Raw genomic sequence first — 124,490 nt, 5'->3', positions numbered from 1 at the left:
ACTCCTCCTTGAGAGAAGAGGTTTTAAATACAACTGGCTGAACTTCCTTCTTTTCTCCACCCCTTTGTTTTCTCTGTTTCTCATCCTGCAAGTTGCATCAATTAGCTCCTTCCCTACTGGACTGATAGTTCTTCCAAACTGTCTTCTGTGGATTGGTTAGGTGGTGAGACCATGTTACCAGGGCCAGGGGCCTATAAGCAGTCCTCACCTGGGCCTGTTGTTTTAACAAGAGACATTTTCCCAGCTATCAGGCCAGTCCCCTCCACCTCTACCCCCTGCCAGCCCCAACCAGGGGTCTCAGGCATGCCTCATACCAGTCACCAAGAGCAAGGAGGATTTCCAACAGCTCAGCATGGTTCTCACCTGATACTACAGCAAGCCTGTCCTATCCTTGGTGAGCCAGGAGCCCAGTTCTGGTATATTCATTCAGTCCTGTGTCTATTCATCTAACCCTTCCTTCTGCGTGACATGTCCTGTGAACATGCTGGGAGTTCAAAGTTGAGTAGGACCAGTACTTACCCTCTAGGGTGTTCACAGCCTAATAGGGAGACGGGTAGATAAATCATTGCATCTTAGAAATGCAGGGCTAACAACGAAGGAAGGTGTCTGGGCAAGGTGAGGCTTGAGCTGGAGAGAGCACGTAAAGATGAAAGGAAGTGGAAAGGCAGCTTTGGCTCTACCGCCAAGTGGGAAATGGGGTTTTAAACTGCCTAGCTTCTCCCCGTGCTCCTGCTTCAACTCAGTTCAAGTGAGAGCACAGGAGCAGGTGAGCGGCTCTACAGTGAGGCGTCATTTCAGCCCAATTGCAAGATATTTTAAAATGTTGTGTGAGCTGCCAGCTCGTTCGGGGTGGCGTACTCACCTACAGGATCACAGGAACTGAGAGTGCCAAGTCAGACTCGGCGTTGGTAACACTCTGCTAGGTTATAATGGTACCGATAAACGTGAAATACCAGGCAAGTTCAAACAGAAGTATTGTTGATCGCTAACCCTGGGCAGCCTGATGTCTCAGGTTTCTAAGCATCAAAGGACTTTCATCTGCAGTTAATTCTCAGCTATGTGTAGAAGGGAGGGCACCAGCACACACATTTCCCCAAGCACTGTGTTTTCCTTTTGGGGTGTACTGTACTTAATGTCTATTTTGGTCAAACTATCTGGCTTACTTCCTTAGGTGTTTGTGCTCAGGTTCATGGTAGAGCGGTTTTTCCATTTCCTGTACACCTCTTAGCCTAGGGCAAGGGGAGTGACGCACAAATGTGATTTGGGGTAAAACCATAGGGAAGGCTATTCTGCAATTAATCAATATAAGGAAGAAAAATTATATGTTGTTTTTCAAAGGACTTAAAGGGGCAGGAATTAAACATTCACTGTGGGTAATCTCTAAAGTGAGTTCTTTAGGATTGGGTGATGTGTTTTCTCACAGCCCTGTAACACCCCTGTGAAGAGGACTGAGCAGGCATCTGCACCTTTTATAAATGGAAAAACAAGTTAGGGAAGGGGGCAACTTGCAGTAGGTCCCTGGGTATGTCCCAGAGAGATTAACTAGAACTCAAGGTTCCCCGAGTTCTAGTTGCATCTTGGACCTATGCCCTTGGAGGGGGGAGAAGCCAACCTCCTCAGGAGGCCCATTGCCTCTGCCATCTGGTCCCACTTGTCGGTGGAACAGTTTGCACACTTTCTGAGTGGTGCTGGTCACTCTCCCCAGATGTCCTGGCAGAGAAATTGTCCTGGGTCTCTGCGGGATCATTCAGCCCTTCCCACTGAAAACACACCAGCTGTCTTTAGGAACAGCAATCTCATATTTATTGAGCTCCTCCTTTCCCAAAGCTCTTTTAGTTCATGGCATTTTATCCTTACAACACTCCTGGGGAGAGCTTAGGCCAAAAACAAGTCTCCCCATATTCGGACTAGGGACCCCAAAGTCCACCAAAGTGCATCGGCTGAAGGTCACGCGACTCCGTGGCAGGGCAGGGCCCAGAGTGAGCCTCCGCTCAGCACATGTCAGAGGTCAGCAAGCTAAGCCTGAGCCAGTGGTTTCCAGCTGTTTGGATTTCCTGATCCAGTAGAATTTTCAAATAATTGGGGGGGCTGATATAAGTATGCTGGCTTTTTATATTTTCAAGTAAGGACTTTTAAAAAAAAATCTAATATCATTATGGCTTACAAAAGGACACTTTAAGTCCAAAAATTTTAGGAAAGGCTATCCACCTCAGACTAAAGAATCCTTCTTCCAAAGAAATGATAGTTGGAAATCATATCACTATATAGGTAATAAGAAAAATTGATTAATTGCAGAAAATGTTCAACATAAAATGTCATCCTATGGTAATACATTGTAGGCATATCCCTATGATTGTTGGCTTGAAACACCTTGGTCAATTTGGGGCTTGTATTCCATGATTCAGTCTCCTGAAGCTGAATGTCGCATAAGCATACTGACAAAGATGGAAGCAACATGCAATGAGGTTTTACATCATTTCGAACATTCTGAGAGAGTCTAAAACAACATCTGCCTGACCTTCTGCCTTCCCTCTGCAGGGTCAAGAGGAGAGCAGGCTGTGGGGCCAGAAGGCTTTCCTCTAAGGGCTGCGGGAGGGAGACAGACTCGGCACCTCTGCTCCAAGGTCTGCTCCCAGGATGTTCAGGCCGAGGCTTTCATCACCCAGCTCAGAGCACCCAGAATTTATCCTGGAAGAACCTCCCCCTACTGGTGAAAGCTAATTTCTGACAGGCACAGTCTTCAGACTGGGAACCAGGGTGCTATGCCTGCCATGGCAAGAAGGCTGGAAAGGAGAACAAAGAGGGTCTTGGAACGGGGAGCGATTTCATCCGGTGCCTTCCACTCGGCTGAGGCGCAAGTCTACAAGGGCTGGTGGGTTTTCTGTCCAAATATGCCCGACTTGTTGTTATTTCTGGGAGAGGTGGAAGAGGGAAGAGGTTCAAGGCATCCTCCGAGGGAGGGGACAGAATATTTCTTCCTGCCCACTTCTGTGTTTTGTCATGGTGTGTGGGTGGCCAGAGCTAGCAGAAGCATCATGTTTCAGCTTAGGGGCTGACTAGACACCATTTCTTCCTACTCAGGACCCTGGAACTGCCACATTCAGACCATAGCCCTAGAGGGAACGTCACTCTTACATGAAGGCTGAGAACTCCCTGAAATTTTAATGTAAAAATGTGTGTGTAACACAGGTGCTCACACATGTGTCAAGCTAGTAGGTTGGTTTTGCTGTGAAAAGGGTCCACAGCTCTCTTTAGATTCTCTTAGGGGTCCATACACAGGGTCCACTGTAATCATGGGCTCATTTAATGGAAACTGATTTCTCAAATAGAGTTATTGTATAACTGGGCAACACTGCAAAATATGAGAAAGCATCATCTCCAGCTCTGTTTAGATGGAGGGGTGAGATTGAGTTTGCAGAGAAACCCAAGGAAGGTAACGCATCCGATTTCATTTCTAGTTTTCTCCTGGCCCCTCCAACACACTTTATCTAAGGTTGTCAGGTTTAGCAAATAAAAATACAAGATGCCCAGCTAAATTTGAGTTCCAGATAAACAGCACATACTTGTTGAGTATAAGTATGTCCCATGCAATATTTGAGACATATTTATACCAAACAATTGTGTCTTGTTTATCTGAAATTCAGATTTAGCTGGTGTTCTGTATTTATCTGGCAACACAGTTTGTGGCATTAGTCATTGTCACCCGTTCTCATGGGCCCCTCTTTTTCTAGGAAAGGAAGGCACTCTCAGATGTATCACCACTTGCAATTCTGTGCCCAGGGCTTCCAGGTACTTTTTGTTCAGGGCCATACGTTTTGTAATTTCCCTCTTGGCCAGGGGGAGATGCAAGCCCAGACCTAGTCAGCAGGGGGCACCATTTTCTTAAAATAGATCCCCAGTGGCATTTCAAGGGCCTCAGAAAGGGGAATATTGAGTTGAAGTTTCTATTTGCTGCTTCTGTCTTCCCTCTGTAGCTTCCCATTTCTCCCCACCCCACCACCCTGCCAGAGTCATCTGTGTGAAACAAGAATCTGATCCTGTCACTTCACTCCTTAAATCACTTCCAAGATTCCGTGGTTACCTTCCTAATACACTCTAAAAAGCCCTTCGGGATCCCATGGGAGTCTTTTCCTGGCTTCAACTCCTGTTGCTTCCACCCTACCTCATCCCACCCTCCTCACACTTCCGGCACCCCACCCCCACCCGTATTCACCACCAACTATTTGCAGCTTCCCACTATACTATTCACTGTCACGCTTTTGCACCCACAGTTCCCTTTGCTTGGAATTCCCTTTTCCACCTGATGCTTCTAGCGACTCCATTCATTCAACACATTTCACAAGTGTGCATTGAGATCGGCCCTGTACCAGGCACTCTGCTGTGGGCTGGAGATACTTGGAGGAGGGAACCGACTGGAGCCTTTCCCTTATGCATCTGACGATGGGGGCAGGGGAGAAACAGTATACAAGTCATCAAATCAACAAAGTACTTAGACTTAGTTCAAGGGATAACTGATCTGACTCCCTTGAGCAGAGCTGATGGTTCCCTCCTTTGGGTCTTCTGATGGCTTTTCATTCTAAGGGTCCCAAATTCTAACACGTGCACGATGGTGGTAGCGAACGTGGATGAACGAAAAGAACCAGTTTAACTCAACAGGGAAGTGGGTGAGGTGGGGGGTGGGTATGTGGCCTATGACACTGAGAGCACATCCCAGCTAAAGGGGACAGTGATGTTTTACCTCCTCCAGATTATTGCCAGATCTGTTATTTCAAAAACAGATGGAAATATTGATTTTTATGTGAACTCTGACAATTTTCTGAATTCCTTGCCAGCTAAACTAAATGTGTCTACAAGTCAGATTTGGCCTATGGCCACCGGTTTGCCACCTCTCATATTGCAACACTATATCACTGTCTTGTGTCTGATTAGTATTTACATATATTTTCTCCCCCAAGACTGTGTCTGTGTGTCTTTAGCCCCTAACAGTGACTGGCACAGGGTAGGTGCCAGTCAGACATCAATAAATGTTTGTGGAAGGGTGGAAAGAAGGGAGGGAGAAGAGGCAAACTGGGTACAACAGTTTGTTGATGGAAGTTCTTATTCCCACTGCTTTGGGCATGGGATGGATGGAACAAGAAAGCCTGAAACAATTTATTGCTGAGTGTGCATGTGTTCATGAGTGTGAGTTCCCATGTTAGCAGGTGTGACAGCTGGAAAATGTGTCTAAGAACTATCGGCTCCTTTCTCAGTGAGCTCCCAAGCCATCCCACCTCATTCTCGGCGGATGAGGGGGAGGAGAAGAATGCAGGGCTCAGGGTGGACTCCTGGCTTCCTTCCAGGACCCGTAGTCGCTGGCACAGAGATCAGAAAGAGCTTATAGAGGCTTTTGGCACCAACTGATACATCCTCAGGGGAAGGCGTCTGGCAGCTGCTGCCACCCACTGCCTACCCTCTAGAGTGCCCGCTGCATAGCAAGCAGTTGTGGGGGTCAAAGTAAATGCTCTCTCTTCTCACTTGTCCAAAGTGAGACCATCAAAATGACCCTTCACCCTGCATTGCGGGGATCAAAACTCCCAAGTTGAAGAGAAGGGTGAGGATGGCTCAGACTCCCTCCCCATCACAGCCCCCAGAGACAGAGCGGGGGCTCGACCCCTGGAGCAGTCTGCTGATTCTGCTAATGGTATGCTGTCCTTTTTATCAAGAGAGGGTTCTGCCTTGTGCCCACACAAGGGAGCATTCTTGCTGCCCCAATGAATAAGGACATATCTTCAGAAAATAGATATCTGAGGCTCAGAAAATATATTTTGTCTGATTTACAGGAGAAGTAACCAGATCAATCAGGAATCAGAACTTCCATCTTGGCCCTGAAATCTCTTGTGAGACCTGAAAAATGTGATTTTCTGAAGCAGGGAGGGTGGAGGGTGGAGGGTGGAGGGGCAGCCTGAAGTACATTGGAGTCACCCTTTAAGCGGGATTATGGAAATTTCTGTCGCGTGATTCTCTCTCTGGTGAGAGGTATCTTGAAAGCCAAAGATGCGTCGTCCAGCCTCCAGTGTGCCTCTTGCTCCCTACCAGCGCTTGGCCAGCCAGAAGCTTTGAAGCAAGACTTTCCAGGAAGCAATCTCTCCCACAGGCAGTGCTGACTCAGCCCAGACTCCAAGCTCTCAGGCTGGTCCCCGGCCCAGAGTAGCCAGCAGGGGCAGAGACGCACAGGGGGCTGTGATCCTGGGCTGTGTGGGTGCTGCTGGGAAGGGGAGATCGGGATGCAAGACAGTGGGGCATGGACCCTGAATTGTTTAGGCTTTTGCTAAGGGAAAGGGGAGGAGACTCAAATAGTGGCTCTAGTCCTCCGAGTTCCAGCATCCTTTGACAAAAACTATCTTTCCTAAATTTCCAGAGGCAGGGATGGTGGCCAATTTAGTACCTTGAATCTGGGAGTGAGAACATTCCTTGTCTCATTTCTAATCTGCCGTGGGGGGTGTGACTGACCATCTCTCTGGGGCCTCCACCTGACTCTCCAACATCCCCTTTCCCCAAAGGACCCCCCTTGGATTAAAGGGAAATGTGTGCTCCCTCCCTCCTCTTCACTTTACAAATGACCTATGGTTCCTCCCATCTCTGCTGCTCCGTGTTTCCCTCCTGCTGCCTTCCTCCTTCAGTCCTTCATGTCATTTTCCTCTCTCCATACTCCTCCCTTCTCTCTCTCTCTCAATCTCCCCCAGTTCTGACAGCGAATCCTTTCCCTGGCACAGGCCCTCGACTTGCTTGCCAGCTCTGCTGGGTTACTCTTCTCATTTCTGTAGCTTCTGTCCAATTATCTCTCTGGCCAAGCTCATCGGGAGCCCTCTCCTCTGGCCACGCACCTCCTTCCTTCCTGCTGCTAGCAATGCTATCACCCACGATTCATTCCCATTTGGGAATGGGGGTAGAAAGCTGGTTTGAATAAACCGGGAGGTGTCTGGCAATCTATTCTGTGTTCTTCTCTGAAGGCCCCAGCAGAGTTAAGCAAACCTGAAGGAAGAGGACACCATTTCCTAGACCATTAAGGGCTGCAGGATCTAGTTCTAACGAATGGGGGATCAAAAGCTTTTTAGAGTCAGCCAGTCCAGAAAAACAAGGGCCCAGTGACCGGGAGGACTGGAAGTCTTGCCACGGAAAACAAAGCTGTGACTCAAAGGCATCACGTAGATGCTTTCTTGCTCATCCACGTTCCTGAGTTTAATGTCGTTGGCTTGGGAATTAACTTTGAGACTTTTCCAACATAGATAAAAATAGAGCTCATAAATGCCATCACTGGCACTTTCCGATAAGGTGGCCTTTTAAGGGAAGACTGGGCTCCCAGTGGATGCGGTGCGTCGAGGAGCCTCTCAAGCAGATGTTCAGGGTTCTCACAGGCTGCCGACCAGCCTGTGGCCAAACAGAGGATGCAGGAAGAGGAAGCTCCTGGAGGCTTCTGTGCCTGAAACGACAGGATCCAAGTTCCTGAAAGGAATGTTTGTTTCACTAGTTAATTCATTTATTCATCACACAAGCATTTATCTGAATACCTATTACATGCTAGGAATGCTTCCCTGTGCTGTAAACACAATAGCGAGAGAGAGAGAGAGAGAGAGAGAGAGAGAGAGAGAGAGAGAGAGAAAGGGGAAATCCCTACCCCCAAAGAGCTTACCATCTAGTGAGGGACAGAGAGGGAATCAGGCAACCACGATACAGGGGTTGCAGTGAGAGGAGAAATATGGGAAGACCTAGCTCAGGGCTAGGGGACATGCACAGCTTCCTGGAGGAACAGATGGATGAATTGAAGCTGGAGAATCAGCAGAGAATTAACCAGGGGAAGGTGAGGGTAGGGGCAGGGAAAGCTGCGGAGAAGACTGTTCTGGGAAGAGATAACAGTATGTGCAAAAAGAGAGAACTTGGTTTACTCAGGGAATTGAAAGTAGTTCTTTGTATGACAGGAAACCTTATTGCTAGGTGCGGTGGGAAGCATAAGAGACCACCTGGAGACTAAGGCATAGGTCACTGGTAAAGAGCCTTTCACCTCTATTAAGGAGTATGGTTTTTATATTGAGGGCAGTGAAGGGTGGAATGCAAAGAAGTGACTCCATCAGATTGACTTTTTAGAAATCTCACTCGGGCTGCAGAGCAGACATGAACTGGAAGGGTGAAGACCAGAGGTTGGGAGCCCAGGAAAGGAGGCTGCTGCAATCCCAGAAAGGACTGGGGAGGTGTCAGTGAAGACAGAAGGAAGTAGGCAGAACTGGGAGATAACTAAAGCATGGAATTGTCAGACCTTGGTGTTGAATTAGAAGTGGGATTGAGGAGTCAAGGATACTTTCCTGTTCCCAGGCTTGAGCTACTTGGTGAGACAAGAGAGCACTGGAGGAGAATCAGGTTTTACATCTGCTGAATGTTAGGTGCCTATGGTCCATCCAACTGAAGATATCAGGTGGATAGTTGGATATGGAAGTGGCGCTCAAGAGAAAGACCTGGCTCAAGATAGATTTGGAATATTCTTTAGCAGATGGATGGCAGTAGAGCAGTGAGAATAAAGGAGCCATCTCAAGGCAAGAGAGGACAGTGTGAAGAGGAGAGGAACTGAACACAATCCAAGGAAAGCTGATATTCAAAGGATGGCCAAAGGAAGAGCCTGTAAAGGAGACTGAGAAGGAGTAGCCAGAGAGGTAGAAGGAAAAACCAGGAATAATGGTCGTCTGCTGCTGGCCCCCAGCATTCATTTCCTCCTTCTGCCAAGAGGGCCCTGAATTTCCTTTGGGGAATTCACTCCTCCCCTGTTCTCAGTCCTGTGGTTTGGCTCATAGGGGAGACATGCTGGCTGGCTCTTCCTAACCCTCCTGACCCACTCCCCACAGCCCTCCCACTTACTCTGTGTACTCCAGCCACACTAATTTTCCTTAAGTTTCTCAAAAACTCCATGTTCTCTCTGGCCTTAGGATCTTTATCTGCCTGGTCTGCTTTCCTTCCTCATTCCCCTTCTCCATGCTCTTTGCCTACTAACCTTCCTTTCATGCTTCCAAACTTCTTTGACATTCCAGACAAGTCTAGGGTTTTCTGTGGTACATTCATTCATTCAGTATGTACTAAGCACCTTCTGTCCATGTGTCAGCACCGTGCTGAATGCTGGGACATTATGGAGAGCAAAACAAACAAACAGGCTGGAGCCAACAATTGATTAGGAGATATTGATAATAAACAAGTAAATACACAAGACAATTACAAATTATTTTTAGTGTTGTAAAGGAAGTAAACAGAGTACCAAGATACCAAGAAGGTCCTTATTTTGGATAAGGCAAGTGGTCAGAGAAGGTTCTCTGAGGCTGTGAAAATTAAACTGAGACCTGAAATAAGAGGCAGAACCAGCCAATGTGAAGAGTTTAGGGGAAAATTGTTCAAGGTAGGGGGAATAGTAACCACAAATGCTCATGGCGGGAAAGAGCTTGATGGGCTCTAGGAATTGATAGATGGCCAGTGTGGCTGAAATGAAGATGGGGAAGAAAAGAGCAACGGGGGACATAGTTGAATATGAGACTCTTAAAAGCAGTGGTACAGGGCTTTCCTGGTGGCGCAGTGGTTGAGAATCTGCCTGCCAATGCAAGAGACACGGGTTCGAGCTCTGGTCTGGGAAGATCCCACATGCCGCGGAGCAACTAGGCCCGTGAGCCACAACTACTGAGCCTGCGCAACTGGAGCCTGTGCTCCACAACGAGAGAGGCCGCGATAGTGAGAGGCCCGCGCACCGCGATGAAGAGTGGTCCCCGCTTGCCACAACTAGAGAAAGCCCTCGCACAGAAACGAAGACCCAATACAGCCAAAAATAAATAAATAAATAAATTAATTAATTAATTAAAATGGAAAAATGAGAAAGAGGCTCTCCCACACGAGTCATAGATGCAGATTTTAAATGTGAGTTAAAAAAAAAAAAAGCAGTGGTACAAAGTTGGGGTTTATTCTTGGTACAATGGGAAGCTATTCAAAGTTTTTAAGCAGGGGTGCAGCATGATCTGACTTAAGTTTTAATTAGATTGCCCTGGTTGCTGAGTGAAGAATAGATTGAGGGACAGCAAAGAATTAGGAAGACCAGTTAGGACCCTCTCGCTGTGGTTCAGGCAAAGGAGGATGTTGGCTAGAACTTGAATGGGACTGGGGAGATGGAGAGAAGTAGATGGATTCAAGGGATACTTTGAAACTAGAATTTACGGGAATTCCTGATGGATTAGAGGTAAGGTATTAGGGGAGAAGAGGACCCAAGGATGGTGCCCAATTTCTGACCTGAATGAGTGGACAGAGAACCAGACTGGCTTGGCTTGGACTGCCCCAGCCCCCTTTGCTGCTCCCCCCTTCCTTGGAACCCCTGAGGCAAATCTTCAGAAGCCCAGAGCTTGAGAGTCAAACACTGTTCAAAAACCACTGGGCTGGGGGCTTCCCTGGTGGCGCAGTGGTTGAGAGTCCGCCTGCCAATGCAGGGGACACGGGTTCGAGCCCTGGTCTGGGAGGATCCCACATGCCGCGCAGCGGCTGGGCCCGTGAGCCACAAGTACTGAGCCTGCGCGTTTGGAGCCTGTGCTCCGCAACAAGGGAGGCCGCGACAGTGAGAGGCCCGCGCACGGCGATGAAGAGCGGCCCCCACTCGCCACAACCAGAGAAAGCCCACGCACAGAAACGAAGACCCAACACAGCCAAAAATAAAAAAAAATAAATAAAGCAAAAAAAAAACAAAAACAAAAACAAAAAAAAACCCACTGGGCTGGAGAATCAGTATGGTCCCTTCCGGTTTTGAAATTTAAAAATTCCAAACTGAAAACTCTTTGTGAATAGGGACACTATTTCTATTTCTTTTGATTTCTCCTGTAGTTACCTCCGTAGAGCTCTGTACCTGGGGAGCATTCAGTAAGTGCTACTTGACTGTTCATTTGGGCACAGACCTTCCATAATTGAATTTTAGATTAAATTCCCTTTTAAAAATAGGATTCTAATGTAGAATAAACTTTCAGTTGAAATCAATTCACCTTGATAAAGTAGAGCCATGGCAAGGATAATCTAAAATTGTAAAATCCGAAGTAATTTCTATTTGAGTGGAGGCAGAGAAAAAAAAATGTTTTTCCTAAACAACTTATCTACATTTAGGTAAATGTTATTTTAGGGCAAATACCAACAGGTAGTGGATCAAGCCCATTCAGAATAGGGCCAAGAAACCACTGAAAATAATTCATAACAGTGAATATAATCCATTTTTTGGTAATATATTCTCTCTTGAAAGCAAATATTGACCCTCTAAAACTTATTTTGAAACAATGACTTTAGGTAATTCTTAGAACCATTTTAAAGATGAACAAGATGGAGGTGGAGCTGTGTGGCCAGCCCGGGACAAAAATCAAGGACAAGGTGGACTCAAACTTGCCATTTCCTCTCTTCTCTTTCCCACTGCTTCTCCTCTGCTTGATACTCCACGCTTCAGACATGATCTTTCCCAACCACTTCTCCAGGTGAAAAACTCAGAACTTCAATATCTATAAGCACATTGATCAAATCCTCAGATAAGCACACCATTCCAAGCCTTTTATAAAAGAGGGAAGTAAAGTAACAGAATGTCTTTTATATGCCAAACACTTCTGAACAAACATGTCATTTGATGCTGCTTATTACCCTATGATGAATGCCCTGTTTCAAGGATGAGGTGGGAGGGTTGGTGGTCCAGCATCTGACTCCCTTCCTGTTTGGGATGAGTACCCTGCTGTGGACAGCATCAGTGAGAAGGAGTGCTGAACGTTACACTGTGGGCACCGTGGCAGCGAGACCTTTCTTCGTTTCCCTCCTCACCGCCCCTCGCCCCCTCCCCCATGGTGGTCAGGGCCCAGGATGTGGTCTAGGATTAGTCAACAGGGCGCTGCTGCCTGGGCTTTGGGTTTGCAGCCTGAGGCACACAGATGGAAGGAAGGTTAAACGTCCTTTTGCAACGGCAGCAGCAGGAGCCATGTGTCTGGTGGTGGCACTTCGTGGCAGTGCCCAGCGGTTGGACCTCCTGGCCAGAAGGTCTTACTAAAGAAGGTTGTTGTTTTTCCTCCACTAGCCCTTGGTTTCTGCAGAATTTCCAAGACCGATTCTTCAGCTCCTGACAATTCTGGGAGCCAGAGATAGTTCTTCAGTAAATTCCAGTTGGGGCTGATAGAGCCAGCGTTGGGGCAGTTCTTGCAACCAGAAACCTGACTGATCTGTGAGGAAACAGACCCTGAGGTCAAGGAGCTTGTTCAGGGACCCTGGCTAGCGAGTGTCAGTGTTCTGGCCGAGAAGCCCGTGCTGCTTTCTTTGATTCCATGCTTCCTGAAGAATTCTAAAGAAGGGCGTAAAGGAAAGGAGCAAGGATGGCACACTGATTAGAGTGAGGCTTGAAGATCAGCAGGCATGTGAACACTTACCCCCAAATCCACATTCAGTAACACATCCGTAAATAAGCGGGGTCTATTCTATTCTGTGTAGAGGGACTGTGCTATGTTCATATATTATTTCAGTTAATCCTCACAACATTATGATATGGTGAGCATTATTTTCTCCATCGTTCATATGGAAAAACAGGCTCAGCGAGGTTCGTCCAAGTTTATACATAGAAAGCGATAGTGCTGGGTTTGAACTTGAGTCTCCGAGGCGGCTGGAGCTCATTCATTAAGCCACAGCTGCTTCACTATGAAATTCAATCAATCAATAAATGTTTAATCGCTGCCAGTTTTCTACTAACCCCATCACAGCCCTAGCACAACCTCATCAGTGTGTTCTTGTTGGTATGCTTCCTTGAGTGTGGTCTTATATCTGTACCCCAGGGGGTGTCATCTGTCACTTTAGACAGGACCATGCCCCTAGTAAGGATCGTCCTTCCTGAATTTCCACCTCCTATCCAGGCACTCATCTTCTATTCATTCCTGCCTGCCTCTACCTCCCCTACACCACCTTCAGGGGAAACCATGCCTTTGCTTATTGGACTGTAAAATGGAGCTGAAGATCCTCATTGGCAGAATAAATACCAGACGTCTAGGGGTCTTTGGGACAGATTCCTTGCCCAGACCTGGCTCATGATGGCCAAAGAACACTTTGTCATTTGTGTTTTGGATTAAGAAAACAAGTTCTGCATGTTTCCTACCATGACAAAGAGCAGTGAGTTGAATTGGTGCCATTGTAAGCTTGATTGTTGTTGCATAGATAAAAGCCTCATTAAGTCCCTCCTGAGGGGAGAGAAGAGGGGGTTTCTTGCTTGTGGTTACAACAACAAAACAGTAAATGGAGGAAATAATTAAATAACTGCACTTTCCCCCCCAGACCTCATCAAGAGGCTGGGTGAGTTTTTTTTTTTTTTTTTTTAAAGGATTTTCTTATTTATTTATTTATTTATTTATTTTTGGCTGTGTTGGGTCTTCGGTTCGTGCGAGGGCTTTCTCCAGTTGCGGCAAGCGGGGGCCACTCTTCATCGCGGTGCGCGGGCCTTTCTCTATCGCGGCCCCTCCCGTCGCGGGGCACAGGCTCCAGACGCGCAGGCTCAGCAATTGTGGCTCACGGGCCCAGCTGCTCCGCGGCATGTGGGATCTTCCCAGACCAGGGCTCGAACCCGTGTCCCCTGCATTAGCAGGCAGATTCTCAACCACTGCGCCACCAGGGAAGCCCTGAGTTTTTAATTAGTGCTGCGTTTTCAATAAATCCGTATCTGTACATGGTACTGATTCTTTCCTGGATAAGGAAAGATAATAATGAGAATCCTATTTTTCAGCCCCACACTAAAGGGATGCCTAGTGTATTTAATCATGCTGTAGAAATCCTGGCAGCTTTCTCTGAGCCCAGCCTCTGCTCTAATTACATTTCTAGATTTTAGTAAATTGAAAGGGAAAATGTAGGAACAAAATAATTAAAACTGAAGAGGAAGTGCATATTAAAAAGGAGAAGCTGTTTAAAATTCTTCCACACAGTGCTTCCAAGGACATCTACAGTCGTTTAATCAGATCCACACCAAATCGAAGTCCTTTGTACAGAGGCTGGTGGGATCACATCTCAGGTGGGCGGTATGGTCCCCACAGTAGAATGGGAGCCTCATCACACCAGGCTACAGATGGAGAAAGGACTCTTATGTCCTTCTAGCTCTCTGGAGATTCAGGGCCAGCCTGGACAAGCTGCTGGCGCAGACTCACCAGCTCTGAGGAGTCACTTCCCAGGTCCCAGGCAGAATCTGACTAAACTGTAATGATTAGCCCCAATTGTAAGGTAGCTAAAGTATGTTGTCCGTGCCTCCAGTTTCCTCCTTCTGCACCCCTTCCCACCTCCATGCTCCTCCCTCCAAGCAGTACCCCTTTTCTTTCTTCCCTGTCATCCCGTGAAATCTGAAGTCAAAAGAACAGGAACTGAACAGTTTCAGTGACACTAGGAATCAGTTACTTGTAACTGGTTACTGGGTTGCCTGTGGGGCACTCTGATGCTTCCCAAGGACCAAAAACCTCGCTGGCTTCAGCTAACAGAATGAAATGTTTGTTGATGATGATGAGTGGAATCTAATTGGAAAGTTTCAGGCACCAGCCTAATAGGTGACGAAAGTGCTTCTTGTTTTAAGTGGGGCAGGCACAGTAACCACATCATTGTTGAATTTAGGATCTCCATTTCTTGATCATTTTGGCTGAAATATGGGTTGAGCAAGCTTAAGGAGTTTAGAGTGTTTTGTCCGTCATTCCTAGGACATTTTAAGCTGTGGAATTTAGGGTGTGCTTGCGTATTTGAAAGTGGAAGGCAGCCTGGCACTGTCACAGCCTCCCCTGTGGCTTTGCTCATGGGCTCCCAGCTTTCCCTGCTGAACAGACTCACCAGCCACCTGGAGCCAGGATGCATGTGGCAGGAGACAGTCCCACAGAAGCAGAGCTTCCGGTAGCTATCCCCAAGGCAGGGCCCACACTTTGTCACCCCACCACCCATAGATTCATCTGGTTGCTCTTTTGGATACAATGGCTTCTCGTGCATTTGTGTGCGTGTCTACGTAATGATACAATCTCAGTATGGAAAAGAGACAACGCCTGTTCCAGATTATTTGTCTTGATTCAGTAAGAATAATTTTTTAAAGTTGAAGCTAAAGGAAAGAATTGTAACAATAACAAATATCCCATTACTGACATTATTACTCTAACGTAATAACGTGGAGATGACTTTTTTCTCCCAGGGCCAAGATGCTCTGAGACTTTCTTTTTTTTTGGCCGCACTGCACGGCATGTGGGATCTTAGTTCCCCGACCAGGGATTGAACCCATGCCCCTTGCAGTGGAAGCGTGGAGTCCTAACCACTGGCCCACCAGGGAAATCCCTGAGACTTTTTTCTTTTACTCAACTCAGGAATCAACGATAGCCCTTGGGGAGCTAGGATGTAAGACCAGCTGGGGACCCAGGTGTCCAAGACAATAAATTGTCACTGAATCAGCTTCCTTTCAGTTAAGCCACCTATATGCCTGCCTTCCCTCAAAAGAACGGTCCTTCTCCTTTCTGTTTCCAAATGCTCAGTTTTATGTTACTTAAAAGAGTCTCTAACATCATCATAAAGTCTAAAAAATATTTTACTGACAGTTGGTTAGAAAAAAATGAGGTAAAGTCGTTAGTAATCCACACCCTGCTTGCAAGTATAAGTTGCTGTTGTTAAATGCCTTTGTTGTTACGGCCACCCCACTCCCACTCTATTTGGTCCTCGCACCTCTGCGAAGCCTGCCGCACCCTACACGCGACCCCCTCCGAGTTCCCGCCTCTTTCTTCTCAGGCCCCTCCTTCCCCGCAAATCCTCGGGCCCTGGTGAGAACCGGGACGCATGCGCACTAGGGGAGGTAGGCGGAGCCTTAAAGCAGAGGGAGGAGGGGCATGAGAACCCAGAGAGGGGAGGGGAGGGGAGGGGAGGGGAGTAGAGGGGGCGGAGGCCGCGCGGGGTGGGGCCCGGCGGGTACGCGCTCGCTGCGTCGACGTGCTGACGCCATTGACGCCCCGGCTGGTGTGTTTCGGTGTGTGTGTGTGTGTGTGTGTGTGTGTGCGCGCGCGCGCGCGCGCTCCGTGTGTGTATTTGTGTATCGGCGGTTCCGCAGGTCCCGGATGTTGCGGACAGTATGAGGCGAGTGCAGGGGGACGGGAACCAGCAGCTGTCGCCGCCGCTCTCAGGTGAGTGGGGGGAGGAGAGTCGAGGAAGAGGGTTGTCCTGTCGGAGTGGGGGGGGCGTCTCCCTTAAGGGGTGACTGACCCCCCCCACTCCCGCCCCCCCCCCACCCCCCCCGCCGCACATAACTCTTCTCTGCCCCATTTCCCACATGCCGGGTTACGTGGCCCGCGAATGCCAGAGCCTAATCAACCGTAAACGCGCCCCGCCTTCGGCCCCCCCATAATTTTCCCAGCCCCATCCCCCTTGCCAAATAGTGAGCTGTCGCCTGCGGCGAGATGGGTGACTGCGCATGCGCGAGTGTGAACGAGCCCGGGGTGCTTGTTCGCTGCCCTCGGGGCGCATGCGCATCGCTGTGTTGCAGCGACCTGCGGGGTAAAGAGACCCTTGACCACGCGCCTGCCTTCTTCCCGGGCAGTGGGCTAGACTTGGTGCCAGATAGTGAGCTTGTTGCTTTTATCCAAAAGGGAGAATTTAAATTATTTGAGGGAGTTTATGACAAAGCACCGTTCGCATCTTGTGTTGTCCTAGAGACTGCCAGGCTACAAACGCCTCCCAGAGCCAACATGCCCCACGCTGACACTTCTTTTGAAACTGTCACTGCAACTTCTAGTTTTAGTATTATTTTTCTTTCCTCGGATACTCCCATTGTCATGTTGTATCTTTAATGCAAACTTCCCCTAAATTTAGGAGTAGGTGCCCCAACCCATTCAATTATTCTGGCAGGGGATTTTGGTAGCCTTTCTAAGGAGGACTAGGGTCATAAAAAAGAAAGTAAGGGGAGTTTTCGTTTAGTAAAATTATTTATTATTCTCACAGAACTAGATAAAGAGCGAAGGGTATAAGGCTTAGAGTAGTAATTGTAAATCAAGACGTCAGGGTTCTCTCATCTCCAGCCCTCCTACTTTGTGTGACCTATTTGCCTCTTTTTTGGTAAAAGATCTTCCTTAGCGCTTTCGTTTTAGCTGTACATTATTGATGCTCTGAACAGCACATGAAAACACAAGCAATCTGAAACTACTGGTGGACAATAAATTACCCAGTGGAAGTTTTAATTTTAAGTAACAAGAGTGGTGTTTCTTTCACATTTGCAAATAACAAAGAGCAATTTTTAAAAGTTAACTTTAAGGTACAATAATATTTCAGTGTTATAGAACCTGGGTTTTCCGTTGGCAGATTATACGTGGTCCCTTAATTTGCTTCTTCCTGTGTTGCCACTGCTTTGGATACTTGCTGCTTCTTACCTCTGCCATCAGAACAGAGTGAGGAGTTAATAAACTCTTACAAGCAAAAGGTTTGCTGAATAGCATTGAAATGAATAACTAAATTGTTGGGTGTGTGTGTGTTCACATTTTCTGTGTTTTTCAGTTGTCTTTGCCAACCTTGTCTCCTATCTGGATAACTTAGGAATGGGACATATTATTAGTGAGCCTTATTTTCTCTTCTCTTTCCTTTGTGTTCTTTCTTTGGTATTCGCCTCAAGCCTTTTTTTTTTTTTTTTTTTTTTTTTTTGCTGCCATTCTTAACTCTAGGACCTTATGTTCTTGGGCCTTAAAGTATATATATATATTTTTCACTTCCCCATTTAACTCTGGCCTTCTCATGGTTCAGCTGTCTTTTGTGCTGTGTTCTGTTGCCATGGTTACAGCTGGAGCCAAGAGAGGACACAGAGGAAGCACAGGAATTTGGGGGGCATATATCTTCTTGTGTCCTGTGAAAGAGCTGGAGACTCATCTTTTTTTTCCTTGTGTGAAGACTGAGGAGTGTAAGTTATTGTGACAGCTTCACACTTAGGCTGGGGGTGGTTGGTGTCCATTTGGTACTTTGGGACTTCTCCTTTTAGAGCTCTTCATAGTGGTTAGTTTGGTGCTTGGAGATGTTTAATGTTGGCTATGTCCAGACTTCCATCAGGTAGTCTGGTAAAATCTTGAAGTAAAGCTATGGAGGTAATAAATGTCCATTTCTCTTCTCAGTAGGCTTCTGTCCTGCAGGATGCTTTGTTTTTATCTGGTTGAATTTACTGAAGTCTCATGTAAAATTTTCATGGTATGAAGACATGAAATGCTTTTAGGTTAAGATAAGTATTAATTAAATAATTCGAATTGGTGCAGAGCCATGTTTAAAAAAATAACTCTTTAAAATGGGTAACACATATACATACATATGAAACAAAACTCAAACGCTACACAGAGAGAGGGAAGACTCTTTCTTCTCCTGTCCTCCTTTCATCCTTCTAGTTACCTCCCTCAAAGGAAACTGTTGTTACCTGTATCTTGTTTACCTTTCGAGAGATAATGCTTTTATAAGCATGTACAACTAGGTATTCGTTGGTATTTTGTTTTTATTTGTTGTTTATGCAAATGATAAGATACTATACCCACTATTCTGCACTTTCCTTTTTTTTTACTGAGTATATCTTGGCTGTCATTTCATATAGTACATAGAGTACCTCTCCCTTTTTGAAAGATGGCAGATATTCCACTGTATAGATGTACTGTTATTCAGCCAGCTCTTATTGGGTACTTAGGTTGTTTTCAGTGCTACAATTAACTCCTTGTAGGTACTTTTTATGTACATGGGTGTCTGTTGGATAAATTCCTAGTGGAAGGATATATGCATTTTTAATGTTGTTAGATATCGCTAAACTGCTTTCCATGGAGGTTGTATTTATATTCCTGCCTGCAGTGTACGAGTCTGCCTCTTTTCTCACCAACACTGTATTATCAAATTTTAAAAATCTTTGTGCAGGGGACTTCCCTGGTGGCCCAGTGGTTGAGAATCCATGCTTCCACTGCAGGGGGTATGGGTTTGATCCCTGGTCAGGGACCTAAGTTCCTGCATGCCACGCGCGCGGCCAAAAAAAGAAAAAAAAAAAGTCTGTGCACTCTTTTATCTAAGTTTTTAAAGTTCATTATGTAGCTTGTTAAGATTCATTACACCCAGGAGTTGTGGATAAATACTGTCACTGTTTTGCAGATGGGGGTGGTGGTGATAGACATTGTTGGACTGAAGAATAATGTCATGAGAATAAAGTTGTATGCTTGGGTAACACGGGAAATCCATTAACAATGCTAGGAAGACATGTAGAACCTATATTCTAATTTCTCCCTTTAACTCTTGCTGCTAGTTTCTCTATGTGAAATTCTGTAAGCCCATAAGTGATGTTTGATGATCTCTTTTTGATAGCAGTGACTCAAAATTGTTTATACGAGTGAACTGCCATTCTGTTGAGGAATTGAAAAGCTAACCCAGTTAGTTAAGGTGCTTTTCTGAGTGCCTGCACAGAATACTGCTACTGGTACTTTTTTTTTTTTAATTTTTATTTTATTTCCTTGTTTTTTTTTAATGGGGTATAGTTGTTTTACAATGTGTTAGTTTCTACTGTACAGCGAAGTGGAGTTCCCTGTGCTATACAGCAGGTTCTCATTAGTTATCTATTTTATACATATTAGCGTATATATGTCAATCCCGATCTCCCAGTTCATCCCACCGCCCCCCCCACTTGGTGTCCAGACATTTATTCTCTACATCTGTATCTCTGTTTCTGCCTTGAAAACTGGTTCGCTACTGGTACTTTAAAAAAGTCTGCTAATTGCAGAATTCGTGTTTCGCTATGAGCTGTGAGAAAATAGAAAAGAATTAAAAGATGTCTGTGCTGGAAGGAGCTTACAATTTTATTGGAAAACCAAATCTGAGTATATCAAATTATAAGAGAACAATTAGAAAACAGAACAGGAACAGAAATATGTGTTCCATGCTGAGAGGACTTTGTAAAGAAGCGATTAAGATTTAGAGGTGAGGTCATTTGGAAGGCCTTCTGGGAGGAAGTACATTTTGAGGCCCCCCCCCCCTTAACAGCTGCTTAGGTGAAAAATTTTAAACATACAGAAAAATTGAAAGAACAGTACCGTTATCACCTTTATACCAGTTATCCCCTAGATTCAACAATTTTTCATGTTTTCTATATTTGCTTTATCTATGTATGTGCATGTGTGTTTACATATAATATATAAATCTTTATATTGTAGATATCATGACACCTTAATACTTTAATACTTTACTGTAGATGCATCTTTTTAAAATAAAGACATTGTTTTAGTTAATTGTTCTTACATTGTCACAGCTGAGGCAATTAACAATACTTTCCTAATACCATCTAATATTCAGTTCATGTTCAGATTTTCCCAGTTGTCTCCAATACAACACTTGTTAGCTATTGGTATTTTTTTCTCCAAACATGTCTCTTTTTTTTAAAATTTTTTAAAAAATTAATTAATTAATTAATTTATGGCTGTGTTGTGTCTTCGTTTCTGTGCGAGGGCTTTCTCTAGTTGTGGCAGGCGGGGGCCACTCACTATCGCGGCCTCTCTTGTTGCGGAGCACAGGCTCCAGACCAGCAGGCTCAGTAATTGTGGCTCACGGGCCCACTTGCTCCGCGGCATGTGGGATCTTCCCAGACCACGGCTCGAACCCGTGTCCCCTGCATTGGCAGGCGGATTCTTAACCACTGCGCCACCAGGGAAGCCCCAGACATGTCTCTTTAGTCTCTTTTTTTTTTTTAAAGTCTTTATTGAATTTGTCACAATATTGCTTCCGGTTTTTTTTTTTAAATAAATTTATTTATTAATTTGTTTTTACTTTTGGCTGTGTTGGGTCTTCGTTGCTGCTCATGGGCTTTCTCTAGTTGAGGCAAGCTGGGGGCACTCTTTGTTGTGGTGTGCGGGCTTCTCACTGTTGTGGCTTCTCTTGTTGCAGAGCATGGGCTCTAGAGTGCAGGCTCAGTAGTTGTGGCACACGGGCTTAGTTGCTCCACAGCATGTGGGATCTTCCTGGACCAGGACTCGAACCCGTGTCCTCTGCATTGGCAGACGGATTCTTAACCACTGCGCCACCAGGGAAGCCCACTTCTGGGTTTTTTGTATGTTTTGGTTTTTTGGTCACGAGACATGTGGGATCTTAGCTCCCCGACCAGGGATCGAACCCGCACCCCCTGCATTGGAAGGTGAGGTCTTAACCACTGGACCGCCAGGGAAGTCCCGTCTTTAGTCTCTTTCTCAATCTAGAACCCTTTATTTAGGAGCCATGCAGTATTGCCTTTTTGAAGAGACCAGGCCATCTGTCTTGTATAACATATCACTTCTGGAATTTTCTGAGTGTTTTCCTCACAGTTTCATTTAATTTGTTCCTTTATCCCTGTATTTCCTACAAACTGGCAGTGAAATCTTGGTTAGATTCAGGTTAAACATTTTTGGTAATAATACTTCATAGGTGATGCTGTGTACCTCGTATCACATCACAGTAAGAGAAACATCATGTCATAATGTCTGACTGTTAATGGTGATGAATTTGTTTGTTCAAGATCATAAATACCAGGTCTCTTCACTGTAAAGACTTTTTTCCCCTTTGTAATTAGCACGTAATCTGTAGAGTGGTGACACTTTGGCATGATACTATTTTACTTCTCCAGCAACCTTTCACCTTCTGATGACGATCCTTGCCTGAATCAGTTATTTCTTTGGTTATTACAAAATGATAATTTTCTAATTCTGCCATTCCTTTGCCTTCCATCTTCTGTAAAGATTTCCCTCATCAGTTAGGAATAAATTATAATTTCTTCCCAAAAGTTCAGGTAAATTCTTAATTTTCCCTTTAGCAATTTTCTGAGTAAGGAGTTGGTATACCTTTAATGATAGCAAATGAATTGTTTCTTTTTCTTGCTCTCTTGGTTTTAGTATCATTATAAACTCGTGGATTTTAATTTAGTCTCTGTTTTACCAATAATTATAACCTTTTTTTGATACTCAAAATGTCCCATATTTGACCTATGGGAACCCTTAAGCTTGGTGTATGAGTGCTTCTAGTAAAAGAAGTCCCTGGATCACTTTGTATTTTTCTTGTCTCAAATGTCCCCTCACCTCACCTCCGTACATTTATATATACATTGATTACATTTTCTTCCCTTTTAATAAATTATGTTGTTCATCTCCCTAGGGAGTTTCTGGCACCAAATTCTAAAAACTAAAGGTGCCTTTCTTTTAACACAATGCACCTAGTGTTTGACTCACTTCTGTGCCACTGGCATTGCTGGATTCTGAATCTGAGACCTCACAGATTTCTTATCTTGAATAGTCTTTGTGAAGACAGGTAGTATGTCTGAAGAGAACATTGCTTCCCACCCCCACATCGTTAATATAAGGTTAGCTATAGAGGAGACTGGGTAGTTTCTTCTCTCATGAGCGACCTTGCTTTTTTTCTGAGATAGAAAGGTACACAGGATGAAATTTAGAAACTGATAATTTGTATATAGTATCTTGGGGATATGGGGTTTTGATTGTTATAAATCTTTGTATGTATATGTATATATGTACAAGTATGTGTTTGTCTTTCCTCCCTTTTCCTCAATTACACACATTTCTCCAACACAGTTGGACTGTTATGTAAGATTATGCTGTAATAGCATGTTTTTTTCATTATCACTAGATTTCATCATAAAAAAGAGACAAATTTTTCTTAATTAGGGAAGATTTTCAGATAGGCCATGAACTCTGATATCTAGCTGTCTTAACACAGGGTGTGGAACAGCGCTGGACCCTGTGGATTTTTATCGTGTGCTGTGGACGCAGACATGTTGATGCATCCACAGTGTTTTCTGAAAATCCACCACACTAATGAAGGTTAATATAAATGAAAGATACAGTGGAACTACATTCTAAAACTGTTTTAGGGGCTAAACTAATTCCTGCCTTAGCAGAAAATGATTTATAAGATTCTTACCGTTACAGTGGTATTTTGAGTAACTTACTGATTTCAGGTTACTCAAAGCCTGACAATAACAGTATTCTGATATTCATCTGAAATTCATTTTTCTTTTTACCATCTTGTCGTATTTACTTTCAGATTTTATAAGGTTATTCTTAACCTACTTTCATAACAATACTGCCTCCATATTAAATTCTGGTTGTGTATTCAGGGAAGCACACCTGTTTCTTGTGTTTGTTTTCAGTCATGGTGAATCACTCTGAAAGACTATGGTGATACATTTGCTACTAAGATCCAGTAGCTTCTTTTACTTTTGTTTTTGACAAACTCCCATTATAGGAAAAAAGATTCTGAAGTTTAGCCTCTTTAGGAAACACTTGGGCCTTCATTCTTACAACTATGGTCATGTTTTAATAGAATTGGCAGGAGTTGTTTAGTTGCTCTGTGTGGCAAAGTTGGTCATGCCGCTTTCGGAGAGCTGGATGCAGACCACAGAATGGGAATTTTACATTCGGACAGTAACTGTTGCTTGACTGTGAAGACCTTTATTCTTTTTTTTTTTTTTTAAACACTTTAAAAAAAAATTTATTTTATTTATTTATTTATTTTTGGCTGCATTGGGTCTTCGTTGCTGTGTGCGGGCTTTCTCTAGTTGCGGCGAGCGGGGGCTACTCTTCGTTGCAGCGCACAGGCTTCTCATTGCAGTGTCTTCTCTTGCTGCAGAGCACGGGCTATAGGTGTACGGGCTTCAGTAGTTGTGGCATGTGGGCTCAGCACTTGTGGCTCGTGGGCTCTAGGGCGCAGGCTCAGTAGTTGTGGCGCACGGGCTTAGCTGCTCCACGGCATGTGGGATCTTCCCAGGTCAGGGCTCGAACCCGTGTCCCCCGCGTTGGCAGGCGGATTCTTAACCACTGCGCCACCAGGGAAGTCCGAACAACTCTTTTAAAAAAGTTTTTTATTTTTTGGTCACACCGCACGGCATGCGGGATCTTAGTTCCCTGACCAGGGATCGAACCCACACCCCCTGCGGTGGAAGCGCAGAGACTTAACCACTGGACCACCAGGGAAGTCCCAGAGACCTTTATTCTTGACTGTTGCTTTCTAAGAAGCTGTTGGCATAAATCTTCAGGCTGTGGCACCAGCTACATCAAAGAAGGGCTTGCAGTAGTTCTCTGAAGACCTCTAATTCCTCCTATCAATCTGTCTATTTATTTGTAAGAAAAAAAAAGATGTATATGTAATCATTCATCTCCTTAATTTGAGATTTACATAATCCTTTTCTTGGTATTTAGAAACAGGTACTACTTTCTGTTTCTATGATTTTGACTACTTTAGATACTTCATATGAGCGGAATCATGCCGTATTTGTCGTTTTGTATCTGGCTTATTTCACTTCGCGTGATGTCCATGAGGTTCATCCATATTTTAGCATGTGTCAGAATTTCCTTCCTTTCCAAGGCTGAATAATACTTCTTTGTATGTGTGTAATTACATTTTGTTTATCCATTCATCCACCAATGGACACTTGGGTTGCTACCACCTTTTGCTGTTGTGAATAATGCTGCTCTGAACATAGGCAGGCAAATATCTCTTTGAGACCCTGATTTCAATTCTTTTGGGTATATACCCAGAAGTGGAATTGCTGAATTATATGTTAATTCTATTTTTACTTTTTTTAAGGAACCTCCATACAGTTTAATGTAATGGCTGCACCATCTTACATTCTTACCAATAGTGCACAAGGGTTCCAGTTTCTCTACATCCTTGGCAACACTTGTTATTTTCTGCTTTTTTAAAAAAAATAATAGCCATCCATAATGGGTATATTTTGTTTTTTAACTTTATCTTTTATTGAAACTAAGTTTAAACTTTAAAGTAGGATTTTTTTTTTTTTTATGGTGTGTGTTTCTTGTCAGGTAATAGTTACATCCTGTACTTTCTTCTACAAGGTTTAAAGTTATGTTTTTCACATTTAGGTTTCTAATCCACCTAGAATTTATTTTGATGCTTGGTGTTAAGTAGGGACCTAATTATTTTCATAAGGATAACCCAAAGTAGGGATTTAATTTTCTTTCCATAGGATAACCTGATACGCCACCATCATTTATTGAATAGTCATGTTTGCCCCCTACAACTTTAAATACCACCTACGTGTTTCCGAATATGTGAGGATTTGTGTCTGTGTTCTCTATATTCTGTACCATTGGTCTGTTTGCATATCTTGTGCTGGTACTACACTGCCTTAATTATCATAGCTTTATAATAGTTGTTCATATCTGGTAGGGCAGGTCTCACTACCTTGTTCTTTTTCTGTTCATCAGCCTCTCTGAAAAACCCTGTCAGATTGGTGTATTTCGTTGAAGCCATTTGCTGTCTAAATTGTATTGACATGATCTATAATGGCCTTCTCCAAAAGAGAGAAAAAAATCAAACCTCCCTTATCTAGCAGCTGGTCATTAAGTTTGTCTCTTATTCTGAATGAGCCAATAATTTCCATTCAATTTTTAGTTTTGTTGGAGTGATTTTTTTTTAATCTTTATTTATTTATTTATTTATTTATGGCTGTGTTGGGTCTTCGTTTCTGTGCGAGGGCTTTCTCTAGTTGCGGCAAGTGGGGGCCACTCTTCATCGCGGTGCGCGGGCCTCTCATTATCGTGGCCTCTCTTGTCGTGGAGCACAGGCTCCAGACGCGCAGGCTCAGTAATTGTGGCGCACGGGCCTAGTTGCTCCGTGGCATGTGGGATCTTCCCAGACCAGGGCTCGAACCTGTGTCCCCTGCATTGGCAGGCAGATTCTCAACCACTGCACCACCAGGGAAGCCCGATATTTTTTTTTTGTATAGGAATATGGTCTTCAGATGGAGGAGAATCTTGTTATAATTTGTTGTCTCATACAAGGACACCAGATGAAACACTTTTGGTAACGGCATTGAGGTTCTATGGTGTTAAGGCTTTCTTGATCATAAGGAAAAGAAGCCTATTTAAAATAGCTCATATAAAAGATTTATCAGAAGGAAATAGCTGTCGTCGAATCCAAGGAAAAGCTGAACAACAAGGCTTCAGAAAGGGCTGGCACCAAGACAGTTCCAAGTACAATACTTCAGCAGTTAGACTCTAGTGTTCCACCATAAACAGACCTCAGTATCCATGAAGCTTAATTCAGATTCCTGAGCAATATCTGATTTGGTCAGTCTAAGGCTTGATTTCCCCTGGGCCAGATATCTGCCCCAGGTTCAACTCTGGTTGAGGATACCAAAAGCAATTTGGGGCTGGAATCAGAGGCAAATTCTCTTAAGCAGTGGTTCTCAAAACTTTTTGGTCTCAGAACTCTTTACACTTTTTTTAAAAAATATATATTTGTTTTATTTATTTATTATATTTTATATTTGGGTGCATCAGGTCTTAGTTGCAGCACGCGGGATCTTCACTGTGGCATCTTTCGTTGCGGCGCGCAGGCTTCTCTCTAGTTGTGGAGAGCAGGCTTTCTCTAGTTGAGGTGCGTGGGCTTAGTTGCCCCGCAGCATGTGGAATCTTAGTTCCCTGACCAGGGATCGAACCTGTGTCCCCTGCATTGGAAGGCGGATTCTTTAACACTAGACCACCAGGGAAGTCCCTCTTTACACTCTTAAAAATTATTGAGCTTTTCTTTATGTGGTTTATATCTATTGATAGTTACTAAATTAGAAATTAAAACAAAAAACATGAAAAAATATTAATTACTTAAAAAGGTATCATATTAACACAAATAATATATTTTTATGAAAAATAACTTTAAAAAATTAGAAGAGTGACATTTTTAGATTTTTGCAAATCTCTGAAATATCCAGTTTAATAGAAGACAGCTAGAATCTCGTATCTGCTTCTGTATTCAATCTGATGTGATAAATTGTTTTGATTGAAATACATGAAGAAAATATGGCCTTAAAGGACTTGTAGTTGGAAAAGGGAGGAGTATTTTCAGACAGTTGTGCATATTATTCTCTGATACTACACCAAAACTTGATAATTGGTAGTTTCTTCATAAGTTAGGTTGCAGTGTGGAATCTGAAATCATATCGATGTTACTGTTACAGTAAAATTGATTTACATGAATTTTATAATATCATGATACATGATTTTATAATATCATGCATTGGTTGTTTAGGAAATGTTGGTTCATTGAGTTAAGCAGATCTTCCAAATGACACGTTTCATAATATAATACCAAAAAACCCACATTAGCTAATATCACTGTCCTTCTTATCAGAAAAATTTGTAAGTATTGGGCATCTATTAAGCAGCTACTGTATTTCCAAAATTTTAATTTTTGATTGAAAGCTTGGACTTTATCTTTGGCAACAAATACTATCAATTGTTTTCCTTGAAGGGATAGAATCACTTCATTTTCAAGAAATTGCCTGCTAAATATTCATGTCTGAATAACCACAGTTTGCCCTTTGTTCCAAGTAAAAGTAGTGTTCCATGAAAAAAGCGGTTAGTTTAGCTCACTAATCAGAGTCACAATTGCTTTTCCTGGAGACAGCCAATGTACTATCCTGTAGAAGTGCTTTTTGCATACTTCCCATTTCATCACGCAGAATATTTAAAAGACCTGTACAAGGGCTCAGATTTAATAAAATTAATAATTTTTATTGCTTCATCAAGAACATTTTTAAGTGAAATTGACTTTTTAAAAAGATCACTAGTCCATGATGATAAAAGACACACATAACTCTAGTGCTATTTGATGCCATTACCTTGATTTAAGCTAAGGCATCCACAGTTATACCCATTATTGATTTTGTATCACCAGTGCAAATGCCAACACAATGAAAAAGGCAGTAGTTTCTTAGTATTACGAAAATAGTTTCAACTTAACAGACTCAATGAAAGGGACTTTTCAGGGATCTGTGAACTACACTTCGGGAACCCCAGTGGGTAGGGAAACAAAAGTCTATTATTTGAGGTACAACAAGTGTTTCATGGTAGAATTTTACTGGATTGCTGGTAGTGTTACTTAACATCATTTAACATGATGTAGAAATGAATGGGGTACTTAAAAGATCATAAAAAGTTTCAGATTTCTTGTTGAACAGAAATATTTTCCTAGTAATTATCGTTTTCAAACAGCAGAATTTAAGGTATTCAGATTTTTAGCCAGATAGTCTTTCAAATATGTCATAATCTTAGGGTAACCCATTTTAATATGGCTTATGGAATTTATGTCATCATAGTAGCACGTGCAGCTTAACATTTTTTTTCAAGCAGTTGAGTACATTAAAAAATCTGAGCTCCAAAAATTGCATTTGGGAAGATCTTGCCTTTTCAGAAAAAGCATAGAAGGGAAGGTTAAGGCTAGGAACCTGCTATTTCAGCTTTAAGTCTTTTTGGTCATTAAAGAGTCTTGTGAAAGAGAACACCCCCTCCCCCCAAATTTAAACATGTTTTATGACAGAGAAGGGGGACTAGTGGTGTTAACTGACTTCATTTCAACAAATATCTGTTGAGTAATTATAAACAAAAGAGTTTGTAAAAGGTGGGGGAGGGTATGTTCTGAAATGAGTGGGGAATTAAACCAGTATTTTGGTGTTTAGAAGAGGAAGAGGGACTTCCCTGGCCGTCCAGTGGTTAAGACTCCTCACTTCCACTGCAGAGGGCACGGGATCGATCCCTGGTCGGGGAATTAAGATCCCACAAGCCCCACGGCGTGGCCAAAAACAAAAAAAGAAGAGGAAGAGACCATTCAATTGGGAAAGTTAGGGTGGGAGGACTATCTTTGTGAAGGTTACATTTGAGCTGGGTTTTGAAGGGTAGGTATTTTAAAGGCTGGAATTTTGATAGGCAGGAATAAGAAGGGAATTCAGGCAGAAGGAATGTCATGAGTAAAAATGTGGAGGTGGGGAAATACAGTGTTAGTATAGGGTGCATACTGGAAATAATGAGCAGTGTAGTGTAGCTGAAGCAAAAGACACATGGGAAAATGGGAGCTAAGACAGGAAAGTAAATTGGCCCAGAACGTGGGAGGTCTTCTACCAAGGCCAGGCAGTTAGGGTTTAATGTGGTGAGTGATGGAGAGACTTTGGAAGTTTTTGATTGAAACAATAACATGATCAGAATGTGCTTTCAGAAAATGTATTTGACCTCAATCATTTATTAATTCATTCATCGAAAAATTTTTAAATTGCTCTGTGGCACTTAAGTATGAGGTATGCTGTATATAGTGGTGAACCAAACGGAAAATCCCTATTCTCATGGAATTTACATTCTAGGAAAGGAACTTCAACAAATAAAATATAATTACAAATTACTGTAAATGTTATGAAGGAAAGGAATCAATTACTATGGGGGATAATGGGGAAATTAAATTTAATTGAGGAATCTGGGCAGGCCTTGCTGAGGAGTTAAATTTTTAATAGAGTACCCACCTTGTGCCAGATGATGTTCTAGGTGCTGGGGATATAGTTAAGGAACAAAACAGACAAAAATCCCTGCTCTCATGAAGTGCATATTCAGGCAGTAAACAAGATAAATAAAATATATGTTATGTTAGAATGTGGTAAGTCCCAAGGAGAAAAATAAAGCCAGAGAAAGAGATGCTGAGCGTTGAGGTGGAGGTGGGTATTGCAATTTTAGATAGAATGGCCGGGGAATGTCTCACTAAATCACTACAAAAGTAATATTTGAGTAAATATCTGTGGAAGTAGAAGGTGAAGGAGTAAACCAGAATCTCCAGGCAGAGGGAGTAGCAAGGGCAAAAGCCAGGAGGAATGTATGTGCCTGGCATGTTCAAGGCACCAGCAAGGAGGTCAGGGTGGGTGGAGTTAGGTGAACAAGGGAGAAAGTAGTAGAAATAAGCTTGGAGTGGTTCGTAGGAGTCCAGGACCTGTAGAGCAGAGGGTGAGCCCTTAGCTGCATGCCAGAATCACCCGGGGAGCTTTTAAAGCTCCTGAAGCCTGGGCTGCACCTCATACCACCTAAATAGGAATCTTTGCAGGTGGAACTCAGTGGCAGAGGTGATGGAGAGAAGTAGATTATTTGAGAAGTATGTCAAAGAAAATCTGTTTAATTTTAGAGTGAGTGTGGGGGTTTAGGGAGAAGAAAGTGTCAAGGATGACTCCCAGGTTTCGGGCTCAAGTAATTGGATGGGTAGAGGTGCCACTTAACTGAGATGGGAGTGGGAAATAGGAGAGGAGTAGGTGTGGGATTTGGAGGGAAGATCAGAAGTCAGGAGTTCAGTTTTAGACATGTTAAAATTTGAGATGTGAATGAGGCTGAGTATAAATACATTAAGTAGGCAGAAATGTGAGTGGAGCTTGAAGTAAAGTCAGAACTTGAGGTAATAAATTTGTATATAACCTGCTTGTTGATGGTCTTAAAAGTATCTAAATGACATCATATAGGATATATTTGATGGGGAAGGACCTGAAGGTCTGGAAAGTTTAGCCTATTCCAGTAATTTGAATAAGAATTGGTGCTAGTGTGAACTAGGATGGGGGCATTGGGACTAGAAAAGAAAGAGTAGGTTGGAGGTTTGGGGACCTGTGGAGCCAGTATGTAGTGGGGATGGACAGTAGACAAAGAATGAAAGATAGCTTTGAGATGTCAAGCCTGGGTAATGGTCGGTCTGTTAACAGATATAAAATAGTCAGGAGGAACTGGTTTGGGAAAAAAGATAGTGTTTGGCTTTGCATATATTGACATTTAAGAGAGGCTGCTTAGCAGGCAGGCAGTTTAATCTATTGCACTGGGTTTTGGAAGAGCAGGTGAGCTTTGAAACATAAATCTAGGTTTTATTTACATAAGATTGGTTCACCACGGGAGTGGAAAAATTTTTGAAAACACAACATCCAAAGTCTGTATCATGACCTGCTGGGCCCTCTGTGATATCATCCCTTTCAGTTTCTTCTGCAGTTTTCCTTTGTGCACCATGTTCAAGCTGCACTGGCTTTCTTTCTGTTCTTCCAGGATGCCCAGCTAGGTCCTCCTTCAGGGCTTTTGTACTTGCTTTCTTGTCTTGAGTGTTCCCTTCCTCTTGGTAGATGGAATAGAAGTTCAGAGAGAAAAATTCGGAAGTTAGCATCTGGGAAGTATAAAAAATTCCAAGAGATTCTTGCTAAGGTATGAGAATGTCAGTGAACATCTGAAGTGGAATGGCTGTGGGAGCCATTGAAGTTGAAATCCTGTCAACAAAAAGACACAGAGTACCATCTTGGTCTTCATGTACTCCAGTATTCAAATCTGTTGATCAGAGATGCTAACTCAGTGGATTTCCCCTCTGCCTTGTTGGTCTGGTGATGGGGTGTTGGTGGTGGTCGTCGTCATTGACCTTTGGAATATAACTTGACTTGATGATGACTTGACTCATTGCCATCCTGTCACCACTTATGGAGATGTCTGTCCTCTGGATAGGTGAAAACTTCCTTCAATGAAAGTTATTGGTAATTATTTCAGAAACTTCTGGCATGAAGAAACAACATGAAAACAGCAGGGAAGTTGATTACTTGTTGACTTTGATACATTGTTAAGGATTACTCTTCATGAGCTAGTGTGTCACTTAAGTGGTAAATAGTTTTATGTTATTTCAAATCTACACTATATTTTTTTCAAAGTGAAAAGATTTGCTTTTTTCTGATTATTAAATCATGGAGAAATAGAAAAAAATAGAAACAACTTTAAAATTTTCATGTCATTAATACGCTTTTAAAGTAACTACATAGAAATATGTTGTATGGATGCATCATATTTTATTTGGTCTGTTCCCTCCTAATGAACTTCCTTTTTCTCCAATTTTTGCTTATAAATTATGCTGTGATGAATCTTTATACACTGATCAGATTGATTCCTTAGGATGGATTCCTAAAGTGGAAGCAGAATTGCTGTGTTGAAGGTTGTGCAATGTTCCATATTTTCCTAATTATTCTTTTAATATCTTTATAGTTGAAAAGATATTTAAACAGCATTAAAGGACATTTTAAAAAATTAATTAATTAATTTTATTTATTTTTGGCTGTGTTGGGTCTTCGTTGCTGCACGCGGGCTTTCTCTAGTTGCAATGAGAGGGGGCTACTCTTCATTGCGGTGCGCGGGCTTCTCATTGCGGTGGCTTCTCTTGTTGTGGAGCGTGGGCTCTAGGTGCACGGGCTTCAGTAGTTGTGGCTCATGGGCTCTAGAGTGGAGGCTCAGTAGTTGTGGCACATGGGCTTAGTTCTCCGAGGCATGTGGGATCTTCCTGGACCAGGGCTCGAACCTGTGTCCCCTGAATTGGCAGACGGATTCTTAACCACTGTGCCACTAGGGAAGTCCCAAAAGGACATTTTAATAAAGGAAAAAAATCGATTTTATCCTTTTACCAGCTGTTTTCCTCTTCTCATCTAAGTTGTTTTGTTTTGATTTTTAAATACCTCTTCCAAGTTCTCACTACACCTACCAAAAGAGAATTTGGGGGTAGGGAAAAACACATACAAAGAACAATTACAATTCTGGGCATCTTTTTTTTTTTTTTAATTTATTTATTTAGTTAGTTTTGGCTCTGTTGGGTCTTCGTTTCTGTGCGAGGGCTTTCTCTAGTTGTGGCAAGCGGGGGCCACTCTTCATCGCGGTGCGCGGGCCTCTCACTATCGCGGCCTCTCCTGTTGCGGAGCACAGGCTCCAGACGCGCAGGCTCAGTAGTTGTGGCTCACGGGCCCAGCTGCTCCGCGGCATGTGGGATCTTCCCAGACCAGGGCTCGAACCCGTGTCCCCTGCATTGGCAGGCAGACTCTCAACCACTGCGCCACCAGGGAAGCCCTGGGCATCTTATATTATCAGATAAGGGATCCTAAGTAACATTTGTTAACTGCCAAGAAAGTGACAATAAATGTGATGGGAATTCAGAGTGAACTGAGGTGATTAGGAAATGCTTCAAGGCAAGGTGGAACCTGACCTGGATCCAGAAGAGTAGTATTCAGATACGAGGTAGGAGAATGTTCCTGGCCTTCAGAATGGTATGAACAAAGTTGAGGAAGGTGTGTATTAGCTGACAAATAGGCTAGAGTATGCGCCTAGACTAACTGGAAAGGAGGGTTCATGTTGTGGTGCAGTGGAGAGGCTTCTATTGGAGTTAAGTTATATTCCAGAGGACTGATTTTATTTTTGGTACATCTGAAGTTGTACAGTAGGGAACTTTAAGATAAAGCAGATATGTGGCCCAATTTAAGCAAACTGAATAGTCTATTTTTTGCAAGAAATACAGGTTATTTTTTTATATAAGTGAATTATTTAAATAATGAACTTCCCGTAGATCTTAAAAGTTCTTATCACACACACACACGTTTTTTTGGTAACTGTGTAATGATGGACATTAACTAAACATATTGTGGTAATCATTTCACAGTATATATGTATATCAAATCATTACGTCGTACACCTAAAACTAATACAGTGTTATATGTCAGTTATGTATCAAAAAAAAATGAACTTCCCAATACTTAAATATTCATTTTATTATATAGTTTGACAGCATGTTGCAACTTTTGTGGATCTCAGTTTCTTCTGTAAAATCGAAGGGTTTAGACAGGGTGGTTGCTGAAGTCCTTTCTGGCACTTGAGATTATTACATAAACTTTCAAGAATACCTTGATTTTATGAAATAAATTGGCCTGCAGTTAGGCTGATACCCACTTCCAGCTCCTTAGGCACAATAATGCACCCCCATATCTTTGGGAGCAAAATTCCTCAGTTGGATGATCTCTCATGGCTTACCAGGTCTAGACTGATTCACTTTTGGAAACTCATTTGTTCTCACCTTTTACTTCTATATGACATTTAGAGACTTTCATTTGAAAGAATTTTGTGGCCTAAGATTGAGCCTCAAGAGGATGCTGTGAGGTTGATCATATCCAGGTGCAATTTTGGATATAAATCTATAGGAAAAATTACATAATACATTCTAAAGTAGAATGTTAAGGATTTCTTTTTTTACTGTCTGTTTTGAATTATTTACACCACTTTTCACCTCCTTTAGTGTGGATAATTGAGAACTGACTAGTACTTTTTAAAATTCAGACTTTCTCTTTAAAGTACATAATCGTGTTAAAGCTAATTTGTGGTATACTTCAAGTATCTCCCTCCTAGCATCACATTCTTTTCACTGAAGCATATTTGACCAGTGTTGCCTTTTAGAGGGAACCAAGGTCATAAGCTGACTGACTAGCTCTTCTGACAAGCCTTCTCAGGATGCCGTTAACTTGATGGGGCCTTTAGGATTTAGGATCCATTCCTCAGTTTTTCAAGTAAACTTGTTTCTTCGGTGCACCAGAGTTGACTGGTCTCAGAGAAAAGTGGCTAGCCAAACTCACATTGGGCTGATAGATAAACCAGAATACCATTTTTTTTTTTTTTAAATGTTTTTTTTTTTTTTTTAATTAATTTATTTATTTATTTTTGGCTGTGTTGGGTCTTCGTTTCTGTGCGAGGGCCCTCCCCAGTCGTGGCAAGTGGGGGCCACTCCCCATCGCGGTGCGCGGGCCTCTCACCATCGCGGCCCCTCCCGTTGCAGAGCACAGGCTCCAGACGCGCAGGCTCAGCAGTTGTGGCCCACGGGCCCAGTCGCTCCGCGGCATGTGGGATCCTCCCAGACCAGGGCTCGAACCCGCGTCCCCTGCATTGGCAGGCAGACTCCCAACCACTGCGCCACCAGGGAAGCCCCAGAATACCATTTTATTAAGGTACATGGTGAGGGTTTTATTAAGGTACATTGAGAAGCAGTCTTTTCCATGACCTAGAAAATGTGTCTGCTCAGTCCCTTCCCCTCCTAGTGTCAGAGTATTATTAAAAAACTAGGCGCTGTGGTAACTGTGTAATGATGCGGAGCAGCTAAGCCTGTGTGCCGCAACTACTGAGCCTGCACTCTAGAGCCCGCGAGCCACAACTACTGAAGCCCACGGGCCCTAGACCCCGTGCTCCACAACAAGAGAAGCCACCGCAATGAGAAGCCTGCACACTGCAACGAAGAGTGGCCCCTGCTCGCCACAACTAAAGAAGGCCCGTGTGCAGCAATGAAGACCCAAAGCAGCCAAAAATAAATAAATAAATAAATTAAAAAAAAACTAATAACAATAGCTGATGTTTCCTGAGCACTTATTATGTGTTAGGCTCTGCTCTAAGCGTTTTACTTGTATTTAACTCATTTAATCTTCACAGTAACCTTATGATGGAGGTATTCTTACCTGTGTTTTACAGGTGAGGAGTCTGAGGTACAGGGAGTTTTTTTGAGTATTAATAACTTGCCTGAAAGCATATATTTTGTTCTGTATTCTGATTTTGGTGGTGGTTCCATGTGAATTCTGTAAAAAATTTTGTACACAAAAAGGTAAATTACACTGTATATAAAAATGCTAAATAAATAAATAAATAAATGCATCCAGAGTTCTGTGGATGCTTTTGTATCCTTTTAACGAGATCTGTTTAGAACTTTTTATAATGCCAGAGTCTCATATTAACAAATTTTTCTAAACTTTCTCACCAATTCTTTGACCAACCTGACAAATAAGAAAATGGGTGGATTTAAATTTATCCATCCTCGTCCTGCTTTGGTTATCACTACTCGAAGACAGAGAGGCAAAAAAGGATCTGAAGAGTCTACAGATTATACTGACCCAGTCTTTTTTTCCACCAATAAATTGTGAATGATTTTTCACCATAGATATCTATAGCATTTTTTTAAATAATTGTAAAAAATTTCTTTTTGAATGTTTTCATCTCCTTCAAGTATGGTAGGGATGAAATAAAAGTTATAATTTCATTCTAGAGTAAAGAATGAGGATAACAGTATCTTAATGCCAAGAATAAGAAAAATATTCTGAATTAGCTAAATTAACAACAGTTGGGAAAGTCAAAGTTTATAGACATGAGATATTTTTAGGAGTGATTGGGTTAATTATAAATTATGTGGCAGTCTTAAAGACACTGAACATGTAATTTCAATTTTTGATAATTTGTTATGCAGCAATGGAAAACTAAGACACCTCCCTTCCTCCACTGGACTGTGCCTTGACTGTTTTGCCTTGTATGGAGTGCGTGCTGATTAAAAACTCATACAGTGGGGGAAAGAAGTAAACTACTGCTTACTTCTGGAAGTAATTTGTATTACATGATCTGATTGGATGAACTTTTCTGGCAAGTATGGGCAGTAACCAATAAATATGCACTTTGGTTATCAGACTGTCTACCAGCCAGTTATGACCCGTTATTTTATGTCACAATAGTTTGCCACTTAACATAGCAGCCCTACTAATAGTTGCTTTAGTTTGTTCGTGACAGTATGTGCAAGCTCAGTGTTAAATTGAGTGTCTTTGGATTTGATTTTTGGTTCAGTTTCAGGTAATCATTTTTCTGTCTTAACCCATTGCCACTTAATACCAATCTCAAGTCCAAGAATCAGATTCTTGTGTGTCTTGGAAACTGTAGATTGTATTGAAGAGCGTAATTGATTCATCTCGGTCTGAGGCCTGCCTCTTTGATTATGTGATTGTAATATTTGTTTTTTTCTGTGGTTTATAATTTTTATTTGAAAACTGTTAACCTAAAATTTTTATCTTCTAATCTGTGGAGTTCATTCTGGTAGATGGGACGTTGAACTCCATTAGGTAGAATTTGCTAGCACTTAGAAGACTTTAATTTTTTTTCAGCTGCAACCAATCTTAAAAGGCCTACAGGTAAGGGAGTTTTTTTGGTTGTTGTTAGTGGTGGAATTTGGGGACCTCCCACGTGATTTTCTGATAATGTCATGGGCAGGACCCTTGCCAGGTAACCCTTATATTTGACTTAATTTCCCATTTACTTCAACTGCCCCTCCCTTTCCTAGTTGATGCCTTGTTGGATTATCTGCTCTGAACCCAGTGTCTGGAGTTGGGCCCCATTGATAATTTGTGGTGTAGTCAGAGCAAGGGCTGAGAAGACTTCCCTCATTTTGAAAGATGCTTCTGGCCCTTCGCATAGGACTTGCTGTGTTTGGTGAGTTTTACGTGTAAGTGTATGTAAGGTCGGCTTTGATTTGAGTGCTTCGTGTTGATCCTTAAAATTGTGAAGCTTTTTTTTATAGTGATCCCCTGATAATAGAAGAAACTGGGGGCAGTTTTCTTAAGAGATTTAGTGTTGGGTGTGGTTGGTTTACTTGGGTGAGGAAAGGAAAGATTATGTGTCGGGAATAATCTCATAGTGGGTGTTCCTAAATTGTGTTTTCCCACTTTTCTTATAAAATTAGAGGGAGCTTCTGCTGAAAACATACTGCATTAGATATACCTCATTTCCCTGGCTCTAAAATTTTTTTTTAAATTTCTTTTTCCACATTTCAGTGTAAGACCAAAGTTGTTGCTCCCTCCCCCCATGGGATGGCATATTACAGCTGAAGATGTAAGAAATACTTAAAATAACAAATTATAGAAACGTAAAATGAGAACTTTTATATATGTTTACTTTGTTTTTAGAAACTCATGTGCTCCTCCTGGAGTTGCCTGATGTTTATATGGTCCTTTGCAAATACTTCCTACTAAACTAAGATGATATTTTCAAAGTGGATAACACTCATTAATTTAATTAACAGTTACTTATTGAGTATCTACTCCATGCTAGACATTATACCAGTTATTTAATTAAAAAATACTTTAAAAATACACCAGGAGTTACTTCTGTGTGCTCTGTTAACACTTATCAACTCTGAGATCATGTACTATTCCATTTAACTTGGGAATAAACAGCTGAATTAATAGGGATCATCTGGCAGTGAAGAAGATAAGGAACTAAATTGATTTTTCAGTGTACTGATATCCATCTCTAGGTGAAAGTGGCCAGATTATATGTGGAGGAATTTAGCCATACATGCTATTAAATCCACATCCTGATCTAAGATAGAACTTGATCTCCTTGGAATTAATAGAATCTGCAGTACAAGTTGCTCACTCTCACCTACTCTTTGTGCTTCCTTGTACTCAAAGGTGTGGGAGAATTGAGCAGTCAGTCATGTGGATGGGGAGTATATATTGGTACAACATTTTGTTGAGCAATTTGGCATTATCTATCAAAATAAACAGCGCTTAGACTTGGGCTTGCTGCATTTATGTTCAGATACACCTGTTTGCTACATTGTTTGCAGTAGCAAAAACCCAGAAACCACACATCAGGGTACAGTGGAATTCCTTGCCGCCTTTAGAAAGATCAAGGTATGTGTGTGCCTCCAAGGAGTATGAGTGTGTGTGTGTGTCTGTGTCTGTGTGTGTCTGTTTGCTGGTACATGCCTTTTTTTGGTTTTGTGTGTGTTTTTGCTTGTTTCTGAGGCTACAAAAGAAAACAGTGGTTGTCTTTAGGCTTAGGAAAGAGGGATTTGGGTGTCTGGAAGGTAACTTTTACTTTTCAATTATAGCTTCCTATAACTTTTGAATTATTTATACTGAGTACATATTGCTTTTATTTTTTAAAAAGCATATATGTAGAGAGGCAGATGTAATTTTAACAGTTTTTCCAAAGGGTCATAGAACTTTAGTTCTAGAAGGGAGCTTAGAGAGCCTTGGACAGTTGCCCTCAATTTAAATTTAAGAAAACTTAGATTTAGGAAAGTATCTACAAAGCCTACACTAGAATTCAGGTCCCAAAGACAGCAAGAGCTTATGAATATATTGACTTGTTCTGTTCTGTTCTGTTCTAACAGTTTATTTAACTGATGTCCATTTCTCATTGTGAAGAATTGATTTTGAAAGACCCAATAAAATATTGACCTTTGTGAGACAGAGCTTCATGTAACTACCTCGGGCAATAAAGGTAAAGTGGTAGTGTTACTCTTACCTACATTTTGTAACTTTTCCTTATAAGTGAATTTATTTATGAGTTCTATAAGTTTTTAATATTTGAAATGAATTTGTGTCTAGAGTCCAAAGCTTCCCTTTTTGATTTGAATACTAGCTGACTATCTAGATTTTTAAAACTGATTTTACTGAGTTTTCCATCTAGTTTCCAGGGATGAATAGATGGAGAAATAATTTTTGTGTCTTCTAAATGGCTTCCTATTTAAAGACCAAGTATACTGAAAAGGACGGTAGGGAAATTGTTTAAAGGAGGAAAATTTATATATTGAGGAGGAACTCTCAGTTCTTGAAAATATGAGTTCTTTTAACTATAAGTTGAGTCTTTTCCTGGCTCTTCAAGGCCAGAAACATTTTCTCTTAATTCAAACCAAGCAAAGAAATTGGTAGTAGTGACGCTGGTGATTTAACATGGGACTGGACATCCAAACTGTATTCAATGAATATTTTTTATGGTTGATTGACTTTAGGGCTCAAGCAATGGAAACACATTTATTAATGCTCAGAGTAGTTGTTGGACTTAGGATAAAAATCTATTTTTTGCTGTGACTCTACTAGTAATATAGGTGGGAAAAACTTAGTCTTCCAAAATTTAAATAATCCATAAGCCTCTCCCAAAATGGGACCTCTATTTGATAATAATTTGATTCAGCTAATAAGATGACTCGTTGCTTTGAAGGAAAGGGTTTTCAGGAAATAGAGTAAAAGAGCCTTTTTACATCGTGAGGATCAGAGTCAAATCTGCAGCTTTAATCAGTTAAGGTTTGGTTGAATTGAAAGGAAGAAGAGGTTACAGAGGACCAAGAACAAATAGAGTTGCAGATTTATCTTTGTAACCTCACATCCTTGGGGAGGAATCCAGTTTCTATAGCCACTTTAATTCTGTTGCGAATGTAGACTGAGCAGTAGAATTGGGTATCCTGACAGTTGACTTAATTTGAACAGTCGCATTAGGTAAGACTGGAAAACAATCTGTAAAACATTTTACTGGATGTTCATTAAATCCTTTTATATCCCTAGAATATTTTGCTAATTCCTTTATTCACCAGATGTTTATGAAGCACCTTCTATGTGCCAGGCACAATACAGGATTATCTGGGTACAAGTCCCTTGCCCTCAAAGAGTATTCAGGCTAATAGCAGAGAACTCCCTTCACTTTACTCAGATCACTTCAGTCTTTTACTCCTGAAGAATTAAGTAGCATTAGCAAGTTTTCTTGGTTTTTTACTGTCACCCAAAAGGCATTCGTTACAATTTTTGTTATTATTTATATCTCCATCTCCAAAAATGCTTTTACGTCTACCTTTTATTTTTCTACTTGTAAGCCAGTTTCCCATCTCAGAAAACAGATCTCAGCTCCCAGTCCCATTATGATCAGTTGTTTTCCTTAATTGATAGAAAATAAACTATGTACTACAGAATAAGGCTTAGTGGTCAGAAAAACTAGTGATTTCTTTAAGGCAAGACAGAGTCTACAGGCTTGATATTATAATTTTTAAAAAGAGAAGCTAAGTGGATACAATAAGAAAAGTTTCAAAGATCAAGGATGGCTTCGTTAAAAATTTTTACACCCAAAAGAAGAAAGAAAGTTTAATCAAGTTTCTGTTGGACCCAAACAAGAAAAAGACCAGGGGCTGCTTTTGACTTTGAACTGGGCGTTATCTCAGCAGAGCCCCCACTGTCTAGGTTCTGGTTTTCAGACTTGCAGGACCAGAATGTCAGTATTATAAGTGCACTCAGAAGATGATCAGGCTCTATAAACTGTAGACAGTGTAGAGGATTAATTCACACAAAATAAATCCATGGAAGAGTAGGGATGGGGCTGCTACTTTTGGCTGTGGTCACAGAAGGCCTTTTTTATTTCTAATTTTTTTTAAAAAAATATTTATTTATTTTGGCTGTGCTGGGTCTTAGTTGCGGCACGAGGGATCTTCGCTGCGGCATGAGGACTTCTTAGTTGCGGCATGCATGAGGGATCTAGTTCCCTGACCAGGGATCGAACCTGGGCCCTCTGCATTGGGAGCATGGAGTCTTATCCACTAGACCACCAGGGAAGTCCCCACAAGGCCTTTTTTAAAAGAGATGACTGTTGAGCTAAACATAAATAACAAGAAGCAAGTAATGTGAATAACTAGGAGAAGGGTCTTCCAGGCTGAGGGAAGATAGCACTAAGGCCCTGAGATGGAAACACGCTTGGCTTATTTATAGAAAGAAGGCCAGTCAGTGTGTTTGGAGTGAGGGATGGGTGATAAATTTGGCATAATGGGCCAGTTTTTTTTTGTTTTTTTTTTTTAAATTTTTATTTATTTATTTATTTTTTATTTATTTATGGCTGTGTTGGGTCTTCGTTTCTGTGCGAGGGCTTTCTCCAGTTGCGGCAAGCGGGGGCCACTCTTCATCGCGGTGCGCAGGCCTCTCACCATCGCGGCCCCTCCCGTTGCGGAGAACAGGCTCCAGACGCGCAGGCTCAGCAATTGTGGCTCACGGAACCAGCCGCTCCGCGGCATGTGGGATCCTCCCAGACCAGGGCCCAAACCCGTGTCCCCTGCACTGGCAGGCAGATTCTCAACCACTGCGCCACCAGGGAAGCCCTGGGCCAGTTTTTATAGGACCCTATAGGGTCAGGTAAAGAGACTGAATTTTATTCTAAGTGTGGTTAAATGGAAGAGGGACATGATCTGATTTACCTTTTTAAAGTTCATTGTGGCTACTGTGTGGCAGATAGATTGTGCTACAGAGGAAGCTGGAAGATCAGTTAGACACCAGTTAACACTGGTTCAGATGAGAGAAAACTGCACAGAAATGGGTAAAATTGGGGATGGATAAATGTGGACTGTATTAGGAAGCCGGACAGCCGACAGGACTTGCTGATAGTTGGGATGTGAGGACATAGGGGTTTTGGCTTGAGCAGCTGGATAGAAGATGGTGCCATTTAGTATTTTCGTCATGTTCGACTTTTCAAATGAATGTAATTAAGGAATGATAGAGATTGTGCTTTTTAATTCTGTAAGCTTGTGGCAAAGGAGAGAGAGGTCTCCTGGGGAAAAGACACTGGTTTTTTGTAAACTCAGACTAGAAAATACTCTGGCATGTTAGAAAAGTAGACATTTTATTTTTAAAAATGAATGACGATTAGGTGCTAAAATATGGAAAGTCCTTAAAAAGTATGAGGACATATGATTTGTCCCCAGAGTCTAGTCTTGAAAGTAGGCATGAGCCTTGCCCAGGTGTCATTAATAATTGTGCTCAGAATTTGTTAGAACAAAAGAGCATAGTTTTCAACAGAGTTGCCACTTGAAAACGAAATCAGAATCGAAAGCTAGGGTATATAGATGTATCTTCTATCGGGTATTTTTCCAGTTCCTCCGTGTTGAATAATAACCTCATCTAAGAATCACCTAGTCACAGGAATTAAAGTATTGGATTAGAAGTTGAAAGACTTCAGTCTTAACTGAGCCCCCTTAATAACCATGTAACCATGGTAGATTGTAACCTCTGAGCTTGTTTCCTTATTTGTAAAATACTTGCCCTGCACGCCTCACAGAGCTGTTAATAAATCCCAAATAAGATCATGAATGTCACAGTACTTTGAAGATGAAGTGTTGAATACTGCTTGTGAGGGAATGGTTATATAGCTTAAAGCATTTACCACAAAAGGACCTTAGAAGTCCTTTTAAAGAAGATAAGGAAGTGCTCGCTTTGGCAGCACGTGTGCTAAAATTTGAATGATACAGAGAAAATTAGCATGGCCAAAAAATAAAAGAAGAAAAAGACAAGGAAGATGGGGGTGGGAGGGCTCCGGTTGTATCTCTACTGTGAATCTTGAGGTTATGGTTTCCGTTAGGCTGTAGTACTCAACTGTACAGACCTAGTCTCAGTGGCCTTATAATTCTTAACCAAAGTGACTTGTGAAACAGAGGACCCTAGATAAATTTCAATGCTATGAGGATGATAAAATGTAAGTTTGGTTTTGCTCTCTTATTTGGTAGTTAGAACTTTATTCCTATCCATAATGAAAATGAAAGGCAGCAAAATATGGTTAGTATTTTTTACTTTTAAGTTCTTTTCCCTTTATTTGCTCTTGGGCTATGGAGAGGCATTTTGTTTGATTTACTTGGAGTATCTTTTCCTTAAGAAGGGAAAAGTATAAACATGCCAGAGGCTTGCTAGCAGTTGAAAGCAACTGTTGGTCAGCCAGAGAAAAGAAGGCAAAAAACAGGTTGGGGAATGGAAAAAGTGAAGCAAGAGGGAGGAAAAACAGATTTGAAAGAGGAGAAAAAGCATTTAAATCATTTCCAAAAGTCTCAAGTTTTCTTTTTAAAAATCTGTCTTTGAGTTTAGGTACTATACTTGGAGGTGATTGAAGGAGGGGTTGGTTCTTAGAGGAGAGTGAGTAAAATTAGGGAAAGTGGGAGGACAGGTGTTCAGGTTAGAGGTAGATGATGGGGAGGAAGGAGAAGGTGCTCTGTGGAAACATGGTTCCTTGTGAGGATTGACAGTCTCTGAGGATATACTGGGTTAGGATGAGTGTTATTCTTATTTAAAATGTACTTTCTTACTGAAGTATATAATGTCAGTCTCTTTACTCCCTCTGCTTAAGTAACCCCGGTGCTGTGTTCCCATCAGCTGGGGAAAATATTTCACCAAGAGCTATATTTTTTATTATTGAGAAGATCTGGACTGAATTCATTGGCTTTTTTGTTTTGATTCAGACTACTCTGATGTCAACTTTTTAAAGCTTTTCTAATCTACTTTTCCCTCTAAATTCATTGTTTTTGGGGACTTACCTGGTGGTCCAGTGGTTGCGAGTCCGCTTTCCAGTGCAGGGGACCGGGGGTTCGATCCCTGGTCGGGGAACTAAGATCCCACATGCCCAGGGGCAACTAAGCCGTGTGTACGCTCTGGAGCCTGTGCACCGCAACTAGAGAGAAGCCCATGTGCCACAATGAAAGATCCCGCGCCACAACGAAGATCCCGCACCACAACGAAGATCCCGCATGCTGCAACTAAGACCCGATGCAGCCAAATAATAAATAAATATTTTTTTTAATAGTAATCTTTTATTTATTTATTTATTTATTTTTATTTATTTTTGACTGTGTTGGGTCTTCGTTTCTGTGCGAGGGCTTTCTCTAGTTGTGGCAAGTGGGGGCCACTCTTCATTGCAGTGTGCGGGCCTCTCACTATTGCGGCCTCTCTTGTTGCGGAGCACAGGCTCCAGACGCGCAGGCTCAGTAGCTGTGGCTCACGGGCCCAGTTGCTCCGCAGCATGTGGGATCTTCCCAGACCAGGGCTCGAACCCGTGTCCCCTGCATTAGCAGGCAGATTCTCAACCACTGCGCCACCAGGGAAGCCCTAAATAAATATTTTTTAAAAAAGAAAAAGAAAGCCAAACAAAAAGTAGAGAGATTGTGAGACCTTCAGCTGAAGTCCTCTTTATTCACTTTCTCAGTTCTTTTTCCCACCTCACTCCCCAGAGACAATCTATGACCATAAATTTAGTGTGCATCCTGTGCAGAGTGTGTGTGTGAAAGTATAAATAAATTCTATTGCAGTCATTTTTTTCATTTATTCTTGTTTTTCAAGATCTATCCATCTGGATACATGTAGATCTAGGTCCCTCATTTCAGCTGTTTCATTTTTTTATTTCTCTGTATGAATATTTCACAGTTTTCCCAAACCCCTTTGATGGATATTTAAATTGTTTCCATTTTTTTTGCCATTACAGACAGAACTTCAGTGAACAACCACCTCATATGATTTTTTCCTCCTCCTTCTTCCTTGTTATTGCTTGGGTGGTTTGATTTTTGTCCTAAATATCTTATTTGAATTCTCCCATTTGGTTTACCACTTTGATATTTACAATCATCATTTGAAGGAGAGGAAGGGATGAGGGAAACCTTCTCTAACTTGAAATGCCAGTTTTCTTTTACTGAGGCTCTGAAATGTTCTTTTCCTGTGGATTCTTTATGGACTCTGATAAATTTGTCAGCCTTTGCATTTAACATTTTATATTTTTATTGTCTCATATCCAATAGCTGATTTTCATAAACCTCAGTAACTACTCACGTTTTCCCTTTCTCCGTTATATGTTTTCTTTCATTACTTTTTAACTCCTAGAATACTTCCCACTCATTAAATGTAGGACTAGTATTTAGTTGGTTGATCGCCAACCTAGTTCATTCAATTCTTGTCTTACAAATTCATCATGATCCAAATGTAGCTGATATTTATGAAAGAGTTTCTTGGAGCATTCTTAGCCAAATTAGACATTTTAAAAATGTAAGCCTTTACCTTAGATTAGAATTATTACAGATAAATTTTGTTCAGGGACCATATGTTTCAATGACCAATGATTTTCTTTTCTTTTTTTTTTTTTGGCTGTGTTGGGTCTTCGTTGCTGAACGCGGGCTTTCTCTAGTTGTGACGAGCAGGGGCTACTCTTCGTTGCGGTGCGCGGGCTTCTCATCGTGGTGGCTTCTCTTGTTGTGGAGCACGGGCACTAGGCGCGTGGGCTTCAGTAGTTGTGGCTCATGTGCTCTAGAGCGCAGGCTCAGTAGTTTGCGCACGGGCTTAGTTGCTCTGCCGCATGTGGGATCTTCCCGGACCAGGGCTCGAACCTGTGTCCCCTGCTTTGACAGGTGGATTCTTAACCACTGTACCACCAGGGAAGTCCCGGTTTTCATTTATTTTTTTTTTCTGGAGTCTTTAATCCACTCTACTTTAGTCATTATTGTGAGATTGGGTGTATTTTTAAAATTTATTTATTTTATTTATTTACTTATTTATTGGCTGCGTTGGGTCTTCGTTGCTGTGTGCGGACTTTCTCTAGTTGCGGCGAGCGGGGGCTACTCTTCGTTGCGGTGCACGGGCTTCTCATCGCGGTGGCTTTTCTTGTTGTGGAGGACGGGCTTCAGTAGTTGTGGCACGCAGGCTCAGTAGTTGTGGCTCACGGGCTCTAGAGCGTGGGCTCAGTAATTGTGGCACACGGGCTTAGTTGCTCCACAGCATGTGGGATCTTCCCGGACCAGGTATCGAACCCGTGTTCCCTGCACAGGCAGGCAGATTCTTAACCACTGAGCCACCAGGGAAGTCCCAGGGTGTATTTTTAATTTTTATGTTCAAGGGTTTTTTTTTTTTTCCCCACTTTAAAGGTGGATCCTGTTCAGAGCTTTGAGCACTTGGAATGTTAAAGTGTTACAAGTGAAAACCGTTGCTCTTCTCTAATAATACACCTCTCCAGCTGAAGTGTTTGAGTAGGACTTCCTTTCTTGAATATATAAACTATCTTTAAGAATTAATGTGCTAAGTATTTTAAAAAGTAATTGATAAGACCTTAAAATGGAAGTCTTAGTAATAAATATAACTGTAGAATATCAGGTGCCTGTGTATTTTCTTTCAGATTTGTTTATGTCCTAGGATATGGTTCATGTCACAAGTTATTGTGGTTGGAAAGTAACCTTCGGATCTAGGCTTATTCTGCCTTTATTTTAGGTGAAGTATTCCACCAAAAGTATAAGCTCTATCTGTATACTCAGAAGTATCTGTAATCACTCAGTAGGCAGTGAATTGTTCAGTGAATTTTCTTCCTTATGTTGTAATCACTAAGTTTGAATGGAGTTCTTTACCTGTTCTTTATCCTGTCAATCCCATGTTTTATGCTGCAGAGAAATGTTCCTATTTTAAATCTTTCTTTAGAATGAAAGTATGTTCTTATGTGGAATACTAACACCATGGAGTTTTGTTTTCCCTTCCACTCTGGAAACTCTGCTGTAAAAAGTTTTAGTTCCTAAGTCAAAAATAATTTTTTCTTTTAACTGTAGTCACCGTCTTGGGATATTTCATCTGGATACATAACAGAAGACTTTACTGTTTCTGTGGGCATCAAAATATAATATAAAGAACCTTCTTCTTGAAATTATATTTTGTTTGCATAATTCTTTATTTAGCACACCTTTCTTCCTGACTTTGAAGAAAATATGCTCATTAAAAAAAAAAACTTTAAAATAATGAAAAGTATAACTAAAGGAAGCAATCACTCAGTCTTCGTTGCTACATCTTGTTGAGTAATTCCCTTAGTGGTTATGGCGGCGCACACCCACACCAGCAGTACAGGAGAGCTCTTGTCTTTTGTCTCTCTGGGCTCTCCCAGCATTGCTGTCATTAAAAGATGCACTGCATATTTGTTTTAGGGGAAAGTACAATTTAGTTTTGTATCAACTTTTTATAAGTCTTAACCTGTGACTCAGTACTAATAAGAGCATAAATCTGAAACTTGTTAGTAAAACAAACTTTGTTAATAAATTTGACTTACAGAGAAGGGAAGCCTTTTTTTCAAATGTATAAAGTTATTGTCTAAGCTTTCTAGGATGGAAATCCTAAAGAAGAGGAGATTAATTCATTCATTTTATTAAATAAGTATTTGTTTCTGATCTTCCACTTGCCAGACACTGTCTGGGTACAGCAACAAAACAGACAAGAGTCTGCCTTCTTACATCTCAGGTAAAGTGTGGTAAATGACTTTGTGTGCTATAGAAAAAAATGAAGCAATGCAGGAGAAATAGGATTATGGCTGGGGGGGAGGGGATGACATGTTTAAGGGTGTCAGGGAAGGCCTCACAGAGATGGTGGTTATTAGGGGAAGCCCCAACAATGGAGAGGGAGTGTGCCAAGAGAATATCTAGGGGAAGAGTTATCCAGGTAGAAAAAAGGGCAAGTGCAAAGCCCTAAGGCAGGAATGAGCCTATTCTGTCTGAGGAACAGCAGCAGAGAAGGCCAGTGTGGCTGGAACACAGTGAACTCCGGAGAACATAATTGGAGATGAGGCCAGAGAGGTAATGAGGTCCAGATGGTGCAGGGCCTTTTCAGTTATTGTAAGGACTTTGGCTTTTACTCAGAGTGAGATGGAAATCATTGGAGGTTCCATCAGAGGACATGATTAAACTAAAAAGGTAATACCAAAAAATACTTGTGTCCTGGCTTTGCTTTTTCAGAAGCTTTGTTTGTTTCTTATAATAATTTGGATATTAACTAATGGCTCCTGGTGAGTAGTCATACATAGATTTAAACATTTGTGTCAGTACCGAAAATTTCCCAGGAATACAGGTCTTAGGTATTGCATTTGAATTCAGAGAAAGAAAGTATAATAGGAAAGCCTGTCTATAGATATTCATTCCTGGGTGACCCTGCTTTTATTACTGAGTTCTCATCCTGAACTGTCTTGAAAAAAAAATCAAGGGTATATTCTGTACAAGACACTATATTCACCCTTAGACATTGGAGGAGATATATACATACACATACATACACACACATATACTCTATTGGGTAATTTTATTGCATATTTTAATGCATTTTAAATTATGATTTTATTTTAATGCATTTTTATTTTGAAATATAACCCATAGAAAAATACACAAAACATAACTGTATAGTTTAAAGTTTAATTATAAAAAGCAAGTACTTATATAACCACCAATTAGACCTAGAAATATACCATTGCCAGCACCCAGAAGAAGCTTGCTGTGTTGTGTGTTCCTTCTAGATCATAACCCATACCCAGGTGTCACTAATCTCACATTTGTGATAGTAGTTTCCTTTCCTTTGTGATTTTACCACCTAGGATTCATTGCAAACCAATATAATTTAGTTTTGTCTGGTTTTGAACTTTATATACATTAAATGGAATAATACTATATGTGTTCTTTTATGTCTTCTTTCAGAACCTAACTATATGTTTGTAAAGTTCATCCATGTTGTTATGTAGAACTGTAATTTCATTGCCATGTAGCACCCTGTCATGAATATACCCCAATTTGTGTATCCAGTCTACTGTTGATGTTTTGGCTGTTAGGAACACTGCTGCTGTACGTGTTCTTATTTATGTGCGCTGACGGACATGTGCAGGACTTTCTCTGGGCCATATTTGGGGGTAGAATTGTTTAGTTTTTAACAAACTAAACAATGGATCTTTAATTTTTCTTTTTTTTAACATTTTTAAAAATTTTATTTATTTATTTTTGGCTGCGTTGGGTCTTCACTCGTGCGCTCAGGCTTTCTCTAGTTGCGGCGAGCGGGCTTCTCATTGCGGTGGCTTCTCTTGTTGCGGAGCACAGGCCCTAGGTCGTGCGGGCTTCAGTAGTTGTGGCACGCAGGCTCAGTAGTTGTAGCACACGGGCTTAGTTGCTCCGCGGCCTGTGGGATCTTCCCGGACCAGGGATCGAACCCCTGTCCCCTGCATTGGCAGGTGGACACTTAATCACTGTACCACCAGGGAAGTCCCGATCTTTAGTTTTATTAGATAAGAAAAAACTGTTTTTCAGCGTGGTTGTACTAATTTGTCTTCCTACCAACAGTGTGAAAGTGTTCCTGTTCCTCCCAGTCCTTATCAGTATTGTCAGACTCTAAATTTTGCCAATCCACTAGGCCTAAAAGTGTTCATTCTAGCAAATTAACTGAGAAACCAAAACCTTAAACACAGTTGGTGTGCAGTAAATATCTGTTAAATGAATTCGGCCTGACTCTTGCTACTCTAAATCTTCTGATATGACTTGTCCTGTTTTAGAGTCAATAGTTTAGTACAGTTTTTGGTGAGGGCTCATTCCATTACTGACAGTAACTAGACTTGGTTAACCAAAGTAAGAGGAGCTTATTTGTACCAGTGTACCAGTTAAAGATAGCATTTACATTTTCAGGAAAAGACTCTGTTTTTGTTTTTGTTTTTTAAATGAAAGCAGCAAAGAGGAGACAGTAAATTTTTTTTATTGGTTTATTAACAGTACATTGTTAATTCTTTTATTTCCTTGGCTGTGCCTTGTGGCATGTGGGATCTTAGTTCCCCGACCAGGGATCGAACCCGTGCCCCCAGCACTGGGATCGTGCTGTCTTAACCACTAGCCACCAGGGAAGTCCCAAGATACTGTTTTTGAAAAATCACCCACAGTGTATGCAGTACTTCATTTTCCCACAAAAAGGAAGATAGCACCAGAATTTCCTGCCTAGGTTATACTCCTAGAACCCTTGCAACCACTCTTACCCCTGTTTCTGTTTTGAGTGACTTTGTAGGCTATGGTAGATTATTTAGGGGGGTGGTGGTGGTGTTTAGCTAAGATATCTCACCAGTCTTCAACAGCCACCTTAGTGTGGCAGCTATTTATTAAAACCATAGGATACATGGCTTTGTTTAAATGTATCTTGCTTCAGTGTAATTGACCCAGAGCACTTTTTTTTTCTTTAACATCTTTATTGGAGTATAATTACTTAACAATGTTGTGTTAGTTTCTGCTGTACAACAAAGTGAATCAGCTGTATGTATACATATATCCCCATATCCCCTCCCTCTTGAGCCTCCCTCCCACCCTCCCTATCCCACCCCTCTAGGTGGTCACAAAGCACCAAGCTGATCTTCCTGTGCTATGCAGCTGCTTCCCACTAGATATCTGTTTTACATCTGGTAGTGTATATACATCAGTGCTACTCTCTCACTTCATCCCAGCTTACCCTTCCCCCTCCCCGTGTCCTCAAGTCCATTCTCTATGTCCGTGTCTTGATTCCTGTCCTGCCCCTAGGTTCTTCAGAACCATTTTTTTTTTTAAGATTCCGTATATATGTGTCAGCATATGGTATTTGTTTTCCTCTTTCTGACTTCACTCTGTATGACAGACTCTAGGTCCATCCACCTCAGTACAAATAACTTAATTTTGTTTCTTTTTATGGCTGAGTAATATTCCATTGTATATACGTGCCGCATCTTCTTTATCCACTCATCTGTTGATGGACACTTAGGTTGCTTCCATGTCCTGGCTATTGTAAATAGTGCTGCAGTGAACATTGTGGTACATGTCTCTTTCTGAATTATGGTTTTCTCAGGGTGTATGCCCAGTAGTGGGATTGCTGGGTCATATGGTAGTTCTATTTTTAGTTTTTTAAGGAACATCCATACTGTTCTCCATAGTGGCTGTATCAATTTACATTCCCACCAACAGTGCAAGAGGGTTCCCTTTTCTCCACACCTTCTCCAGCATTTATTACATTCTTTTTATTTATGTATGTATGTATGTATGTATGGCTGTGTTGGGTCTTCGTTTCTGTGCCAGGGCTTTCTCTAGTTGTGGCAAGTGGGGGCCACTCTTCATCGCGGTGCGCGGGCCTCTCACTATCGCGGCCTCTCGTTGCCGAGCACAGGCTCCAGACGCGCAGGCTCAGTAGTTGTGGCTCACGGGCCGAGTTGCTCCGCGGCATGTGGGATCTTCCCAGACCAGGGCTCGAACCCGTGTCCCCTGCATTGGCAGGCAGATTCTCAACCACTGCGCCACCAGGGAAGCCCCTCCAGCATTTATTGTTTGCAGATTTTTTGATGATGGCCATTCTGACTGGTGTGAGGTGATACCTCATTGTAGTTTTCATTTGCATTTCTCTAACGATTAGTGATGTTGAGCATCCTTTCATGTGTTTGTTGGCAATCTGTATATCTTCTTTGGAGAAATGTCTATTTAGGTCTTCTGCCCATTTTTGGATTGAGTTTTTTTTGATATTAAGCTGCATGAGCTGCTTGTATATTTTGGAGATTAATCCTTTGTCAGTTGCTTCATTTGCAAATATTTTCTCCCATTCTGAGGGTTATCTTTTTGTCTTGTTTATGGTTTCCTTTGCTGTGCAGAAGCTTTTAAGTTTCATTAGGTCCCATTGGTTTATTTTTGTTTTTATTTCCATTTCTCTAGGAGGTGAGTCAAAAAGGATCTTGCTGTGATTTATGTCATAGAGTGTTCTGCCTATGTTTTCCTCTAAGAGTTTTATAGTGTCTGACCTTACATTTAGGTCTTTAATACATTTTGAGTTTATTTTTGTGTATGGTGTTAGGGAGTGTTCTAATTTCATTCTTTTACATGTAGCTGTCCAGTTTTCCCAGCACCACTTATTGAAGAGGCTGTCTTTTCTCCATTGTACATTCTTGCCTCCTTTATCAAAGACAAGGTGACCATATGTGTGTGGGTTTATCTCTGGGCTTTCTATCCTGTTCCACTGATCTATATTTCTGTTTTTGTGCCAGTACCATATTGTCTTGATTACTGTAGCTTTGTAGTACAGTCTGAAGTCCGGGAGCCTGATTCCTCCAGCTCCGTTTTTCTTTCTCAAGATTGCTTTGGCTATTCGGGGTCTTTTGTGTTTCCATACAAATTGTGAAATTTTTTGTTCTAGTTCTGTGAAAAATGCCATTGGTAGTTTGATAGGGATTGAATTGAATCTCTAGGTTGCTTTGGGTAGTAGTATAGTCATTTTCACAATGTTGATTCTTCCAATCCAAGAACATGGAATATCTCTCCATCTGTTTGTGTCATCTTTAATTTCTTTCTTTAGTGTCTTACAGTTTTCTGCATACAGGTCTTTTGTCTCCCTAGGTAGATTTATTCCTAGGTAATTTATTCTTTTTGTTGCAGTGGTAAATGGGAGTGTTTCCTTAATTTCTCTTTCAGATTTTTCGTCGTTAGTGTATAGGAATGCAAGAGATTTCTGTGCATTAATTTTGTATCCTGCTACTTTACCAAATTCATTGATTAGCTCTAGTAGTTTTCTAGTTTTCTGGTAGCATCTTTAGGATTCTCTATGTATAGTATCATGTCATCTGCAAACAGTGACAGTTCTAATTCTTCTTTTCTGATTTGGATTTCTTTTATTTCTTTTTCTTCTCTGATTGCCGTGGCTAAAACTTCCAAAACTATGTTGAATAATAGTGGTGAGAGTGGGCAACCTTGTCTTGTTCCTGATCTTAGAGGAAATGGTTTCAGTTTTTCACCATTGAGAATGATGTTGGCTGTGGGTTTGTCATATACGGCTTTTATTATGTTGAGGTAGGTTCCCTCTATGCCTACTTTCTGGAGAGTTTTTATCATAAATGGGTGTTGAATTTTGTTGAAAGCTTTTTCTGTATCTGTTGAGATGATCATATGGTTTTTATTCTTCAATTTGTTAATATGGTGTATCACATTGATTGATTTGCATATACTGAAGAATCCTTGCATTCCTGGGATAAAACCCCACTTGATCATGGTGTATGATCCTTTTAATGTGTTGTTGGATTCTGTTTGCTCGTATTTTGTTGAGGATTTTTGCATCTATGTTCATCAGTGATATTGGCCTGTAGTTTTCTTTTTTTGTGTGACATCTTTGTCTGGTTTTGGTATCAGGGTGATGTGATGGTGGCCTTGTAGAATGAGTTTGGGAGTGTTCTTCCCTCTGCTATATTTTGGAAGAGCTTGAGAAGGATAGGTGTTAACTCTTCTCTAAACATTTGATAGAATTCGCCTGTGAAGCCATCTGGTCAACCCAGAGCACTTTTTATAAAGATTTTTTTACATAAAAACTTGATAGTAATACTTTTAGCATTTTGTGAAGTAGCTGGCAAAAGTGGTCACTCCCCTCTTGTAAATCTTGTAAATGTGTACATAGGGCAAGCTACTTATTTCATTTTTGCTGTACTCATAGGCCAGTTCATTAGAGGAATTAGCTTGAAGTTTTCTGACTTTAATTTCTAAGCGTAATCTTTTTGAGAGATGACTAGAAAGTAGAGCCCTCAGAACTAGTGATGAGATATAAGAATGGTAATTTTGACTAGTAAATCCTAGCTAATGTATCACCTGCTTTTGTAAGATTTTCCCTTTTCAGAATAGCCTAAGTAAGTAAAGACTTGCATGAGATTCAGAATCTTGTTAAGTCTGATTCATCATCTCTATTTCCAGCAAAGATTTCCTGTTAGACAAGACAAATTAGAGTCTTCCTACTGACTTGGTGAGGTTTTACATAGTTTTATTTTAAACATAGTTTAAGATCATGAGGACAGAAGTGGAATGAAATGCATAGAAATATTTATCATGACTTTAAAAAATGCACATCTTGAGTGCAATCTACTGTTTCATTTCAGTGCAGATAGTATGTATAGTTGGAAGTCATATAAGGTGAGCATGTAAGTTTTTTTTTAAAATAATGAACATGACAATCAGTGTTAAACATTTTTCATAAATGGTTTCAAAAGAGGTTTTATTCTAAATATTCTTTACTGGAGTAAACAAGAGTTATTTATTCAGATCTTCTCTGGTGACTAGTACATACAGGATAAGGCTTTACACTAATGATGGAGAGGAGAAAAGATGTTTGGATTTAAATTTTCTGATAATACATGATATGGAGACTTTAGAGTAAGATTATTTTTCTTCCGAGAAAAGATCTTCAGGGAAATTTGATTTCCAGCTTATAAAAGGAGATACCTTAAAGCAATTCATGGACTCCCTTTTACTCTACATATAAAAGGAGTTTGATTCTGAGCAGGTTGCCTTTGTGCATGAACCTTAGAGCTCATCTCTCTATGGGTAACTTAGACAACTGTTTCTACCATTCTGGCTAGCATCTTAAAAGTTTTGCTTTGTGGTATGAGATTCTTGCCTCAAATGCTTATGTATGTTTTTACACAGTTTTATTGGGTAAAATAGGTGTTATTGCATTTTAATCTTTTAAATTCTGACAAAAATCATTGGGAGCCAGGAAATTGTGTTAAGATGGGCATTCTGTCTAACTTTACCCTGTTTTGTCTGCCTGTGTGGTTTTACTTTTTCCTTGCGTCATGAATTTTGGAATGAACACTTCAAACTGAGAACTTCCTGCTCATCCTTTGTCCCATTTAGTTTAGTTAGAACCTTAACATTAACATAGAAATTGGCTTATTTTTTAATAACTTTGGAAGAAGGGAGAATTTATTTTTTGCAGGTGGTTTCTAGGTAAGGAACATGGGTCCATGTAAACAATCATCAGATTTCTTTACTTAAGACCATACTTAAAGGAGAAGAGTAAAGCGTACATATACCTCAATCTCTCTTTCATAGGTAGGGGGAGTTCTAAGTGTCACTCATAAAGGTAAGAGTCTCCAGAGAACACTGAATTCTGTACTGCTATATAGTATGTAGTAGTAAATGCTGAAGAGGATCGGTTGCCCTTGTAGAAGACCAAATCCTCTGGAGCAGGTGGGTCTTGTCAGCTTCTAAGTTAATGAAGTTATTCCAAATTATATGCCCTAAGACCAGTTTAGAATTTATTCTTTGGTATACATTCCTTGGGCCCTTTCTGTAACCAGACTGTGTTAGCAAGAAATATTTTTAAATGGCTTGACTGAAACATCGATGGCCAAAGAGAACTGCTTGTTGAATTTGGCTTCTATAAAGGCCAGAAGATCCTGTGGGGTTATGCAACCTCTGCCTATTTGTTTCATGAAATGACTCTTTTGTTTTTGAATTCCTTGCAAATTAGACATGCTTAAATTGTATTAAGGCCAAGGCATTCATCTGTTTACTATTTGATTTTATAAGGTTCTTCATAGTTGTAGTTGAGGGGAGAGAGAAGGTGAAAAACTGTCTCTCAAATCTCAAAACAGCTTTGGGAATATAATTACATAATAAATAGAGTCTTCTTAGCCATAAGGTTTTTTCCCTCTTCTTCCTCTTCCTTCTTCTTTTTTAAAATTCTGTTCCAGCTCTTATTCTAGAATAAAATTTCTCAACCTAGAGGAGAAGTCTTTTTTTTTTTTTAATTTTTATTTATTTATTTATTTATTTATGGCTGTGTTGGGTCTTAGTTTCTGTGCGAGGGCTTTCTCTAGTTGCAGCAAGCGGGGGCCACTCTTCATCGCGGTGCGCGGGCCTCTCACTATCGCGGCCTCTCCTGTTGCTGAGCACAGGCTCCAGACGCGCAGGCTCAGTAACTGTGGCACACGGGCCCAGTCGCTCCGCGGCATGTGGGATCTTCCCAGACCAGGGCTCGAACCCGTGTCCCCTGCATTGGCAGGCAGACTCTCAACCACTGCGCCACCAGGGAAGCCCAAGGAGAAGTCTTTGATAACATGCGGGATGTGTTAAAATCTTCATCTTTCCTAAGTTTGCTCTTTGTGGCCCTAGAGATTTTTGCCCAAGCTATTCAGTGGAATCAACACATTATTATAATTTGTGAAAAGAGAGAAGTTGCTGATTGCCTCTGCCTATCTAATTTCATTTCTAAAAGTGTTTTCCTTTGGAGCTGAGATCCACTTTGAAGTGAAATAGCCCCTTTATAGTCAGGTTTGTTTGCTGATTTGGATTCATTGTCATTCCATTTCAGACATCTCCCAAATGATGGATTTTGAAAGTGATGTGTGGAGAAGCTTAATCCTATGAACCCTGTCTGCCTTTTTTTTAAAAAGTTGGAGGAGGGTTTTTTTGTTTCCCTAGCAGGGGGTTAGTAATTAACAACAGCAGCACATCACCTGATGGAAAGAACCCAGACCTTGTGAAACCTGTGCCTGTTGCAGCCATCATGGTTTATGCTGCAGGACCCTCCATCCAAGTGGAGACAGGAATTTTTTCCTTCTATGTTGTTATGTAGATATAGTCACTTGTGCCTAAATTAAAAAGCAAAACAAAAACTCAAGAAGTCTTTTTAAGGTCTGAGGAGATGCAATCCTACAAGTCTGTTTAATGGCACCTACCTCTTTCCAGGACAGACCTCTGCATTTGGAGCAGAGCATGCTGTCCCTGGACGTATTTTTGGGGTAGGGAATCATGCTAATGTGTCCATATCAACAACTCTTACATAATGGATAGTTTTTAAGGGGAGGGAATGATTCCCTAGCCCTTAACTTAAATTGGCAATAAATCTTTCTGCTCTTTGATTTTTTTTTTTTTCTGACTGGAAAAGTTGCATCCATATTGAGAATTATTCCATATTTTAACCTTTGAGCTGGTTGCTGAGGTCTCCTTGGGGACAAGGACACATTGTAGTTATTTATAACCTATAGAGAAGGGCAGTAAGGCTATGAACAGCCAGCACATGATGAGGTTTGGGAGTCAGTGGGAGCAGTCTGTTGTTTATTCGTCTGCTTTCCACGACTTGAAATTCTTCCATGTATCTTCTTGTTCCTCTTCATTTTGACTTTGGATGAACTTTACTAGCCGGGGTATTTCTATAAAACTCTTATCTTGTAACACTTCGATTGAGGAGAAGAAGGAAAAATAGCCGTTTTATGTACAAAAGCATGTCTCATCCTCACAGTCATTTCAGAGTCTGTGCTTGCCTAAGAGATCTGTGAACTGGGAAAATCTTAAAGGTACTGACATGCATATGTAACACTATACATGTTTCTGAGTTTTCCTTATACACAACAGTTGCAAAAACAATTGAACTCTTAGTTAAATATTTGGCTATGGTAGAAGATATGTTCTGCATCTTAGCCTGGTATAGAAAAAACTTAATGTGTCTATACATGTCTTAAAGGTATGTCTCTCTGTCTCTCTTTATATCTGTACACATGTGTACACGTGTATATATTTAATGTTAATTATCGTTTCTCTACATGTCAATTTTAAGGGAATCATAGATCAAATCTAAATAAATGCTAAGAATCTGCCTCATTTTTATCAGTATATTGGAATTTTACTGTATAGAATTTAACTTGAAATAACTGAGAGGTCCTCAGTTTCTGACAGCTGCTGTAATGGTTCTTTCAGGATCGACTTATCCTGGAAGATGTGCTAATATTACTGTTGTCTTGTGGGTTCAAGAACTTCCCATTTAGCCCTGCACACTTCTCTTTCTCCCAACTTTTCTTGGATTTTTTTTTTATTAAAGAAAAATGTACTTTTGGAATGTATTAAATTAGTTCTTCAAAATAGGAGACTAACTGATAGTTTTCTTTTTAAAATATTTTCTTGTTTTAAGAGTATGCTTCGATTCCTATAGCTGTTACTCATTCAGCAACTCCCAAACTTTAATCTTTTAACTAAAGCTCATTAAGGAAAAATATGATCCCAAAAGACAGTAGTCTAGTTAGTCAACAGCAATTTCATTAAACAAATATTTATTGAGTGCCTATTATGATACCATTTTAGGCACAGGAGGATGCTGTTCTCTCATTGTGCTTAACTTCTAGTGGGAGAGACCGTAGACAAGTGAAAATATAAAAACAAGGTAATTTCAGATAGTGGTATTAAAAAAGAAATTTAAATAGGGTAATGTGATGAAAGAGGCTAGAAGTGGGGACTGCTTCAGATCTGGTGGGTCAGGGATGACCTCTCTGAGGATATTACATTTGATAGGACACCTACATGACAAGAAGGAGCCAGCTGTGAAAAGATCTGAGGGAAGAAAGAGCTCTCCAGGCTGAGGAAAGAGCCTGATGTGTTTACCAAGTAGAATTAAAGGCCTGAGTGACTAAAGCATGGTGATTGAGAAGGGTAAGTGTTAGATGAGGTCAGGGAGGTGCACTGAAGCTTTGGCAGTCATGACAAAAGGTAGATTTTATTTGGATAGGAGTGGAAGTCACTGAAGAATTCCTGTCTTGTTTCTTATAAGGGTCTGACTTATAAGCCATCTCATAACCTAGAAGAATTAATTGTGAAGTCTGCTGATTCCTTTTAAAATAGTTTTATTCATTATTTGAAAAGGTAATATATTCACATGGTTCAAAACTCAGTAAATACAAATGGGAACAGTGGAAATTCTCCTTCTCACCCAAGTACCCAGTTTCCTTCCTTGGAAGTAACCAGTGTCCCTAGAGTCTTGTGTAGCTTTACAGACAGAGATATTTTACACACACACACACACACACACATACATACATACATACATAAATATTTCTGCCTCTTTAGATAGAAAGAGCTTCCCCATTCCTTTTTTAAATAGATATTATTATTACATTGTCTGTATCATAATTTATTTAATCAATCCCCTATTGATGGACTTTCAGGTTATTTCCATGTTTTTGTGATTACAAATAGTGCCACATTGAAAAACCTTTTATATTTGTCATATTAAATATATTAGTAGGATAAATTTCTAGACATGGAATTGTTGGATCAAAGGGTATATACATTTCTTATTCATTCTGATATGCATTTCCCTTCATGAAGTTTATAACAGTTTATACTCTAATCAGAAATGTTCTCCTTATCCTGGGCAAGTGTTATCAAACATTTTAATCTTTGCCAATTCACTGGGTGAATTAATGTGTGGTTTAATTTGCATTTATCTATTATGAATGAGAGTTGAACTTGTTTTCACATATTTAGGAACCATTGATACTTACATGTCTGTAAACCATTGGCTGTTCTTTGCGCATTTTTCTGTTAGGCTATTGACTTTTTTCTTCTTGATCTTTAGATTCACTCAATTCTAACTCCCTCAGTTAAAGAATTTTTTAAAAATACAATGTTACATGTAAGTTATATCTCAATTTTTAAAAAGCAGTCATCTTTAACTTATAAATTTTAGGAAACATGAACCTGACATGAGACATGAGAAACCCTAGTCTTTCCTTTGATGATTGAAGTCTCTCTTGATTGCCCTTGGTTTCATTTTAAGAAGTGTCTCTAAATTAAAAAAAAAAAATAAAAGAAAAAAGTACATTTAGTATTTTGTTAGAGTAGATTGATCTGCAAAAAGTTTACCCATAACAAATATTCAGAAGTCATTCAAACCTTGCAAGAGAGGAAGTCAGTATGACCTGTAATAATCTGTCCTTGGGGTAATGAGAAAGAAGTTATTACCTCCTGGGCTGTATATGATTGAGGACATTGTAACAGAAGAAATACAAACATTCCTTTGAGGTCCCAAAAGTTTCTCAAAAATGAATATACCCAAGGCTTTCTATAGTTTTTGGGGGGTTTTTTTGTTTTTTGTTTTGTCAAGTCTTTTTGGCATCTTCTGTTTTGGAAAATGCAAACGTCTCTCAAGTTTAAAATAGTTACAACATTGGGATTTTTCCTTACTTGGAAACTGTACCAGGCTTTAAACCAAGAGAAAAAATAGTTACAGGCTTTTAAAAGTCCCTAACAAACCATTCTTTGGCAAGAAACCATGTTCCCAGCCATCTAGCTTGTACATGTTTGTGTATTATATTAAACAACATGAAATTGTCAGGATTTAATAGAGTGAACAGGAAAATAAATGGTGGTATATAACAGATATGTTCAGCCTCTGAGTTGTCAGCATACTGGGAAGTTTGCTAAGCTTGGGAAAATAAATTTCTCATTAGAGAACTTGGACAGTCTTGTTTTAACTTGTTTGAAGCCAGGAACAGTATATTTTGGTGCTGCTAGTTGTCTCCTACAAAGGTTCTCAAACCATGACCCTCAAATAGACCTCCTCTTTTCTAAAATTGTTTTTCTGCTGGGCATCTGCAGCAGTTGGCATGAAGTGCTGAAGAGTTCACGTACAGCCAGGCTACTTTGCTTATGAACACTTTGCCCATGGTGCCTGCTGTGAGTGAAATTAATTAGATTTGTGCTGTCCTAGTCGATTTCCCTCCCAGCAGGTTTTGTGGTTAGACCTCCTCAGAGTCTAAAGCCGATTCTCCAGTTCTACTGACTGCTGGGTTGGACACTTTTAAAAATTGGAAGAAAGGTTGGTGATATTTTAAAAGAAACCAAAGACTTGTCTACAGAATAAATGAGAAGCAAAAAAGATAGGTAAAAATGGCCAAGACCAAAGTTGTATTTTTTTCCTGGTTGTGATAATGGACCATGGTTCAGTAGCAACAGTTAAGCCATTAAAATAAACTGGTTTTTAAACTTGTCTTTTTCTTAGGCTTCGAGAATTCTTTTTTTTTTTTTAAAGATTAATTTTTGTTTAATACTTTATTTATTTATTTATGGCTGTGTTGGGTCTCTTAGTTTTCGTGTGAGGGCTTTCTCTAGTTGCGGCAAGTGGGGGCCACTCTTCATTGCGGTGCGTGGGCCTTTCACTATCGCGGCCCCTCCCGTTGCGGGGCACAGGCTCCAGACGCGCAGGCTCAGTAGTTGTGGCTCACGGGCCCAGTTGCTCCGCGGCATGTGGGATCCTCCCAGACCAGGGCTCGAACCCGTGTCCCCTGCATTAGCAGGCAGATTCTCAACCACTGCGCCACCAGGGAAGCCCAGAGAATTCTTAACTTGTTAATTGTTAGATAAATTTGAAGTATTTTTTTAAACTTCAAAAATAAACTCAAATTAGTATTTTATGATCTATCAATATAGAGCTGAGCCTGCACCTCACACCTACAGAGCCAAGTTTTATGCTCTTAACTAACATGTAAAATTCACATCTTCATTCCAACCTGCTCAAAAGATAGTTTTAATTGGGAATTTTGAAAATTCATTCTGGCTCCTACTGGCAGTAGTGGTAACTGGGATTTGTAAAACCTCCTGAGGTGCATTTACTCACTACTAGACAAACAGTTCTGTGAGAAGGTGTTTTCCATCAAATGCAAGTCTACCTTGATCACAGGTCTCTTTTCTTGATATTATCATGAATCCTGAATTGCACAAACCAGGGAGGCCCAAATTCCATTGCAGTGCTTAGTTTAAGTGAAATAGCACATCATGTATATAAGACTTAACTTCATGTGTGATTACATGGGATGTTTTAATTATAAACGCATGTAGGATTGTGTTAAAACCAATGGGGACTCTGGTAATACTGGTGGTATTACTCTGTGAGGGTGCAACTATATCTTATTACTCCTGTTCCATGCTTATTACTTAAGTGGCCAGTGAATGTGTGTGAGTTGAGTGATTTTTTTTTTTGTTATTCATTTATACCTCTTTCTATGAAGGATTTGAGGCAGTTTCCAGAAATACTTAACATATCAAACGGTAAAATAAATCAGTTCAGGGAATTATAGCAAAGTGTATAACAATGTTAAGAAAATAATAAAGCCATTCGGACTTCCCTGGTGGTTTAGTGGTTAAGAATCTGCCTGCCAATGCAGGGGACATGGGTTCAAGCCCTGGTCCGGGAAGATCCCACATGCCTCAGAGCAACTAAGCCCATGTGCCACAACTACCGAGCCTGCGCTCTAGAGCCCGCAAGCCACAGCTACTGAAGCCCGCGCGCCTAGAGCTCGTGCTCTGCAATAAGGGAAGCCACCGCAGTGAGAAGCCCGCGTGCAGCAGCGAAGAGTAGCCCCCGCTCGCCACAACTAGAGAAAAGCCTGCATGCAGCAACAAAGACCCAATGCAGCCAAAAAATAATAATAATAAAATAAAATAATAATAAAGCTATAGTAGAGGGATCATATGAGCCTATATACAGTATAGCATATAGAATGAGCATATGAGTCTGTAGTTTCAAGAGATGGGTCAGATTTGTCTCAGGGCTTCCTAGTAGCCAGGCAAAGAGAGCAGCGTTATTAGATATAGATTCATATTGTCTGTCCATAGCTGAAAACAGACCAGGTGTTCAGGAAAGAAATTTCTCCCTTGTATATTGTAAACCAGACAATGTATGATATGATGGAGTAAGTACATCCTTACACTATTCCCACAATTAATAAAATTTATTTTATTTAAGTTTTTTTTTGATGTGGACCATTTTTAAAGTCTTTATTGAATTTGTTACAGTATTGTTTCTGTTTTGTTTTGATTTTTTGGCCGAGAGGCATGTGGTTGGTATCTTAGCTCCCTGACCAGGGATCAAACCCACACCCCCTGCATTGGAAGGTGAAGTCTTAACCACTGGACCACCAGGGAAGTCCCAATACAATATATTTTAAAGATAAAGCAGAACAGTACAAAGGGTAGTATATACTAAAATAGCTATCATCCCAAACTAAAAGACATTTGTCCTATTTGCCTCAGGTCATCCTAATTTTTAAAAACACATGAGAGATCAACTTGAAATGTCTTACATTCTTTTCCCAGCTTCATTCTTCGTCCTTGCTCTCCCATCATGAATCTGATACATAGCTTCTCAATGATTTTTTTCAATTCTACTGTATGCATATATCTGTAAATAATATATAAATCTTAAATTTGTATAAATAGTGTACTGCACATGACATTCCAAAACTTGCTTTTTTTCATTAGTGTCGTGTTAGATCTCACTCATCTCCATGGTGCTGTAGATGTAGTTCATTACTTTTAAATCCTGAAGTAGTTTTTCATAGTATGGAAATAACCCAATTTAGTTATCTGTTTCCCTCCTAATGGATTTTTAGTTTGTTTGTCTGTAACTGCCACATTGAACGACCTTGTCCATGTCTTCTTGTGCCCGTGTGCAGTTTTTCTAGGACAGTGGTTCTCAAAATGTTCCAGGGCGTATCAGGGTCACCTGGGAACTTGTTAGAAATGGAAATTCTTGGGCCATTCCAAACCTCTGAATCAAAAACTCTGGGGGGCAGGGCCCAGCAATCTGTTTAGCAAGTGATCCTGATGCAGCTAAAGTTTGAGAACCACTACTTTAGCACATATATAGTTAAAAGTAGAATTACTAAGTCTTACGTGTAAGTAGGTTAAACATTACTAGATATGGCAAATTCCTACCCCAAATATACTTAATAATTTACAGTCCCACCAGCAGTGTATGAGAGTTCCTATGGCTCCATACTATGGAACAGAGGAACAGAGAAAGCAAGAAGAATCTGGAAAATCAGATACTGGTGAAGTGTAAGTGGAGAGAGATCTCTAATGCTACAGAGAAAGGAAAACATCTAAGAAAGGGATAAATGTTGCCCTTCCAGAGAGCAGCTAGCAATGGGTTGATAGATAGAAGACTATTCTTTTTTTTTAAATTTATTTTTGGCTGTGTTGGGTCTTCGTTGCTGCACGTGGGCTTTCTCTAGTTGTGGCGAGTGGGGGCTACTCTGCGTTGCTGCATGCGGGCTTCTCACTGCGGTGGCTTCTCTTGTTGCTCTCTTGGGCTCTAGGTGCACGGGCTTCAGTAGTTGTGGCTTGCGGGCTCTAGAGTGCAGGCTCAGTAGTTGTGGTGCACGGGCTTAGTTGCTCTGAGGCATGTGGGATCTTCCCGGACCAGGGCTTGAACCCGTGTCCCCTGCATTGGCAGGCGGATTCTTACCCACTGCGCCACCAGGGAAGCCCAGAAGACTATTTATTCTTTTTTTTTTTTTTTTAAAGGATTTTCTTATTTATTTATTTATTTATTTTTGGCTGTGTTGGGTCTTCGGTTCGTGCGAGGGCTTTCTCCAGTTGCGGCAAGCGGGGGCCACTCTTCATCGCGGTGCGGGGACCGCTCTTCATCGCGGTGCGCGGGCCTTTCACTATCGCGGCCCCTCCCGTCGCGGGGCACAGGCTCCAGACGCGCAGGCTCAGCAATTGTGGCTCACGGGCCCAGCTGCTCCGCGGCATGTGGGATCCTCCCAGACCAGGGCTCGAACCCGTGTCCCCTGCATCAGCAGGCAGACTCTCAACCACTGCCCCACCAGGGAAGCCCTATTTATTCTTAATAATAAGTTTGCACTGAAGTGTAGGAGAAGATGAGACAGTATTTGGAAAGGTAACAAGGTAATTTTCCTTTAGGAGTAAAGTATTTGTACCCTCAAGGGAAGGAGCCCACATACAGTGGTAAAGCTATATGTGGTGTTCACCATGCTGTCTCCTCTTTAGGTAGCCTTTTCATGGATGTACTTTAAGTACCCTTTGATTAAATTCATTTGGTAAGATAATATTAAATAGTATTGTGCAGAAGATTAAAATAGGGTGATATCATTGTGATGAGGAGACTGTTTTAGGTTAGGTGATCTTCTCTGAGGTTAACATTGAATGCTAAGAAGCCATTTGAATGATAAGGGTAGAGCATTCCAGGCAGGAGACAGAGTTTCCAGTCTCTGGAAGGTCAAATGGAAATAGTAGGATAGTATACCATTAATCTAATAAAATTCTCTTGCTTCTTGCATCAACCAGGGTGAAGAGGAACAGAAGTCTTTGTCCCCTGACTTTGGAAATCTTGTTTAACCTTCAAACTGGCGATGTCAAGGGTTCCAAGTCCTCCACCTCCGGCAGAAATGTCGAGTGGCCCAGTAGCTGAGAGCTGGTGTTACACACAGGTAGGTGCTTCTTGGGAGGATTTTGGGGGACGAAAGGAATCAGATTTCTTTTCTACGTTGGCTTTCCTGCTTTCTGTGGGTCAAACCTGCCAAATAGTTAGATAAAGTACTTGTCAGCTTTCCATGCCTTGGTTTTCCATGAGGAATCTGAATGCCCTAGGCATTCATGGGAGGTTGAAAGAGGGGAATCTTTGAAACTGGATCTGCTGCCTACATCCACCTTGATGGAAGTGTATTCCTCTGTTGGGCAACTTAGGGGGAAACCAGGTTTGAGATTGCAACCCCAGGCAGTGGTATCAACATCTAAATCATCAAACAGCTGCTCTGAGCAGAGGTTCATTTTAGGTGTGGCTTAATCACCTGCTTTCCCAACCTTGTCCATGTTTCTCTCACTTTCCATCCAGTGTTTCTCAGAAGCTGAGAAAAGTTATGAAAGCAGTTGGTCACTGTGAAATTTCTTAAAAAGTAGATGAGAGACAGAAAAGGCTGAGCCTCCATGCTGGCCAAACAGTGCTGTCTTCCCATGGGATTATGCAGAGGGAGGGAGGGGGAAAATTATCTGATCTCCAGCCTGTTTTTCAGGTTACCCACTTCCCATTTAATTGCTTCCTGGTTTTCTATCAACAGATCAAAGTAGTGAAATTCTCCTACATGTGGACCATCAATAACTTTAGCTTTTGCCGGGAGGAAATGGGTGAAGTCATTAAAAGTTCAACCTTTTCATCAGGAGCCAATGATAAGCTGAAATGGTGAGGAGGAATACATTTAGCTATAAAAATTTTTCTATAAGTTGCCTGTTTTGCTTGGCTTCACGGGAGACTGACTAGAGTGGAATATCCTTGATGGCAGGGACTTTGTTTTGTTCTTAATGTATTCCCTGGTGTCTGATACATAACAGATGCTCACTGTATAATTTGTTGAATTAATTCAATGAGTATATCAGGGGATCAGCAAACTCAAATGGCTGTAGGGTAATGTAAATGAGTAAAGAGAGCCAGTGTTGTAAATAATATCCATACGTGGTATGAGTGTTGACCACTTGGCAAACTAGTGAATGTCCTTCTAAAAGAAGTGGTGGCTGCTCAGCTCCAGCTCACTAGAGGCATGTGTGGATGAGGGCTGACCATTGCCAGAGTTTCTGATTTTTCAAGAAAAGCACGAGATCTAGATTTTAATGTAATATCTCTTGACTTTTAGGTTGCCTGTTTTTAAACAATAAAGGAGATTTATTTACTTATGTACCTGGAATGCCCATGGTGTAGGATGTCTTTGAAGGTAGTTTGATCCAGCAGACAGCCCAATGGTTAGATTAAGGACCCCATCGCTCTCTGCTCTGCCCTGCTCTCCACACTGTTTGACATCTCAAGCTTAGCTTCCCTTGTGGTTGAAGGGTGACTGGCAGTAGCAATGGGCATCACCCGCTACCATCCAACCAATTCTTTGAACTTCCTCTGAACTGTGTGGCCAAGAATGCACTGATTGGTGTAGATCTAGGTTCCCTCAGTTGATCCCTGTGGCAAGGGGAATAGGATCTGGGAGTGGGGGTCAGTCCTATCCAAGCCATGTGTTTTCTCGAGGAGGGGCAGGCAGTTACGGATACATCCATGTGCTCTCTACAAAGACCAGAACACATATCTGTGAACCACCATTTTTGACCTCTGATATCCCACTGAACAGTTTTAACAACTCTCCTTTCGTTTAGTACTTTTTGGCCACGTACATAAGCAGTGTACTGCTAGGTGCTGAGAGAAGGCTTATTCTTAGGCATTGTATTTAAATCCGCATCTTTAGCACAATTGTGCAGTGATGTGTGTGGCATATGCACTTCCTGGAGAAGCACTGCATTGGGCCACCTGTTTGAGAGAGGTGCCATAACACTGGCAAGGCCTAAGGATACGTATGGCCTGTGTGTTGTATGTGGTAGAAGCGGTGTTTGAACCACATGCAGTTCCGCTAATGACATCTACAGCTCAAATGAGTTGAACCTATTCTGTCTGAATTTTGTTTTGATCCATTGGTAACATATTGGCATCTCTAACTCTATTTAGAAGTCTGGCTTGGAACTCTGCCCTGTGTAATGGGAGTTTACTTTTGTCTGTGCTTCCTCCATACTGCCTCCTTTATTTTAATCTTAGAATATCATTGCCAGATTGATAAAATATCTATAAAAGGTTATTTACTACTCACATATTTCTCTAGAATTCTTTTTCTCTCCCAAGGTGATATTGAAAGGCTCACTGACATTTTTTTCCTGGTTTCACTGCAGTCCCAACAAAATTAGGGGCTGCTTTTCCTAAGATTGAGGATTAGAATAGATTGAGTCTAGGCTGAATTTTAAAATATTTTAGGGGGAAAAAGACTGATTTGGGAGATTATGAGGAAAGAGGAAGAGATGCAGGGGATGTGTTGTCAGATTCTAGGATGCCCCTTTATTGTTTACTTTTTAAAAGGTGCCTGAGGTTGCTCTAGAAAAGTGATTTCCAAGTAGTCATTTACTGAATCAGAATCTCCTGCTATGGGGCCTGGGTTTTTTTTTTTGTCTGTTTTGTTTTTTTAACATCTCCCTCTCGATTCGGATGTTCTAGTTCCCTCCTGTCCTTTCATGAGCCTACAAACATGGATGCTTTCGACATTTTTTTTTTTTCTGTTTTGGGTAGGTGTTTGCGGGTAAACCCAAAAGGGCTAGATGAAGAGAGCAAAGATTACCTGTCACTTTACCTGTTACTGGTCAGCTGTCCAAAGAGTGAAGTTCGAGCAAAATTCAAATTCTCCATCCTGAATGCCAAGGGAGAAGAAACCAAAGCTATGGGTAAATGTTATCTTTGTTCGACTCTTTATTTTCACATCTGGCAACTTTATATATTGACAAATTGTGGATTTGATACGGTTTTTTGAGTAATTCTAAATATAACTTTTTTTTTTTCACTCCAGAGAGTCAACGGGCATATAGGTTTGTGCAAGGCAAAGACTGGGGATTCAAAAAATTCATCCGTAGAGATTTTCTCTTGGATGAGGCCAATGGGCTTCTCCCTGATGACAAGCTTACCCTCTTCTGTGAGGTGAGTCCTTTTACCCTGCTGTGAGAGTAGCAATTCCCAGACCTGATGGGTATCAGTAGACGTAATTGTATTGTATCAAGGATGGTGAGTGAGAAAAATCCCCAGGTGGAGTGGTGCTGCACAAATGTGATTTATGTGACTGACTGAAAAGCTGTGCCGTGATTTCAAGGTTGTTGGGCATCTCAGCTTTCCACTTGTTACTGTTCTTAAAAACAAAGGTTGTGCACTATCTTGGTATGTGTGATTTTTTAGCTGCTTGGGTCAGAATTCTGGCTTTTTCCCTGTGGATTTTTTCAGAAAGCATTTGGAAGGACTGTTAACTTTAAGCTGAGGAGAATGACCAGCAACTAGATATGTAAATATATTTGTTCCTTGAGCTTTCTGGCTCCTCCTTGAGTATGAAGTCCACGTGTGTTTGATAGAGCACTTTCCTTTTCTGCTTTTCGAACTAGATGACTCTTATCAGTTGTTGAGTGTCTCCAGTTTGTCTTGCTGGTAATTGTGAAATAGGAAGGTGAGAACCATTTTTTCTAGAGTGAAGTTTATATAAAGCTCTAACTCATAGTTAGCTAAGAGAGTTACCTGTAGTCAGTTGGGAGAGTCCTTCTCTCCCCAACGACCTAAAGAGCCTTTTTCAGGTTTATAGGAGAAGGCTTGAAGTAAAATTCCCAAACTGAGAGTGAGTTGAAAAATGGTTTCTTTAATGAGTATATACTAATTGGTCATTTCATGCTGTTATCAATACATTTATAGATACTCATAAGCTCACAGTGTAAGAAATGAATAAAACCTCCAGTCAGCTGGGATGTTGGCATTCCCTGTACATCGTATGGTCAAGGAGCTGCTTCCTGAGCAACATCACTTTATGAAAAGGACCACTGTGCTTTCATGGGGAAGGTGCAGGCAAGTTCCCCAGCTAGCAGTGCGCTCTGTCAAATAATAGGCTCACAGCATATCACTGCCTGCACGGTAGGAAAGGTGTCCCTTAGGAATCTTGCCCCTTTGTAGACGAGGCCTGGCCAGCAGTAGCCAGCTTCTTTTCCAAGTCACAGCTCATTGAATATTTCCATGGAATAGTTGCTGGTGATTAGGAAATTTGGGAGCTATAGTTTATTAAAATATCACACTGAATACATAAAATATAGTTTGCATAATAGCTGCCTTTTCTCCTTTTTAATTGCTAAGTGAAAGAAGGAAATACTAGAGTGATGGCGTCTGTAAAAATACATAAAATTTTGCAGTTGTTTTTTGTCTGATGGACTTGGAATTTGAATTCTACATAGATCCAAGTAGTTACAGATCATACTCAGTTGCCCAAGTGGAGAAATGAGAACAATTAGGTGGTTTTATGTGATGTTGGATGTTATATAAACAAACCATCAATTTAATATTCACCCACCTTAGAGATCCTATATTTCAGAAAAAAATTAAAATAGTGGAAAATTCTAATTTCTGTTGGAAACGAAAGCCAATTTTTGAACTGCTCTCTGAAGGAAGAGAAATCGCCTCTAAATAACGCATCTGGTGCTTTAGGCAACACCAAAACCTTTATTGTAGCATTTTCAAGTCCACAGTGGGTCCAGCCTTTTCTTACATGCTTCCCCTCTATACCATCACCAGATCCATTCCATCTGCTCCAGCCCTTGTATTGACATTCTTGATTTGGAAACCAGTTGGCCTGCCCTCACTTGGCAATCTCTCATCCTGTAGTTAAGTCCGAGGTGCACTCTCTCTTTGCTTCCCCATATGAAATTCTCTTAGGAGAAATCCTGTGGTTAAGTTTAGAAATGCCTTACTGACTTAGAAGGGAAGTGAGATGACACTTTGGAAATGAGGAGATGTTGAACAGGGAAACGTCTGTTGGATTCTGCTGATGCCATCGGTTTCTTACCATCAGACCAGGTGTGCCATCTGTTCCTCTCACACTTCTCTGTTGGCCACAGGTGCTGAGTGTTGCTTCTTGTTCTTGGGCTCGTGCCTAGTGAGACTTGTTTCTGTTCCAAGGCTCTCTGTGGACTTAGTAGCATTCAGCATTGCAAGACAGTTGCGTGGGGGGTGTGTTTTGAATGTGTGGGTTTTAAAAATGTCTGCAACTCATCTAAGTTCTTAGTGCATTTCAGAGCTGGATCATCCTTTGGTGCAAATTCTATCCCTTTGACCTTTGCTACCTCTATCAATAGAATATTTATAAACAAATTTATTTTGTTCATATTTATATTTTATTTATTATTGGTTTAATTAGTATTTTCTTATAATTTAGAGGCCTTTATGAAGTTGATGTCCACATACAAATTTAGGTTATGAGTACTCCACTGTTCCATTCCTTACTCAGTCTTTGGCCCAGGCACTTCTGTCCTGTCCTGATGTAAGTAATAAGTACAGTTGTTTTGTGGATATTTTTGGTCTGTTCCCAGAGGCCACAAGAGGGAATCCGAAGGTGAAAGACTGAGAATCACGCATTTGTGTGTTTGGGCTGTATTTCAGTGGTAAAACTATTAATGAAACTCTGAAAAATGCCGAGTGGGTAGTCTTGTTTGTAATGTGCCACACTGGGTTCACTTTTGATTCTCAGTGATCTTTCTGTCTGACTGTTAGGAAGTACGGCAGTTCTTCCAAGTTGATATTGCTTAGTTAACGCATTCCCTTAATTGTCTCTTATCACAATCCTTTGAGCTAGGTTAGTTCTTTTCTCTTCATTTCATGTTACTGGGGAGAGAAGCAGTGCCTAAGGAGGTCAGGTAATTTTTCCTAACATTGTGCAGCAAATTAGTGTCAGGGCTATGTCAGCTCTCCATTTTCCATCTCTAGTCTGCTGTGCTACACTAAGTGAAACTGAATGCCATTTACCCAAGGAAACGTGGGCTCTACCAAGTTTTTTTTTTTGGTAATGAAAGAGAGAATCATGAAAGCTTTATACTTTTAATTTTCTCTGTAATAATTTGGACAACAGAAAATCTACTTGAAATGTTTCAGCTTCTATTGATCTTCTTTCCATTTATTTATATAGAAAACAAGTAGCTGTTAGCAGTAAATATACATGTATTCCACCGTCAGTGTATATGCCTCTGACAGGTAGAAGATTCCAGTGCCTCTTTGTAATGTTGCAATTAAAGTTGAAATATTAAATACCATATGAAATATGAAATACCAAATATGAAATATCTCGAAACTAGTTAACTCTTAAAACATCTTTCCTTATCAAACATAGAATATCCGTTCAAAGCCTGGTAATATGTATTTTTGCCAAATTTTAAATATGTGGGTCTATTAATTTTTCTTTTTATCATTTTTTAAATGAATTATTTGGATATATTAGTTGAACTTATGAAAATGCTAATAATATTTGATCTTGACCTACAAAAATGGTGATTAAATATGTATTATCATTATAGGTTATAAACATGATAATGTAGTAAACTTACCACCCAACCCAGCAACATCACCAATAACTTAGAACTGACCTATATATGCTTCTCCCCTGTCCCTTAGACCTGTTGTCTCCCTACTCAGATGATGATAATAAATAGCGCTTTTGAGTTGTTTATCATTCCCTTGTTTATTATTTGCATGCCTGAACAATCTATTGTTTAGGTTCGCTTGTTTTTGAGCTTTATGAAAATAGTGTCAGGATGTATGTAGTCATCTAGGACTTGCTGTTTTTATATTATGTTTCTAAAATTTATTTATATTGTGAATATAACCATAATTCTTGATTTTTAGTGCTGTACAGTAGTTTGTTGTGTATTCACATGACAGTTGACTGGTTTGTTTATTCATTCTCTTGCTGATGGACATTTATTTATTTATTTTTAATATTTATTTATTTGGCTGCTTTGGGTCTTAGTTGCGGTGCGCAGGCTTCTCTAGTTGTGGCACGCGGGCTCAGTAGTTGCAGCACATGGGCTCTCTAGTTGTAGCGCGTGGGCTCCAGAGCATGCAGGATCAGTAGTTGCGGCGCGCGGGCTTAGTTGCCCCGTGGCATGCGGGATCTTAGCTGCCTGACCAGGGATCGAACCCACATCCCTTGCATTGGAAGGCGGATTCTTAACCACTGGACCACCAGGGAAGTCCCCTGATGGACATTTAGATTGTTGTTAGTCTTTTGATTAGAAATAGTGCTGCTGCTATAAACAATCTATATGCTGTCTGTTTATTTTTTCTTGATTGTTTTAATTATACAGAAATTAAAAATATATTTCCAGTGGTTTTACCTTGACATTCTTTACCTTGACATTCTATGTTTAGACAAAGTATACAAGAAATGGAACAATCTTTTATGAAGTTTTATGTCTTTTATGAAATTTTCTTTTTTAAGAAAAGGAATTGACTTTAAAAGTGAGGCCCTTTTACAACTTGAAATTTAGAGGGTTATAGAGCCTTCCTGAGACATTTTCATGCAGTCATTTCTAAGACATAAATGTCACAGTCACGTCATCTTCACAGCTGCAATTCTGAATGAGTCTCCGTAGTCAACTTTATAGGCATTAAAAAAAAATCTTTAGTTTTTCTCAAAATGGTATCATTTTAGCATCATCATTTGCAGAGGAAAACAATCCCTTTCTAAGTTAAAAGTTTGGGCTCTGAAGACTCATTTGTGTATGCCATTTAAAATTTATTTTTAATTAAGCGTATTTAATGTTGGTAAGAGGTGCCAGACATTCAGAGCTCTGGAGACTCCAGGCATCCATATATCTGCAGAGCAAGTCTGGCTCAGACAGTAAAGGTACTTTCTCCTTCCTGCTGTGTTCCTGTCTGTGTCTGAAGAGAGGAATTGCCCCAGTGAGAGGAGTCACAGTCTTTGGGCTGCACTCATTACCAAGAGCACATGTACCCAGCACAGAGTCCACTGGTAACCATAGTTTGAAAATCAGCTTGGCTCTTGCCAGTTCATTTTACCCAGTCTAGTAAATTGCCATCAAGTGTTAATGACTTTGGGCTCCTGTCAGCCTGGTTTAATTCAAGCTTAGGAACCCAGTGCCAAAAGCATTCTCCATTCCCTTCATTGGCCATCCCAAGAGATTCCTGCCTTTCCCTATGAGGAAGTTGGATTTAATTGGTCTTTTCCTTGGTGTTTTGTTTGTTTGTTTTTAAATCAGCAGTATTTTGAAACTAAAACTGGAAGTAGGCTACTTCTACTTTTGGTGTTAATATTATATCAAAGAAGTAAGGGTGTTAATGTGAGAAAGTTGCTGAACCAAATTAGAGATCTTACATGGGACGATCTCTGTGGGGTGGTTGGTGTTGGGTCCTGGGCTATTAAAATAATGTTATACTCTGGCTCTGATAAATGTGCTACTAATGCTAAGCACATTCATAGTTCATTAGCTTGGTTGCTTCATTGCTCAAGACCGTAACAGCTAGTTTTAAACAAATGAATAAACTTCTTGACCTGATAGTAAATATCTCACTCCTACACAGAAGGGACTACAGGTCATTTGGATGGGGCATTAACTTTGCCTCTGGGTTTATGACTGCATTTAAGGAAGGGATGACTTGCATCTTGAAGGTTAAAAGAAATTTGGGTCATTTAGGATGTTCCTCAGCAGTCTTTCTCATCTAACTCATAGGAATAGCAAGAGTGGGGAGCTGATTCTCAAGGTTTGTGAATCCTGCTTTCATTTTAACATTTCTAACCTAATGTGATATAGGAGAGGAAGCATAGCCAGGGTTGTCAGGCAGAAGACTGATCTGTTGGGTCTCATCTTCAGTTTGGTAATTTACATTTATTTTATAATGTTATATGGTTTATAAATCCTTGTATTTTGTATCCTGACAAACTTACGTGAGTTTCATTGATCCATCTACAAGTTACCAGGGTTTTTCTCTAGACTGAACAGTTAATTCAACTGGTTAAACCATGCTGCTGCTGAAGCCAAGTGGCAAGTTGGATTCCTCTATAACCTCGTTGTCGTCATTCTGTTCCAAAGCTGTAAGTGCATGCCCAGCTGGAGCCAGTCATCTTGTATGTCACTGTCACCAATGACTGAGTAAGGGTATAAATGGTGTGGGATACCCACCCAGTTATCGCTACGCAAGATCTTCCAGGCCCAGTCCTGTTCATTAAACTAACATTTGTGAGGAAATGCCAATTATTTACCAGGCCCTATGGAAGCTGCATTTTATTTTTATGTTCCAGAACTAACTGAAAAAAGTGAAGTGCTTTTAGGCTTATTAGATTCTTTTCTCTGGAGAGTTTAGTTTAAATGGCAGTTTCTATAGAGTTCTTTGCATTTAACCTTTTGCTTAAGGCAGAATAAGGTAAATACTTGAGGTTTAACATTTGTTTCTGTCAGTTTTTTCCCTCTGGGGGTTTCGCCCAGGTCTTCAGGGCAGGGAAGGAGGAGCTTATTAGAAGTTTGGAAGAGAAGGAGATTTGTGGGGCTCTCTCCTTATTGTCCTGAGATGGTGTAGAATAAGTATGATCATGATAGTTTGGAAATTACTTGATCCAGAGGTTAAAGACTTCATTTGTGAAGGTGGTTTCAAGAGAATATGCCTAACATCAGTTTCTAAATGTACTATAACAACAAGGTAAAAGTCATCTCTCCTCCTGCTGGGAAGAAAATTCCTGGTAACAAAAGCTTTGGACTGTGTTTTCTTATCTTTCACAGGTGAGTGTGGTGCAAGATTCTGTCAACATTTCTGGCCAGAACACCATGAATATGGTGAAGGTTCCTGAGTGCCGGTTGGCGGATGAGTTAGGAGGACTGTGGGAGAATTCCCGGTTCACAGACTGTTGTTTGTGTGTTGCTGGCCAGGAATTCCAGGCTCACAAAGCTATCTTAGCAGGTTAGTATTTATTCATGGGGAGCTTTAGTTGTGATTAAACAAGGAAAAACAGTAGGCTGCATAATCACCTTTTGAATAGCTTCAGCTTTTTGAACTAGTACAAAAAAACTGCAGCTAAATATATTTTTATATTGTGGTGACATTAGTTGTCAAAACCAAAAGGGCTACTCTCCATAACTCTCTGTAGTGGACTTAGGCCACCATCTTCAAGGAATGGATGATGATGTGTATTGGATGCCTTTGCACCTGGAGGTTAGATGTCAAAACACTGGTTAAGAGCAGGTATCAGCCCCTAGACAGGGACTTAGGATGTAATGGAGAGGATTCTGGACTCGGGACTAAACCACCACATAGCCAAGTCCCCAGCCCTGGAGGTCTTAGCCCTCTCTTCCATACAAACATACTAGAAGAATGAGAATGTTGCCAGTGACGTGGAAGATCAGGTCTTGTTCTAGTAATAGGCCCTTGGTCTTTAAGATCAGAAAGACTGACACACAGCAGGAACTGTTAAGGCAGTCTGATGGCCTTACCTCACAGGGAAGCATAGCTTTCAGCCACAAACTTGTATTCAGGCCAGAAGATGTAAGAGGAAATCACATGAACCTTCAGGCAACAGATTTCTTACCAAGACCCTCAGCCCTGTCATTCTAAAGTACACACCTGGCAAAACCTCTGTCTGGCTCAGTCTAACCATCTTCCTGTTCCCTCTCTCAACTAGGTGTTACTGAGACTTGCTAAAGGAAGTCATTAACTCTTGTGTTCGTGCCTCTGTGCTCAGCTAGGCGCTCGGCACTGCCGAGACCTCTTTCTACAGATGCATAGTCAGCTCCTTTTCTTTTTCTCAATAGACACTTCAAACCTTTACCACTCTCCTTTAATCTCCACCTCCTAAAAGATGACCTTGCTGCTGCTTCCAAGAGAAAATCAAGGCCCTTCTCCCTCGGCTCTTGCCTCTCACCTGCATTTTCTCTGCATTCTCAGTGGAGGAGGTGTTCTTCGTGTCCAAAGCAGACTACTTTCTACTGTTGTTCTGTTTCATGCTGCCTTCTCAGAAGCCTGACTCTGCCAGTTAGACCCTTGTTATCCGGTATCTTTGCCATCTCTTTCTCCTATTGCCTGTTTACGCTCAGCCTGTAAACACGCTCAAGCTTCTCCCTCTAGTTATTCTCTCTTTATTTTCCAGAGCTAAGTTTCTTGAGTTAACATATTCATTCTCTCTATTCTTTCCTCCCACTTATCCTCAGTTTGCCTCCATGCCACAAAAGCGGTTTTCCAAAGTTACATGACCTGCTAGTTCCTAAGTTTTGAGGGACTCTTTAGTTTATATATTATTTGACTCCTTTCTTCTGGTTTCTCTGGCTGGCTTTCGGGCTACTTCTAATGTGTGGCCTCCCTCTTCTTCACCCATCCCTTTAAACATTGTTATTCCCTAAGGGTCTGCCTTAGTTCTCTTTTCACTCTACTTAGTCTCCCTAGATTATTTTATTTATTCTCATAACATCAGCTTCTCTCTATCCACTGATCCCTCTAGGCATATTGCTGCTTTGGACCCTTCCCTCTTTATTAAAAGCACCAGCCCTTTAGTCTTCAGCTTCTGTAATGTATTTATAGAGTACCTTATAGTCTATAGCCTTTCAGAGATAAGAACAATGAGAACTGATATTCTTTTGGAATAGATTAAAATATCGAGGTTCAGAGGGTTACGTGATTTGCCCAAGATTATATGGTTAGAAAATGGCAAATCTAAAATTAGTCCTTTCTGACATAAATTAGGTCAAAGTTCCAGGTGCCTGTTAGCTGAAACTCCTTCTATATATTCCATCTGTTCCTCCTCTCTTAGGTAGAGGTTGGTAGTCTCAACTTTCACCAAAACCCCTGATTTATTGGACATGATAAATTTGAGTTCTTAGCCATTTTATTTGAAAGTAATGGTTGAAATTAAGTTTACTTATTTTTCATGGTGTTCATTAGACTAGAATGGGCATGGCTTAGAGCACTGTTTCTGAATCTTTTTTCATTATTCCCACCCCTAAGGAAAAAATTAAGAGACATTAAGTACTAAGGAATAAGATTTTGTCTAGTTGGGTTAAGATCTGAAGGGCCACAAGTGATTGTGATACCTAAGATTGTTTTCACCTCTCTGGGGCGTTATCATCTCTGTTGATAATGCATGGCTTGGAGGAACAGACAGCCTGCCATAAATAAGCCTACACTTCATCTAGCTAACGGATGCCATTGAGCCCTGTTCTTGACCTCCTTGCTGTGTGGTCCCTGGAAGCGGAGGAAGGTAGGTATCATTGTTCCAGGCAAAAATGCAGGTATTAGGACACCCTGCTTAGACCATGAAGGACCTTCCATTTGAACCCCAAGATCTACTCAGAGGATATCATTGTCATCTAACATAGGTAATTTGAGTAATCTCCTTGAAATATGAATGGTTGGAATGGAGCCAATAAATTATTTTGAAAGAAGTGATTTCTTTTTTCCCTATGTATTATATAATAATTATTCACTTATTATATAATATAAAAAGAAAGTAATTTTATAATTCTGGCATAATTTGATATAAAAGACCATTTCTGTAGTAGTGGGACAGGAAAGAAAATGATCTTTTCTTCTGGAGTTCCCTGGTGGTCCAGTGGTTAGGACTCGGCGCTTTCACTGCCATTGGCCCAGGTTCAATCCCTGGTCGGGGAACTGAGATCCCACAAACCACGTGGTGCGGCCAAAAAAGAAAAAAAAGTAAATGATCTCTATGATCTCTTCTTCATAACAGAAGAACCAAGAGATTTTGGTGTGATAACCATATCTGTCTCTGTTTTCCTTTCACTTTATAGCTCGTTCTCCAGTTTTTAGTGCCATGTTTGAACATGAAATGGAGGAAAGCAAAAAGGTATGTTAACAGGATACAGATAACGTCTTTTTAGCTAGGTGGCTAGAATCAGATCATTTCCCAATTTGGCAGCAGATTTATTTTCCTGTTTTTTTTGTCTTATTATGTTATTAAAATGGAGTACAGTTCCCTGAACAGACAATTTCTGAGAGCAGAGAGAGGTAGTCTGGAAGCATTCTAGGTAAAGCAGAATCACTATTCCAGGCAGGTCATCCAAATAGTCTTGGGTGAGGGTATTAGACATGTGTTTCTACTGAGGAAAAGAAAGGTGAAAAATCAAAGATATAGTTGTCTTACTATTGTATTTAAGAGAACAAAGGTGGTACATATGATGGGAGAAAAGGCTATTACAATCAAATAGGGCAAAGAGAACTTTTCCATTCGTGTTAGATTTAAAATGATACAAGCTCCTCTCTTCATCAGAGGTTAACATCATGAAAATTGTTTAGAGATTTTGTTCTGTTGGAATGTTTCTCATTTTTAGTTTCTTTGGCATAGAATCGGGTTGAAATCAATGATGTGGAGCCTGAAGTTTTTAAGGAAATGATGTGCTTCATTTACACGGGGAAGGCTCCGAACCTCGACAAAATGGCTGATGATTTGCTGGCAGCTGCTGACAAGGTGAGATAAGAACAGGAAAATAATAACAAGACTAGGAGTTTTGGTGACCTCATGAGTTTCATGACTGGGCGTTTATGTTGCTTTGTGGGCAGGATGAACATATATCTTAGTTTTGTTTTTTTAAAATATTTATTTATTTATTTGGTTGCACCAGTCTTAGTTGTAGTAGGCGGGCTCCTTAGTTGCAGTACGTGGGCTTCTTAGTTGCAGCATGCGAGCTCTTAGTTGCGGCATGCGAACTCATAGTTGCAGCGTGCGTGTGGGATCTAGTTCCCTGACCGGGGATTGAACCCAGGCCCCCTGCATTGGGAGCGCAAAGTCTTATCCACTGGGCCACCAGGGAAGTCCCACATATATCTTAGTTTGGCCAGAACAGTCTTGGTTTACACTTGTGTTCCAACACAGTTACTGATAGCACCCTTTTTATTTTCAAAAGTATCCTGCTTTGAAGGGTAAATTATATGGTCATCCTAACTATGGAAAAGAAGGATAAGTTGATGTTTACCTCTCTTCTCTTGCCAATCTCAAATTTAACCACAGTGATTTTGAAGATTCAGATAATACTAACATTTGGATTTATAATTTATAATTTGGCTTTGTAATTTACAAAAATGTTCTTGAGTTCATTAACTTTTATTTAAACTTTGTCAGTAAGAGAATAACTTTTACCTAGTATCCTGCTTATTAGCATTTTCAGCTTTTACCTTAGAAGTTATTGAAATATACCATATTCAGAATTGTAAGATGATGAATAGATCTTTGGGAAAAAAGAGATACTACTACAATAAATGTATGCTTTGATTATAAGACACATTTTAATTTGAGAAATGTTAAAGTGTGAAAATAAAAATGTAGATCTTAGCCTTAAGGAAATATGGTTATTACCTAAAACAACAGGCTGGTGATTCCCAAAATAGGGTTGAGGGGAAAAGGTTAATGAAACACCAAGTCAAATTGGGGTTTTTTGTGTTGCTCTTTTATAGCAGGACCTTTCTCAGAACCTTTAGTATGTCAGTGTGTACTGTTAGTTTTCTAAAAGAGAATGTAATAGACAAATTTCTCCAATTTAGTTAACCCTGGAGTTACTTTTCTCAAGGATCACCTCTGGGGATTAGTGTTCCCCAAAACACACTTTGGGAAACTGACTTTCACTGTGTAGATAGACCAGAGAGAGCAGTGACCTGTTCCTCCAAGGCCCTGTGGTCTGAGGAAACGTGACTGGGGGGTGGGGGCGGGTGTGTGTGTAAAAGGATTGCTATTTATCCTGTGGGATCTTCTCTTACATTGGGGGGCAGTTGAGGCAAGGGTGTTAAAGAGCTTAAACCCGGCCAGCAGTAGACCCCGTGAGAAAGATGGTTCTCTGCTGGAGGTGCCTCCTTTTCCTGCCGTGATGCTGCAGCACCCACCTGAGGGGCACAGCTGGCTCTGGCCTGAGAGCACTAGAGCCTTCTCTGGATTCACTCACGGGAGTAATCTCCTTCCTTCTCCCTTAGCACCCCTGAGGAGAGTGTGTTTACAGTGGAGGTTTTATCTTTATTGATCATCTTTTTGGAGTGTTTGTAGAGGATGAGGCATGTAAACCCAATCAGTGCTACCAGTGAAAAGGATTGAATAATAGCTGTTATCTTTCTTATCACCTTTCAAGACTTTATTAAGTACAATTAAGCGATGTGAACATCCTATACCCTTCCAGTCTAGCTCAGTTCTGACCAGAGGAAACTTGCTTTCAGTGGAAACGGAAAGAAAATATTTGCTGTGAGTTCTGGGGAAGTAGAATACACAGCCCAAATGGCTGCTTTTTTATAAACATGAGTTTATAATGATTCTGCCTCATCTGCCCTCTGATTTTTTTTTTTTTCTTCTTCTTTTTTTTGGCCTCACCACGCGGCTTGTGGGATTTTAGTTCCCCAAGCAGGGATCGAACCCAGGCCCTCGGCAGTGAGAGCACAGAGTCCTGACCACTGGACTGCCAGGGAATTCCCCGTCCTCTGATTTTCAATGAAGCAGTCACTTGTACTTATACATACCAGGCATTTATCCCCCTCATCTTCTAGCTCCCATAAGGATGAGTAGCATCACAAGGTCCAATTTTTAGACAGAAATACTAAAACTCAGAGTTGTACATTCTCAGAGCCAGGGTTAGACATCTGTGTCCCTGGGTTTTCATTCCTGCTCCTCAGCCAGAGAGCCTACTGGGAACCTATTTTAAGTACAGAGAGCAGGCGGTCAGCCTGAACTGACATTCTAATGTTGGTGTTTTTCAGTACAATGTGGTAGTTAAAGCAGTTGAACCACAGCAGTGCTCTAAATTTATGAATGAGAAGTAACTGAAGGGTGTGTTTTTCAAATTCCATTCAAAATTTCCCATTAGACAGTCCTTGCTCTAAGCTTATTTGAAAACATTTTTACCTTTACACCTCCTTGTGAGCTTCAGGAAAACAGAATAAGAAAATTTTTATGGAAGGATCTAAACATCTAGAATTTACCCAAGAGGCTAAAACAGCTTCTTCTGAGTTTTTCCAGTCTCCTGGGGACATGTGTAATTAGACCAAAAACAAAACAAAACATATAACCCAGGCCTAGGAGACAAAATTTCATTCTCTGCCATTAGGCAGGTTTTTCAGAAGCATAATTAAGAAAAAAAACTTTGTCCCCAAGGGACGAAAATGGCTACTTTTGTCTAATTATGCAGTAGGGATCAGAGCTATTCACAGTAAAAGTTCTTTTAAAAGAATTTTATTGAGAAAGGATAAGATGAATATTCTGTGCAGCACTGTGTGAAGACTGAACATTTACTTAACCTTTTTCAGTCTTTTAAAATGAAAACGGCAGCCTAATTTCTTTCTTGTGTAGTGTCATTCCTGTTTTCCATGGAAACTGTTTTCTAGTTACTCAAATGTAAGAAATTAAAGCTGCACCCAAAACCAATAAAACTCTCTTTTTGCTGCAGGAGATCACAGTGCCAGCAGATATGCCTCCTCACCCAGAATTCATAACAATAAAATTGTCTTGGTTTGATCATCATGATTCAGCCTGAAGAAGTATTATTGTGTCATTGAGTTCTCAGGCCCTCAAGATGGGACCTATACGGAGACTGTGGATACTCTCAGAGCAAACCATTCTCCTATGAACTGATTAATGACATTTTATTTTGGGCCTTCTTTTATCCCTTCCTCCCCCTTTTCCCTGAAGTTCCTTAGTAAGTTCATAATATATTTGAGAGCAAGTAGTACAGTTGGATCAAAACAAATCAAGTAGATCAGATGTGCCCAATATTAACCTAGGCCTTCATTTCCAAAACATTTATTTATACCCTTTACTTGGAAAATAGGAAGTTTTTAGGCTGAAACTGGATCCAGGGTCTCTGTTGCTTTGTTCTTCTACCTTAAGAATCTTAACCTCAACCCCAATAAGATAGGACTCCATTTATCCTTTTCTGTTGAAAAGGAGGCCTTTGGTTGACCCTCATTTAGGAATAACGAGTGGTAGAGATGCTGGTGAAAGTCACCACAGGGCTCCTTTTCACAGCCTGATGGGACAGTTGGAATATCCTGCTGGGCTGGTGACAATGCTTAAGTAGAAAGGACTGTGCTGCACCCTAGTCTGGCTCTGAATAAAAGGATTGCAGAAATTTAAATGTAATGTCCCTGTTGACTTGAAGCAGAGAAATGCCTCATTGTAAGGGTAGGTGTTGATGGTTTAAGAGACACTTTAATGGTAGTCGGTGTAGGGGAAAACTTGAAGATATGGGTCTATTCCATAATTGCCATTTTTCTAATAGACTTTAGAACTTGAATGGCAGCTATGCAAGTTATCTTGGCTGTTTATTTCGGCCTTCGGAGTATGGTTATGTTTTATAATTGCAGTAGCAGCATTTTCATGGTCTGTGCAGTTTTGTTAAGGTATCCAGTTACGTGATGGTACAGCTGAAGAAAACAACCTCAGTAGCAGTCAGCCCAGAGCCATTCCTGCTCTGACGACAGCCACGCTTGTGTTTTACAGTATGCCTTGGAGCGTTTAAAGGTCATGTGTGAGGATGCCCTGTGCAGTAACCTCTCCGTGGAGAACGCCGCAGAAATTCTCATCCTGGCTGACCTCCACAGCGCAGATCAGTTGAAAACTCAGGCAGTGGATTTCATCAACTAGTGAGTTGTCATCGTCAAAGTTCTTTCAGGGTAGTTGGGTTAGTTAACGAATGAGAAAGGAAGACTTTGAATTGGTGAGTGAAACAGGTGAGTAGCTTCATTAAGCTTTTTAGTAGTAGGTAGAGAGTGTCCATCTTTTCCTTCAGCTTGACAGTGTGAAAAATGGTTTTGCTTTCATCAGTATAATCTGATTGGTGAGTGAAGTGTATTACTGCCTTGCAGGATCAGAATTGATGAAAATGACAACTTGCTGGTCTGAAAAAGCTGTGTCCCCTAAAGCGATAGTATCTTTACTTCACACTCACCGGCTTAAAAAAAGACATGCAGATCTCTGGGAGAGCAGAAGTGGATTTTTATGAGTTAGTAAGAGTGTCCAATGGTCGACTGCAGAATGGGGAAAAGAGAAGGCATAATCAGGAGACGAGGTCATAAAATAACTGTTTTGAGAAAGAAGAGTAAATTCCAGTAGATCTGTTCCTTCATCCTAAATGACCATATTACTTTCTGAAATAATTCTCAGTGGGACATGTTATACTCCTTTGCCTGATGGGGAGCAAAAGTTGGAAAAAACCCCAGGAAGAGAAGCAGGTCTACTAATAAAGCCCTCAAAACAGCAGTTCTGGGGGGGTGAGAGGTCTAAGAGGTTGCAGGGTAGGTGAGTAAACATTATTTAACACAGAAAATGCCCTGAAAACAGGAAATGATGTCCTCTAAGTCTGTAAGATTGTTTCGAAGTAAAGTGTTCCTTGTCCTGAGTGCTCACTCTGTGCTGGACACTTGCTTGGTGCTTTTTAGATGTTAACCATTCAGTGAAGTGTGAGTATTAGCCCCTCTTTTTCGATTATCAGTTAGGCCCCAGGCTATGACCTGCTTTGTGGTTATGGGACTAGTAAATGGCAAAGCCAGATGGGAGCTCAGAGCTGTCGGACCCAGAGAACTCCTGCTCTTTCTCTTTGTCAGCATCACCAACGAATATGAAGAGCATTGATGATGTAGAGAAGAGCCTGAGGAACACTTCATCTTTTGTAATTGAGAACATAGTGTCTCAGAGTCCTAGTTTTCAGAGTTACAACAGTCGTAACCTGGTCACCTGTCTGCACATTGTCTAACAAGCAAATTCTCATGCATATTGAGGGTTCTGTCTGAGTACGTCTTGCATTGACACCCATAACAGCAAACCCTGGGAAATTCGGCTGTCTAGGTGGCTGTTTAATTCATCCTTCATTCACCCCTCTGGTAACCCATCTCTCACATTTCTCCTAGTCATGCTTCGGATGTCTTGGAGACCTCCGGGTGGAAGTCAATGGTGGTGTCACATCCCCACTTGGTGGCTGAGGCGTACCGCTCTCTGGCTTCAGCACAGTGCCCGTTTCTGGGACCCCCACGCAAGCGCCTGAAGCAGTCCTAAGATCCTGTTGTAAGACTCCGTTTATTTTCCAGAAGCAGCAGCCACTGTTGCTGCCACAAACCACCAGGTAGACAGCGCAATCTGTGGAGCTTTTACTCCGTTGTGGGGGGAAAAGACTGCATCGTGGCCCCGGACTTTTAAAACAGCACTAAATAAACTTGGGGGAAATGGGGGTGGGGGGAGGGAAGGGCCGGGGACTCGGGGCTGTTCAACCTAATGAAAACCCTGTTGCTGCGTCACTGTGTTCTCTTTGGCCTGGCCGAGTTTGATACTGTGGGGATTCAGTTTAGGCGCTAGCCCTGAGGACATCCCAGCGGTGGTACTTTGGAGAAACCTGTCTGCATCTGACTGAGCAGAACAGATCGTCAGGTGCCTGGAGCAAAAAGAAAATTAAAAAAGGACATTTAGTTTTAAGAGAAGGGAAAAGGAAAGAAGAAAGGATTTTTGCAGAATTTCTCAAAAATCAGTTTTGGGATTCCAGTAGTATTTATGTTGAGAGAAGTTTTAGTCCATCCAGCTGTGCTAAAACTTGGGTATTTGTGAGAACTCACCACCACCATGCAAGTATCAGAAGAGCTCTCTTGTTGTTAGCACTTATTGTTTGCAAGAACACAATACGTCCCGTTACCCTTTTATGAAAAACAACAAGCAGAGGTGGAAGGGGAAGGAGATGATTTGGTCTAGAAGATGAGTATTCTGATGTGGTAGCTTTTGGAAAAAAATCTTTATTGGTGTTGAAAACTGGAAAAAATAATTCATCCAGAATTCATACTGTCTTGACAAAAACTATGGTTCTCTGTTTTTAGATATTGTGGAAAATGTTTTTTGGCATTTTTCTCTGATTTTATTTCTTCTCCCCTGTTCCTTTTTCTAAAAAACAAACACACACAAAACAAAAACAGAGCAAAAAGAAAAGGAAATTTTATTATTAATGCTGTGTGGAAAAACTCCCAGCCCAGATTGCTCAGCTGTTCGTACCTGACTTGCCACCTGCATAGGAGCCAGTCCTGTTCCTTCCAATTCGCCCCTCTTCCTACAGGGGAGAACTTCCAAATGTTAATTTTTTTCTTTTTGAAAATATAAATAATTACTATTTTGTACTGTGTGGTATCTCTGGTCTTTTGTTTCACTCACCTGGCTTGTCTTTTGGGTCTGAGTTCCTTAAGGGATTTTGAAGGCCTAGTTTGATTCTCTAGCTTGCAGAGATTATGCTCAAAAAGTCTAAGCAGTAGGAATTCATTGCGTCTCCCTAATCTCAAGTTCCCTTTGTGAGCTGCCAGCACCTGCCAGTCCCCTGTCCTTCTTATCTCACAGGCCACATCCTACCGAGGGATCAGGCTCCTTCTGCCAAGGCGAGTAACGGAAGTGGGCTTTCCTGCACCCTGCAGGTTTTAAGACCGAATTCCCAATCTCCCTTCTCCTTAAGTAAATACAAAAATATCAAGGGGACATGACTGTGGAGACTTAATAAAGGGAAATTCTTATCTCTGACTGGTTCTGTCACTGACTGGATGTGTTTGCAGAAAAGTTAATGTCCAGATTCCCGGTGAGCTTACAGGAATGCTCTGGGGCTCCTCCTCTGCCGTTCCTGCAGCAGTGTTGGACAGGGCAGTGGGATACACTGGAGAACCATTGGCCATTGGGCCAAGGAGTGTATTATTTGACCTATTATCAGTATAATCAAAGGCAGGATTTGCTCATTAGAAACCAATCCTTTGCGCTTCTCGGTTTCCTCCTAAGTGTCACCTATGTGAGCGCGTGCCCAGTTCTCCATGTCCTGGCTGCTGTCCTGTGCCTCCTGAGTCCTCACTTTCCAGATCAGCACGTGGATCTGGGGACCAGGGCGTACCCAGGGTCTCCTGTACCCACGGTGTCTCTCAGGTAACTGCACTGGCTCAGCACTGCTCACGTTTCAGCAAACCTTCCTGTACAGTATCTCATTGGAACTTCCCAACAACTCGATGGGTTGGGTAGGATAAATGAGAGATAGATAGCATCTTCCCATTTTATAGGTGAGAGAAATTGAACCCCGAGGGACATGCCTAAGGTTACACAACTTGAGCGAGAGTTCTTCTAATGTGATACCCTGAAAAGATTATGTAAGCAACTGGAGGAAGTTCCATTTCTGAAATGTTTAGGTATGCAATCTGAGGTAAAGCTTTCTTTCTGTGGGAATAGCAAGAGCAAAAGCTCTGGAAAGGTGCCTCAGCTGGCCTGTTTGTCAGAGGATCCAGGAGGACAAACCAGGCTTCAGATTTGCCCTTCCTCATTCACAGAAAGCTGTGGATTGGGGGCTGGTAGGTTCAGGGAACATGTCCTCAGAAGGGTAGCAGTTCTGGCACCAAGCTTCTGGCAAGATGAAAGTCTCTTCTGGGATTTCCCAAAATTTACGGGATTTCCACTGTGGGCTTTACTGTTGGGTACAAAGCAGTTAGGATTTCGGGTACAGGTGAAGCTGTTTGATGCTTCTCCTGTCATTATTATATTCTTTCTGGACGTGTTTGTTTCTGTTTAAATGATAGAGTTGAAGCCATCTGGTTATGACAACATCAGAGCCCCAGCATACTGTTCATAAACCTCCCACTGCCACCACCCCCTCCCAGAGCTCCCCCACATCTGAAATTTAATTCAAGTTAGCTCCACAGTCTGGGGCATGTGCTGTCACTGCAGAGATGTCCGTGCCAGTGGAACAGTTGGAGATTTCAATTCCACAAGGATATGGCTTATTTATCAAAACAATATTTCAGGCAAGTAGTTTCACAGAACCTTTGGAGTTGCAGTTTCGGGTCCAAATACTGTATCTGGCATCATTCCCCAACTTCCCTCCTTCCTTATTGTCAGCCCCCCTCTATCTGGCCATTCACGGAAAATTTTTCTTGTTCCTTATGTAGAGATTAAACCTGTGTTATTAGGCATTTCAAACACCTTTATGAGGTTTAACAATTCAGGTAAGAGATGCCTCTCTTTTCTTTATCACTGGTAAGTCTGCTGGCCTTTTAGGTCTTTAAGAGGTTCCTCTTTTTTTTTTTTTTTTTATTAAATTCCAGCCAGAGACATCAAGATTCTTTCTTTGGCCAAAAGATCCCTGGCTTGACCACCACTCTGCGCATTCATTTATAATTCTGGCTTAAACCTATTGTATGTTCTCCATATTGCATGAGCCTGTGCAGATGAAAGGAAACAGCCTGTATGTTTATGAGCAAAACAACAGACGGGAGGAGTTGAGCTGTACTTTGAAACTGACTGTTGCTTTGTTCTGGCTCTTCAGTTCCTATAAAAGAACAGCAACTAAATCCCCCCAACATGACTATATTGGATCCTTTGGTTTATCTTTGTCAAAGACAAATTCTTGGCTGGAGCCCAGCCTTATTTTCCACAACTAATTATCTTTTTAATCAGCCCGCGCCTGTGTGTTTCCTTTATCTCATGACTTTTCCCTGAACCCTGCCCTATATCATTTAGATTCATTTCTAATGGCTTGCTGACTAATTCAGCATTCAGGTGAGTATTGTCAGACTGCTCTTTATGTATATGTATGCACAAGGTAGATGTGTTTGCCCCCTTTTAATTTCAGAAGTGACCTCGCCACGTTGGGGCCTTTGACCCAATAGGTGGACACCTCCTGGAGACAGTAAGCAAGGAAGCAAATGTAGGATGATCAGTATTTGGGATAATGAGCTGGGAGAACCAGAAGCTTTGACCTCCAGATGAGAGCGGAAACTTGAATGTTGTTGACTGATGGGATCTTTATGTGGCTAAGCTATTATAATGCAAGATATCATTCCCCCTTTGTAAATCCTGTAATGCTGGAGTGGAAAGTGGCATCTGGAATACTGTTTGGTTCTGATTCCTGCAGCTCTAGGAAAAGAGAATTTTAGACTTGAGGGAATTCAGTACAAGCAACAGAAATGACTAAGGAGTTGAAGGGGATCAACTTCAGGGGAAAAACATTATGAAGATAAAATATGCATTACTCAAGTATGGGAATGTTGCACCAGGACCTGTAGCTTACAGATCTCACAGGAGTTCTGTATGCTTGCCGGCTTGTGTTGTGCAGCTCCCGTTCATCCCAAGGTGATAACCATAACATCCTCGAGGTCACTCAACCTGGCTCTGAGCCAAGAAGCAGCAGAAGGCAAAGGAATAGCTTTGGGCCTTAGGCCCGCAGACCATAAAGAAAGTGAAAATCTAAGCATTTGCCTAAGTGGACACCCCTGCTCATAATGCTCAGTTGAAATGGGGTGAGCGTCAGCCCCCTCAGGACCCTGAAAAGTGAGCTTTTGACAAACTGCAGGGAAAAAAGAGGCCCCCACATAATTCATCTTCTTTTCATGTCTGAGAAAACACATCCCTAGAAGTGAGATGACTGCTCAAGGTCAGAGAGATGAAAAGTCAGGCCACTGACTGAGCAAACAGTGCCTGAGCACCTAGAAAGTGGCAAATACTGTGCTAGGCTAGGTTTGAGGTGAGGGGTAGGATTTTCCCTCCACTAATCCAGTCTAATGGAGGAGACAGGAGTGGCACACAGAAACAAAGCCGGGAGGTCATAGCACTGAGGACTGAAAAGCTATTGAATTTAGCAGTAAGGAGGTCAGCGGTTACCTTAGAGCAGTTTCTGTCAAATGGTGGAGGTAGAAGCCAAGACTGACGAGAAGGTAAGCAAACATGGCTTGAGTATAAGCCACTCTTTCCAGAAGTTTGGCAGGGAGAGAGGAAGGGAATCTCTCCCACCCACTCTTAAGAACTTAACGTCTCAATTTAATCAACACATTTATGTTTGTCTAGAAGTAATGGTATACAGGTTGTTCCATAAAATTACAGACACTTCAGTGACTGATGTTTGCAATGAAAGTCATGTCTGTAGAATAATTATAGCTTCAAATTGAGAAAACAATCACCGTCAACCCTTACACAGTTTTGAGAATGATTTCCTCAAGACAGACACATGTTTCTATACTTCTTTAACCTATCCATTTTCCAAGTAAAAGTTGGCTTCACATTTATTATAGACCCTTAAAATGTTTTTCTGGGCAGTGGTTTTGTTCAGTGGCGTGCTACTTAAAGGTATGACATTTAGTTCCCCAAAATGTCAGCCCTGATTGGTAGCATTTGCCAGTTTCCATGGTATAAATACCCCCGCTATGGCCATTTCAAACCTTGAGGTGACATTTCTGGGTGCAGAGTTGGAAGGGGTGTGCAGCTCACCATTATCGAGCACTGCCACCATACAGATACGGTCGACGAGTATAACCTCAAGCCATAGGCAATGGTAAAGTGTGAGATAATTAGGAAGAGGTGAATTTTGAGTATTTATTACTTTTGCTGTTGTACATTAATACAATTGAATTTTTAATTGGCCATTTAACAACCATCTCTCAAAATTTCTGAAAATTTTAACGAATGGCTCTATAGAGCCAGTGTGAACTGGTTCCAGCACACCACTGGTGTGGTTTCAAATTTGTCCTCCAACATCTGTGCTTTGTTATTTCCTGTTATCCTACAGCACTTTAAAATGCACTTACTAGTTTAATGGTAAAATGAAGTACTGCCTTTTTGGAAATTTATAGATAGATTGACATTGATACATGAACCAATAGTCATATTACACATTTTAATCTCTCTGGGTAAATAAACATTGTTATGCTATCTCTTACAGGTATTGGAAGTGTTTATTTTTATTGAAACACTAATGAAAAGTAGGGACAGCCCCTGATATATCCAATATAATCTTCAGTCATTCCAGGGAAGTGGTCTCCACAGTGTATCATTCATGTCTCCATTACCTCTCTATTCATGTCTCCATTACCTCTGAACAACAGTTAAAGAGGAAAAAAAAAGAAAAAGGCATTTGAGCATGGTCGGCATACCAATGAGTGATCCCCAAGGTCTTCTACACCCACTGAAGTTTAAGAACCTTGCGTTGGTTTTGCCTTTTTTTAAAAAATAAATTTATTAATTTGTTTTTATTTTTGGCTGTATTGGGTCTCTCTTGCTGCTCATGGGCTTTCTCTAGTTGCGGTGAGTGGGGGTTACTCTTCGTTGCGGTGCGCGGGCTTCTCATTGTCTTGGCCTCTCTTGTTGCGGAGCACGGGCTCTAGAGCGCAGGCTCAGTAATTGTGGCTCACGGGCCCAGTCGCTCCGCGGCATGTGGGATCTTCCCGGGCCAGGGCTCGAACCCGTGTCCCCTGCATTGGCAGGCAGATTCTTAACCACTGCGCCACCAGGGAAGCCCTGGTTTGGCCTTATAAGAATGAATTTGTAGAGCCCTTTCTGTTTTCTTTGCTAAAAATTTATTTATACCATATATGATGTGCCAGGACTGTGCTAGTTTCTAGGGATAAACAGTGAGTAAAACTAACTGCTCCCTGCCCTCATTGGACCTGCCTAGCCTAATGAGGAAGAGAGAGTCCTTAATAATCTCACAAAGACATGACGTCAAGCCATGGTGAGTGCTCTGAAAGAAATGTGTAAGGCACCGTGAGAGCCTGGAGTGGGGAGTTAATCTCATCTGGGGGATCCAGAAAGGCTTCCCTAAGAAAGCAACTTTTGAAGTGAGAGCTGCAGGATGAAGAGCTGTCAACTTGGTAAAGTTGGAGAGTCACACTCCACACAGAAGAAATCGCCTGCATGAAGCGCAGACTCAAGAGGGCGCATGGTGCATGCGTTCTAGGAGCCCAGAGAAGGCTGGGTGGCTGGAGTGTGGAGAAGTGTGAGAGCAAGTTAGAAGCCAGACCTGGCAGGACCTTCATAGGTCACATTTAGAATCTGGGTACTTATACTAAGAACAGTGGGGAAATCATGGAAGCTTTATTAAGCAGGAGGGCGTGACAAGATTTTTATTGTAATAGATCTTTGGCTTGAGTGTAGAAAAGTTGATGTTGAGAGGGGATGGAGGAAGGCAAGAGACAGCAGAACTTGAACTACGGAGGTGGCAGAGCTGGAGAAGAGATACATTTGAGAGAGGTTTAGGGGGCAAATTTGTTAGATCTTGCTGACTGGATAGAGTAAGGACAAAGAGGTGAGTAGGATGGATTCACCAACATAGAGACCAGTGGGAAGATAAACAGGGAAATTAGATCATTAAATTCATTTTACTTGTTGCTTATGAGATGCCTTGAGAAATCCAAATGGAGGTATCACATGGGCTATTGAATTTATGAGCCTAGGATTCAGAGGAGAGATCAAGACTGGAGAGATGGTTCTGGGATATACTGGTTTCGAGATGTAATTGTGAAGCCCTTGGTGTGTTGGGTCATCAAGGAGTATAGAGTGAAGAGAGAAGGGGGCCTGGGAACCTTAAGGAACGCTTATATTTTAGAGCCAGTAAAAAAAGATAAGCCACAAAGAAGGAGAAGAATTGGCTAGAGATAGACAGGAAGGAAACATATGTCAGAGAACAAATACAAAACTGTTAAAAGTGTCAAATGCAGTAGAATAAGAGAAAAATAAAATTGCCCATTGGAGGTAGCAACATGGAAGTCATTAGTGAGCTTAGCTGGGGCCATTTCAGTGAAGGGACCCAATCGGGGCGAGGTGAGGAGTGGGTGGGTCATGAGGAATGAAAAGTTTGGGCAAAACTGGAAGAAGGAAATGAGTAGAGGGAGGAGTTCCATTTTTTTCCTATAGTATGGAAGAGACATGAGCATGTTTAAAGCCGGCGAGAGGGATCCAGTAGAGAGGAAGCAGTTAAAAGCTTTCAGGTCCAGTAGAGAAAGGACCATCTGTGCCGGGAGGTTCTGAGTGAACTGGGAGGAGAAGCGGGTGGGTGGGCATAGGTAGGAAGAGGAGGGACACCCTCTCTGGGTATGAGGAGAGTCCTATAGAGAGTGGGTTTGTCTCATAGTAGGAAGTTAAGCAAGCTTGCATCCGGTGACTTGTACGTTTTTGAGTGTTAAGTAGGAAATAAGATCAATGGCTGAGAATCCCTGGGATAGTGTGGGGGCTGGGAGGTGTGATCAGCCTAGTGGCTGGGGAAGGGTTGGTGAGGGTGCAGGCAGCCCTGGGGGTCTAGCCAAGGTTGGTGTTCAGAGAGCACAGCGTCTGGAGTCTAGGAGCCCGGCTCTGATCTCCTGCCACCACTCATGATCCTGGCCAAAGCACCTGCATGTATAAGCCTTAGTTTTTCTTCTGTAAAATGGGTATTTCATAGAGTTCCCGTGGAAATCAATGAGTAGTACATATCAAGTCCTTAGCATGGTGACTACCATTCATGGGCTCCAGAAAGGTAAACTGCCACTGATGCTATTGTTATTGCTGTGTACTTCTTGTTGGTCCTACCCTAAGCCATATGTAGCCTTTTGAGTCCATGGCCTTTTAGGATTTCTTGGAATGGAAGGTAAATCTGCAATGAGACCCTGAAATGGGCACCTTTGGGAGTGTGGGGATCTTCTGAGCCAGAATTACCTGTGGGGAGAGGGAGAGCCATCCCCTGGCCAGCCCTGTGTCCTGTGAGCTCTGAGGTTCTCACCTGCTGTAACGTGTGGGGGAGTCTCAGGAAGAGTCAGCCTGCGCCAGACCTTTCAGTCACCTGGAGCAGCTCTTCATTTATGATCATCACCATCATCATTGTTATAATCTCCAAAAGCTAGGAGTGCTTGACATTAGGCATTCCAGAGAGGGAGGTAAAAGGCAGGGCAGAAGCACTTCGGCTTGGAGGTATGAAAATAGGGCTTGGGGAGAGGATGTAAGGAACTTGGGGACCCTGGAGCCCTGTTTCTTGGTCAGCTGCTGCCTCCTGAGGGGCCAGGGGGAGAGGGATGATGCACACCTGCTAATTCAAGGCCGTCTTTTCTACATGGTTTTCCTTCTTTGGCTTCTTTTCTTTTTTCTTTCCTTTTCCGCTCCCTGTCCTTCCCTCCTCCTGGAGCATGGAAGCTTCCGTGGTTTCCTAGACATTTCTCTCCCCTGTCTCTGGTACCGCTCACTAGAGTGACATCTTGAGCCTGATCCTGCAGCATTAAAAAAAAAAAAAAACCAAACAAACCTGCCTACAACAGGCCCTCCAGTGCTGATCTCCGCTGAGATGTGACAGATGGCAGCGCCTGACTGAGCAGCGGCAGGCCCCTCCTATCCCAGGCCCGGGAGCTGCCGGGGCTGGTAAATGGGGCATTTATATACCTTTCCACACTCCTGTATCCTCCACCTACCCGCAGTTTCCCCAAACAGCATCCTCCTCATTTATAAAGTGCACATGCAGCCTGTCGGGGTTTTAGCTGCCACTTGACCTTTGTCTTCCCTTCTCCTTCTCCTCTCTGTCCCTGTGAAAGACTCCCACGATAGAGAGTGTTCAGAGCCCCTCTGCGAGTCACAAGATTTACTGCCAGGCCCTGCGCCTACCCCATGCCCTTGGCCCTTCTCAAAGTGTAGAAGAAATGGGTCGCATAAGGCCCAGTCCTCAGGTAGTCATCCTCGGGGCTACAGTCCAAGATGGGCCTGTTTCACACACCCAGTTCCCAGGAGTACCGTCAAGGGACCACAGGCCATCCAGGCTGATGAGAAATTGATCCGTTGGGTGGAGGTGATAAAGGCAGGTGAGGTGAGGGTGGGGCAAAGTAAGGCAGGAGGGGCCCCTGCAGGCTGCCTCGGCCCAGGGAGTACACTTGGCTGACTGCTCTGGGTCTTTAACTCTGCTTCTAAATAAAGACCCTTTGGCCACCTGCATTCCCCGAGCCTTGTGTCGTGTTTACCAGTCGAGGTCCCCAGGGGAAATACCCTGGGGCTTCTGGAGTGCAGAAGAGGGGGATTCCGGGCCCAAGGAGCAGTAGAAATACAACCAAGGGCTCCATTTCTCAACCAGAATCAAAAGAAAAGTAGATTCCTTTGTATGAGTCATCTTTTGTAGACTTCTGACCTTCCCTGTGGGTATTTTTTCCTGCGCATTCCTGCCCATGGCCACTCTTCCCCCTCCCTCACACCCAGGCTTGGCCAGGAACAGAGAGGGCTATAGGCTGGGACTGTACTCAGGGCAGCTGTGCCAAACACGGTTCAATTGCTTTACCCATTCCAGCTCACAACAGCCCTCTGACAGGTAAAGATCACTCCCCCCCATTTTACAGATGGGGAAACTGAGACACAAAGATGTTCGATAACTTGCCGAAAGTCTACAATTAGGAAGTGGCAGAGCAAGGACTTGAATCCAGGCAACTTGGCTCCAGAATCTGTGCTCTCAACTGCTGCTCTCCACGGCCTCCCCCAGGAAGAAAGAGAAACCAGCCCTCTCCCCCTGCCCGTGAGCCCCAGCCAGATGGCAATAGCCCTACACGGACCCGGAGCCCCTGCTGCCAGAGCTGCTCCTGCAGGAACCATGTGAGCAGGTGGGGGAAGGACTGCCATCCAGGCCCAGAGGGCTGAGGGGACCAGAATGAGATCACATGGCAACCAATACTCAAACCCAACTCTCTCTAAACCCACCCTAGCTGGGGAATGGCCTTGCTCTGACCCCAAGGAGGGGGACCCCAGTCTCCCTGGGGCTGCGCAGGCCGTCCTTCCCCAGGTGGGGCCACCCCTCAAATCATGAAGGGGATCGGATCAAGGAAGCCTGGGGTCAGGAAAAAGCAGGTACCGGGTTAGGAGCCAGAAGACCCTGGCTTTTCCTGTGACGCTCAGTGCCCCTCACTGTGTCCCCAGAGCTAAGCCAGGTCTCCAAAGACTGTTCTAGAGAAGAAAACACACAATATCGGGACAGCTGGGAGGAGGGGTGTGCCAACACCAACATGCTGCCCTCCTCCTCTGCTGTCCTCACCCTTCCTGCCCACCCTCTCCTCCAGCCAGGAGGACCTGGGCTGCTGGAGTGAGAACGGTGCAGCAGATTGTCCCCCTGTTGTCACTTCCTCTCCCAGGCTGGCAGAGGGAAGGCTGTGATCATGCCTCAGCACACCGTCCAGTGAGGCCCATCAGGGATGACCCCCCAGGGAGAGTTTGGTGTACAGGACACCTTTGAGCAGATATGCCTCAAAGTAAGGCCCTCCTGTCTCTGGGGAGCCTCCAGGCCAGCTGGACAGGACACACAGCCCCTGCCCTCACAAGTCTTCGATCTGATGGGGAATGACAGCTCCTATGTCCAGTCTCTAGTTAGCCTGGGGGCACATCCACGTTTCCTGCTGTGACAGTCCCCAAGTTGGCAGTTACATAGCACTCCAGACTCAGTCTGAGTCAGAGGTAGGAGCAGGCTCTTTCAAGAGGGCCGTGGATGCTGGGGGATAACAGAGGAAGCAAGGTGGAGTGGGGAGTTGAGGCTGGATGCAGGAAGAGAGGAAGGGGATGGGAAGGTGGGAGCCAAAAGGCCTGGGTACCACAGAACATGTTCAACTACAGTGCTCCCGGCTTCAGCTTCGGAAGGAGAAATTTTGGGGTGTGGAGTGGTGGGGCCTCACGGCTCCTACCTTTTCCCCTTGAGTTTTTTCTTCTTCTTGGGGTTTCTTGCTTCAATTCTAGCCACTGACATCATGCTGACTGCAATAGAACATGTCCTTCAAGGCTATGGCTCAAGTGAGAACTGAACCTCTTCCCCTAATGATCTGGCCCCATGGAGACCAGCTGGAACTTTCAGAGGCTTTATTAAACAATATTTGTTAAATGAATAAGTACTAAGGGAGAACTGAAGGGTATTAACGTATTATGTCCACAAGGCTTAAAAACAGCCCAGCTCATAGAGTCTAGGTTTCTGAGTCTGCCCTGCCAAAGCTTGGCAGGCTCTGGCCTGGCCTGGGCTACTGCCTTCTGCCTTCACAGGGAGAAGCCAATTGAGGGCCAGGAGCACGTTGGGGGAAGGGTGCTCCTTACTAGACCCCAAGAAATCACATGGTTCCTCTGCAGCCCACCTAAGTCACCCCCTTTCATCTCCTTCCCCAGATGGATAACACCTTGAGTTCACAGGGGCATTGCTTTTCCTTGGTGGAAACAGAGGTACCCCTGTTTCTTAAGCCAGGCCAATTAGGAGGAATCAGAACTGTACCTGCTCCTACCCAGACTGTCCCGGGCAGGGCCAGCGTCTTGAGGGACTCAGACCTGAGCTTATACAGTCTGTGCTGGTCTCAGTGTAAGCACAAAACCAACACTGACAGCTTCAGGTTCAAGTGGCTGGTACTCTGCTCCCAAGGGCCTCACTCCCCGTTTGGCAGTCAACCAACCAAGCCAGAAGCACGGGCCACACAGACTGCTGCATACAGTTTGTGCCCACCCTGGTGGGAGAAACGCCCTACAACCCCTGGTTCCCAGAGTGATGGAAGGCCAGCCCCTACTCTGCCCTGTTAACGATCCGCCTCCCGTTACAGGCCCCCTTCTGCACTGGACTTCCAAAGCGGTGTTGCTGCAGGTAATTAAAGGGTTTTAATTAAATTAGGATCCCATCTGGCTGGGATCAGTCAGACCCTTAACAACGATTGTGTGTCACCAGCATCAGAATGTGGATGGGGACTCAGATGTGTGGGGGCTGAACTTGGGGCCGGGAGGCCTTTCAGACAGGGCTAGAGGATCCTTCTCAGCTTCTCGGGAGCCCCGCTGCAGTGCAGTAGCAACTTCTTGCACCTCGCAAATGGCGGCTGTGCGCCTCAGTGCTGGAGAAGGGGCAGAGAACCAGAGCTTTCCCAAGTTCCTTCTTGCCCGTGAGTCGATAAAACCTCTCTGAAGTGCGGCAAGATATGTGAGCATTTTCTCATTTCTACAGATGAGGAAACTGAGGTCCACAGGAGTGAAGTGCTCAACCACATCCACTAAATCAAGTGGAGCTAGACTAAACTGCTAGAAATGGAGACCCAATAAGATAGAAATTTGAGAGAAGTAAGATAGAAATTTGATTTTTCTCTCATATAAAAGTTTGAAGGTAGGAGCCTAGGACTGGTATGATATTTCTATTCCACAAAATTTTCAGGGACCAGGACTTCTTCCAGCTCATTGCCACTTCTAGGGTATGGCTCTTATCCCTTGTGGTTGAAGATGGCAGGTAGAGCTCCAGCAATCACATACATATTCCAGGCAGCAGGACAGAGGATAGAACAAAGAAGACGGGGCAAAGGGTGTATATCAACTTCTTAAGATTTCTGGAAGTTGCCAAATAACTGGCTTACTGGCTAGATCTTAGTCACGTGGCCACATCTAGGCGCAAGGGAGGCAAAGAAATGAAGTATTTTTTTCAGGCAGCCAAGTGCCCAACTAAAAATGGAGAATTCCATTACTATGGAGATAGGAGAAATGGATATTAGTGGTCTCTGCCACACTTATTATGGGAACCCAGATCGCCTACCTCCAGCCTGGGGCCTTTTTACCTCTCCACACCAGGAGCAAGGCTGAAATTAACACAAACCCCCATCTCCAGAAGCAAAGAAGAGGAGTAATATTTGTCGAGCAACTCATTTAATTTTCCCAGCAATGCTCCAAGGTAGGTAGTAGATCCCTAGTTTTTCACATAAGGAAGCTCTGGAAGATTATGTCACTTGTCCAGGGCACCCGACTAATAAATTACAGACTCAGAATTGGGATCCAGGTATATCTTTCTGCAACACTCATGTTGTCAGTTCATTGGTTCAGGAGGTGCTAGCTTGTCCCTTGGGACCATCTAGCCAGGCGGCCCTGAGATGATGAACTGGGAGGCTTTGAACTAGGCACTTTAGCTTGGATGGTTTTCAGGTCAGCCTTTGAGCTTGGCAGGCCAACAGGTAACAGGGGCTCCTGTGGAACCAGAACCCAGCATCCAGCTGCTGAGTGCCATGTCTCCTCTGACATTTGTGCCTTGGTGATGGCAGCAGCTGCCACTCCAGGACTTTGGTATAATTGGCAGGTGCTGTCCCCAACCAATCTTGCCTCCGCCTAGCAGGGCTGGTGGTGCCTCTCCCCGCCCGTCACCCCAGCCGCTGGTTCTCCTGGCAGTACCAGAGGACTCAGAACCTTTGGAAGTAACATTTCTCTCTCCTACTCCCAGCCATGACATTGGATCACATCCCAGCACAGGTCAGCTGGTTCATTGTGTCTCCCACAACCCCCTACACATACCCACTCAATAATCCAGCACCCTGGTCACTCCACGACCTTCAGCTGCCTCCACCCCATACATGCCCTTCCCCCAGCTTCCCTACCCACCTACCACCTCGTGCATCTCTGAGCAGTGGGCCTCGCCACACGTCTGCCACATGCAAGGTCACCAGCATTCCTGCCAAGGATGGGAAAGTGGGTGACTCAGTTCCTGCTTGCTCATCCCTGGGAAGGGGGTAAGGAGGGAGGGAGGAGGGACCCAGGCACCCATTTGCTTTTGCCTTAAACTTCATCAAGAGGAAGACTCCACATTGCTGCCAGCTGACCTAACATGTATTCCCTCTTATTAGCTTCACAGACCACTGGGAATATTCACTCCATTAGAGATGGGGATGCTGAGGTCCAGGTGGGAATCCTTGCCCAGATGTGTGCAAGGCTGAGGGCAGAGACCACCTCCAGGTGTTCCGATGCTTAGAAAAGAATAAGCTTTCCCCACTGCATCCAAATTGCAGTTCTTGCCCTCAGAGAGACTAGAGCCTGATGAGGGAGGCACAGATTCTAGTTTCAGAGGCTCTTCGATCTGACGTGGCAGGTACAGACCCTGGCCCCAGGGGCTCCCCAGTCTGGTGGGGAGATACAGGCCATGTCCCCAAAGAGCCCCCAGTCTGGTAGCCTTGTCCCAGAGGCTCCACTCGAACAGAGGAGCCAAGGCCCCTGCCCTGGGCCAGCTCCCCAGCCAAGTTGAGCAGATGGGGGAGCAGCGCCACGGGACCAGCTGGCCAGCCACTGAAGGGCAGTGGGAGGGGGCAAAGGTTGGGGGTGAGAATAGGGACCTAGAGCTTCTCCCTGGGACAGGAGACAGGTTTGTTCCTGAGGAATCTGCTCTCCTGTGTTTTGAATGGCAAGAGTGGGAGGTCCAAGCACTTGATGGGGACTGGGGGTCTATCTGCCCAGGAGATGCCCTAGACATCGCTCACCAAGGGGGAAGAGGTTGGCGCCTTCATAGCCAGATGCTTAGATGGACCCCTTCCCTCTGTGGGGACCAGGGGGGAACAGGAAGTATCTGGTGATGGCGAGACTAGTAGGGCGCATAGTCTATTCCAAAAGAATTACGATTCGGGAGGAAATCTGTTAGCAAGGTCCTAACTGAGAGGAGCCGCCCGGGTTACTGGGGAAGGCGGAAAAGGAGGGAGAGGCTGCAGAGTGCACGCAGGCAAAATGAAGTTACTGAAATGAACCCACCCCCCGCCCCCCGTGCAGGCAGAACTGTGTGCCAGGCAGGCCAGCCCTCCAGCTGTCGGCAGCATCTGGCTCTCTACAGGAGGAGAGGAGCCGGGGGGTGGGTCAGAGGGCCCCCGGCCCTGCTGACAGTTCAGCCAGGTGGGACAGAGGAGGGGCCCAGCGCAGCCAGCCACGGGACTGTGGGAGGTGCTCGTGGTCGGTCTCCAGTGTGTGTCCACAGGTGGGAGCCCAGCAAGCCCAAGACCCCCATGGCAGGGCCTGAGCCCTGTCCCTAAGATGGGAAGGGAGAGGGTGGCGTGAAGGAGCTGGGGAGTCTCAAACCTCTGCTCAGGAGAGACGTCCCCGGAAGCACAGTGCGGTGGCTGGGCGGGGAAGAGGCTGGGATAGGAGTGCGGGCTCAAGTCACTCACCCTTTCTGGGTCACTTCCTACAAAGGGGACAAGAGCAAGGTGGCTCCTGAGACCCCACCCAGCTCTGCTCTGCGGTGTGAGGGCGATAGTCCGTGCTGAGCGCTGCTGGGCAGGGGAGACAGGCTGCGGGTGGCCAGAGCACACTACCCTCATGCTAGGACCCTCCTCACTCTGGCTACCTGGCCAAAAGAGACCCAGGGGGCCCACACGCCGCCCTCCCAAGAGAGCAGATCTCGAATGGCCTCCAGAGAGGGCACTGTGATCTTGGTAGTGGGGGCCCAGCCTTCCCCACATGGAGCTCGAATGGAGTTAGCCCAGCTAACTCCCAGATGAGGTGCCCCGGGCAGCCATCCATTCTGAGGCCCTCCTATGGGCTGGGGCAGGGGGATGGTTGCTTTCAAGCCCCTTCTGTCCCTACCCCACCCTGGCCTGTTTCTCCCCGAGCATGTCATCAGACTGAACACCCAATACCCCTGATTCTCTGAAGGGACCCTTCCCAGGAGACTTCTGCAGGAGGAGCCGCTGGAAATCACAACGAGGAGAAGCATCAGAGGTGTCTCCTTGTCCCAGGAAGCCAGAGCCAGAAAGGAGCTCAGAGGACATCTGAGCGGCCCTCAAAGTGTGGTCCCTGGGCTGGGACCATCAGTGTCTACCTGGGCACTCATTACTCGTTAGAAAGGCAAATTCTTAGGCCCCACTCCAGACCTAGTAAATTAGAAACTCTGGGGTAGAACCCAGAAATCTGGGTTTTAACAACCCTCTTGGGGATTCAGAAGCCCACTCACATTTGAGAGCCTCTGGGCTGGGCAAGCTCCTCATTTTATAGAAAAAAATGAAAAGAGAACCAGAGAGGACAATGGACTTGCCCAAGGCCACAGAGCAAAATACTGACAGAGTGTTGGGACCCCAGTGGGCCCATCAGATGGATATCCAGGAAGGTGACAGGGAACACCTTATGTGGCCCATCCCACCTACTAGTTCTTCCTCCCCAGCTACTTCGCAGATGCCACCCTCACCCCCTACCAGCCCCAGCACAACACCGGCCCAGCTTTCGTGGCTGGAAAGGGGCTGGAGAGGGAAGCCCTGGAGCGTCAGCTCCAGCAGCTGTTGGAGCCCTGCAGCTCTGGACTCCAGAAAGTGTCCTGTTGCCATCTGAGAAACTCTGGCCGGACCACGGGGTGCCTGTGGCCCTCCCCCCCACTCCCATACCCCTCCCCAGTCACTCAGAGTCCAGTGCCCAGGAAAGCTTTATTCCTTGATCTGAGAACGAGAGTCTGCACACAGAAGTCAACAAACTGATGATTTCACAAAACCTCCCCCCTCCCCACCCCCACAGACAGACACTACGGGACAGGTCCAGCACAGCCGCCACAGTGTGGCCTCACCCTGCCCCGAGCTGCTGATGGTCCCATGGGCCACAAGGGACGCAGCATCTCTGTCCTGGCAAGACCTGGGCTGATGGGCAAGGCTGGCTATGGAAGTCTCACTCGCTGGATAAGGTCGTTCCCCGAGGAGCCAGCAAGGAGTGGGATGGAGGAGGAGCACGTGGCCCACGGGTGGGCTTCCACATGTGGTCTTGGTGCTGGGAGAATTACGATCGCCCCCTGTCTCAGCTTAAGGACGAGGGTCCGCTCAGCACAAGGGTGGGGGTGGGGAGCAATGGCAAGAGAAGGAATTTTGGAAAGGGGGGCCTGGCTGGGGGCAGATGGTCTCTTTGTCAAGACATCGAAGACTCCAAAGGTCACCACTTCAGCCTCAAGCCACAGTCCAGGATGAGGGCTCAGGTCTGCCCACTGGGTGGGGCTGGAGAGTTCCCGGTGCTGGCTCCCAGGAAGCCCCAGCTCCGCCATCCTTCAGTGCCCACTTGCTGTCCACACCGATGAAATAACCCTCTCCTCGTTGTGTTCTTTCTCAGGATGGCAGGGAGGGAGCCAAGGTTTTAGGCTCCTCTCAATGACTTTATTGGTCTGCTTGCTCCAGGGGCCTCCTGGACCCAGCATCTTTCTATTGCTCAGTGGGGAAGCCCTGGGAGGCCGCCCAGAGGACCCACTCCTCGGCCAGCGCTCCTGTGTCCTGGTTGTTCCACAGCCTCAGGTTGGGGCCAGCACCTGCGACCCCTTCCCCGCCACCTGAGGCTTGGCCCTGGCGCCACTCGGCCTCTCCTCCTCTCCACCCCCGCGCTCCCCGCCTGAGGCCCCTTCCTCTCCCTGCCCAGTATCCAGACAGATGGCTTCCTGTGTGGCAGGCCCGTCCTTCCATTCCTGGCCTGGCCTCTGTGGCCTGCCCAGGGTCACCCGGAGGGGTAGTAGGGAGTATCGCTGTGGTAGTTGTAATCTGGGCACACCTTCTGGACCAGCCTATAGTCTGTGCTGTAGAAGGCGATGTAGACACAGACGACTTTGAAGGGCTGGGAGCAACTCCAGGTGGCTGAGCTCTGAGCGTGGTCTCGGGAGCAGGTCTTGGCTGGGTCGTGGGTGCAGAGCGAGATCCGGCGGCCCCGTTCCACCTTCTCCCACTCCATCCGGCAGTTGAAGATTTTGGAGGCCTTGGCTTCAATGAAGATCTGCTGCTCCTGGTGGAACTCTACAGCTTTACTGGGGGGCACGAGGCTGATGGAGATGTTGCCCTGGCCCGTGGCATTGTGTCGGAAGTGGACGCTGAAGGTCCCATTGCCGTGGTCCACGATCTTCCCCGTGACGAGCAGGTTCAGGGCTACCGTCTTGATGTTGGAGTAGAAGTCACCCCAGCCAAAGATTTTCTTCACTTTGGCCGACGGTGGGGGGCTGTGGTTCGGGCGGCTGGGGGGCTGCCCGAGGACCCCCCATGCCTCCCCAGGTGGAGCCAGCAGCCCTAGGAGAGTAGAGTTGGCCATGGGACGGGACTTAGGTGACATGTGGCCCCGCTTTCGAGGCATCCGGGGCCGGGGCTGGCTCTCAGGGTCATCATGCTCAGGGTCCTCTGAGCCAGGCGGACCATCATCCTGGCCACAGATGACCTGTGGAGGGAGTTGGGAGGAGAATGAGCACCCTGGGTCCCCAGAAGACCCAGGAATTCTGGTTCACTGCTCCCCACCACCGGCATCATCTCTCTGCCCTCCCTTCCACTCTGACTTGGGGCTGAGGGGCCCCTGCACATTGCCCACCTACTCTGGGGGTTGGGTGTGCACTCTGGCCTGTGTCATGGTTCCCTCTCATGTTCTGACACTCAGGTCACCCTTAGCTCCTCTCCCCCCTGTCCTGCCTCTGGTCACTATTCAAAGTCTTGGAAGGATGGTGGAGAATTCTCTCCAGTAGACCACGGCAGCAGAGGTACATGGCCCCAACTCCTAGGGAGCCCCGAGTCTGACGGGGGAGGCCCAGCTCCCGATCTTGGGAGAGCCCTCATCTGATGGAAGAAGCTGTGTTGACAGAGCACCCCTTTCCTATAGGAGAGCTAGGGTCCCCCCCTCTGTGAAATTCCCAGGCTGATGGGGGACGTACAGTCTCTGCCCTCAAAGAGCCCCAAGTCAGATAGGAGAGCTCCATCTCTATGCTGAGAGAGCCCCTAGTTTGACATGGGGGGTACAGCCCTTGCCTCTTGGGACTTCCAAGTCTGTTGGATGAGACACCATCCCTATCCTGGGATAGTTTCTACCCTCAGAGGCAAAGAGAACCAACAGATGATGGACAAGAAAACAGAACCCAGTGAAATTCTCTCTCAAGTACAAATGCAGTTTAGGTTTTGGCAGGAGGATTTGAGGGAGACCTGGGGTGAGTTCCATACCCAGGAGGGCCAAACTCTCCTCAGGGGACCACTGATGATAACATGCCAGGACATTACTTATACTAGGAGGTAGGAGTTCTTATTATTCCCACTTCACAGATGGGGACACCAGACTCACAGGTTACATCACTACAAGGCTAAGTCACACAGAGTCAGCCCTCCCAAGCCACTGCACTCCCGGGCTCACAAACCAGATGGGTCCTTCTATTGGGATTTTATCCAAGCCCCATCCCCACACGGGATCTCCTGTAAAGCTCTGCGGAGGCTTGGCTGGCCTCTGCTGCATCAGCTCTATTGACAGGCAACATCTGGGGAGGCTTCCTGAAGGAGCTGTGGGGAAGGCCAGCAGGACAGCCTGACAAGCTCAAACACAGGACAGCTCAGGAGGGCATCAGGGAGTGAACCAGGTTTCCTGAGGACAGCTGCCTGGTGTGGGTCTGCTCAGCTTTTGAAGAGAGTACTCACCCTATGTGTCTCGTTATGAGCACCAGGGTCACCAGCTCACAGCTGGGCAGCATCTGGATTTGCTGGCGACCCTGGGATGAGGATGTGGGATGCCTGAGGTCTGGAGGGCTCCAAAGGGGTTTGTGGTCTCTGTTCTGGCCCTGGCCATGCCTGGGGTTGTGTGCGGTGGCCCTGCCTGCCAGGACCCAAGGGTGGGGCAGAGGGACAGCAGGAGGGAAGGCTCTGGGGGCTGGGCTCCAGGCGGCAGACCTGTGTGTACTCGGCCGCCGGGGGTCACAGCTGAATGGCTGGAGGATGGGGAGAAGGGCCCCGGGTCGGGATGTGACAAGGGAAGGCTTCTTCCACACAGTGGCAAAGGTGATTATTGTTTTGAGGAGAAGGGCAGACCCAGATGTGGGGCTGAGGCTTCTCCAAGACGGGATTGGTGGGTCGGAGGGGAGCTGAGCCCTGGGCTGGGGTCTGGGGTTGATTCCCCGCGTCCTGGGCCGCCGGGGAGGAGCGAGCGAGCGATCGGGGAGCGGGCTCTGGGCGCTCCGCTCAGCTGCCGCGAGAGCCCGGGGCGGGAGCCGCCTGCCCAGGTCCTGTGGGGCTCGGGCTGCGCGCAGCCGGGAGAGGAGAGGAAAACAACAGGCGGGGAGGGAGGGAGCGGGAGGAAAGGCTGCAGCGAGGGACGCGGGGGCCGCCCCGCGCTTGTACTGGCTCGTACGCTGGGGGACCCAGAGCGCGGGGCCCGCCGGGGCCCTCCGGGGCCCCTAGGTCAGGGAAGAGCCCACAGCCCCTGCCCTGGCAGGTCATCAGCTCCACAACCATCCCCCACCACCCTTCCGCACGGCCCGGGGCCCGGGAAGGGGTCGAGTAACCCTTGGCGACGGCTGCGGGCATTTTCCCTCGTGCCCGTCGCACCTCCCGCCACCAGAGGCCGAGTGGGTGGGCCAGCCCAGCACCCTCTCCCCGCCCCTATTAACCCTTTCTGTCCAGTCTCTGGCCTCGGACCCGCCCTCTCCCCCAGCCTCCAGGCTTCCGCTCCATCCCCGGGATGCTGAGGGGAAGGGAGAAAGTTTTCGGGCTTGGAAGCTTCCCGCGCTCTCCCCCAATCCTCCCGGCCCCCGCCCCTCGGCGCCGCTCCCCGCGGACCACTCACCAGATAGAGGCTGCCCTGCACTAGGAACACGAAGCAGCAGCGAGTCAGTTGCATCTTCCTCCTTTGCTCTCGTGCCCCTTTCTCTCGTCTTTCCCCCTCAGGGTACCAGGCCCTTCCTCACCCCTGCTCTTTCAGGCGCGCCGTCCCATGCTCCAGTCCCAGGCCACTCGCGGCCCTCCGCTCTGCCAGCCGCCCAGGACCGACCCCGCCCCCTTCGGTCCAGCTGTGCAGCCGCCGCCCCCCTCCCCTGGTCCAGCTGCGCGCGGCACGGGCCCCTCTCGAGGTCCCAGATGGGCGCCCCGAGCGCCTCGAAGGGCCCCAGCTGCGCGGTGGCTCCGCCGCTCCAGATATGCCCCCTCGGTTCCAGCGGCCGCCGCTCTCGCCCAGATGTGTTGGGGACCCGCGCGCGCGCTCGTCCCTGTACTAATTCCCCAGACCAGACGGCCCCTCCCGCCCCGTCGCGGCGCGCCCCCTGGCGGACGCCCCTGGCCGCGCCGAGACCTGCCGCCGCTACCCGCGCAGCGCCCCGCCAGACTGGAGCACTTCTGGCGCCCAGGCGGCTCCCGCTTCCTCGTCCCTCCCACCGGCGGCGGCGGCGGCGGCGGCGGCGGCGGCAGGTACTGTGAGCCCAGCCGGTACCTCCAGAGTTAACTCCTCCCCTGCCGGCCCGCAACCCAGGGACCCAGGACGCAAGGGGCAGGATGTGGGGGCGGAGTAACTCGGCGAGGAAGGGAGAGGGTGGTGACCTCGGGAATAGGGACACTACTTTTTCCACCCCTCGGGCAGGGCGCCTGTCCCCGGTTGCGAGCATTGGGGATCTGCTGCCCTGCCCTGAATCCCAAGAGACCTGGAATTTGCAAAGGTCATTTTCCCCAAACATTACGAGAGTCAGAAAAGAACGTCTTCCTTACTGTAGCCTATCCCCACAGCCCAAAGTCCACTTCTCTCCCCGAGAGTTGCTTTTGTGCTGAGGGAAGTTCTTCTAGGTGTCTAGCCTGTACTCCTTCTGTTCAGGAGTCAGTTCCTTTCCTCTTCTACTTTACTCAGAGGGGCAGGGATAACCCTCCCCGCCTCCCCCGAATACCTCTCAGTCCAGTCGCTGTGACACGGGAAACTTTGGGCTGGAGCCCTGGGCTGAAAAGGCCACTAGGGTCCAGACTGGATTCTGGGGCTGGGGTCAGGGGTAAGCCTCCCGAGAAGCTGGGGAGCCAGGTGGGCAGGGCCTCCCTGGAGGCTGTACCTCCATTCGTCACTACTGCCCTCCCTGTGGTCCAGGGAGCCACAGGCTGGGATGTGGGGCTCCTATGCCAGCAGGGTCTCTATCTCCGGTCTCTGCAAACCTCCCAGGCGAGAAGGAAGAAAATGACCCTCATCTGAGATTCCCAAAGGTGGGGCCCATCCCCCATCACCCCACATCTCTGTGTTTTCTTCCTGGAATTGCAGGGCCCCTTTAGTCCTTAGAAAAATCAAAGGTCAGATTCTAGCACCCAGCACCCCTCAGAGGCTGTGAGGGTGAGGAGGTACCCCAGCATTTGGAGCAGCCCCAGCCTGGGCTGGGCCCATGGGGCAGGATGGGTGGGCACTCTGCTTTGGCCCTCGAGGCCCAGCTTGGTCTCTGGCTGCAGCCCCCAGCACACACCCAGCCTCCTCCCCCACCATCTGCCAGGCGGGTGCGCGGGGAATGCAGATGAATCTTAATATCAGCCTGGGCCAAGTGCGATGAGGGAGACAGATTCTGCAGAATGCAGACAGCATCACAGAGCCCCCTGCATTCCCCTGGGCAGTATGGGATGCAGCAGCCCTTCCCTGGTGGTGGTGGTGGTGGGGTGTGCATGTCTAGTCAAAGACCCCCCTCCTCCACCCAAAGCCTGGGGAGGGAGGAACAGATAAATCCTTGTCTGGCCTCTGAGCCTCTGGTCCGGCTGGGAGGAAGAAGCTGTCCGCCTGAGCGTGGACAGCTGGTTCCGGCCCTCAGCTAGGCAGATGTGTAGCTGGGCCCACTCCTTGTCTGTCTCCAGAGGTCCTATCCCCAGGAGAGCAGTGTGACCCAGCAGAAAGAGCACAGGTTTTCAGGCCAGACAGCCCTGGATTCTACTCCAAGCCTGGCTGTGTGACCTTGGGCAAGTTGCTTTGGTTCTCTGATGCCAGTTTCTTGATCTGTTGTTGCAAGAACTAAATGAGACTGAATGTGCAAACAAAGCACAGGCACAATGGCTGGCAGGCAGTCATGGCGTTCAATAAAGGGAAGCTCTTGCTTTTCTATTACCCACACATTTGCTCTGGCTGTGCCTCCTGCCAGGCTTGCCCTCACTGCCCTATTGGCTCTTCCTGGCTGTCACTTCCTTCAAGTTTCCCCTCTGCATTCATCCATCAACCACTGGCCAAGCCTGTCCTCTGTGCCAGGCACCAGGCCAGGGGCTGGGATACAGAGACGAATGGGACACCATCCTTGCCCTCAAGGATTTCACTGCATAGTGTGGAACCGAGACATGAAAATCAATGATTATAACTCAGTGTGGTGAGTAGAAAAACAGATCCCTCTACCAGGCAGTATGGATACACCAAGGACCATGCGGGGTGGGGTGGGGGGTGGCGGGGGCGGTGGGGGGATCGGAGAGGGATGGCTTCCTGGAGGAGGTGATGCCGAAGGACTGAATGAATGGTCAAAGGTCTGGAGGCTGGAACAGGAAGCAGTTTGCTGTTACTGGAGCTCAGAGGGGAGGGGAGGAAGTTGGAGCAGCAAGCTGGGACCAGCTGATGGAAGGTCTTTCCTGCAGGTCAAGGGGGTTAGGACCTTGAAAATCGTTTGAAGGGTTTTAAGGGGGCTGGTGATTATAGTCAGATTTGCATTTTAGAAAGCGTTTGGAAAATTCACTGGAAAGAGGAAAGACTTGAGGAAAGGAACCAGTTAGGGGATAAATGCAATGGTCTGGGGTGAGAGAGAGGGGTAGACTGAAAACATCTTTAGGAGGCAAATCAGGATTGAGTTGTTGCTGAAATGAGGAAGGAAGGGAGACAGAGAGTCAAGTATGATACTCAAACTTCTGGCTTGGGCAATAGGCAGGATGCTCGCTGAGGTGGGCACTACATGCAGGGGGATGTGTTGGGGGTAGAAGGTGGCTTCTGGGGAAGTGGGGAGGTATCAGTCATGTCAAGTCTGGGTGCTGTTGGCCAACCAAGGGCAGAAGGAAGTCTAGCCGGGGGTACTGGAGGTGTGGATGTGCAAGAGGAACAAGGGGCTTGGATGGAGGACCCCTGGGCACCCTGGCATTTAAGGGGTGGGCAGAGGAAGAGCAGCCCCCAAAGGATCCCAGGCAGGAGCCGGCAGCCAGGGGCAAGGAGGGCGTGTGGGCTGATCCTGGAAGCAGCAGAAGCACTGGGGCTCTCACACTTGAGAGTGCCAAGCAGAGGTTATTGTACACATGCAGATGCTAGGGCCCCACCCCAGGGGCAGCAGATGGGAGCTCAGAACCAGGCATTTTTGCCCCTTTCCCAGGTAATGCCGATGGAGGTGGTCTCTGGACTTCACTCTGATAAACTGGTGTATGGGGAGTGTCAGCATAGAGGAGACAAGCAGCAGCTCAAAGGAGCAGAGCAGCCTGGCAAGGTAGAGACATAAAAGTGACCACAGGGTTTGGCCGAGATTCCTCCGGCAACTCTACCCAACCTTGGTCCTTCCACCTGTTCCCAGGGTGGGGAGACAGACGGCAGATTCAGTGAACTCTGTGCGCAGCTGTGCTGGAGGTAACCCCAGGTGTGTCTGCCGTTCAGGCTCACGTCTCCTCTTATCCCCAACCCCCTCCCCACCACACCCTGCACACAGCAGATGCCCAGCGAAAGGGGAAGAACTCAGCCAGCCTGCTAGTCCCACCCCACGGCCCCCAGCCTCCTTGGCACCCACTTGCACCCTGGATGTGGGTTGGCTGGGCATTTGCTTAGCACCTCTGATGCTTTCGCCTGCCTCAGTCTCACCTTTGGAAGAATCCTGTCTATATGCCTTCCCTCCTCCCGACCACCCCAGTGCTGCAGGAAAGAAAACAACAGAGGGGTGCCTGATCAGTGCTTATTGAATAAATAGGAAATGGGGCTCCTGATGGTTTGAAAGGCAGAGAATGGATGCCCTTGAGCCACTTGGAGCAGAGGTGCCGGGGAGAGGTGGGAGTAGATCATTATTGCTATCAATCTCTCATGTTTACCTGGAAAATTGCAATTTTTAAGTGTTATGATAGAATGCTACATAGAGGGAACCAGGGGAGCCCAGAGGGAAACCCTAATTCTAATGAGCGGGCCAAGGACGAATCCCAGGGAAATTGGTCTTGTGATATGTGGATCAGCTCAGGTGAGAGGGGAAGGAAGAACCTTCCAGGCAGAGGAAGCATCTCATGCAAAGGCCAGAGATGAAAGAAAGGCTGGGAATGGGGTTCTGATGAGGACAAGATGAAAGACTCATTTGTTCCGCAAATAGTTGTCAGGTGTCTACTTTTATGTCAGGCCCTGGGCTGGGTGTGAGGGTACAGCTGTGATTGAGAGATGGCAGTCCTTATTCGCGTGGAGAATTTGGGCTCTGGGAGAGACAGAGATTAAGTAGCTAAGCATACAAAAACACAAGCTCTGAGATGTTGGAAGGTGGTATGAAGGAAGAAGATCAGCAAGTTCTGAGTAAGAGAGAAACTAAGTAGGGGTCCCACTTTACCTGGAAGTGGTCAGGGAAATCTCTGTGAGATGTGACGTTTCAGCTGGGATCAGAAGGGTGAGGAGGCGTCGCCAGCCATCGAGCTGGGGAGGGGCCTTCCAGGCAGAGGGAACAGCGCATGCTAAGACTCAGAGACTGGGAAGAGTTTGGTGCTTTGGAGGAGCTGAAGGCAGTAAGGATTGTGAAGGAGCAGGGAGTGAGACAGAGAGCCAGAGAGGTGGGCGGGGGCTGGACTGCTCAGGGCTTTATGGGTCTAGTGAAAGGTTTGGGGCTTCATCCTGTGATTAAGGTGTTTGTTTTGTATTACAAGTTTTTAATTTACAACATTTAAACAAGGGGCAGACTTGCACTTTAGAACGATCACTAGAAAGATCACTCTGAGGGCAGAGGATTTAAGAGAGTGGGTGACACTGGAAGCTGGGAGGTGATGATGTCCTGGGTTAGGGTAGAACCCCTGGGGATGGGAAGGAGGGGATGGCCTTGAAAGACATTTAAGGAGTGGAATGGAGAGGAGTTAGGCTCTAGGACTGGGGTTGAGGGGTCAAAGATGCCCCCAGCTTTCTGGCCCGGGGGACACAGGACGGAGGGCAGGTTTGTGGGAGGATGCAGAGCCCCACCCTGGACAGGTGGCGTTAGGTGCTTCAGGTGCTCAGGTGCAGCGAAGAGCTGGGTGCAGAGTGGAGTTCCCACTGAAGGGACCAGACGGAGGTGTGTGAGCCTCGAGAGTTATCAGAGGTGAGAGTGGGAGGAGCTCCAAAGGACAGAGCACAGCGAGGGTGCAGAATGGGGCTGCCAGGGCCGGTCATGTAGGGAAGAGTGATGGAAGAGAGGGGGGATGGGGCAGGGGAGGGACAGGGGAGCCAGGAAGCAGGTGGGAACCCCCTGGCCTCAGAAGCCTGAGGGAAGCTACTCACATCCCACACTGTGCCTGCCTCCTGCCTCCGGCTTTGAGGGGTCATTTTGTCTATGCCCCTGCCTCTCACAGGTCTCTCCAGCCAGAAGGGCCCTCCTTCTGGCTGTAAAGGCTCCCACGTGTGCTCTTGTTGAGAGGAAAGGATAAGGACGTGGGGTCCAGCACTCCTGGATTAGGGTCTCGCTCTGAGATCGGCTGTGTGGGTGATCTTGGGAGAACCTCTTGTCTTCCTTGCCCTCAGCTGCCCTCCCCCCCCGTAAAGGGGGATCACACTGCCCCTCTCCTGGGGTGAGGACTTGGTGAGGGTGAGAACATCTGGCTCTCTACTGGGCACATGTACACCTTGGTCCTTTATCTGCATCGAGCTGGTGGAAAGTGCTTTGTAAACAGTGAAACTGGCCATGGCCCTTCCAGCTACTTGTCAGTATCTTCGGAGGTGGGAAGCAAGGGGGAGAAACAGGGCCTGAATTGCACCGTTAGACTGCAGGGCACCTGGCAGGGGCCCCGCACCTGGCACCAGGTCATCTGTTCTCCACCTGTCGGCTGGACACAGGTCGCCGTGGTCAAAGCCAACTCCCGGAGGGATGATAGGGAGACCGCGCGGGCGTGTCGTGTCGGACGTGAGTGGGGTCAGCGCGCCGCCTGGTGGGCACTTGGGACGCTGCCTGCGGACGCTTTGCATCGCGAGGAAGGCGAGGCCTCACCTGCCCGCCGCGCTGCCCCCTCTCGCTCGCCAGTGCCCGGAGCCCAGGCGTTTGATGACAATGCCTTAAGACAACGAAGGGCCTGTGCCGCTCAGAGACGTCGTTGCGCGATCGAGCTCTGGAGCCAGATCCCCTGGGTCCCAATCCTGCATTTGCCACTGTGTCTTGGGCAAATGACTACACCTCACTGTGCCCGGTTTCTTCATAGGGATAATAACAGTATCCACGTATAAACTTGTTGGGAACAGCGTCTGGCATATAGTTAGTGCTCAATAAATGCCGCCTATTCTTATGTACGCATTCAGTTATTCATTCAACCACAGGCTTTCACGTCGCTGTCGGACCAGCAGCTTGCAGGGAGGCAGCGCTGGAGCGAAAATAGCCTCGACTGAAACGGGGAGGGGGGTCGTACCCCCTCGGGCACGGGAAGGGAGCCTCGAGTTCTTTATTTGTGAAAGGGTCAGTACAACATCTGTAGTGAGAAATTCCCACTTCCTTTTCACGGAAGGGGCGCAGGGTGGGCGTAGAGGCCACGCTCACCTGCACGCTGGCCCTCGGGTTCGCCTCCACTTCGGCCCGAATTCAGGGGCGCGCGCCCCTCTGGACCCCCGACAGACACTGGGTCCAGAGCGCCCAGTGGCAGCCTCCTCCGGAGGTCGAGGCGTCCACCCCTCAGGGTCCCCTCCCCTGCCCCTCCCCTAGGGCTGGGGGGGGGCGCATTACCCCCTCGCCCTCCGACGGTCGCCCGGGCGTCCAGACGGCCTGCCTGCGCCTTCCATTTCCAGGCCGATGGTGACGCCTGGCGGCGGAAGGAAGGACAACCGGAACCTCCACTCAAGGAACTCCCATCTAAACTCTTGGGCACCGCTGGGTGGGGGCGGGGGGTGGGGGGTGGGATGAGGAGCAGACAGTGTCGGGGGGATCCAGGAGGTTGAAGGGCTTCCCAGAGCAGCACTGACCTGAGCCTCTGTTGGGGAGATGCAATCAAGACCTTCCGATTCCAAATCTGATCAAAGATGGGTCAGGGGGAGTGGAAGGGCGCTGAGGAGGGGGGCAGGGTTGGGGTGGTAGCCAGATGAGACCCCAGAGAGTTCAGGAGGAAGACTTCCCTAGTATTCTCCCTCCACCCCATTTGGGGTCATCACTGTCCCCCTTGGTGCCATAGCCCTTCCCACATTTCAATATAGGGCAGAACATGGGGGGAATGAGCCTGGGAGCGGCCACAGGCTGAAAGGGACCTCAGTCAGGCCACTCCTGGAAGGGTCAGCTGCAGCCATGAAGAGGCAGCAGGAAGGACGCCACTGGGGGTGCTTTTCTGACCCCTGTTCTGCCCTGGACCACCACGGCTGCCCACACCTGCCTCATGCAGACTCAGCACTGGTTTGCTCTGCAGCCTTTCAGGCTTGGGGGTTGGGGACTGACCTCAGCCCAAAGGCATACCCTACTCACTCCTGAACGCCAGGCCCAAAGTCAGCCAACTCTGGACATGGGATTCCACAGACTCTGCCAACTCCAAGTATACAAAATCATACTCTTCATGTTCTGAACCGCCTCCTGTGTTCCTCCCTCCTTGAAGGGCCCCACCATCCACCTCATTAGAATCTTGGTGCCAGCCTTGCCCCCTGTCTCTCTTCCCAATGTCCGATTGCATCTCCTCCAACCCACTGGAGGCTTCAGGACTCCATCATTGCTCACTGGGACCACAGCAGCCCGGAATGGTCTCTCCCAGTCATTCCTTACCTACCCCACGCCAAAGGGAGATTAATTTCCACGATGCAAGTTAGATGATCTCCTTCTCCTATTTCAAATCCTTGGAAGTCTTCCCGCAGCCTTCCCCCTAGTTTAGACAATGCATATTTGAGAACATTCATGAAATGGTACCAAAATCCTCTCATTTAATCACACAACCTAATGAGGTAGCTTCTATTATTACCACATTTTACAGATGAGAAAACTGAGGCTTCAGGAGATAAGGTGGCTTCCCCGAGGATCCATAGCGAATACTCTTCAGAGCTGGGATTTGGACCCAGGCGGCCTGGCTTGCTGAACCCATGCTTTTACTCACCACACCAGTGTGTCCTAAAGTGAAGTATTTGTTGTGTTGGCTGGGAGATTCCTTTTAAAAAAATAGTACAGATGAACAATTTTAATTTTCATAGAAATATGTTTCCTTCTAAGGCTTTTGTTCTATTTTCTTTTATTTATAGCAAGGGATACTGGCTTCCCATTTATGGAGGTGATACAAAGTGACCCTTTAAAATTAATTTATTTTAGGGAAAAAGAGTAGCTAACTGAAAGCAAAGTATTAAGTATATGACAGCCTGGGCGGAATGTGGAGATGGGAAATGAGCGTCGGTGCACTCGCTGCCACACTGTGCTTCTCAGGAGAAATGGCAGACTCTGCAGTACACTTGCATGTGCTCTGGCCCCACTTGTTACGGACCAGGGTTCTTGACCTCCTTAATCAATAGAAATTGACCAGAGGCCAAACAAGAAATTGAGGCAAGGCTTTATTGGGGCCCCTGCTGCAGCAGGGGGGAGTGAGAACAAGCAACAGATTCCCCTGCTCACTCGCTCTCCGAAGGGAGGGCAAGCTGGTTCCTTATATGTGTCCAGGGGTCATGCCTGAGGGGGGGCTTAGGGGGTTTGCTTACCCCTTCGGTGGTGTTGTGTGCAGGGGGCATGCGCAGTACCCTGCTTCTGCTCTCCGCTCTTCAGAAGTGGCAATTGGGATTTTTGGTCTTTTTGTATCTTTTTGTCCATAATTTGCCCCAACTGTACATGCACGCAGTTATTTTTAGTCCCTTGTAGTTTCTTTGTATTTTGTCCAGGTGCAAGCATTGCAGCAAAGGGTCCCAGGTTCCAGGTCCCAGCCTGTCTCACGCTTATCTCTCCAGCCTGCCCCTTGCTTTCTCTTCTCTACCGGCACTCCTTTCCTGGGGCCTCTGAACCACTTGCAGCTCCCCAAACACACCAGGCTTTGCCTTGCCTCGGTGCCTTTGTACACACAGTTCTTGCCACCTGGCGGCCTCTTCCTCCGTGGCTGTCTGGTGAACACCTGCTCTCCATTGGACCATTCACCAACCTCAGGCATCACTCCCTTCTTGAAGCTTTTCTGAATGGAATTGACACCTCTCCCACCATTGTTCCCCCAGAGTCACCTGTCCTCACTTTGTTCTCCGTTCTCTCCCCAGACTGTGAATTCCTAGAAGACAGAGACAGTCTTCTTTGGTCCAATGCCTGACACTCAGGAGGAGCTCAATAAATGTGTATGCAATTTGAATGAATGAATTCCATGGGAAGTCAGGTGGGGATAAGGCTGATTCCAGCTGGGAGGAATGGGGCGGGGAATTACAGCCTTTAAGGAGAAGGTGGGTATGGGCTCTTGAGCTGGATGTTGATGACAGTCTGGAGAACTGGGGAATTCAGTCTCCCAGACGCAGATGTAAGGATCTATAGGGGAACTTATTTATTAAAGGGGAATGTCAATTTAGGGGAAAAGTCGATTTATTTAATAAATGATGCTGCCATATCGGTGACCCATCGGGAAGAAAATAAAGCCAAATCCTCCCCTCTGACCTGACAACACCTACAAAATAGATCCCTGATGGATTAAAGTTTTAGAGTGAAAAATAAAAGCTAAAAATATTAGGAGAAAAATTAGAAGAATAATTCTTTAACCTTGCGGGAACAGGAAACCCAGAAGCCATACAAAAGAGAGAGAAAGGGATTTCCCTGGTGGTCCGGTGGTTAAGAATCCGCCTTCCACTGCAGGGGATGTGGGTTCGATCCCTGGTCGGGGAACTAAGATCCCACATGCCACGGGGCAACTAAGCCTGCGTGCCGCAACTATTGAGCCCGTGTGCTCTAGATCCCACACGCCACAACTAGAGAAGCCCGCGTGCCACAATGAAGATCCTGCATGCTGCAACTAAGACCCGATGCAGCCAAATAAATAAATTAATTAATTAATTAAAAAAGAAAAGACTTTCTCTTTAAAAAAAAAAAGAGAGAGAGAGATTTGGTTACAGAAGAAAGTATTTCAGAGAGACATAAGTTTCCACAAACAAAATAGAAAGGTCAACAACAGACTGGAAAAAAATACCTTTGCAACGTGTGTAATAGACAAACGGTTAATATCCTTACTATGAAAAAATTTTATAAACCAATAAGAAAAAGGCAAAAAATAAAAGAGTGGGCACAAGTATAAACAAGCAGTTGACAGAAAATGTATATGGAAAGAAAGTCAGCCTCAGAAGGTGTCAGGGAAATACAATTTAAAACAACAATGAGATATGTATTGTTAAAATTTATTTTATTGATGTATAGTTGATTTACAATGTTGTGTTAATTTCTGCTGTACAGCAAAGTGATTCAGCTATACATATATATATTCTTTTTCATATTCTTTTCCATTATGGTTTATCACAGGATATTGAATATAGTTCCCTGTGCTATACAGTAGGACCTTGTTGTTTATCCATTCTATATATAATAGTTTGCATTTGCTAATCCCAAACTCCCAATCCATCCCTCCTCCAACCCCTTGGCAACCACAAGTCTGTTCTCTATGTCTGATTTTGTTTCTGTTTTGTAGATACGTTCATTTGTGTCATAGTTTAGATTCCACATAGAAGTGATATCATATGGTATTTGTCTTTCTCTTTCGGACTTACTTCACTTAGTATGATAATCTCTAGGTCCATCCATGTTGCTGCAAATGGCATTATTTCATTCTCTTTTATGGCTGAGTAGTATTCCATTGTATATATGTACCACATTTTCTTTACCCATTCGTCTGTTGATGGACATTTAGGTTGTTTCCATGTCTTGGCTATTGTGAGTAGTGCTGCTATGAACATAGGGGTGCATGTGTCTTTTTGAATTATAGTTTTGTCTGGATATATGCCCAGGAGTGGGATTGCTGGATCATATGGCAACTCTATTTATAGTTTTTTGAGGAACCTCCATGCTGTTTTCTATAGTGGCTGCACCAATTTACATTCCCACCAACAAAGTAGGAGGTTCCCTTTTCTCCACACCCTCTCCAGCATTTGTTATTTGTAGATTTTTTAATGATGACCATTCTGATCGGTGTGAGGTGGTACCTCATTGTAGTTTTGATTTGCACTTCTCTAATAATTAGTGATGTTGAGCAGCTTTTCATGTGCTTCTTGGCCATCTGTATGTCTTCTTTGGAGAAATATCTATTTATGTCTTCTGCCCATTTTTTGATTGGGTTGTTTATGGTTTTTTTGTTGTTGTTGAGTTGTATGAGCTGTTTGTATATTTTGGAAATTAAGCCCTTGTCAGTTGCATGAGATATGTATTTTTTAAACTAGTAGACTTTATTTTTTCCGAACAGTTTTAGACTTACAGAAAAAATTGAGCAGGTACTACAGAGAGTTCCCATAGACACCCCTCCCCCCACCCCATACACAGTTTCCCCTAATATTAACAATTTATATTAGTATGGTATATCTGTTACAATTAAAGAAACAATACTGGTATATTATTATTAACTAAAGTCCATACTTTATTCAGATTTTCCTAGTTTTTACATTCTTCTGTCTCAGGGTCCCATTCAGGACACCTCATTACATTTAATCTCTTTAGGCTCCTCTTGGCTGTGACCTTTTCTCAGACCATTCTTATTTTTAATGACTTGACAGTTTGAGGAGTATTGGTCAGGTGTTTTGTTGAATGCTCCTCTGCTGGAATTTGTCTGATCTTTTCCTCATAGACTGGGGCTATGCATTTTTGGGAAGTTGACCACAGAGGTAAAGCGCCATTCTTATCACATCATATCAAGGGTACATATGTAATAGGGAAGAACAAACCTGACTCCATATTGGATCTGTTTCTTTTACTTTAACCTTTGTATTATATTGTTTTTGCTACAAGTTAATCAGCGAAAGGATGTTGCCTAGAGCTTAAAGTATACATAATGGCTCATCTCTGGGAACCCTGCCTCCATGCCTGAGCGTTAGCTCACAGGAAACATCCTGACCAGGTCCACCTGTGAATGGCTGCAGGAAAGAAGAAATTAACACATCCCCTCCAGAGTCTGGCCGGAACCAGGAAATATTTGCAGCAACTTATCGCCTTTTTAACTTTACCTCCTCACCTCCCCCTCTTTGTTCTATAAAAGAAACTGCACCCAGGGGGCTTCCCTGGTGGCGCAGTGGTTAAGAATCTGCCTGCCAATGCAGGGGACATAGGTTCGAGCCCTGGTCTGAGAGGATCCCACATGCCGCGGAGCAACTAGGCCCGTGAGCCACAACCACTGAGCCTGCGCGTCTGGAGCCTGTGCTCCGCAAAGGGAGAGGCCGCGACAGTGAGAGGCCCGCGCACCGCGATGAGGAGTGGCCTCCGCTCGCCGCAACTGGAGAAAGCCCTCACACAGAAAGGAAGACCCAACACAGCCAAAAATAAAATATAATAAATAAATAAATAAAAAGAAACTGCACCCAAACCCAGCCAAGATGGCTTTTTGGGACACTAGTCCACCATCTTCCCCATCTGCTGGCTTTCCAAATAAAGTTGCTATTCCTTGCCCTGAACTACTCATCGATTTATTGCCTGTTGTGTGGCGAGCAGTACGGGCCAATTTGGACTTGGTAACAAATACTGTCAACATGACTTATGACAGTTGTTGACCTTGATTGCCTGGCTGAAGTAGTGTTCGTCAGGCTTTTTTCCTGTAAAATTATTCCCCACTCCCTAACCGGCCTCTTTCCGTGCTATACTCTTTAGAAGGAAGCGTTATGTGCAGCCCCCAGTTAAGGAGTGGGGGATTATATGTTTCTCTTTTAGGATGAAGTGTCTACATCATTTACTTGGAATTCTTCTGCACTGGAGATGTCTCTCTTCTTTCCCCATTAATTAATTTATTCGATCATGTATTTAAATCCGTATGGACCCATGGATATTTATTTTATACTTTGGGTTATAATCCAATACTACTTTATTAATTTTGTTGCTTAAATTGCTGTGATGTATTTTTTACCCTTTGGATTGGAAAAATTAAAAGATTGATTTAACCACCAGGGCTGTGGCAGCTGAGGGGTGCTGGCTGCCCAGAGTGTGTGTGACCTGCCAACCCTTTGGAACTGGAGTTGCATTTTCTGACTGAAGCACTGGAAGGAAAAAGAACATGAGCAGAGCAATGTATGTAGTCTAAACCCATTTTTATATAAAAAGAAGGAATATCTAAAAGTAGAAATCTCTCTCTCTCTCTCCCTCTATCTCATGGCAGCCATACTGGCCCACCCTCAATCCATTCTCCCAAGGGGGTCCTTGTGCAACCCCTTCCTATGCTCAGTGGCTTTTTGGTGCCCTTAGAATGACATTCAAACAGTGGCCTACAGTGCCCTCTATTGGGCCTCAACTCAAACGTCCCTCCTCAGAGAGCCCTTCTCTGGCAATTCCACCCAAAGCCGCCGGGTCCCTGCCTCAGAACCCATCACTCCCAGCCCATCACCCCACCATTTTCCCCCCCCAGAGAACTCATCACTGCCTGAAATATTCTTATTTACTCTCTATTGCCTCTCCTCCCCCTTCTAGAATGTAAGCCCCTTGAGGGCAGTGGGCATCGTGGCTGTTCTCTTATTTTCCCCAGTAGCCCAGGCTTAGCACAGGGCCCGATGCACAGCAGGTCTCAAGTCTTCCTACCTATTGAGTGAACAGCCTTAGAGCAATAAGGAAAGACAACACCCCTTCAACCACGTTAGTGATCTCAGGGGTGAGGGGCTGGAAAGGGAGAGAGGAGATTATCGACTTTTTCTTTAGATACCTCTGGTTTGTTTAGCTGTTACAAAGAACATGTAGTACTGTGGTTTGTAATTAAAAAGAAAATCCAATAAAGTTAATAAAAAAAAAAAAAAGAAAAGAAATAAATTGAAGTTTTCATTTCCTGGGGAAAAAAATAAGAGAAAAGCAGAAGGCTTTACGTGGGAAATCGTTGGTTGTTGCGGAGCACAGGTAGTCTCCTGAGTCTGGGGGACGGGGGTGCTGAAGAGGATTGGGGGGTATGGTGTCTGAGGAGGGGGCTGGTGGCGAGACGGGGAGGTTCGAGAATTGTTATAGGAGGGGTCTGGGTAGAAGGGGTGGGGCAGAGGCGGGGCTGGGAGACCTGTCTGGAGTTGCCCGGATGTAGGTCGATTGGGGTGGTTGGTGGGGAGCGTGGCGGTGGGGGTGACTGGGAAATCCCAGGCCGTCCCATGGCACCAGCACTGGGACTCAGCCAGCCCCATAATCCAGTCCCTGGTGCCAGCCCAGTTTGGGGTCAATCATCTCCCCTCTCTTAGCTTCAGTTTTCCCAGCGACAAAATAGGGATTGACGCAGGAGTCGCCAAGGTTCTCCCAGCTCGGATGACCACTTCAACGGGCGCTGACTCCTGGGGCCCTTAGGGAACTTGTGTTGGGCCAGAGTCCTGCGGGCAACCGCTTTCCCCCCCACCATTGCAGAGCTCTGGACAGGCGGCCTCCGCCTCTGGCCAACAGAGGGCGCTGCGGCACCGCAGTACTTGGCTGGGCTCAGTGCGTCCCTGAGCCGTTTGCTGAAGCTGAGGTCTTGGGTGTGCCCCGCAGTCCGCTGCCTCCCCATCCATCAGATTCTTCTCTCCACAGCCCTGGTCACGACCGTGTCCACAGGTCTCGGGTGTCCGCTTCTCTGAGCCTGGGCCGAAGTGGGCAGGCTGGATTTGGAGCCTGAAGAGGTCCAAGAAATCATTCCTTCCATGCCCCTGTGTCTAATCTCTGCTCCCCTGCTCTCTCCCTGTAGCCCTCCCCAAGCCCAGAGCTGGCTGGGCCCCAGCCTAGATTTTCCCTCCTGGGATTCTGGCCATCTGGGCCACGCTCTCTGGAGCTACTGGGCACACAGGTAGGACGAGGCCCTCAGCAGAACATCCAAGGACTCCAGCTGCCTGTTGGCCAAACCCCCAGCAGGGCCAGGAAAAGGGGCTCCCACTGATTCCGGGAGCTGGGCTGTGTGATCTGGAGGAATCCAGCTGCCACACACACTGGGGAACTCCATGTTTCCCTTCCTCCCTGGACCTCTGCTGCCCCCAGGGGTCTCCCCAGCAGGACTGGGGGGCCCCATGAGGCTGTTGCACCAGAGTATTTGGTGGGCGGTGGTGCGAGTGAGGCTTGGCCTGCTGCATGGAAACACATTCCAGGTCAAGCTTTCCAGCACGAGTTTCCGGCACTCACGGTATGACATGTGGGGTAGAGAGTGTCTCTCCATCCAGGTGCTCTGGGCTGGGATGCTGAATGGATACGTGGGGTGGGGCTGAATGACCAGCATCCTGGGCCAATGTGGACAAAGACTTCACCCCGGGCTGTCACCCTGTCTCCCCCTCCCCAGGTGGAATCCTGTTCTCAGGGTGGTACCTACAAACCTCAGTCAGCTGTGGGGATTGGGCCAATGGGCAGCTCCTATTCAGGGTGCCCCACACTGTCATCAGTTGCTGAGTCCAGATGGAACACAGGCCTATGTGCTGTAGGGACACAGTAAGGGACGTGGGCATGTGCAAATAAACTGTATCAGGAAGTCGTGGGCTGGACATTTGATCTGTCTGCCCAGAACTGTCACATCCTGATCGGTGGTTAAGACTCTGCTAAATCCAGATTCAAATCTAGATTCTGATACTTGCTCTCTGTGTGACCTTGGCAAGGAAGCTCCTAAATGTTTTGAGCCTCACTTTTCCACTTGTAAAGTGGGATAACAATATCTCCAACAACACAAGATTGCTGTAAGAATTAAATGATGAGGTATGTGGTAATAACTATAACAGTAAACACTGAGTAGTGCCAGGAAACTCTTCTAAGCATATTACATGAGTGAATTCATTTAATCCTCACAAATGAGGTCTGTCCCATTATTATCCCCATTTTGTAGATATAACCCTTGCTGTGAAGGAACTTCTAGTCCAGTGGGGAGACAGAGAAGTGAGCAAAAATCCTTTGAGCCAAATTAATCTTTACTGTTCAATGAAATGAGAATTAAGGCCATAAATGTTCAAGCTCTAATTGGAGTCTCATAATCCCCCACAATGAGCCCATTTTTTTTTTTTTAAAACCAGGTCTGTTTTTTTTTTTTAATTTTATTTATTTATTTATTTATGGCTGTGTTGGGTCTTCGTTTCTGTGCGAGGGCTTTCTCTAGTTGCGGCAAGTGGGGGCCACTCTTCATCGCGGTGCGCGGGCCTCTCACTATCGCGGCCTCTCTTGTTGCGGAGCACAGGCTCCAGACGCGCAGGCTCAGTAATTGTGGCTCACGGGCCCAGTTGCTCCGCGGCATGTGGGATCTTCCCAGACCAGGGCTCAAACCCGTGTCCCCTGCATTGGCAGGCAGATTCTCAACCACTGCGCCACCAGGGAAGCCCGAGCCCATTTTACAGACAAGGAAACTGAGGCCCCGAGAGGCTGTAACAATCACCCAAAGATGCACAGCAGAAGGGATGGAAGCAGCATTGTCTGATTCTTGTGCTTATGCTCTTCCCCTGAAAATGAACACAAAATATAATTTAAGACCAAATGCTCACCATGTAATTGCAGTTTTCAGAAAAGTCTGTCCCCTCCTTACAAATGAAAGGTTGCAGCCTCCAAGCCCCTAAGCATCCCCCGTACAGATATTTAGGACCAACCATGTCTCTCCACCCCACTGCTCTGCCTTTGGATGTTCAGAGTGAGGAGCGAGATTACTTCTGCCTGGTAAGATTAGAGAAGGATTCACCCAGGAGGTGACATTCGAGGTGGGACTTGAAGGATGTATAGGAATGTGCTGGGTGGACAGGGAAAGAAGCCCATCCAGGAAGAGGGCACAGCACAGCACAAAAAAAGGTGTGTGTGTTTATGGTGGAGGAAGGCAGGGAGGTGTTCTTGGTGGGGAGCAGGGAGAAGAAGGTCAGAGGCAGGGCCACCCAAGGAAGCTGTGTTTGGGGACTAATAAGGGGAGGAGGCCTGGGGTGAGAGCGACAGAAATAATGCAGAAAATGCAGGCTGGAGCCATATTTCAGGGAAGACAAAGCTCTCAAGGACTGCTACTCTGACTGTGCTACTCTTACCACCAGGGACCCACTGGTGGTAAGACCACTAAAAACAGCCACCTGACCTGTGCTGTCTCCTCCCAGCCAATCACACAGGAGTGCCCTTGCTAGTCCTGCCCACTTGGGGGTCTGGGAGGGATCTATTGCTTAGGGCACTTCACCGGCAGCCCACCCTGGCACACAGACTGCACACAGTCTGTGTGCAGTCCCCCAACTCCTACGTGAAGCTGAGTTGTGTTTGCTTGTGTACTGGGGCTGTGGGGGCATGTGTGTAGACAAACGTGTGTGAGTTTTGAGTGTGTGTGAGGACAGAAACATGGGCATCTGTGCAATTGCATGTGTGAGCGTATACTCAGCGCATATTCCACAGGGCAAGGGTGAGGGTGCACGGGACTAAGAACCAGGACGCTGCATTTTTGCATGTAGGTGGAGGCTGGTATACTCTTGTGCCTGTGTGCAGGAACAGGTGTGTGTAGGGAGGGGTCTGTGTGTGTGTGACTGTCCTTTAGGAGGCACCTGGGTGAAGGGGAGACAGAGAGAAGCAAGCTCCTAGAAAAGGCTCAGCGTCCTGTGAGATCCAAATTCCAGGGTTGCTTAGAAATGACCAACCAGGAGGCACATGCAAATCAGATGTACGTGATATGCAAATAAGAAGGCTTCTTCCTGGTCTGGGCTGGGGCCCCAGGAATCTTCCCAGAACGCTGGGGGCAGAGGCAGTGGAAAGTGGGGCTCTGGGGGTGCTGGGAGTGGAACTCCTTGTCACCTTCATCTCTCCCAGCTCCTGGATTAAGGCTCAGAACCCCATAAGACCCCATGGCCATGGGATGCTTCCAGGTGTCACCCTGCCTAATTTCCAAATGTGGGTGCAGCAGGGAGGGAGAAGGGCGAGAGGAGCTGGGGGAGCTGGGTGGGAGCTCCCAGGCCCACCGAGGAGAATGGATGTCACAGTGACAGCTGGCCCGGCCTGCATTCGCTGGTCAGGCACAGTTGTTCAGGCGCCAAGGCGAGGGATCAAGGGCAGACAGAAGGCCTGGCAGTGGGCAGGCAGGGCCCCCCGGGGTTTTCCCTAGTGCTCAGAGCACAGACTGATGGAGCTGGGGAAGCCTCACACAGCCCTCTGCTGACACCTCCCTGTGTGCAGGACACTCGAGGTCCAGGGAGGGCGGGCAGATTACCCAGCATGACCTCGTGGGGCAGACACTGGGCCCAGTCTCCCCACTCCCCCAGGGGGTCTGCACCTGACTCACGCACACGTGTTGCACGAGCAGTGCACACAGCTGCACCTCACAGCCTTGCAGACCCTCCATGCAGCCTGTGCACACAGCAGGCTCACCAGCACTGAGGACCATGCACCCAGCACACCCATCTCCCAGGCCTGAACACAGGTACCAGGACATCTGCCCAAGGATGTGCACACAGTCTCCCACCCAGCCCTCTTCCCTTACACCCATGCACATGTCTGCAGACAGGCCCGGGGCAGAGGGACGCATGGGGGATTCCTCACGTCCACGAGCTCCCCAACACACTGCACTCACTGCTGGGCATGCTGCCAGCCCTGCTTCCCTGATCCAATTTCAGACTCACACGCAGTTGGGGGTCCAGCTGCCTCCAGAGGAGGGGGGTTTGGTGTTTGACTCCTAGGTCATTTCTGTAGGTGACAGGCCTCTCCCCTGAGGGAGGGGCTGACTCCTTTCCTCCACTGAGCTCCTGAAGGCAGAGGCTGTGTCTTCCTCATCAGACAGACTGCCCGCCCCGCTCAGAGCCTGCACTGGGCTCCGCACAATCCTAATGGTATGGGATGAGTGGACAAACGGCCTCGCCCCGTGACTAAGCCAAAGGTCAAAGGTCAAACCTCATGCGTGCCAGGAAGGGAAATCCAGCCTGACCAGGACAAAGTCCGGCCATCCAGGGCAGGAGGTATCCCCCAATGCCTTGGTCACAGGTCCCTCCTGCTGCCCAGCCAGATGGAGCCCTGGAAAGCAGTGACCCAGGGCCTGTCCAGGGGCTCATGCCCCTTCCTTCCAGGAAGTCTTCCTCAGTGTCAGCCTCAAATCCCTCATGCTCTACAGCATTTCCTCTCATTTGGCTTCCTGGGGCTCTCACATGAGGTTTCCTGACCTTACAGTTTTCTAAGATGATTGTCCCTGTTGGAATAAAAAAAGACTGAGGGCCAGAGGGACGGCAATGACCACCCCAGGCCCATCACCTTGTGGGTAAACAGGCTGATAGAATGGAAGAGCTTTGCCCAAGGCCCACAGGAATTGAGGGCAGAGGCTGGGGGCTCTGTCTCCCAGCTCTTGTTCCTAGACCCTCCTTGTTCTAGCAAAATCTCTCCAGGGTCTTCTTCCAACCCTGGTCCTGCCCTCAAGCCCCTCCTGAGGATGAGTATGGACCTTCGGCTTCTGTCCAGTGCCCACTGGGCCCCTTTTAGCAGTCTCCCCTGACATGGGCAACTGAGTGAGCTTACAGCTGGGGGAGAGCAGGGAGGTAAGGTTGGAGCTGGGGGAGGGTGGTGAGCCCCAGCGGAGACCCTCTGTGGGGAACTGATCCTCCCCTGGCCCGGTCACACCCCGAGATGCTTCTGAGATAGAGCGGGTGACCCCGCCACCCTGGGAGCCGTGGGCTGGCTTCAGGAAATGGTGGGTGGCTGGCGAGTGTTTCAGG

General features: G+C 44.7%; 2 protein-coding genes and 1 non-coding gene across 5 annotated transcripts; 1 reads left to right on the top strand and 2 right to left on the bottom strand.

Annotated features, from left to right (window-relative positions):
* Nucleotides 1-16,005: 16,005 nt before the first annotated feature.
* SPOP (speckle type BTB/POZ protein) lies at nucleotides 16,006-84,580 on the top strand. 3 transcript variants are annotated; one of them, XM_057536374.1, is made up of 12 exons: nucleotides 16,006-16,169; nucleotides 36,745-36,893; nucleotides 38,584-38,693; nucleotides 64,423-64,565; nucleotides 65,193-65,314; nucleotides 67,223-67,374; nucleotides 67,497-67,624; nucleotides 74,236-74,413; nucleotides 77,251-77,306; nucleotides 77,805-77,927; nucleotides 81,930-82,072; nucleotides 83,336-84,580. In XM_057536374.1, the coding sequence occupies exons 4-12, from the start codon at nucleotides 64,488-64,490 to the stop codon at nucleotides 83,478-83,480; spliced, it is 1,125 nt and encodes a 374-aa protein (XP_057392357.1). In that variant the 5' UTR covers nucleotides 16,006-16,169; nucleotides 36,745-36,893; nucleotides 38,584-38,693; nucleotides 64,423-64,487; the 3' UTR covers nucleotides 83,481-84,580. The 3 variants fall into 3 exon arrangements, with proteins under 3 accessions (XP_057392357.1, XP_057392356.1, XP_057392355.1); XM_057536373.1 differs by lacking the exon at nucleotides 36,745-36,893; XM_057536372.1 differs by lacking the exons at nucleotides 36,745-36,893; nucleotides 38,584-38,693.
* TRNAW-CCA (transfer RNA tryptophan (anticodon CCA)) lies at nucleotides 40,716-40,788 on the bottom strand. The gene has a single exon. It is a non-coding gene; the product is annotated as a tRNA-Trp (tRNA).
* A 15,760-nt stretch (nucleotides 84,581-100,340) lies between the features above and the next one.
* Nucleotides 100,341-104,948, bottom strand: NXPH3 (neurexophilin 3). The gene is made up of 2 exons (XM_007176414.2): nucleotides 104,466-104,948; nucleotides 100,341-102,092 (listed from the first exon to the last, which is right to left on the bottom strand). Exons 1-2 carry the CDS (start codon nucleotides 104,517-104,519, stop codon nucleotides 101,388-101,390), a joined length of 759 nt encoding a protein of 252 aa, XP_007176476.1. The 5' UTR covers nucleotides 104,520-104,948; the 3' UTR covers nucleotides 100,341-101,387.
* Nucleotides 104,949-124,490: the final 19,542 nt, after the last annotated feature.

Source organism: Balaenoptera acutorostrata, chromosome 20 (genome assembly GCF_949987535.1).
Source record: "Balaenoptera acutorostrata chromosome 20, mBalAcu1.1, whole genome shotgun sequence".
Taxonomy (NCBI): Eukaryota; Metazoa; Chordata; class Mammalia; order Artiodactyla; family Balaenopteridae; genus Balaenoptera; species Balaenoptera acutorostrata.
This window is presented reverse-complemented; position numbering and strand designations above follow the sequence as displayed.

Coding starts and splice junctions, on each gene's coding strand:
- SPOP (XM_057536372.1), top strand. CDS start 64,488: ATGTCAAGGGTTCCAAGTCCTCCACCTCCGGCAGAAATGTCGAGTGGC. Junction 65,315..67,222: donor GCCAATGATAAGCTGAAATG/GTGAGGAGGAAT, acceptor TGTTTTGGGTAG/GTGTTTGCGGGTAAACCCAA. Junction 67,625..74,235: donor AGCTTACCCTCTTCTGTGAG/GTGAGTCCTTTT, acceptor TATCTTTCACAG/GTGAGTGTGGTGCAAGATTC.
- NXPH3 (XM_007176414.2), bottom strand. CDS start 104,519: ATGCAACTGACTCGCTGCTGCTTCGTGTTCCTAGTGCAGGGCAGCCTC. Junction 102,093..104,465: donor TGCAGGGCAGCCTCTATCTG/GTGAGTGGTCCG, acceptor CTCCCTCCACAG/GTCATCTGTGGCCAGGATGA.